We start from the raw sequence: 144,179 nt of genomic DNA on the forward strand, positions 1-144,179 counted from the left end.
GTGACAGAAAATTGTTTCGTTGCTAATTTCTAACAGATTACCGATGAAAATTCCGTCGCTAAATTTAGCGACAGATTAGAGACGGAATTTTTGTTCGTCGTTAATCCGTCAGAAAATCTGTGAGTAAATATTTAGCCATAGAATTTTTCCCATAAAAAATTTCCATCGCTAAATTGTTTGTCATGGAAGTTTTCGTCATTAATTCTGTTGCTAATCCGTCACTAATTTTAAATTTCAGTATTTTAGATTATAATCTTACAACAATATATATAAGACCATAATTAAGAAATATAATGATTTAAATATATTTTCAATTGTAAAATAAATTGGTGTATTTGTAGAGTTAGTGTTAATGAAGGTGTCGTCATCATTCATGTCGTCATTAGGTATATACTGATAATAGGAAGACAATTTCTCAAAAAACTTGTTTATATTTCGTTAAAATTAATTCCTCTTGATTATTAATAATAATTAAAAAATATAATAAGAATATTAATAAATTTCTCATACAAACTGATACAAGAAAGAAATAATTTTATCATATGTATAATTTATTAAAAGATATAATATATGATAGAAATTTAAAACTGAAAAATAAATTTATATGAACACAAACTAATATTGAAGTGAATTTTGAATTTCAATCATTAAATAATAAAATTTAATCATGATATAATGAATACCCATGGTATAGATTGATTTTGGTCTTCAATGCAAAAACAAATGTTATATACAAAGAATTTTAAGAAAACAAATTATATAATATACATATTCAAATAGGAGAATATTGTTTATCATAATCTATTCAAATCATTTAATTTTTTTATATAGAATAATTTATTAGATTTTATTATAGTAGCTATTTTTTGAATAACATGATTTTTTTGACTAATTATAAATGGTTTTCATCAAATATATAAAACACATATAGATAATATAATATATTGTAATATAATACATATATAATTAAACTAGCACCAGATATCCCGTGTGTTGCACGGGGAGCACGGGGAGCAGAAATTAGGAGTATTAAAACAAAACATGGTACAAAACAGCTAATTCACAATTACAGCTTTGAAAACTTAAACTAATCTATTGAACATCCACCATAAAAATAAAAATAAAAACACTGCAAAATTTGTAGTCAGTTAATAAATAGCTCATGCTCATAACATCAGTTACAAAAATTCGTGACTTAATTATAATATGTAATACTCCTCCGATCCTTAATATAAAATTTATTTAACTAATTTGATTAGATTAAGAAAGTTAGGTAAGTTAGTTAGTTATGAGAAATATGACATGGTTTTTTAAAAAAAATAAAAAAAAATACCATAATCATCTTCTTAAATATCCTCTCTCCGTCTTCTACTTGATTATGGTTGAGGAAATATCCATAAGGTTAATTTAGAAAAAATTGATAAATATAAGAAATAGGTCTTATATTTAGGATCAAAATCAACTCAACAATTATGTCCTATATTAAGAACCAGAGGAGTATTATATATACTCCTCCGGTCCTTAATATAAGACCCATTTAACTAATTTGATTAGATTAAGGAAGTTAGGTAAGTTAGTTAATTATAAGAAAAGTGACACATTTTTCCTAAAACACCATAATCATCTTTCTTAATACCCCTTCTCTCTCTTCTACTTGATTATGATTGAGAAAATATCTATAGGGGTAATTTAGAGAAAATTGATAAATATAAGAAATGAGTCTTATATTTAGGACCAAAACCAACTCAAGAATTGGGTCCTATATTAAGGACAGGAGGAGTAATATTATAACAAAATTATCATTTATATTTACAATTATAAATATAAATAAATAAATATGAATACAAATAACATATAATTATATAATTATCAGTCCGACATTATTATCCAGCCAATTCTCATTACTTCATTTAATATTAATAATTAATAAGTTAACTGATTAAGTGATAAAGGAGAAATGGTGTTAGTGTATTTCTCCTCATCAACCAAGACCATCGGCTACTTGTGTTTTGATTTATTATCCTTTTTGTATTCTTCAAGAGAACCCAGTGACAGGACAAAAGCCACCATATCTGAAAGAACATGATACTACCTCCGGTCCTAATTATAAGACTCAGTTGACTTATTTGAGGAGATTAAAGAAGTTTAAATTAGTTATTTGTAATAAATAAGTGTTGTCATTCCTAAAATATCCTTGCTAATTAAGTATATTGGCTAGAACTATCATTATTAGAAGGATTATCTTGGAAAAAAATGCATAAATAAGAGATAAAATGGATTGGGGTCTTATAATTAGGACCAAACAAAAAGTCAAACAGGGTCTTATAATAAGGACCAGAGGTAGTACAAATAAGCGATTGCATAGATGATGTAATTTAATCATTCAAACATGATTTAAAATCATCACACATGATGACAGAGCAAATTTACTAATCAGATACTGTATATGATTCCTTTCAGGACTCTTAATAACCCTCACAATGACTCTCCACCTATCGGTTCCTTCATCGAGATCTTTCAAAAGAGAAACTCTTGACAGGATGGGAGTTAGAACAGCAAATGCAATTGCAATAAATTATAACAATTTCTAATGGACAAACAGTTAGACTATTTAATACAACCGAGGTAAGTAAATCAGCGGCAGATGGCTATCTATAAATAGAGAAGGATCCTTGCTTGGTTGTCCACCTGCAAAGAAATTTTCAACCAAAACGCAATTGCAAAAATTCCCCACTAAAACTCAAAACAAATTCAAATTCACATTCAAATTTAAGTTCAATCTGACTTTCAATCTAAATCTGAGTTTAAATTTGAGTTTGAGTTTGAGCAAAAAAGGTCTTCATTTTCAAGGTTAGAAAATGACGACAGTGTGATTCTCGACAAAGAAATATCTGGTTAGATGAAGAAGGTATTAAAGGTACTGATGCAAACCACATCTACTCATTTTGATTGGCAAAAGTGTGAAAAGAAATCAGAGATCGAATGCGTATAAACTATGCATTGGAGGAAGGATACCAAGGCGTCAAAACCCTGCATGCATGCAAAAGGAATCAGAGATTATATGATGCTGGCAATAATGCTTAAACACCACGATATAACATTGACATCATAAAAAATAAACATATGGGACTCTAAATGATAAGTCATCTGGCAACATGAATCAACAATCAATCAGTTTATAACGAAAGCAAGAACAGACAAGGTAGGTCTGGGTACGGCAGCAAAGCATTGGAATAAGTATATATGGTCCATTGATGATGATATCTTAATGCGTATAAAGATGGACAGAGAAAGTGTATATCATTTATACAAGGTGTTTTGTCCATGGGATATACAGCAGCATTGCATTGGAAGAATATGTAGACAAAGTATCACCGAATGCATTAAGTATCTGGATCATCACCTTCTTGTCTTCACTTGGAATATAATATCGAGAAAACGTCACTGATGCAAGAAACCATCAGACTAATCTCACACTACACATAATTGTCATCATATTATTGAATACTTTGTATCACTTTGCTTTACTGCTTCTAATTACTGCCATTTCGTTTGTCAGATAAACTGTCAGCAATATGTGACATTGCTGCTTTGAAGAAACGCTAAGAAAAATATGGGAAAGTAGTGACAGCTGTAAAGAAAATTTTAAAAGTTAATAATTTCCACAAGTACCTAACCTTCTAATGCATATACATTTGATGATCTTTCTTTACTGTCCTCTCTGATTTGTAACAACATTATAGGAATGCGTGAAGTTGCATCTTTGCAGGAAAGTAAATTTAACAAAAATTTGCAAAACTAAAGACAACTGAGAAGAATCTCTTAAAAAATCAGTAAGTGCACTTACGACTACACAGACCATGGATCCCTATGTACTCATAATATCGTTTCATTCTCGTTGAATATTTTCCATCATGCTTATCCAGGTTTTCTATTATCGAGAAATGACAAAGAGGCCAAAGCATTAACAAACTCGAGAATGTGACTGCATAACTGAGAAGATCCAAATCAGATTACTCAGGGAAAAAAAAAGATCCAAATCAGATAAACAAAAAGTTTGTTCAGTAACCAAGAAGAGTCCAAAATTGTGCTTTGCCTTCAACCAAGGCAAAGGAACCTTGGCAACTTCGTTCTGTAACAGGAGTCTTAACGTTTTCTCTACTGAAAAAAAGAAAATAATGATTAGATTCCCTTTCCTTTGACTATGTGCATACAGATGAAAACACAGGATGCAAGCAGAGTTTCATAAACAAAATCAAATGCATGCAAATTTTCACCTACTTTATCAGCACGTCCGATCACTCAGCGAAATCCAAATTATATGACATGTGAAATAACGTTAGGCAGATACTCCTCCGGTCCTTAATATAGGACCCAATTTTTGAGTTGGTTTTGGTCCTAAATATAAGACCCATTTCTCATATTTATCAATTTTCTCTAAATTACCCTTATAGATACTCCCTCAACCATAATCAAGTAGAAGAAGGAGATGGGATATTAAGAAAGATGATTATGGTGTTTTAGGAAAAACGTGTCACATTTTTTATAATTAACTAACTTATTTAACTTCCTTAATCTAATCAAATTAGTTAAATGGGTCTTATATTAAGGATCGGAGGAGTATTACATATTATAATTAAGTCACGAATTTTTGTAGCTGATGTTATGAGCATGAGCTATTTATTAACTGACTACAAATTTTGCAGTGTTTTTATTTTTATTTTTATGGAGGAGTATTATATTAACATTACAATCAACTATAAAGGATCAAAATTAAAACATGCACCTTTTCCATTTCATATGGTATAGAATAACAAATTATATTTATAATTTAAAATTAGAATTAAAAATATTAATCTCGTAATAAAGCATGCAATATATCCTGTTTGCATCACTGATAAGATTCCAATCGTTTAAAAATATTATAACTACTGAAAAAAAGAGTAACAATCTTCTCTTCCATATAAATAGCATACAGATAATAAATAATAAGCAACTGCATTCAATTATAAGAACTCTATTTGTGGATCGAGAATGGCAGTACATGATATTGCTTTCATATATCAACGCAACTTGTTCCAATGGAGGCAGAAAAAGAAGACTACTCAATAAAAGTTTTCAAAGGTTGGAAAAACTTTAAATATAAGGCAGAAAATATAATCCATGTTATCTGACATATATTCTAGCCTTCATGCATATTTTGACCAACTTTTTTAACACAACACTCAATGTATGGCAGCTTATATAAGAATGGAAATAACTGCTTGCTCTGTTGTGATAGAACCTATACATAGCTTCATAAACAACTCATACATTACCTTGTACGGAGACTCAAACCCCCATCCCCATATGTCAGCTCTTAGGTTACCGATCAACTTAGATAATGGAAGAATCAAACAAAAACATTAAATAAATTACACTTTGCAGACTTCTGTCATGATAGTACCCGACGTTGACAGAGCATACATTGTGGGTGTGGGTTTAAATATAAATAACTGAATACTTAATATAAAAACCACAATGAATTGCTCATTGCAACGTAGATGAATTCTTCAACCTCTTAAGGCGTTGGAAAAGTTTCGAAGTCAATTTTCTTCGCATTTCAGTGGCCATCTAAATGTGTTTGTCTCGTTAGACACATGTTAGATTGTAATCGAAGTTTACACTACGGAGTTAGACGCATACATGTTGGGTCACATTAGGCAGACCATTATCATTGAAACTAATTATATTGGTCGAATATACTAATATTGATAGATATATCATGTTACTAATAGATATATCATGTAGGCAAAATTAATTACTCATTGGTTACCTTGATTTGATATTCATATTATTGTTTCCTTACTATCATGAATTCAATATCCAATTTATCAATATTACTACCTACTAATCAGCTAAATGATCGATTGTTAATTATTAACATCTATTTTTTAATTTACATCGTAAAATTATCCCACATTCCAATACCATTAACGATTGATTATTAGAATTCAAATGTTCCTATATCCCAAAAATAAAAGGTCATTTCAAATTTAAGTTTATTAATTTTATTAACATATATCATAATTCTTTAAACATTAAACATTGAGTATTAGTTAATAAATTGTTATCAGGACACTTGATTATTATGATCATATATTCCAAAAATAAAAAGTCATTTCAATTTTATGTTTATTAATCTTCTGAAAACATATATCGCAATTATTTAAACACTGAATATTGAATATTAGCTAACAAATAGTTGACTCAACTCTCATACTTATGTTTTTGGAGAAAAACACAAAGTGTGAGAAAGATCACAAAATTCATTCTAATTATAAGCACATCAAAACGAATTTCATTCACAATTTGTATTTATAATCTACATGATAAGAGATTTACAAATTTTTTCATATAAAGATTACTCAGAACTAATAAAAAAGCGTTATTTGTAGTGAGCATGTCATCCACTTGTCCTAGCTGGAGCCAGAAAGAGATGCACCATTTTCCTGAAGCCATCAGATTAGCAACTTCCTTCATCCACGGATGGTCAGCATTTCGAGGTGATCACCTCCAGGAAATTTGAGAAAATTTTAGTTAGCCTCGATAAATATAAACAGCATAGCAACCATAAGTATGTAAGCATCGTAGGAATCATTCTACCTTCTGGTTGTTCTTTTATGAACGAAAGTTCTGTCGTAGATTAAACTGCATAAAAGTGCAAAAATAAAGCAACAGTCACGTGAAATGGATGTTCATAATCTTTGTGGCTAATACAGATTCATTATACCTCTCAATGCTTCCATTGATGGCCGACCGAATGACTTCAGAACACTGCATACATCTGCAGGCAGCAACTGCTGGTTATAGCGTTAATAAACCACGACCAACTAAGACCAAAATCATACAACTTACCCACTAACTAAGCATCAGGGTCGCATAGACATGCAACGTCATCAGCAACTCTAGGAATGGCTCCCAAGACTTGCATATCACTGTCTCCTGTCCAAACAGAAAGCATTCATGCACTCCTTGACCATCACTTCGAACTGTGAAACCAGTCATCAAAAAATACCTCCGCATATCAAGACACCGCAAAATCCTCTCTCGCACTTCGACATCCTTTAGCCCTGCCATGATCTTCGCCCTCTATTCCTGAAGAACACGAAACAATGATATATGGCTGATCTTGAAGCAGCCACTATGACAAAAACCCATCAATTGCATGAACCAAGGGGGAATACATGAACGATACATATTATACCTTAAATCTGGTGTTAGAGAAAGCACACTCAATACAGGGAGTAGACTATTCCTAAAGAATCCTTCTCAGAGAAGACATTTGTTACCTGAACCAAAATAAAGAAAGGAATGTCCCTTCATCCATGGAAACCATCTTCGGTAGCTAAGGATGCTCATTAATGAGCATTACTCACTATGTGCCTCATACCAGGTTGGCAACGAAGGGAAGCAAGTGAGGTCACACAATGTCCAACCCAAACATATTTGGAGGTCAGGAGTTGGCGGGACAATTCAAATATTTCACACGAGGTAAATCAAAAACAACGGCTCAACACACTGACCACGAAGCCCAACATAAGCCAACGTATAATTACAGGTTGCACGAAGCCAAATGCAACTTCTAAATTGGTTACTCAAGCCATGAGTACATTGTGAACAGTAAATTGAGTCAGGAGCCACCTACGAGCCGACATGAGGGATCAGCTCAACTGGAAGAGATTGAATAGTTTTATTGATTGTATATCTTATCAATGTTAATTAAAAAATAAATTTTCAAAAATATTTATGAAAAAATATTGATGATTTAAAATTCAAAATGACTGTTATTGGAAATTAAAATTATATTAAAATATTTTTTAAAAAATAAAAAATTATAAAATAAATAGTAAAACAAATATTTAAAAAATATTTGTCATTAAAATTATCATATGGTTTATTTTTAGTTTTTAATAATATATATGTATATATAATTTTTCGTGTAAAAGCATATTATATATATTTAATTATGCATAATAAGTTAACAAGTTTATTACAGCTCAACAGGTAAAGCCGCATGCGCACACAGATGAGATCTTTGGTTCGAGCCATGGAGAAGTCACTTTAAGGAGGGAATTATATAGTGGTGACACGTGGCGGCACAAGGTGACATGTGAGATGGCAGCACATGTGGCAGCAAAGGTGAGATGGCAATGACATGTGACGGTTGTTGTCAAAGGTGGCAGGGACACATGGAGGTGGTCGGCGGTCATCGTCGGTGATGACATGGCGATTGATAGAGGCGCCACATGGCATTTTAATTTTTTTTGTCCAAAAATTGGGTTAGCGACGGAATTTTTTTAATCACTAATTTATGACAGAAATTTTTGTCGGTAATTAGTGATGGATTAGTAACAAAAAATTCTATCTCTAATATGTGGCTAATTAGCGACGGAATTTTAATTCCGCTGCTAATCCAATTAGTGCCGGAACAAATTTGTTTTCGTCGTTAAATTCTGTCGCTAATAACATGTTTTTTTTTTTGTAGTGAACTGCGCATAATTCATTGTACATGCATCCACTAATACTCAACAAAGGGAAAGGATTAAAAAAATTAGATACACGGTATATTTAAGAATTTGAATGAGTTTCACTTTTTTAATTAAAAATTATTCTCAAATCACCTAACCCTAAACTTATTCCTCCCTCTCTCTTACACTTTTTGAAAACCAAACCCTAAAATTTCTCTCTCTCTCTCTCGCCTCGCCCCCGTGCACACTAACATTTTTTGCAGGACTTTATTTATAGATTGATAGAATTTTCTAGAGGAAAGAGTCTATTTAAATCAATAGGCTGCGTCGCATAGGGTTAATTTCCCTTTCCCTTTTCACTTTGTTAGAGTGCAATTTGTTCCTTGACTGTCTATGTCTTGCGGTTCTTGGCGACGCTCTTCTTGCTATTAGCAAAGTGAGAGTATTTGGTTTGTGGGGCTGACGATGTGTTTGTGGTACTTTGTGTGTGGATGGCGATGTCAGTGGAGAATTTGTTGTTTCTCAGACTAATGATTTGATGGTGAATCTTTTAAATCTGGCTCTTTACAGCTGTGATATAGAGGCATGTTTGGCTAAAACTCATCATCTGTTACAATCTATTTAAATCTGTCATGAAATGCTCTGTTGTTGGTGAGCCAGTGGTGTCGATTTGATTTTTGAAGCAAGTGGTAAGGTATTGATGGTTGTGTTGTTCAGATATATAACTTCTACTACTTAGATTATGCCAGTGTCATTTCACTCTTTGCCTTGTTTTGTGTCCTTTTTGATTTTTGTCTTTAGGTATTTTTGATTGGCTTAGGTAGGGTTTTGTTTAGTCTGGGTATCAATTTTTATGATTAGTTCTGTGTCTTCTCTTGCATTCTATTTGATTTGATTAGATTAGATAAAAATCAATTGATTATGTTGATACTTGATTTTTTTGTGCAATTAACCATGGAGTTTAAGAAAGCACATGATATTGATGAAGATGATCAAGAGGATGCGTCTTACAGTATGTTGATTTTTACCTATCAAATCAATGGCATACCAAAGGTATATTAATGTATATTTTAATTGGTAAAATTTTTAAGCATGAAATGTGTCTTATTTTGAAGCGTTTGTTATCAGGTTGTCTAATAAACATACATAACTTTTTGTTGGTAAATATTGGGTCTTTTAGGAGTATTTGACATGCGCCACTATAATTGTTTCTTCATCTGTCCCACTTTAGTCTTTATCCTTACAACTAATTCTTCATTTGTTAATTAAAATTCAGTTCATAGGCCATGACATCAGACTGAAGAATGTAGTCATTACAATAGGGGTTGATTATAAACAATGATTAAAGCTGTTGATTTATCACAGTGGAAAGCTTAGTTATAATAGACAGCTTGAGGAATATTTCTGAAACTACTCTTTTACTCAAGTAATCCTAAGGTACTCTATAGTAATTGGTGCCAAATTTTCACTTTTACAAAATAATTCTGGTGTTTCTATTGATGCTAATTTTATTAAAATTTAACAAATCACCTTATAAACCGAATTACACAGCATCAATTGTCTCCTAATTAAAGCCACCATATTTGGTTGATGATTTCCTTTTCCTTCATTTGCTTTCTTAGTTTTTTATATGCTAGAATTGTCTGTGCTTTCACAATTGAAGTTTATATTTAGTTGATAAATTTCTTTTGCATCAATGAGCTCTCACTGGACATTAATTTTCTGGCAAACTAAGGTAAGACTATCACCACATGGAGTGTTTGTCGATTCCCAAAAATTGGTTACAAGGGATGCTTTCATATTCCTAAGACAAATTCTTAGGTATGTACTTTTCCTTCTCTGGTCTCGTATAGATTAGAAGAAATTGGTTTTTTATTCCTTGTTTTTGTTACTTGGTGTAGTGATTTGTGAATTGTGATTCTTGTACTCCAAGCTGAAGTCTGTTTTTTTTTTTTTTTGAGCTTAGTATGTAGACACAAAAGTTGATCTTCAACTAACTTCATCCCACTCCCTTCTTGCCTCTTGCTGTTGTAGCCAATCTCTTAAGAAGTACATAGGCACATCAAGAAAATATTTTGATGACAATTTTGTATATAAAGACCAAATTGATGTGACAATAAGTTAATGCTTTTTATTATGTATTACAAATAGAAGGACAAATAAAAGTTAATGCTTTTCATTATGTGACAATAACTCCTTGCCTATAGGATTAAATTACTTCATTATCACAAGGGAATTATACATTAAATGTTTTTTAATTAAGCCCGCACACTGAATGTTTAAGATGAAAAAGAATGGAGGGGGACAAAATATTAGGGAACAAGTCAAAATAAAAAGTTTTTATACTTGTCCATATATAGTTAGATAATTGAAGAGAATTCAAATATTAGAGTCCTAAAATGGAAGATTCCCAATTTATTTATTTTTGACCAATTATGTTTATATATTAGTAGAATATTTTTCGTGAAGTAACTAATAATTCATTAATAGATTATATTTGTAACGGATGTCAATGAATTTTTCAGGCCTGTTCATATAATCATCTTTAACTGATTATTTTAAAGCTAATTAATGATCAATTCTTTATTTTTTCATCAGTGAATTTATATCTGACTACACCAATTTCTCTTCCAACATCGTTGGTGTGTCATGTAGTACATCCCCTTAGCAGATAAAGTTATTCATCAGATTCAAACCATAATAGGTTTTCTGATACGCTGCATGGCAATCTAATGTTGCTAAGCCATTGCGATGATATAATCATTATGGAAATCCCCAAGCTTCTGAGGTAGTTATTAACTTCAACCAAGTTTGAAGCATCAATAAAGATACTAAATTTCTCAAGAGTGTCCATTTTAAAGTCCATCTTTCCCATCCCTTCAACAAATTGAGGTATTCTCAACAAATTATTATTTTTATTATTCAGAATTTTACACCATTTAAAGATTTCAGCCTCATTTAAGATTGGAAAAGATGGAAATTATATGAAATTTGAATTGAATTTAATTTTGACTGTAAAGTTATTCATCAAGCTGGGATCACATCAGCGATTTGTGAGAATTACCATCAAAATGTGTAAGACAAGGGTGGCAAACAGAGGTATTGTCGCCATGGAGAAGGGTAGAGAGCTCGGGACAATGATGGAGCAATTTTGTATCAACGGTATTTGATCTTTGTCTATCAAATCAACAATATACCGAAAACTGTATATTATAATAAGTATATTTTATATTCTACATTTATTATTATCGAATATGTGATGAAGAGGAGGCAAGGATGAATTCAAGGGTTTTAATGTAATTATGTAGCCATGTGTCTCAATTGATGCATATCTCACATGGGACTATCAAGTTTTCCTTATTAATGTTGTGGACATGAGAAGATTTGATTAGAAAGTAAGGGCCGCTTAGCTATGGAGAACCCTAAGTAAGCATTTGAGACACCTCGGGTATTAAATAATTTAACCACAAATTGAATCTTTTGAATATGTAGTTAAGACTGAGCTAACCCAATTAAACAATCAAATTGGGAAAGGAAATTTGACTATAGACAGCAAAGCAGTACCAATTAAATTCAATAACCTAAAGTAAATTCCAGCAGCATTAAACCCCCTTGAAGTCAATTTATCGTCATAGTTTTTCACATTAGTTTTATCGCAAAATTTGTAATATATAAGCTTTTGAATTGAACGTTGTATCTTAGAAAGTATGATAGAACAATTTTTATTAACACTTTAGATGAACGCAACTTTGTGGTTAGTCTTCTCATTATCGACGTTTTGAAATGTTGAAGTCTATGCATCGTTCGAAATGTTTAATATTGAATAAGATATATAGAAAGATGAGAGTTACGAAATGCAATGTAACAGTGACCCATTGCTTTCAATTTTTGAAAACAAGGTTATAGAATTATTACTTTCAGTTAATAACCTTATAATCTAGTGGCATGAGAGCTCTTCTAAATGAGAAGTCACATCTTTGATCCTATTTACAACCTAAATTTGATATATACACTGACACACACATATATGGCCACAGTCACTTATATTTTCACCCTCAAAAGTGGTGAATAAGTATTATTTCAAACAAAAAATAACACCATTTAAGTAAAAAATATATTTTTATCAACTGGAGATCAATGTTATTTCTGCAAGAAGACCATAGATCCGCAGCTATAAAGGCCAATCCTTTTTTGACGTGGAACTAGTGGTTGGCAAAAATTAGTTGGCAATCAAAGTTTTGCTATAATCATTGATATCTCTTCCTATCAAATTAAAATATGATAATGTTTTTCGATATTTGTTTTCACGTGATTCACAAACAAGAAAAATTATAAGAAATTTTTCCGCACTAATTTAATGTTTGTTTGAAATGTCTTTCAATTTCTTTTCAAGTAGTTTTGTTAGAATGATTTTTTGTTAGAGTTTCAACTAGCAAAATCCCCCGTGCGTTGCACGGGCCACAAGAATATCGATCAATGACTGCTACTATCCATCACTTAATGTGGGGACATCATGTCAAGATGAGATTAGAGCAACTCTTTCAAAGCATATGCTGTTAATTACATGGCCATGAACTTCATAAAAATTACCCGATGATTTAAAAAGAGGAGGGATACATACAACACAAAAAAAGAAAATAAGAAAAATATTATGGAGGTAAATATTCCCGACAGCAATCGTGGTGCACAAGTACAACAGCTACTTAAGATCATCATCAAATAACACTCTTATGGCACCTGAAAATGAGCTAAGCACGGGTCCACCTGCATATAACAACTATAAGTAGGATAAAATATCTCACTCTGTCTAATAAACGTTGAATCTTGCTATTAATAGAAATTACGAGCATGAACTTGTGACTTATTAACAAATGAAGGGAAAATTGTTGTACCATCGTTCTTATGAAGCATGCCAATAGCATATTATATAATCAGAAAATCTTCAGCTTTCACCCCCTGGCTTCTATCTTGGCAAGAGTAATCGCAGCACACTCATCATGAAGCTTAATAGTCAACTCCTTCGGCTGATTGACAAAATTTAATTTCCATAACCCCAAAATGATGAAAGTATCAGTATGTAAATTCAAATGGGATAACACATTAAGCTTACAAGATCAAAACCATAGTACCATCCTTCTAACGTGACCATCTCATGTCTTACGATCTCCAATTCCTCCCTGTATACTCCAATAAGCTTTATAGGACTAACAAAACTCCAATATTTCAAAAGTCCATAAATATCTTTATCACCCAAAACTTTTTCAGAAATCAGATTTTCCTTCAGGGCTTCAACGGTTAGAAATAAAAAATCATCACAAAATCTTACCATAAAAAAAATTCTTCAAATATTCCATAGCAAATGTCAAAAACATTTTTCAAGTTAAATGAATAACAGGGAAACTCATCTATTCTCTCTATAACCTCGGTTGAAGCGACAAAACATATATACTATCTGTCATGCAGACTAAGACCACCAACATGAACATACCAGAAATTTGGTGCACACCACCTTCAACGAACTTCGATGCAAATCGATCAATGTGATCATTGGTCATTAATTGCAAGATTACATGACTGTTCTTGAAAAAAAAAGGAACATTATTGGTCCACATATAATCTCTATAATAGACAAAAAAATGCAATATTAATAAAAGATTCCAAAAGGCATACCTAAGCATCAAAAAAGAATATGTCCATAGATTCCACTTCAAAAACAGGATGACGATTTTCCAAAGTATACCACACCTTCTTCCTGATATACTTCTGGTCTACTTTCACAATCACACTTGCATTGCACTTGCTGAGATTAAGAGAGGAAAGATTACAATATAACTCCATCACTACAGTCCACTGAGAAAAAACAGTGACAGAAAATGAAGCAACTTATTAGTGAATCATCAGAACAACTAAATGAAAAAAAAAACTATATAGAGAAACACACTTTTAAAATGAAACAACTCATCTATAGAAGCCTTTCTTAAAAATACAATAAGATTAAGCAAATGTTAATTACAACTCAATGTTCCCTCAAAACAGCAATTAAGAAACTTAAATATTGCAAGTAAACGTTCCTAGGGAAAAGTAACTGCAGGGACATGATTGTTATCCTGAAATCAGTTTGCTCATTGGAAAATTAACCTCTTGATATGATCATTAATGAAATATAGGGCTTATATGAGGTACCTTGAAGCCCAATGCCAAATCAAACATATATGTTTACATTAAATTATTGAGTTATGACATAAAAAATTCTTAAAATCTAAACCTGATCATTTAGACAGTAAAACAGAACTTAAAACAGTAGTTGAGAACAAATATAAAACTTAATACAAGAAAAATGACAACTAACAAATCAGCAAAAAAAACATTAGTACATATTATAATCAAATGTCTGTTAAAAAAATATAGCACATGTTTTAATTATATAATTTCAATATCACAAATTTTCTGATCATTAAAAAAAGCTATCACTTACGCATGCCAAGATTTTGAAACACTTCTCTGTAAACGACATTGGAAGTAGTCCTACTCCTTCCACTTTCACCATCGTGCAATAGAATCTTCAATCCTTCAATTGATTTCACTCTAGAAAGAGCCACATATAGTTGCCCATGTGTAAACACTGGTCTAGGCAAATACAAGCCAACAAAATGAAGTGACTGACCTTGACTTTTATTAATTGTCATGGCAAATGAAACAGCAATGGGAAACTGTCTTCGTTTCATGATAAATGGCAAACAACTATCAGAAGGATTCATATCCATTCGATGTATTAAAACCTTCTCATTTGGCCTAGATCCATTCAATGTCACTGCCTCAACAACAGATTTACCAAGATGAGTAATGCGTAGCCTAGTCCCATTACATAACCCAGATGCTTGATCAATATTCCTTAATAGCATGACTGGCATTCCGACCTTCAAAGTTAGTTTATGCATTGGTAATCCAGAACAATTTATAGTGTTCAAAAAATCAGGAGTATACAGATCTTCAACACCATCTTCATCTTGAGATGTTTTGCAAATTGAGTCACAACTAAAGTAGTCAACAGAATCACCAGGCATCATTTTACACATATATTCATTGATTTGATTGACAGCATCAATTGTAGGTGCTAATATGGCTCTATCATTGAAGTAAGAGGTACTGCTCAAGTTACTGAACAAATCTGGATAAGTTGATGAGACAATGGCACAAATTGGTTCTTCACAACTATCAACCAACAATTCAGATGGTATCTCTATCTCTGCTACACCATCATGCGACATACCTACCTTACCCTCACCAATGTCCAAAAGCCATTGTGAAAAGTTTTGTATCCGATCACAACTATCATTAGATGACGATGAAGACAAACGCATATTCTTTGTCAAATGGAAAATTGTGCAATACTCCCACAAATATGAAGAGTTAATACATGCATTAACAATATCAGCTCTTGTACCTCGTGGAATAACAGGGAGAATTTGACGGAAGTCACCACCCATTAATACACATTTTCCACCAAAAGGATGATTTGAATGCATAATATCCTTTAATGTTCGATCAAAAGCTTCAATACAAAAACGCTGAACCATCGGAGCTTCATCTCATATAATCAACTTTGTAGCTATAATAAGATTAGCCAAAGGTGAATTCTGTTTGATATTACAAACAGAATCTTCATTGACTTGTATAGGGATTGCAAACCTTGAGTGAGCTGTTCTTCCGGATGGTAATAGAGTAGCAGCTATGCCACTAGATGCAACTGTTAAGACAATATCACCTCTAGCACGAATTGTTGATGTTAATGCATTCCACAGAAATGTCTTTCCTGTCCCTCCGTACCCATATACAAAGAAAAATGCTCCAGTTTTAGAATTAATTGAAGACATCACTACTTCAAAAACATTTCTTTGCTCCATATTCAACAGATTCATAAGCCTGCTTGACTCATCTAATAACACATCACGATCATAATTCAATTCTTGTAAGATCAAATGATTTCTTACATCCAGGTTTACGCATTTCGGAGGACAAGGAAGCGATAGGAAGTCAATAAGACTCTTGCCATTCTGTTGAAGCAATAATTCAATCTCTTTCAACGCTTCTTGTTCTTTCATGGTATCTGAAATAGATATACCTGTAGACATAAGAACAACATGAATCAACTACATACTTCGTTATTCATAAAGTTTAATGCAACAACACAATAAAACTTTAGGATACAACTAAAGCATAAAAGATATATTGGAAACTCACATGTAGACATCGGATCATTACACGGAATGTATAACAAATCCTCATACAATAATTTGCATGTCTCTTTCCATACATAATCAGGCCGACTTAATGATGAACAAAGAAGCAGGCTAACAAACATCTTCCTTAACATTGAACCTGAAGCCCATAATGATGCCTCCTTGATGCCATTTATGTATTCATTATCATCATCTAGCAATCCAAGGGCATAACATGCAGCTCGGAAACTGGGATAAAGAACACCATTCACAGTTCTAATATCCTCATATGAAGTTGGACCTCTAACCTTAGTAATTAGAATACGAAGGTAGTAGAGTTCTCCAGAAGAAGGTGGAGTATGAGTAATCCTTCCAATTGCAAACCCCTTTTCCCTTCGCTTCCAAGCTCGTTTAGTTCTAATATACACATAATGATGAGGAAATTCAGAGTAAGTCAATGTTTTAGCAAACACATCATGTACATTTATTTCCATCCATGCAAGGAACATTGATTCACACACCCTTGGTTTATCTACAAGTTCAGATACATCATCACCAGTAGAATATATAACATATTGTTGATTAGGCAAGTGGAAACTCAACCTTTCAACAGCGGGATACCTATGATGAATTTCAAAGGCAAAAATCCTCCAAGCAGCTTCACATGCAGAAATATATCGGAAGTTGTAATATTGTTGAATCTCATCAAACGATAGTTCACCATTGTGATGTTGTGAAGTATCATAAATAGAGGCCACCACACGATCATTACCCTTGCTAATGTACTTAAATAAGTACTTAATAGCAGAAGATTGATTACACTTCTCAACGTTGATATGAGCTTGGAATTGCCGCAACAAAGATGGGTTATACGGAACAACAAAGCGATTATCCAAACGAATACCTCTTATTTCTACAGTTCTCCCATCATTTCTTCTCCTGTACGTTGGATAACCGTCATCATCAATGCTTGTGTTGTCAACAAATCTTTTAGGAAAATACTTGCTGCACTTATTATCTTTCATGCAAGGTGATTTCCTATTCAAATGACCACATGGTCCATGTACCATAAACTTTTCCACTAGTTCAAACAAAACAGGATCTTGTTCCTCATCCGGTATCTCTGCAGATATAACTTTGTCAACATCATTTGCATCTTTAGGTCTATCATTTTTATCAAGAAACAACAGAATGTGTGCATGAGGTAACCCCCTTTTTTGAAATTCTACGGTGTATACATCTACACAAGAAAGGAATAAAATTTTGATAAAATAATTAGTCATTTTAATGTCATTATCACTACAAAAAGTAAAGCAAGATGTAGAATTCATATACCTGCACAAACTCTGCCAAATATCTTCTTCTTCTTAATTGTTGACATCAAGGCTTTCAACTTCATATGAAATACTCGTGACAAAATATCTGGCCTATTGGATGATAATAAAGAATTACCCTCACAATACCTTGTTATTTCAGGCCATGCTGGATTACATGTAAATGTAATGAAAATGCTTGGGTATCCAAAATATCTACAAAGAGCCATGGCATCTTTATAATTTCCAAGCATATATCGTGCGCCCCCAGTAAATGATGAAGGCACTATGACACGTTTCCCAACTGATGAAGCATTCCTTTCCCCACTTAATAACGCATCTGTTAACCCTTGATATAAATCAGCCCTTAGTTCCTTCTGGTGTGTCCTCACCCATAATAATCGTTGTGATTCAATCATTGTGTATCCATCAACAATAAATTGTTGGAATAGTTTTCCTGCATGTAGCAATACTGACATTTCATTTTCCCTTGACATCAGTCTATATGCAAAATACTCCCTCATGCTAAGCATTTTCTTCTTTCTGGTTCTACTAAGAGTCTCTGCACGATGTTCAACATCATCTCTATAACCATCCTCACCTCTTGGAAACAAAATCGGATATTGAAGCGGGAGATATGATGGATGCAGCTCATCTATACGTTGAGGTGAACCTGACAATTCATGAACAATTACATCTCTTCTACTGAAATTCCTATCAATGTCACCAACTATTAAAGCTGCAACCTCAGATGCAGATGGCAAGTTATAATTACGCCCATCTTGATTTCTAGTACTGATTAAGCATAACTTCAACTCAGAATGTTGTGGCACATTTATCATTGAAGACGCCAACCGATATTGTTTGACAAGTGGATTAACCTCATCAAGAACATCTTTTATTTTGTCAACAATGTGAGGATCAATAGTGCTCTCCTTTATATGCTTGCTGTACCAAGATAATAAAAATATAAGTAAACATATAGGTTAATAATAAGGACATAAATATTATGACAGTTAGTAAAATAACAATGCATACCTGACGGCAGATATTCTATTTGAAACTTCATTCTCAGTATCATATATATATAGCTGAGAATACACAGGCTTTGCACCTTCTGGAGGTAACAAACTGCCAATCTTATGATAGTTCAAACCAGAAAGAACAAAGGTGTATGGACTGCCTCCACGATTCATTGAATGATCAATCTTGCCTCCCATTGAAGTAAAAGAAAACATGTTATTGTAAGACCTCACATTCAAATGGAAATTCTTTGATTCAGCTGATGTTTTGTCAAAGAATAACTTGATGAACAATTCAGGAGGTGGAGTTATCAATGGAAGCTGAACTTTTCCATTCAAACAACACATTGAAAATCTAGGAGTCATTATTGATTTGCAATTCCCAACTTTCTCATTGAACCACATCATAGCACCACATGATTGACATCTATAAGTTGGATCACCCTCATCTATGTAATCTGTATAGGGCAAGGTATAAATTAATAATACATGTATTGACAAGACTTTTCAAACAAACTAACACAAGAAACAGACACTAATCATACCGACTAATGAATGGGGGTTGGAAGAATTATCCTCACTAGAAATATGCACCATGTTAGATATGAAATGCATACCACCTGATTCATCAACTGCATATAGGAGACAATTCAAATAATGGTAATAATACAAATAATCATGCAAAATAAAAAATACATATCATTACCTTCAGACTGATCTGACAAATTACCATCACTTTCACTATCAATGCTATGGTTCCCATTATATGCAAAATGTACATCATTGTACCGCAAATCTATTGGTCCTATTACAACATAAAATAGATCACTACATAAATATTCAATATATAAATCACACATAATAAGAATATATATCAATTATATCACAATTTATTTCTAAGCAATATTGTTTTATCTTAGTTGAGATACTACATTAGTAATGCATAATAAAAGATGAGATACTACACATTTTTTATAACATCGACAAGTTTACAATTTAATACTAATATATATATAGACACTAAATACTTTGGGACTAAAGTACTACTTACAGTGTTCCTCGCGATATGGAAAATTAATCACAATTATCACTGCTCTTTTTGAAAACATATCAAATAACGTAACATATTTTTCCATCCTTTGACCAATATTGGGAAAAAAATCCAAATACTTCGGCTAATTAGCTCATTTCAATGACTGCCCCGTTAAATAGCCCATTCGGAACACCCAATTTTGTCCGTGGCCCACAAAAATATTAAATGAAAATAAAAAATTAAGAAGAAATAAAAGAATAATATCCTCCTTGTTTTTTTCTTGAAAGCTAAGTTTGAGAAATCCACTATGTGGCAAATTAAAAAGGAAAAAGTAAATAAGAATATCCCTCTTACAATAAATGATAATAAAATAAAAAATAAGAATTAAAAGCTAATTGACCTCCAAATTAGAAAATACAAGGTAGAGTCTTTAAAAAAATAAAATAAGAAAATTTAAAAATGAAAATCAAAGTTCCTTATTAAAGATAATTGACTCCTCAATTTAGAAATGCCTTTTGGGTTCATAATTGTAAAAATTTAGAAAGAATGAGAATAAAAAAAAATCCCAATTTGATGACGATTTAGTGTTTAAATAAGAAGTTATATTATGAGTCATAATTTAAAAAAATTAAAAAATAAAATTTAAAGAAAAATTAAAAAACCCTAAGTAGAGTCTATAAATTAGAGAGTAAAGGTTGAAGAAAGACTCTCAAAATTTTTTTCATAAAAAAGAAGATAAGCCAATTAATAAATAGAGCATTAGGTATAGACTTTCATTTTTAGCTACTGTGTTTAACTTGAATTTCAATAAATTGTTTTTCAGTATTCTTTCTCTCTATTTTTAAAGGCGCTTTTTTTTAAAAAATATGTACCATGTGAGGTTTTCAGAATCTTTGTAGGTATCTAAATTTATTGATAAACAGTATGAGACTATAGTAGTCTCCGTAGGGATACCAATATGGTTGTGCAAGTTTTCCTTTTGAAATAAAAAGAAAGAAAAAAATTTTGGGCACATGTTTATAAATGAATAATAAAAAAAATTTTTAAAAAATATGTATATACATAATCTTAAAATATTTTTCAAAGCTGTGTGAGGTTTTTAGAACCTCTGCAAGCTCGAATGATTATTCTCTGTGTGAGGTTATGAAAATCTCCGCAGGAAGAGTAATCCAAAATTTCTTTCAAAACAATATTTTCTAAATAAAAATACAAAAATTATTTTCATGTATTAAAAAATATCAATCCACAAAAGAACACCTTTATTAATTGAATAAATATTTTCTAAAAAATGACAAACAAGTGACAAGCATTTTTATCTCTGAACTACGTGGGTTTTGATCCCTCTAAAAGGTACGTAGGTCCTAGGTTTTTATCCTAGATCAAGTCCACCTTTGCAAACAATTTATTTTTTCCTTTTTGTAAATAAGAAGTTTTTTTTTGTTTCTATCTTTATTTTTTTAGGGTAATTAAAACATAATAAAAATGTCACATTAATTTTGAGTAGTTGACTCAGGTAACTGTTCTCTTCAATTTAAAGCTAAAAAAATTTATAACGAAACAATTTCATACTTGTTACCTTTTATATTTTTTTGGTTAGATATTACCATTTATACTAAACTTATAATAAATCATCGAAATAAGAAATAAACATTCAAATCATGCATCTTCCTTATCAGCCCAATTTTTTTTTTTGAATGTATCTAAATTGAACATACTGAATACTAGGCTAATAAAGAAATCCTGGACTTACTAAATTAACCTATAGTTTTTATTCGGTGTTTGGGCTAACCAAAATTTAGTAACCTAAAATACTGAAGTCCACCATCCTATCAAACGTATTGGGCCACGCCTCAACATACCCAATTTAAACTACATAAGGATGTATCTTTAACACCTCGATGACCCTGTTGAATAACTTGACAAATTTTAAAGCAAATATTAACATAAAGCATAACTAAGATGTTTACACGCAGCATGGCAATAATTTGAAAACATAGACATCATTCCAAACCCAACTATCAATAAAAACCATTTACTATGAGATAATTGTATACGACAATAAAGACAAGCAAAAAAATAAATTTGAATATCCCTATGACTAATTTTGGTTACCAACATAGCCAAGGAAAGACATACCTGACACTAAATCATAATGCTGAGAACCATTAACACTCTCTGGTCTAAATGTATTATGAGAGCGTCCCATTTCAGAGAATTGATGCATTAATTCTTCCGAAGAAAAAAATGAACTCCTCTTGCTACTTCTAGCAGCACCTTTAACTTAAAAAAGTTGTGTATTAAGCAAATGAACCATGAAACATAATCAATGGTATATCAGAATAAAATTAAGTCAGTAATAATAGTTAACATGGACCGGTATACACAATTAAACTGAATATATGAACATCGATTATGGGAACATCACAAAAGACTAATTATAGACAAGATTAATACAAAGATAAATTTGAAATTAATTGAAGAAACAACAGACAAGATAAAAGAACCTCAACAAACCAATTACCTGTAATCAAAATAATATTCCAGAACACCACACATGTAAGATGTTATGCAGTATAAAATAAAAGCTGGAACAAAGCTACCCAGATTTAATATAGCTGAATAGGAAGGAGTTAATAATACAATATGAAATAAAACCTGGAACAGAGCTCCCCAGATTTAATGTAGCTGAACAGGAAGGTGTTAATGTTTGAGGCCGACTATTTGTACAAAGCATTGTGCTGTCACAATCAGACATTGTTAACTGACTTGGGAACTTATCATTCTTGACACATGATAACCTCTTCCGAGCCTTCTTACCACTTGTGCCGTTCGATTGTATATCACCTATACACAAATATCCCAGATTTACAAAACTCATACAATAAATGATACCCCTCTGTATGGTTCTGTTATAAATAAAACTTGTCATATTACCAGATTTAGATAACTCTTGAAAGCTGAATTCAAGGTTAGAAGCCATATTAGTCATCTCTTGTAAAGCAATAGCTCTTCCTCTTCGTTTGCATCCAAATAATCCATTGTTCGTAACAGTTGATCTAGCATCAGTATTTCTCAAAAGTATCCTATTCTCATCATACAAGTTCTCCTTCCCTTCCATAGATTCTATATTCACAGCATTGAAGTCGTAATTAGCACCCTCATCACCAAATCAGACTATTTTCATATTTCATATAAACTCAGTACTTAAATTGAAAAAAAAAACCAAATGTACATTAAAAACTTGAAAAAAAATAAATCATACCGGGAGTATAAGGAGATTGATTAATTAACTTGTTCAAAGCTAAAACATTGCCCGATGAATTTGTTCTCATGATTGCTGAACCACCTAGAGGTAATGTCAAAATAGCCATCACAAAAAAAAAACTACAACAACAAATCAGTTCTAAGTTAGACACTTACTTATCTCTGGATTAGAAACTGCACATGAAGAATTGGGTATCAAACTCATAGATGAAGATAGGACATAATCAGCAAAATTACTGTCAGAATCAACAGTATCATCCTGGTCCTTGATGACTCTTCTCCTAACCATGACTAAACACAAAGCGAAAACTAAGATCTAATTTGTTGTGACCAATTTACTTTAAAACCAATGATTCTTCAATATATACTTATTGAAAAGTTCAAACCATGAAGCTTACATATGCGTAACTTCTCTCTGCATTGCGTCCTGCAATAAGTATAAGATATTATAATCTTCTTACCACCACATGTGTATATCACAAGTCATCATAGACCCTATCCTTAGACATGACAAGTGCTGCATATGTCAGTTTTGTTCAGCCCTTCTATATATCTGAAAAATAATATATATATATTACACAAAATATATCATATGGACAGTAGCACCCTACTCAGTCATTCACCATTACCAATCCCTTCATAGTTTTCTCTTCTTATGTAATGTTTTCCTTCACATGATACGAAAGATGATAGTAATCTAACAAATAAGCATACTTACCATATATGACAGTAAAAAAAATAGATATGACTATAAAGAATGATTATTCCCATCACTGTATGTGCATGAATGATTGCTGATGTAATCGATGTCTTCCTTATAAAAAACACATAAATTCACCAGCATCTAGAATTATTTAGATACTTGAATTTCAATTAGAATAGTTATATTTGAAAAAAATTACAAAATTAGAGTATGTAAATGGTCATTAACATTACTTCAGTGTCACTACAGGTATCCTTATTTTATCAACAGCTCCCATTAATTATAAAGTAAACCAAGATACTATAGAAAAAAGCTCATTTCGACATTACAAATCTCACTAATATATATAACATTCTGCCAGTGACTAAGCTATGAATATAATTGGATAAAAATTGACATCCTATGATCAAAATTTTGATCGATATTACCAGAAAGACCACCATTAATCTAACATAAATAGCTATAACATCTCTATTGCATAAACCTGACTGACTTGACTCATAATTTGGATAACTATGAAAATTTAAAGCACTACTTATCAAACTATATTAAATTGGATTGGCAAATTTTTTCATGAAATTTATCTAGATAAAACACACACTAAGTTTTCGTAAGTAGCTAAATACCATAATATTACTGCATTTCATAATTTGACATAGTACATGCATAATATGACATGAATTCATCCCCCATTACAATGACAGATAAGTCAAGTAACTTCTACAAACAATGCCACTGAAGGCCAAAATAACTGATGCAAACAACAACTTAGCATAATTGCTGCAGACACGACCATGACAGCAAAATACAGACAAGGAAAGTAATACATAACAAAGGTGATTCCACCTATTCTTGAAAACAAAAGCAACAGGAATAACTTCAAGTCCTCAGTTCTTCTCCTGTTTGATAGCCTTCAAAGGTTTCCAAGCATTCTTCACAGGTGATACGTCGGACTTAATCACATCCTTGGATTTGACAACAGAACTCTTTTTTGCACCAATCTTTCTCTTTCCTTTATATGTTGCTGTTGGATTGATTTGAGATAAAGGGACCTCATCTAGATCAGCATGCTCCTCCTTTCTTCCCTCAGTAATATGTTGCACAGAGTCGGGGATAATATTGGGCTCAGAAACATGTCACAGACTCAAAATCAATACTGGCATTAGTAACACATGGTACTGACTCGGGGACAACACTGCCCTCAGTCAACTCTTCATCAACTATTACATACTGAGAATCCTACATGAAACATTAAAATCACATTTAAAAATCTCTACTCTATGATAAGAATCTAAAAGATTATTATAACCATTTATATACCTTATCCGCAACATATTCACTTGTCTCTCCAACCTTGGCAAAAAAATAATAATAATAATGACATCATAAAAATTTTGAATTACAACATAAATTGATAATAACATATAAAAACACAAAACAAAATAGTTTAATATATATAATCTTACTTTGTTAAATTCATCCATAAGATCCGCAATATGAGTGTAAGAAGATACAGAAATGCTTGAATTTGGGAATTCAGCATTATACTTCTTGAGTTTCAGCTTCAATAGTAGTGTCTTACCAACAAGAATGTCCAGGTCTTCAGGAAAATCATAGTGACGCTCCTTCTGCATAAATGGAGTAACCTAAATATTTAACCCGTTAACTCATTCACATAAAGCATTAGTCATTGAATATTATGATTCAACCTTGATAAGCTCCTCTTCCAATTGTGCAAGAGTTTTACCAACAAATTCTCTAACCAGCTTGTCAAAGAACGCAACAACAACTCTTCCTGACTCATCTTCCACTGTATAATGCACCCTCATCCTAAGCATGAAACAAAAAATTACATAAATTCATGCCAATCGATGTCACACAAAATTATATAACATCAATAGTCAATAATAATTGCAATATCATTACTTCCACTCGAAATACAATGGCCTCTTCCTACACACTGAGCTCAAACATGTCTTCTTCCCAGCCTCTTCCTTTGGCTTACAGCCGCACCTTGTACATGCCTCATATTTCCAATCATGAGTAGTCTCTAGCTTGATAACCTTACACTTAATCAGGAAAAAATCATCCTACACCAATGCAATAAATCACAAAAATGTATTCCTTAGTTATATGAAAAATAAGCAAACAAAAAAATTAACGAATCAAGTATTTATATACCACACTCTGTTTTGGTATATCAGCAATGGGAATTAAAGGGTGACTACTAAGAAGAGTGCTTTCAAAAGGATTGGAAGTTTGAGATGCAACACTTGCAGATATCGTACTGATTGTTGGAGAGGGAAATGTCTTTGCACTGTCATTACCGAAATTCATCAGAACATGACATTAGGAAAACATAAGAAAATTACACATAAACATAAATTAAAAAATACTCATACCTTTCAATAAATTGCCTAACCTCTGGATAATTCATATTAAATGATATCTTAGTTGCATGGAAAGCACTACAAATCTCTACCTTCCCTGCATATTAAAATGACAATTTACCATCTTAATCTTTAGCATCTTGCAAACTACACAAACAAACTATCAAAAATGTCTACAATGATCACCTTTCTCATCAAAACCAATCCTTGCAAGCTGAATGAGAATGACCACTGGGGCGTCCATCTTAGTAAAATCAGTCATGCACACATTTGTTGCACACTCATCATACAAAACACAAGAAACAGAATTTTCCCTAAACATGCGACAATGAAGTTAATATACTGACATAAAAAATGCAAGATCAATGCATAATTATCATTACCCAAAGAAAAAGTGAAGTTAACTCAAATATTTTTTAAGTTTCATACAGGTTATCAGATAAAGTCAAGCGTATCCTATTGTTTGTCTCAGAATTGAAATGGCACTCTTCAAGAGATCCAACGGTGGTGACAAATCCAATAACATCTGTCAATAAATACAATAATTAGATGCTTAAAATTATTTTCTACATACAAATATTATTAAGAAAATTTTAAAAGTACACACCATATCCAATCTAGAATACCCACCAATCAGATAATCAATGTTATTCTGTCGGGTGAGCTCAATAATCTCAGAAATAGGTAAGAAATTGTATGAATATTCAGGGATATCAGCTTCTCTTTCCTTGACATAGGTCCGATAACCCATAGTAATCTTGAATGAATGATTAGTGGGCCTGTACCCCTTAGTGTTTCTAACAACAGAAAAATTAGCAATGAAGTAAACCTTCCCCTCCAAGAGCTTGTCTTCATACAACTTGAAAGCAGTCCTGTTTGTAACAGCCGCTTGGATCCTTGTTCCCTGCATTTTTTAAGTATCCATCCATCAAACATTTATTTAGCATAAGCTTAATATTTCAAAGTAATGGCATATACAAGTTAACATTGTAAATAAAACAAATGAATAACACATTGAATATATGCCAATTTAATTTCATAGCTGTTATAACAAACCTCATGATCGATGAGAAGGAAACAAATACAGAAAATGTCATTGGGTGAGTCCTTTTGATATACGTTCCACCTCCTAATAACACGAACAACAATCTTCCAACGATCGGTAGAATCATCAACAACTCTAAGCATTGATATATTTGAAGAAGACATAGTCATTAACTGTTTGGATTTTCAAGTTACAAGATCTGAAGCTCCACACAGGTAGAAAACATTCGAACACTTGACATCAATTTATAATGATCTATGCATGAACCTATAACTTCTGATAAGAAATGTCACAACCATGCTGACATGACTAAACCCGAACACAATCAATAAAGTAATGAATCATCTGTCTAAGGCAACAAAAGACAGCTACATAAAATAATTCAATTCATTGATTCATTGAGTATTACGAAAAAGTCAACCCACATAAACAGACTATAAAAAGATATATGCATGCCACACAAATCTCTTGCACGTCGCTGCCATTCATGAAAATCAGCAAACCGTAGGAACCATGACATGGTACACTAACTTACTTGCAAAGTTGTACAAAATTAATGAATTCAGTACCTAACACACATTGTGAAATCAATATCCAAAAGTTCTGACATTTATGCATGCTTAGACAATAAGCTTTGCTTATTTTCTCTTTGTATGCAGAAGTGCAGTGAGCATTCACACTGATCCAACGACACGCATAACATGTCAGACTGTAATCATCCATTGTAGCCATGCCTTCACATTGCTCAAAAAAGATAATAATAAGCAACACACTCAAGACAACACAAAATGGCCTATTGCTACACTAATTTACTGATATGTGCCATCCCTGAATCTATCATGACTCTAACAAACTACCAATACTGATTTGAACCATCGCTATATGACCCTCACAAAAATGATTTGACCCATCACTCTATGACAGGTTCAATACTGAACAAAGTAATGGAAACAGAATATGGTATCATATCTTCACATTAATGATTTAGCATCAAGGAGGGGGAAAAAAAGAGGAATGGGAAAAGACAATGGGAAACACGAAGGAGAGAGTAAAAAATAAAGAATAGAAAGAAGATGATTTACCAGGCAGAAGAAGCGAAGGAGTCCACATCTGGTGACAACCTGTGAGAACTTGCTAAGAGCATAACTAAAGCTAAAATGACGAAAAGATGAAACTCGAAGCAAAAAATGAGGGCAACGGAGAAAAGTATACGACTTATCAAGACTACAGAAAGCGTGTTGCAGGGAGGAAGCGTGTGGCAGTCAATTTTGGGATATGTTATAATTAATTTTTTTTTTATTTTTCCAAAAGCCAAAAATTTACAAATTTAAAAAAATCTGAAAATTTTACTATATTATGAAGGTAAGCAAAACTATTTATATTACTACGTCAAAAAATATTTATATTATAATATTGTTATATTTTCAAAGATAAAATTATTATAAACATTAAAATATTTAAATATTGATTTTTTAACCGTATTAAAATTCAAGTACTTTCTGCATCTATTAATTTTTAATTTAAAACTGTTAATATTAATGCCATCCGTAAATATATGTGCAGTAATTTTATATTTACTTCTTATATTTATATCATCATATACATTTCTAATATTAATTTTTGTTTGTTTATTATACTTTAAAACTTTGGATATAAACGTGGGGAGGAAGTCAAAAAAGCATCATAAAGAAATCCTGCAGATTTCGAAACCGAAGAGTGAGAAAGAGTTGAAATGGAGAGAACTTAAAATTTTGAAACTCTCATCTGGACACTTTAAAAAAAAGTACTTGGGAAAAAAAATACTATTCACAAAATTAAAAATAGGCGCAGCCCAAAACTGAGCCGCTACTATTCCTAAGCTGATACTGTTCATAGAACAGTATTTTAAGTGAGGAGCTATTATGGGGGTGCAAGTGAGCCGGCTTGTAGTTGATTTTGATTTGATATTATAGATTGATTCATAGTTTTTTTCACATATCAAAATTTAGTTTACTCCTTGTTGCTGGCATCCGAAGTTCGAACTTTCACTCGAGTGGGATAATTCAGTTCACATTTGCTGAAAGAAGATGAAGCTCACTCTAACACATCAAAGAGATATATATTAACCCATATGCTTTAAATATAATACTGCAAATTCATGTCCAAATAGTATACGAAAACATTAACGTGACATCACTAACCATCAAATGATTACCAATTGCTTAAATAGGAGTCAGTTCGAGTACAAAATTATCATTTTGTTTGATTGGATATTGTTATAGTTTCACAATGATTATAATATGATCATGAATTGCATAACAATTATAGTTTGAAATAAAAAAAGAATCAAACAGATGATATTTAAGATCAGAACGAAAATTGAGCCTATGGAATTAACTAATAAACTTTAAAAAAAAATAAATCAAAATGAAAATTGAAAGGAAAAAACAAAAGTAGGGGAGTTATCAGCTATGCTAATCTCCTCCTTTCCAAGCTGGGGTTAATAAAAAATTTACATGAGCCAACTTTACGTGGGAGACAATCAATTTGAAAATTCAAAGCGCACCTGACTTGGAAAGGGAAAAAAAACATAGGCAGGAAATTATAAGAAAACACTGAACAATACCACTTCCACGACGTTGGTATCTGTAAGTCCTAAAATGCATAAAAAATATAACTTCTGCAGAATGTTATTTGTTTACGGAGATGCATCAACAATAATTCCAACTGACTAAATTAAGTCGACGAAAAGAATATCATGCAAGGTTAATATTCTTCTCGACTTTCCATGATGCATGCAAGTCAATTATTAATTTAAAAAAATTCTCAACTTTTATGTATGCAGTGAAATTTTGAAGACATCAAGTTGTGACTAAGTAACTTAAGCAAGTTTCTCCGCCTCTAAGTATATATCACACACCAGCTACCTTAACTTATTCTTACATACAATTTCTGTAACACTATCAAATTGATGTCTCAGCTGCTGCTTAATTCACATAACATTTTCATAGAATTAAACATATCAATTCGAGGTTTCATATCTCGATCTGATATGCTCCACATATTAGTGTATTCCATCATTTTTCTGGTGGATCTAGATCTTCTATCTCTGATAGCTAACACGACGGCCAATTATGAAAAGTGTCAAAATCTCTAGAACTATAATGTGACTACTCAAACTTCCTACCGAGCCTACTACCCATACAATTGATTTGAACAGTCACCAACTACTAAATCCTAAGTCTACCTAAGAAAAGGCTGAACATTTTGCTGGTACTTCAGTATGGTCTCACATCTTCACACGGCTCAAGATGCACAGATGAAAGCAACATTGAGCTCTGGAATGATATCTTTAAGCTAAGTTTCTTATCATTGCTCCACAACACCTGGTAACTTGCCTGAAAACACGCATCCGTTCGCAGACTATGAACCATAATGATGACCATGCCTTCACACTGCCCAGTACAATGATAAAATCAGTAGGACTGGCACATAGACACGGGTTTACTAAACCATCAAGAGTCTTTTATGTTTGTTGGTAATTTACAGTGGTTAGTCCTTCTTTGTTCCTTACCCGCACAACCATACTTTGCATGTCTTTTTCAACAAAAGAATATAACAACTATTGCATACCAACTTTCATGACCATTAAATCTGGTATTAAATAAAATTAAGATAAATAAATCAGTTATTGCACGAAGTCTATATCCCACATTCTACACAATATATCTGCAGTTAATAAGATTAATGATGTAACATTAATAAATATAAGTTAGTAATGGTTTCCTTAATATAATCCCATGTATTCAGCTATGGTATATAATATTTAATAAAATAATCTTATCAGACCTTGAGTCGCCTAATTTTATTAAAACTATAGTGTTCATATTCTGCTGTGAGATATCACTTCAAAGCTCATAAAACATGATCCAAAAATCATGAAATACTCATACGGTAATGTAGTGGATGTGATCACTACCATGGTACTATGCAAATATAGATAATGACAAAACAACTTCAATATGAATAAATTAAACTTCTGTGATTACTGTGGACAGCACTAAATAATTTGTTAATAACTGTATTTAATTAAAAAGACCAAAAGAGTATATGGCTAATTATGCTTCAATTACATCTATATATAACATAAGCTAAACATTCAGAAAGTCAGTCGGTTACTATTATCTATAATTCAATAAACATAATATCTTCAAATATAGAGTAATTTGGTAAATGCGTGTGGGCAACAAAATGCGCTTCAAACCCTATGACAGACACTCATGTTTCACATCTAACTTTTTATGGCTATAATAAGACACACGTGCTTCTAAAACATAACTTATTCCGCAACTACAATCATAACTTATCCTGCAACCACAATCAGCTTTTTCTACCTTTTACTGCAACTTAAACAAATATAAAGAACACAAGCAACCTACCTTAGATAATAACTTAGATAAGTTTATTGAAAAACTAAGCAAGACATTGAAACAATGACAATCATGTCATTGAGAAAATGTAGAATGCAGAGAGAATATCATGCACTGGGACGCAAAGTATAATATATATAAAATGTGGTTATCACATTTGATAGCAAAAATTGCTTGACCAAAATAAATTGGAATGAGAGAATTCTTTACACATTTCTATTGATCAAAACCTGTCTCACAAACACATTAAAAAAAGTATACATATGAAACCCCTGAAAATTCGATTAGGGAAAAAAAACAGAAGGAAAATGCTAACCACATTTTATTGAATTTACGGACTAATATCTAAACCTACTAATGCCTCCACATCATTTGAAACATAACGATCACAATTCTAAATTTATGGACCACTATAGCTTTGATAGGGTTGGAATGTGTTGGCAAGCCAAGATCTCACCCAAAATTGAGGATCCTTCTGCTGTTAAATTTTAGTGATCGTTGATGTAACTGCATATCAATTGTAAATCTCCAGTCTTGCTGCAAATATATATAAACGTGAAATAAGGAACTGGATAATATCATAAATATATGTATTAGATAATCAAGAAACAAAACAGCTGTCCCCTCAAAACATGAAGAGAAATGACCAGAAAGCTTATCATAATAGCATATAAAAGATTCTCCCTCTCTAAAGTTCTTGGAGAAAAGGCTAATTCAACTACCATCCTATTAGCAATGCTCAGCCACTCTCATTCCCCAATGAATGATGTACCTCCATGCGTGTGAATGAAAATGGCTGTCAAATCCAATGTACCTCCACGATTATGGTCCTCTTTTTTGCTATTTTGTTGACAAAGTTTAATTCCACATGAAGAAAGGTTCTGATATAATTAAAACTTAAATTTTGAGAGGTAAAACAACAAAACAACACTCAATACCATAATTAATGTAGATCCCTGACCAGGAGCTCATTTTCAGATCCGCATTGGCTCCTCACCCAAAATACTGTTCTATGAACATTATTTTATGAGTGGCAGTTATGGAGAATGATGAATGAAATGAAAAATTTGCAACAGTTAATGCAAATAATTGCTTGTCATTCCAATTTATTTACTTACACTTTTCAAACTTCCTTCACACAATATGTGCATCGCACAAAGCATTTTAAAGAATCATTTAAGTATTGTTGCTTTTTTCTTTTCCTTCCTTAAAATTGTTTTGTTAAAATCAATGGCTTGAGGGTTCCAAAAATCATACCCGATGAGAATCATGAAGCATAAATAGATAAAATGGTGGGAAATATAGGATGAAGAAGAATGAAGTAGAATAAGCACGAAAGAAATGGGAGGGAAGAAATGCTCATGATAAGAAAAGACCATGGAGAAATCGCACCTTTAAAGCCAAAGTAGTGAAGTTGTAGTCAGAAATCAATCTGCCAAAATGGAGATGAAGTTGAAGGCACCTCTAGTTGATCTCTCGGCCAACGAAGAAGCCTGTGAAGAAGAAGAAATGAAAAAGACAGAGAAAAATAGATGAGACAAGGAGAGATTACGAATACAAAGGGGGAGAGCAGAGCATCATATATGAAAAAGAAAAATTCTCCCTTCACAAGAGGAGCAACGACTTGAGCAAAGGAGGAACTGAATCAAGCTTCTGGAAGATTTTCTCCCCCCGTCCCTCACCGGCATTGGTGAAGAGAAGATAGAAATGAGGGGAAAAGGAAACAATTAATAGAGCTTCAATTTTGAATTTGAACGGGGAGTAGGTGTAGCAGGTGAAAAATATAACAGGTGAGAATAACCTCCTAAGAAAAAAAATAATGACGGAGCCATATGCGAGCCGGCACTGTTCATAAGCTGTTACTATTCATAGAACAGTATTTTCAGTGAGGAGCCGATATGGATCTGAAAATGAGCTGGCTCATCATTGATTTTGTTTTATTATTATAGATTGATTGTTTCAATGCCCATTCATTGTTTTCTATAGAAAAATTTTAAGTACATTAAATTGTTTAGATGTTGAAAGAATGGAGTGAGACAAAATAAGAGGGAAAAAAAGATTATGCTCTTCCCAAATATATATATATATATGTGTATATATTCAACAATAGAACAAAAAGAGCGTAAATCTTAGAAAAGGAATACGAATAACTTAAATTTTTTTATGTAAAGAGTGTAAATGTCAGCTACTCATAATTCCTTATGCATGCATCCACTAACACTCAAAATGAGGAAAGGATAAAAAATTAGATACATAGTATACGATTAGATACATAGTATTGTGAGAATTTAAAAATGAGCTCCTCTTTTTTAATTAAAAATTATCCTCAAAAGACCTAACCCTAAATTAGTTTCTCCCCTCTCCTCCTCTCTAGTCTCTAGGTACGCCGCGCATTCTCACATCTCTCATAGGATTTTATTTAAAGTCATTAATTGATCGAATTTTCTAGAGAGAACATAGTATTATATAAAATCAAAAGGTTGTATCACACAGGATTGAATCTCCTTTTCTTCTACTCCTTTTGTTAGAGTATTTGTTCCTTCGCTTGTGTTCTTGTCTTGCGGTTTTTGACAGAGCTCTTCTTGCCATTCGAAAGGTGAGAGATTTTGTGTATGGAGTGGAGGGTGAGCTTTTGTGTTGCTTTGTGTGGGATGCTGATGTAGGTGGAGAATCCGTTATTTCTTAGGCTTATGATTTGATGGTGAATCTTTCAGATCTGGCTTTCAGAGTTGCAATAAAGGTATATTTGGCAAAAACACATCAACTATTACAATTCTATTTGAATCTAGCATTGCATGCTTTGTTGTTGGTGAGCCAGTGGCCTAGATCTAATTTTTGAAGGAAGTGGTAAGATCTCAATGTTCTAATCTATAACCTTCCTTGTTGAAATTGTGCTGGTGTCATTTCAGCCTTAGTTTTTAGTTGTTTAGTGTCCTTTTTGATTTTTGGCTTTAGGCATTTGTGATTGGCTTAGGTAGGGTCTTGTTTAGTTTGGGTATCAATCTTTGTGCTTGGTTATGTATTTTTTTTCTTGCATTCTATTTGATTTGATTAGACAAAAATGAATTGATTATGTTATTTGCTTTCTTTTGTGCAGTTAACCATGAAGTTTGAGAAAGCATATGATATTGATGAAGATGATCAAAAGGATAAAAGTATCATTAAGTCTTACAGCATTTTGATCTTTACTTTACTATCAGATCAATGGCATACCAAAGGTATATTAATATACATTTTACTTGGTAAAATTCTTGAGCATGAAATATGTATTATTTTGAAGCGCTTGTTACCAGGTTGTCTAATAAAAATACCTAATTTTTTGTTGGTAAATGTTGGCACTTCCATGAATATTTGACATGCACCACTATAAGTTTGGTTTTTTTATTGATGCTTATTGTACAGAAAAAAAAAACAAATGAGCTATAATGAATCATCAACTGAATTAAACAGCATTATCAACTGTCTCCTAAAGCCCTCATCTTCGGTCTATGAATTTCCTTTTGCATCCATGAGCTTTCACTGAACACTAATTTGTTGGGCAACTAAGGCAACGCTTGCTTATCACTGGATGGAGTGTTTGTCGATTTTGAAAAATTGGTTGCAGGGGACGCCTTTATATTACTAGGAAAAATTCTTTGGTAAGTACCTTTCCTTCTCCTATCACACACACACACACACACACACACACCGATTAGAAGAAGTTGGTGTTTAATTTCTTGCTTTTGTTACTTGGTGTAGTGATATGTGATTTTGTGATTCTTAAAACAATTAAACAATATATCATGTTATATCGTGTTACATTCACTTAAAGGATACATATTCATGTTTTTGCCATGGCGTCTGCCATTGCCACTTCAATACTGTCCTCTTTGTTTAACATGCCTAGGTTTTAGACTAAATCATCATGCATATATTATTTATTGGGGTTAATATAACTTTTTAGTATCTAAAATTTGATTTTATTTTGGTTTTGATCCTTAAAATTTGAAACCAGTGGTTTTAATCTAGTATTGGTCCTTGAAATTTGATTTCATTTTGATTTGCCTAAAGATTTTTAGTCCCTAGAACAATGTTTTTTAAGGACTAAAACTAAAATAAGATGAAATTTAAGAGACCAAAACCACTAGCTTCAAATTTCAAGGACCAAATGATTTTAAAATTCAGGGATTAAAACTGAAGTAAGGTTAAATTTTAGAGAATAAAGATGATATTAATCCTTTTTATTCTTGCTTCTTGCTGTTATAGCCAATGAACCAATCTGTTAAGAAGTACAAAGCCACATTAAGAAAATATTTTATTTGATGGCAACTTTTGTATATTAAGACCAAATAGATGTGACAATAAGTTAATGGTTTTTATTATGTACATCCAACCAATAGGATTGCTTCATTAACACAACAGAATTATACATTTAATGTTTCTTTTACTTAAGCCTATACATTGAATGTTTTAGATGAAAAAAGAATAGATGGGAGACAAAATATTAGGAAATAAATAAAAATGAAGAGTAACTATTCTTGTTCATATACAGTTAGAGAATTAAAGAGCATTCAAATCTTAAGAGTCTTTATATGAATGATTCGAATTTATTTATCTTTATGGTGCCTGTTTTGCATGTGCTAAAAGGAGGATAAAGCTACCATTAGAGGCAACCAAAAATGTCGTTACTTGGCATATCTCCAGCTTGAAATCTTATGTGCTTTACATCATATAATGAAGGTAATTTATTTGACCAATCATATCCTTCAAATAAAATAAAATCAAACAAACATATGAATCAAAGAATTGAAAACTAAAAAAAGAGAGAGATCTATATCTATTGAGAATTTACATTTTGAGTTTCTGATTTTCTGATTAAAATATAAATATGTCTGCTATGTCGCCAGAAAAAAAGTGAGGCCTTTAAAATGATCAAAGCTAGGAAGGAATTGTATCATGAGTTCAAGCCAAAACAGAGTATTTGTTATGTTGTGCTGCAATCTAATATTGCCACTACATTTGGTTGATAAAATCGTCATAGAAGTTTGAAAGTTTCCGAGGTATTTATCAGATTCAACAAATTATTACTTATTATTATAATTTCGTCCCATTTAAAGATTTTAGCCTAATTTAAGATTTGATAGGCGGAAAGCTGCATGAAATTTGAATTGGAATTATCTTTTGACAGTAAAAGTATTCATGAAGCTGGAATCACATAACAGGAGTAACACTTCAGGGTTCCCCGATTAGGGATCTCTGACATTGATTTAGTGTGAGGGCAAGTGCTTTGATAAAAGCCACATCAGTGATTTGTGGCAATCAACATCGAAGTGTGTAAGACAAAGATGACAATATATTATCGCGATGGAGGATGTCAGCGAGAGAGCCGGGGAAAATGATGGAGCAAATATGTATATATGCTATTTGATCCTTGTTTATCAAATCAACAATATACCAAAAAAGAAGTATATTGATTCTACATTGATTTTGGTGTCTTTTTTTTTTTCCACTTGCATTTTGACACACTACTCTTCAAATTAGTTAAGCATATATAACAACTCGTTATTTGCAATCGATGAAAATGACATGGCATTTTAAAGTTAAAAAGAATAAATCAGAATGTTCCATCACTAAGAACTGATGAATTTTTTTCATTACTAAACTAATTAGTAATAAAAATTTCACCTCTAATTTATTATTTACTTATAATGAAATGGCTTCGATTGGAGGAATTGGGAGAATTTAAATAAACCATATCAATAGCCAATTAATATCAGTCAACTTGTAAAGAAATTTTGAAATTTCACTGCCCTCCCTTGACCAAGATTTTTTCTGAGAAGACAAAAATACCCTTACTTTATCTGAGTTGCAAATATATGAATTTGTGGTACAAATTGCTGAATATTTGTTGTAAATAGCCGAATTTGAATTGTAAATCTTTGTAAATTTTATAGGTGAACAAGATATACTTAGGTGTTTTTTTAAAAAATAAGATATATATTTTTGCTTATTTATCATCTTCAACCAATTTTAACTAACATTTTTATTTATGTAATTTGATTATTTGTGTCTTATAAAAAGAAGTCGAGGAAATACATCATATAATGAAAATGAATGCAAACTTTAGAAACCGAATGATCTAAATTTATTTGAAATTTGGTTAAACATTTAAAGGGTTTCTTCTTGACTGTGTGTCATACCATAATTACTCAATTCCTTGTCCATTGACATCCATTCATCACACTCAACATAGGGAAAGGAAAATTAGATGCATAGTATATAATTAAATGCACTGTATAAAGGAAAATTTAAATTAGGTACTATTCTCTAATTCACAATTATCCTAAATTAGATGCATAGTATATAATTATATACATTGTATAAAAGAAATTGTAAACTAGGTACTCTTCTCTAATTCACAATTATCCTTAATGGGCAAAACATTTCATAGAAAAATCAAGAGAACTGTTGATCTTGATTCTTATCTTTTAACCTCTATATATAACTAACTATTTAAAACTTTCTTCAATCCTCTCTAGCTGTAGCCGCCTCATCCTACTTCCTCCTCTCTTAACCCTGTAAGTTACTCTCTCTCTTTCTCACGTCGCACACACTCATAAAGAGGAAGAGGGTGCGTTTTTGTGTTGCTTTTTGTGTAGGTAGTGATGTTGGTGGAGAACCCATCATTTCTTATACTTATGATTCGATGGTAAATCTTTCTGATTTGATTTTCTTGAGTTTCGATAGAGGTATGTTTGTTCAAACTCCTCAATTATTGCAATTCTATTTAAATCTGGAAAGAAATGCTTTGTTGTTTGGCAAGCTACTGGCGGCGATTTGATTTTTGAAGCAAATGGCAAGGTCGCCATGGTGCTGATATTAGGATCTTTGACTTTCCTTATTCAGCTTGTGATGGTGTCACTTCACCCTTTTTCTTTACTTCTTTCGTGCCCTATTTGTTATTTGCTATGGCATAGGATTTGGTCCAGTTTGAGTGATCTGAAATTTTATGCATGGTTTATGTCTTCTCTTCATATTCTATTTCATTTGATTTAAACAAAAATCAATTGATTGTGTTGGCATTCTTTCTTTTGTGCAGTTAACCATAAAGTCTGAAAAAGCACATGATGATAATGATGATCAAGAGAATAAAAGTACCATTAAGTATCACAACATGTTAATCTTTTCTTATGAGATCAATGGCATACCAGAGGTATTTTAATATGTTTTTTTGGCTGGTAAGATGCTTTAGCATGAAACGTAGATGCTGTTTTGAAGTATTGATTATCAAGTTCTCTAATCAAAATACCTATAAATAGATATTTTTTGTAGTTGAATATTGGGTCTTCTTTCAAGACTATTTTCACAAGCACCATTATAACTACTTCTTCATCTACTTAACTCTAGCCTTTATCTGTCCGGTTAGTCCTTCATATGTTAATCGAATATGAGTATTTAAATTTCTGTTCAGAACTAACAAAATCAGAATAAAAAATATAGCCATTGAAATAGGCCCACTATAAAAAAAAAAATTGACTTTTAGCGGCGACTTTTTGTCGCTATTGAAAGTTTTCAATGACGACTTGTCGTTGCTGAAAAGTTGTTGCCATAGCAGCCGTGGCTGAAAACTTTTAGCGACAACTAAAAAGGTCACTACTAAAAGACACTTTCAACAACGACTTTTAGAAGTTTTAGCGGCGATATTTGTTGCCACTGAAAGACACTTCCGCTAAAAGAATTTTCAGCGATGACAATTTGTTGCCGCCAAAAGGGATGCTCAGTGGCGACTTTTTTGTCGCTGTTGAAAGTGATGCCTAAAAGGAATTGGCTTTACTAATGCCACGTCATCACCACCGGCTGCCACGTCATTACTAGCCACCTCCACCTCATCATCGACCAGGTGCCACGTCATCACTAGTGACCTCCATGTCATTGCCACATCACTCCTCCCCACCACGTTATCGTCCAAATATTTTCACCTTAAATGTGTCTTCTTCAAGGTTCAAACTTGTGACCACCTCTTTCGTTCCAATCTTCTTGCCGTTGAGCCAGATTGAATTTGTTTATTACTATTGTAAAATAAAATATATATTATTATATTACACTTTCAGTGGCGACATTATAAAGTCGCCACTGAAAGTCAGACCTTTATCGGCGACACTAATAGTTGTCACTGAAAGTGAACCCAGTGATTACATCACCTTCTGCTCAAAAGTATACTTTTAGTGGCCACAATAAAATGTCACCGCTGAAAGTCAGGCCTTTAGCGGCAACACTAATAGTTGCCGTTGGTCGCCGCTGAAAGTGAACCCAATGATTACATCACCTTCCGCTCAAAGGTATACTTTCAGTGGCGACCTTTTGTTGTCGTCGCTGAAAGTCCACTTTCAGCAGAAAGTCATCGTCTAAAGTCTTTTTTTTTTTGTAGTGCCCTGGAGTAAACTAATGATTTAGCATGAGTACTTTGAATGGAAAGCTTAATCAACATAATACTGGAGGAGTTTCTCAAGCTACTGCTCCTTTAATATTCCTAAGGCACTCAACAGTGATTGGTGCCAAATTTTGTAGTTTTCTAAGTTAGTTTGGTATTTCTTTTGATTCTTAGCTTATTATATAACAAACGACGAATGCCTCATAAAACAAATCAACAGCATCAATTGTCTCTTAAAGCCATAATCTTTGATTAATGAATTTCTTTTTCTTGGTTTGGTTTTCTTGTTTCTTGTACGTTAGCCAATACTATTGTCTGTGCTTCCACGATTAAAGTAAAGGCACTATACTCAGCTGATAAATTTCTTTTGCATCCATGAGCTCTCACTGAACACTAATTTTCTGGGCAACCAAAGTAGCACTTATCGCTGGACGGAGTATTTGTCAACTTCGAAAAACTGGTTGCTGGGCATGCCTTTATATTCCTAAGACAGATTCCTAATTAGGTGCGCACCTTTGCTTCTGTCTTATATAGATTAAAAGAGTTGGATTTTTATTTCTTGCTTCTGTTATTTAGTGTAGTGAAGTCGTTTTTCTTTCATCTTGACAATTTGAACATGTACAGACACCTAAACACATAAGCATGTGTTTGAACTTGTGATTTCCCTTCACAAAATGCGCATCAAAAAAATATTTTAGCAACAGTGATTGATTACAAATAATGGTAAAAACTGTTGATTTGTCGTAAATATTTTGAATGGAAAGCTTAATTCGTTGATATCTAGAGGAATTTTGTCAATCTGCTATCCCATTTCAGTAATCACCTCAACATATTTGGTACCCAATTTATACATTTTCTGAAATAAATATTTTAAGAGTTTTCGAGGAGTTAAGCTAATTTACAAGAAACAGGTTAGCTGGAAATTTTGTACAGCAGTGAAACTACGAAATCTCTGAATTGAATTTACTTTTTTACAGCAAAAGAGTTCTTCTAGTGAGCGATTCACCTTTAGAAAGCAGTGATGGAGCTGGAATCTTATAATGGAGACTACACTTTGAGGTTCCCTAATCAGGAGACCTCTGACTAGAAGAACAGATGACAATGTGTGGGAGAAAAGATGACTAATAGAGATATATACACTTAGAGAAATTGTTGGAGAGCTGGGGATAACAATGGAGCAAGTATGAATCAGGAATAGGATGTTTGCCAATCAAATCAAGGATATACCGAAAGTACATATACTGATAAGTATACTTTTTTATTGTACATTCATTTTGATATATTTTTTACTTGCACTGTAACACAAACCCATACATTTCTTAAATAGTTTGTAATTCAATTTGAACTGCAAACTAAATTTTATATTAAGGAGCAGAGGTAGTATAATACTTTTGAAATAATGTTGGTGTAGTTTGTAGATAAATCACCAGCGATATTTAACACTCATCATACAATTTATTCTGCATGTCCAACTTTGGACTTTATATCCTTTCAATAAATTCGTCACATGTTAGACCAAATGAAAAATTCTTCATTTGTTAATTGATTATAGCTATTTAAGATTATGTTCGTACGAAGGCCATGAGATTAGATCGAAGGACAATGCGGCTACTTATTGCGGCGGTAGTGATTTATTAACTAAAAATTAAAGAATGGTTAAAATAAATGATTTAGTTTTATTTTGAATTGAAAAATTAATGGGCATCTCTCCGAAATTCTAAAGCTACTCTACTACTTCATAATCCTGATAGTATGTTTGGTATGAGGAAAATGGGGGGGGGGGATTTTTTAATAGTTAATTTGAAAAATTGAAAAACTATTAAGGTTATAAAATTTTAATAAAGAAAATGTATGAGATAAAGGGTTAAGAAAAATTAATTAAAAAATGTTAATATCGTTTCTTCAATATTTTAAATCGAACTTATTAAAAACAATTTTCCCTATCCTTTATTTCTGTTGTTCCAAATAAAGCTAAGTTACTATATAGATTGGTGCATATATGCTTTCCTCAAATATGTTTGGTTTTATATTGATGCAAAGCTTATAAAAAAAAAAACATAACAAATGAGCAATGCCTCATTATGTGAATTAAACAAGATCAATATTCGTTAATTTAACCCCTCCCGGTCGAAGAATATTCTTTAATTTATTACTGAATTAAAATAAAGGCACCTATAGGAGTAAATTGTGTTACTCCTCCAAAGGCATGCATATTATGTCCATGAAGGTGATAAGGGAGCAACCCCACGAGAGTAATGGTGGGAAAAATAATATTTTTTTTAAAGGTTGAATTAACTTGTACTTTTTTTCCTGTGTTACAGCGTTAGTTTTTTGGGTGAATTACAAGCTAAATATAGTCTCTATCTCATCAACTGTTAGTTTTTCTTTCTTGAAACAATTCTGAAATCCATCAACTAAAAAAAGACTAGCAGTTATTTAAACAGAATAACTGACAGAGGAAAATTTGCAGAATGGTAAAAAAAAAAAACATTAATTTATTGACCTTCATTCCATTGACAAATTCAACATAACAATATCGAACAATGACTTTATTTGAAAGCAACTTGCAAAGAGAACAATAAAACTCAACAAATTTCATATTGATACATTTCTGCCGTCAAACTACCCTTAATCTCAAGGAACAAATTAAATTAATAAATGAATAACGAATAAAAGGAAAATACAAGAATTAATATGTTAGACAAATTTCTTCCTTGGACTTTGTCCACTAAAATTAAAATCAACACTTGGGCATGTCGGTAGGTGGTGGTAGCATCTGTTGGTCAGGATTGTTACCATTCTTCACAATGAAAGTCATAGCCATTCCCCATGTCACGTGACGCTCCAAATGACAATGCATGAACCAAACACCTACATATATCCAAGCCAAATATGTATAACATCTATTAATCTTTAAGATTTGAAATGTTATGTTGCTCGTGGGCGGGAGTAAATGTAAAATATATACCTGGATTGTCAGCAGTGAATCTTATGGCGACCCAACCATTTTTGGGTATGGTCACAGTGTTTTGATAGGGAGGATCAACAAGGTTGTAATTCAAAGTATCCTTTTGCTCGTCAAAGTTTCCGAATCCCCAGCCTACGACATAGAAACTATATCCATGCAAGTGAATAGGATGTTCTGTTCCAGTAAGCACATTAGTTCCCTGAAGAACAAGCTCCACCGTGGATCCGTACTCAAGCACCTTCACCTCTGTGCCCACTGACGGAGTCAACAAGAACTGAGGCAAATCGTTTCCTGTAAAATCAAAGTTCAATGGCGGAAAATCTGGGAACTTGTCCCCATAGACACCACCAACGTTGTTATGGTAAGCCTGCAAGATGTTAGCCCCAGGAGGCAATTGGAAGCTGATATTGTTCATACTGGCAGCAAGACGATCGCCATTAATTGGACCAGCACATGCTGAACCATTCTTACACGGTAAGGTGTTCACAGACACTGTGTAGAAAAGCTTGTTGCTTATTTCTAATGGCACATCAATGGGGTGGTTATTGTCTGCTAAGCTTTTGAATTGGCTCAGTTGCTCGGTGGTTGCGATGGTGTCGTTTGAGTCTGGAAGCAAAGGCACGGAAGGGACTGTTGAAGTTGGCATATTGTGTCTGCTTCGTTTGTATTGAAGGATGGCAGTGGTGTTTGAAGGGCTAAAAAGCACATTAGGAGAACTGGAATATGCTTTGGCAGCCATGTAATAGCGACCTATTGGTTGGTTTGCTTCTAATAGAACATCCATAGTCTGACCAGGTGAGATTGTGATGTAATCTACTTTCACAGGCTTTATGTAGCTTCCATCTGTTCCCACCACTGTCAGTTTATGATTGGCAATTCCAAAGAAGAGAACTTGTTCCAGTGCTGCATTGATCACTCGAAGCAGATAGGTCTTGCCATGTCGAACACTCAGCTCGAAAGTTTCTGCCATAATTATATTACTAACATCAATTTTTTTTCATAAGAGAATCAACATATGGATAGTTGTTCAAAAAAGCACAATTTTGGTATATAAATATATATGTATGTATAATTACCAGAATTGGAGCATGGATAAGAATCACCAGGTTGGCCATTAATGGTGAAAGCATCAGACACCACGGGGTCCCCTCCGCTTGTACGAAAGTCATTGTAAACCTGAACGATGTCTTGTTTCCACCATTCTCCTGCATTTATACAATTTACAAGTTTATAGTTAAGTTATGGTCTTTGAAAGTGTATATTAAAAACTGGAGTTCTCAAAAAATATATGATCACGAGTTCGATACCTAATATAATGGGAACTTCAGCGTGTGGCTTTGGAAATGGGTAGTTAGTTCCAGGCTTGGGATTGATGACAATAGCACCATGAACTGTGGCCCGGGAGTAGTCACTGTGAGCATGCCACCACAGAGTGCCTTCCTCCTCAGAAAATATGACCTTTTGGCTAAACTTGTGACCTGGTTTTATTGGACACTGAGTGATAAATTCAGGACCATCCGACCATGGATATCTTGGCTGGTTCACTCCATGCCTGCAAATCAATAATTTTCAATAGTTAAGCTTACGAGTTTAGTAATGTCCTGGCCTGGAGAGATAATGCAGAAAGCCAGGGTTTGGTTTGTTTACCAGTGGATGGTGATACTCTCGTTGGCTCGGTTATAGACATCAACAATGATGGTTTCACCCTTGGTCACGTACAACGTTGGTCCTGGAAACTGCCCATTCACTGTCAATATGTTTTTGGTGCTGCAAAGCCTTGTGTACGAAGTGTCTTTGACCTGCACACATTAAACACAAGCGTCAAGATGCAATTAACGTCACTGCTATTTTGTATTTAATCTCATCTCAGAGAGTCATTACTTGGAAATATTGATGTTAAACTGAATTATTATCTATTATCTTCATGAGAACGTACCTCGAAGGTATAGTGTCTTACTGCATAGGAACCTAGGACGTTATTGAGGAACAAAACTCCTAATATCTGCAAGATCAATATTACTGAGATTTTCATGACAGCGTCTCTGAACCAAGAAATGCCCGAAGAAAGAGTTGATCTCCACAGATTACTAAAGTTTCTGTTTGTTTCTTCAAGAAAGGCTCCCCTCTCTCTCGATTAATATTGCTGCGCCTCTTTGGTAGTTGGGAAAGAGCTCTGATTATATTGTTTTTGTGTGATTGATGATGTTTGAAATGAACATGCAGGTATATATATACAGTGTTGTGAGAGGCTTTGACATGAACATAATTACGCGTAAGAATACTTTTCCATTTGTGTGGCTTGTGCTTTTCAGCTTAAATTTGTCCAAGTCTCTCTATCGCCAGGTCTTTCTCAAAATATTCTTTCTGACATAAATGAGCTACTTGGTCATCACAAAACGAGGTGTAGTAGTTTGTTGTCTTAGCTTAGTTTGGTGTGGAAATTGCAATACACTCACGGATAACGAAACAAAGTTGAACAAGTACATATGCGTAGTTTGGAAGTTTCTTTGGATAAGAACAAGTTCATGCATGGTTTTGCAATAAAATATTGAAAGGTCAACTCTTCATTATTTCTCAGTGTCTTTAATAAATGATGAAAATCCAAAACCCACAAATGTAGAAAGTCAAAGCCTAAATAAATACACGAAAGCTACCATAGGGTCAAATAAGTAATTTTCAAAAAACACCAGTTTATTGATTTCATTGACCCACGTTGGTTCAACGTTGGCTACCAAGATTCCTTTCAATCATTCACAAAGTTAAATATCCCCCCCCCCTTACTATTAACTACTCCCATGCATCATCATCATGGAAATTCTGACGTACCTATCCTATGTATGAGACTGAGAAAGAAAGGTTTTTTGTCTTATTTATAAATTTCCATTAAATTCTTAGTATATATACTATTTTATCATTTATTTATTATAGTATAGATAGTTATTTTTTTAAAATGTGTATATGTTAAATAGTAATAAAGTGGAAAATTTGTTATATTTTAAATAACAATTAATACAATTTAAAGTTTTTCTTAATCTGTATGAAATATATTAGAAGTGTTCTATAGATAGAACCAAAAAAGTATTCCATGATAGAATATGTTTTTTTTATAACAATAATAGAATGTGTTTGTCCCCTAAGTTTATAACTTTTTTTCCTAATCTCCCTCTATTAATTGCATATTTTGGGTTGACAAAAAAAAGTTACACTTATGGGGGGATGTTTTCCTTTAGGAAAGTGATTTCAAATGCAGATGATTCCAAAGAAATAATCTAGAAGACCAACATAAATTTATTACAAATAAAATAACTTAACTAATTTTTTTAAATATTTGCAAAATTAGTTACTAGCTCCAACGCTTAAAACCGGAGATGATATGTTTTTTAAAAAGAACTGTTTTATGTTTCATAGCTGTCTTCCCACCGGCCCATAAATGATGAAACATGCAAAAGAATTGACCACCTTTTCATATTTGAAATCATGAACTTGTTCCCATACGAAGATTCGAAATTACAAAATGCCATTGGAAGCAAGAAGAATATGTAATATAATCTTGCTATTGAGCCAAAGACTCATGAGCCTCCAAGCTGTATTAGTTCCATCGCTGATTAGTGACTTTCTTATACAATTTCTCGGTCGGCCGTTGGCTGCCGCGGCTGGTGCATTCAGATGTAGGCTGCGACCAGTATGTCATAAATTTGAGCCCCACACGTTTTTTAAAGTAAAGGATATGTTTAATTCTTTAATTATATATAAGATTTTAATTTAATCACTTAACTTTAAAAGAACTATAAAATTATTAACAAAAATGATGATGTGGAGATTTTAAGTGTTACTAAAACATTTTCAAATACTAATAGGTTTAATTTTTAAAACAATCATGATTGTTATAAAAAATCATCATTTAATATTCAGGGAAAAAAAAACTACTGCTTTCATTTTTATTTTAAAATAACACATTATTTCTTTTGTCCATAAAAAAAATACTACCTCTAGTCCTTAATACATAAAAGATATATAATTAATTTAGGAATATTAAAAAAATTAATTAAATTAGTTATTTATAATAAATATATGTTGGTTTTTTTGAATTATCCTATTTAATCATTTGTTTTAAAATGACCCCTTATTCGAAGAAATCCCTTATAATTAATAAGGATATTTTAGAAAAAATTTATAAATTTGAGAGAAAAAATTTATTGAAGTAAACCAAATTTGATCTAACCCTTCAAATACTAGAACCTATGGCGAGCAACGTGTTGTTTGATATAACAGCTCTAACTTTTGTCAAAGAGAATATTTTGATAAGGACGTAGGCGCACAAATTTCAAAGATCATGCTCATGATGAATTAAAATCCCCCAAAACAGTAGCAACACAAGATTGAATATTCTATATTCTTACGCGTAATCATGCTGACGTCAAAAGCCTCTCATCAAAACTACCCACACTCCTTTCATTTTCATTTTGAAAATGTCCTTGTCTAAAACTAAAATGTTCCTTTTCTATTCTGAAGCTAACAGTTGTGTTAATTTTTAATTTATTATTGGCTTCACTAAAAAATTATGAATTGATTTTTCTTATGAACATATTTAATATAAGTTGTCTTCAGGCCACTTATGTAAGTGTGTCACCATTCGAGGTTTATGAGTAGCTTGATTCTTGTAATAAATTTTATATTGGTAAAAATTAATCACCAATTCCCTATAATTTTACCTCATTTTTAATTAATTTCTTATAGTTTTTCATTTTAACTGGGTTCTCATAGTTTTCTTATTCTAAGCATTGGCCCAGAGCGCCAGACTCATAATTTGTTAATTTGTAAGAGGAAAGATATCAATGCGGCTCTCACATATGCATGAAACTCCAATAATTTTGCCACCCAGATCTAAAAAAATCGAAATCAACCAAATTACATATGATATATAGATACAAGGAGACCATTATGAGTATAATAATTTATTTTTATGCTGATAATAAATAAATTTTATTTCATCGTTTTATTTTTAAAAAGCCTATATTTTTACTTTATATATTGTGCCGACTGACACGTCACCATCTACGCAGGTCCTAATTAACAAATTGTGAGCATACATATGAATAGATACAACTGAAGAGACGGTAAGGACACAGGTTATTCAATAAAAAATTATTTAAACCTTATTAAAAATTAAGTGAAATTAAGGCAAAAATAATAGGTGACAGGCGACGCATGCCTTTGGTAATCAATATATAGATAATACACTTGATTAAAGCTATGAAGATCAACTATTACCTCTTGTCCTTAATACAAGAATTAGTTGACTAATTTAAGCAGATTAAGAAAATTAGTTAAGTTAGTTATTTGTAATAAATAGGTGTTGTCTTTTCTAAAATACCGTTGCTAATTATATGTATTAGCTAGAATTATTATTTGATGAAATATTTAACATGTACAACTACTACAAAGATTATTTTGAAAAAAAATAGATAAATATGAGAGGCAAAGTGAATTAAGGTCTTACATTTAAAATCAAATTAAATATTAAACTAGCTCTTATATTAATGACAGAAATAGTATTATGCATGTTAATTATTATATTTAACTAGCGAACCTCTATTCTAACTTAATTGGATGTTCAAATTTTGGGACATAAGTTGATGAATGATTGAAAAGAATCTTGTTAGATGCCATCTTTGAAGGATGAACAATTATGAATGTTAATAATAAATTGTTTTTTAATTAGTCGACTGTATCACAATAATATTCAAATCGTTTCTGGTGAATTTATTTAGCCATTCTTTGACTTGTTATGTCCGTGGGGTTTTGGATTTTCATCATTTATTACTTATATTTGTTAGCCCACAAATGAAGAAACATTCAAGAATTGACCACCTTTGCATATTTGAAAAACCACGAACTTGTTCTTAAGTAAAGAAGCTTCCACATATGTCGCAATTCCACTTTAAGTTAATTAAGCTAGAATCTATATAACAAACTATTTGATACCACAGCAAGTTTTTTTTTTTAATTTTAATGAAACTAATAATCTGGCAGTGTTTTTGAAATTAGTTGACCGTATATTATTATTCAAATGGCTTCAGTGTATTTATTGCGTTGTATTGTTTAGCCTTTGACCTTTTATATTAGAGGGTTTGGGATTTTTCATCACTTATCATATATTTGTGTATGTATTCTTAGAAGCTGATTCTTCTCTGTTATACGTCTGGTGCTTGTAAAAAAAAAAAAAAAAATTAGCTGGCTTTTTCCATCAAGCTACAAATGAGGAAACATTCAAAGAATTGACCAGGATTTTATAATCGAAAACAAAGCACAAACTTGTTCCTTTATATCAAAACGGCTCTCTCTCTCTCTCTCTCTCTCTCTCTATATATATATATATATATTATAAACTGGACAGGCCGGGAAATGATTGGATTTTATTAAAGAAGTTCAAATCAAAGAAATTGACCTTTCAATATTTTATTGGAAACCATATGCATGAACTTGTTCTTGCAGAAAGAAACTTCCAAACTGCGTATACTTGTTCAACTTTGTTTCGTCATCCATAATTATTTTGCATGAACACTGAGTAAAAGGAAAGACCTGGTGATAGAGAGACTTGGACAAATTAAAGCCCAAAAGCACAAGCCACACAAACTGAAAAGTATTCTTACGCGTAATCATGTGCATGTCATAGCCTCTCCCAACACTATATATATACCTGCATGTTCACTTCAAACATCATCAATCACACGGAAACAATATATATCAAAGCTTTTTCTCAATTACCAAACAAGCGCAGCAATATCAGTTAGCAGAGAGAGGGCAAGCCTTTCTTGAAGAAACAAACAGCAACTTTACTAATCCGAGGAGTTCAACTCTTTCTTCAGCCTTTCTTTGGTTCAGAGACATTGTCATGAAAATATCAGTAATATTGGTCTTACAGATATTAGGAGTTTTGTTGCTCAACAACCTCCTAGGTTCCTGTGCAGTAAGACATTGTACTTTTGAGGTACGTTCTCATATGAAGATGATGATTCAGTTTAACTATACATCCACGTAATTACTCTCTGAGATGAGATTATATATCAAAAATATACCTGGTAACTTGCATCTTGACGCTTGTGTTTAATGTGTGCAGGTCAAAGACACTCCATACACAAGACTTTGCAGCACCAAAAGCATATTGACAGTGAATGGGCAGTTTCCAGGACCAACGTTGTACGTGACCAAAGGTGAAACCATCATTGTTGATGTCTATAACCGAGCCAACGAGAGCATCACTATCCACTGGTACGTTTATCAAATTCAAACGAACCAAATTCAAACGTTCATTTTCTGCATCTCTAAGAGATATTTAATTTATTAAAGGTTCGAAATTATTGATTGGCAGGCATGGAGTGAACCAGCCGAGATATCCATGGTCGGATGGTCCTGAATTTATCACTCAGTGTCCCATAAAACCAGGTCACAAGTTTAGCCAAAAGGTCATATTTTCTGAGGAGGAAGGCACTCTGTGGTGGCATGCTCACAGTGACTATTCTCGAGCCACAGTTCACGGCGCTATTGTCATCAAACCCAAGCCTGGAACTAACTACCCATTTCCAAAGCCACATGCTGAAGTTCCCATTATATTAGGTATCGAATCTCATAATTATATATTATTTGAGAACTCAAGTTTTTAATATTTTTAGCGAAAGAAGGATAATGAGAGATAAAAGACACAACGGTAACAAAGAAAGAGAGAGACATAATTCAGAAATGACTTTGTATCATTTTCCATGTTTTGAACAGCGCCACTATAAGGGGTATATATACGGATAACTATTCTAGAATATTCCTAGGGCCAGCTGTACACAAACATGTGCTGTGAGTTACAATTTCAATTTTCACGAGTGTTGCTGTGTTTGGGCTTCAGGAGTGTACGTCTTGGGCTGCTCTTTGGTGATAGATGTAATTGGGCTTGTCGGTGTTCTAACAAATATAAACTTTCAAAGACCATAGCTTAACTTGTGAATTGTATAAATGCAGGAGAATGGTGGAAACAAGATATCGTCCAGGTTTACAATGACTTTCGTGCAAGCGGAGGTGACCCCGTGGTGTCTGACGCTTTCACCATTAATGGCCAACCTGGTGATACTTATGCATGCTCCGGTTCGGGTAATTATACATACAAAAATATGCTTTTTTGAACAACTATCCATATGTTGGTTCTCTTGTGAAACTCAAAGTTAGTAATATAATCTGGGTATTTGTAATCATGGCAGAAACTTTCAAGCTGAATGTTCGACATGGCAAGACCTATCTGCTTCGAGTGATCAATGCAGCACTGGAACAAGTTCTCTTCTTTGGAATTGCCAATCATAAACTGACAGTGGTGGGAACAGATGGAAGCTACATAAAGCCTGTGAAAGTAGATTACATCACAATCTCACCTGGTCAGACTATGGATGTTCTATTAGAAGCAAACCAACCAATAGATCGCTATTACATGGCTGCCAAAGCATATTCCAGTTCTCCTAATGTCCTTTTTAGCCCTTCAAACACCACTGCCATCCTTCAATACAAACGAACCAGACACAATATGCCAACTTCAACAGTCCCTTCCATGCCTTTGCTTCCAAACTCAAACGACACCATCGCAACCACCGCGCAACTGAGCCAATTCAAAAGCTTAGCAGACAAGAACCACCCCATTGACGTGCCATTAGAAGTAAGCACCAAGCTTTTCTACACAGTGTCTGTGAACACATTACCGTGTCAGAATGGTTCAAAATGTGCTGGCCCAAGTGGTGATCGTCTTGCTGCTAGTATGAACAATATAAGCTTCCAATTGCCCCCTGGGGCTAACATCTTGCAGGCTTATTATAACAACGTTAGTGGTGTTTATGGAGACAACTTCCCAGATATGCCGCCATTGAACTTTGATTTTACAGGAAATGATTTGCCTCAGTTCTTGTTGACTCCATCAGTGGGCACAGAGGTGAAGGTGCTTGAGTACGGATCCACGGTGGAGCTTGTTCTTCAGGGAACTAATGTGCTTACTGGAACAGAACATCCTATTCACTTGCATGGATATAGTTTCTATGTCGTAGGCTGGGGATTCGGAAACTTTGACGAGCAAAAGGATCCTTTGAATTACAACCTTGTTGATCCTCCCTATCAAAACACTGTGACCGTACCCAAAAATGGTTGGGTCGCCATAAGATTCACTGCTGACAATCCAGGTATATATTTTACATTTACTCCCTCACAAGCAATATTTCAAATCTTAAAGATTAATATATGTTATAGATCTTATAGACTAATCCTATTTGGGTTGGATATGTAGGTGTTTGGTTCATGCATTGTCATTTGGAGCGTCACGTGACATGGGGAATGGCCATGACTTTTATTGTGAAGAATGGTAACAATCCGGACCAACACATGCTACCACCACCAACCGACATGCCCAAGTGTTGATTTTAATTTTAACGGAAAAAGTCCATGGAAGAAATTTGTCTAACACATTAATTCTTGTATTTCCTTTTATTCGTTATTCATTGATTAATTCAATTTGTTCCTCGAGATCAAGGGTAGTTTGACAGCAGAAATGTATTAATGAGTGCGTGAAATTCGTAGAGTCATGTTTCGTTCCGTTTGTAAGAATATTGCTTTCAAATAAAGTCATTGTTCGATATTGTTATGTTGAATTTGTCAGTGGAATGAAGGTCAATAAATTAATGATTTTTTTACCATACTGCAAAATTTTCTCCTCCGTTAGTCATCCTATTTAAATAACAGCTAGTCTTTTTTTTTTTTAATGAATTTCAGTACTATTCCTTAAAAAGCTAGCAGTTGATGAGATAGAGGCCATATGTAACTTGTAATTCACCCAAAAAAAACTAAAGCTGTAACATGTGATCATCATAAGTGCATTAATTTGTAACCAACAACTTACTTTAATTCTTTCTATCATTCTGATGAAACAAGTTAATTCAACCTTAAAATTTTGTATTATTTTTGACAGGTGACACGTAGTTCCACCATATATTACTGTCATAATGACGCATTGTTCATTTGTTATTTTGGAGGAATGTTAAATTCAGTAGATTGAAGAATATATTGGTTGTTTAATTCACACAATGAGTCATTGTCCATTTGTTATGTTTTTATAATCTACGCATCAATATAAAGCCCACCATATTTCAGCGGGAAATTACAAATTATGCACTAATTGTTGGAGTAACATATAAGTCTATTTAGTATGAGGGAAATGGAAAGGAAATAGGAAAATTTTAATGGATCCTCATTCAATGCTTATTACAACGATGAATACTATGTGCTTATTATTATAATTGTATCTAGACTATTCAGAATTTAATGTGAATGGTTCACATTTAAAATTTTTAGTATACAATTTTTTGAATAATAATTTGTTTTTTGAAAATGTTAGCCATACGACTATCTTTATTTTGAATTATGTATCTATTAAAATAAAAAAATTAATTAAAATGTATGAAAAATTTATATTCAATATGCACCATTCAAAATTGATCTGAATGATCCAAATTAAGATAAGCACTTCATGCTAATCATGGTGATGAGCATGGAATGTGCTCTTAATTTCAAAGTGTTCGATTTAAAAAATTAAAGAAAAGATATTAAAAGCTTGTAATTAATTTTTCCACCCATTTTAGCTTACATCTTCTTTTTATTAAAATTTTATTACCCCATTTTTTTTAATTTTTCAAATTGAATTCATTGAAATTTTTTCTCCTCCCCATTTTGCTCGTACTAAACATACTATATTATTGAAGTAGTTTAGTAGCTTTAGGATTTCGGAGAGATGTCCATTGATATTTCAATTCAAAATAAAACTAAATCGTTAGTTTTAACCATTCTTTATGGTTAATAAATCACTACTGCCGCAATAACTAGCTACATTATTATTCAATCTAATCTCATGGCCTCCGTTTGAACATAATTTTAAGTAACCATAATCAAATAACAAATGAAGACTTTTTTATTTCGGCTAGCAAGTGAAGAATTGATTGAAAGGATGAAGTTCAAAGTTGGACATGCACAACATATTGTATGATCAGTGTTAAATATCACCGGTGATCTATCTACAAACTACACCAACAGTATAGTTATCCGGTTCTTAATATATATAAGATCTAGTTTGTGGTTCAAATTGAATTACAAACTACTCAAGTTTAATCAATTTAGAGGATGCATGGGTTTGTGTTACAATGCAAGTAAAAAGTATATCAAATGAATGTACATTTAAAGAGTATACTTATCAGTATGCATGCTTTTGGTATATCGTTGATTTGATCAAGAAGCATCCCATCCCTAATTTGTACTTGCTTCGTTGTTGTCCCCAGCTCTCCAGCAACCTTTTCTAAGCGTATATGTCCCTATTTATCGTCTTTTCTCCCACGCCTTGTCATCTTTTCTTCTAGTCAGGGATCCCTCTTAAGGGAACCCTGAAGTATAGCCTTATGTGATTCCAGCTCCATGACTGCTTTGTAAAGCTGAATCACTCACTAGACGAACTCTTTTTCTGTAAAAAAAACAAAAGAAAAAAGAGAGAAGCAAATTCAATTAAGAGATTTCATAGTTTCGCTGCTTACCAAAGTTTCCGCCAAACCTGTTTCTTGTAAATTAGATTAATTCCCTCCACAACTCTTTTTTTAAAAAAAAAAACCCAATTTATCTTAGAAAATGTATAAATTGGGTACCAATTATGTTCGCATGATTACTGAAATAGGATAGCAGCTTGACAAAATTCCTCTAGATATCCACAAATTAAGCTTTCCATTCAAAATATATATTTACGCTAAATCAATAATTTTTACCATTATTATCAACCACTGTAGCAATAATGACAACATTATTTCATTGATCTCATGGCCAATGAAATCACCATATTTGATTAACAAATGAAATAACTGAAAGGATAAGAACCAAAATTGAACAGATGAAGAAATAGCTATAGTATTTAGATGTAAAAACAAAAAAAAATCCATTTGTTGCTACTTTTATTAGAGAATCAGATAGGGAAAAATACCTAAGTTTCTTGCTAAAGCATATATCAGCCAATATAGTCATTTATCAACATACCTTTGGTGTATCGTTGATCTGATAGGCAAAATTCAACACGCAATAATATTCAATGATACTTCTACCCTTTGCCTCTTCATCATTGTCATAAGCTTTGTTTGACTTGATAGTTAACTACACAAAAGAAAGCAAATAACAACACGATAAATTGATTTTTTTAATCCAAACCAAATAGAAAAACAAGAGAAAACATACAACAAATACAAAGACTTAGATCCAAACTAGACAAAAACCATACCTAAAATTATCAAAAACAAGAAAAGGATGCCAAAAACCAAATAGAACCACACACAAAAAAATTAAGGAAAAGGGATTGAAATGACACTGCCATAATATGAACAAGGAAGCTTCTAGATCCTAGCCATCACCACCATAGAGACTTAACCACTACCTTCCAGTTCATCAACCACAGAGCATTTCATGCGAGATCTAAATAAAATTGAAATAGTTGATGATTTTGATTTAAAAGTACCTTCATCATAATTCTAATTAGTCTATACGGATCCTCCACCGACATCACCATCCACACACACACACACACAATCCTTGAAACCCCTCAGCCACAAACCCAAGCAAAGGAACAATTGCTCTCACTAAAGGAGAGAAAGGAGCAAGACTCGATCGTTTGTAACATAGACAATTAATTCAGTACTCTCTTCTCTCTAAAATATCTTGTCAATGACTTGTAAATCAAACCCTACAACAATTGTGAGGGTGCGGTGTGTGAGAGAGATAGAGAGAGTAGTTTTTAGGGTTAAGAGAGGAGGAAGAGGGATGAGGCGGCTAGGGCTAGAGAGGATTTAAAAAGGTTTAAAATAGTTATAGAGGTTAAAGTATAACACTAAAAAGAAAAGTTCTCTTGATTTTTCTATGGAATGTTTTGCTCATTGAGGATAATTTTTAATTAGAGAAGAGTACCTGATTTAAATTTTCATTTATACAATGTATCTTATTACATACTATGTATCTAATTTTCCTTTCTTTATGATGAGTGTGAATTAATGGATGCCAATGTACAAGGAATTGAGTAATTATGGTATGACATACAGTCAAGAAACCCTTCTATTTTTTCTTTTTGCTAACAGTCAAGAAACCCTTTTAAATGTTTGACAAAATTTTTAAATAAATTTAGATCTTTAGGTTTCTAATGTTTATATTGATTTTCATTCTCTTATGCATTCCGTCGATTTCTTTTTATAAGATACAAATAATCAAATTATATAAATAAAAATGTTAGTTAAAATTGGTTAAAGACAATAAATACGTAAAAAAAATATAACTTATTTTTTGAAAAATAACTTTATTTATGGAGAGGGTGAGTGAGATAAAATGAGTATGAAAACTGGAAAAGAGATGAAAGAGAATAATTATAAAAAGAGACAAAGAGAAAGACATGGTATTAATTGGGATAAAAATTAAAAAATATATATCGGATGTTCAAACATCTCTATAGCCTATAGAAGGACCTGAATTATTTCAAAAATTGTAACATATAAAAGAAAACATATATGAACAATAAATATCTTTTCACATTTCTTATTATAATGCTGTCTCGTTGCGTTGTTTTACTTCTATATCTCAACAAGTCAGCGTACATACTTAAGGACAAAAAAGCATTCACTGTACTTTGAAACTATCCCTACGAAACCATTTCATCATGAGCAAACAACAAATTAGGGATGAAATTTTTATTACTAATTAGTTTAGTTAAGAAAAAATTTCACCAGTGATTAGTGACGGAATGTTCTGGTTTATGCTAAAACTATGGTTTGAATTCTTAACCTCACGGATGCACATCAAAATCTTTGCTTTTGATTGACCTTTAATCACGCGCATCTAGCCTTTATAAGTGTGTCTAACATTTTAATAAAAAATATTCTGTCGTACGCACTTGCTATAAGCTAAGATGCGATATTCAAAAGTTATCTTATACACGGGAAGAATTAAATAACCATGATCAATTAACAAATGAAGCACTTTTTTTTTTATTATTTGGGCTAACACGTGAAGAATTGATTGAAAGGATAAAGTCCAAAGTTGGAGATGCAAAAAAATTGTATGATGAGTGTTAAATATCACTGGTGATCTATCTATAAACTGCACCAACATAATTTCAAAAGTATTATATGGTACCTCCGCTCCTTAATATAATATATAATTTGTAGCTCAAATTGAATTACCAACTATTTAAGTTTAATTAATTTAGAGAATGTATGGGTTTATTTTACAATGTAAGTGCAAAAATAAATCAAAATGAATGTACAATTAAAAAGTATACTTACCAGTATATGTGCATTCGGTCTATCGTTGATTTGATTGGCAAACATCCTATTCCTGATTTGTACTTCCTCCGTTATTGTCCTCAGCTCTTCAACCACCTTCTCTAAGCGCACACATGTCTATGTGTCATCTTTTATCCCACACATTGTCATATTTTCTTCTAGTTAGAGATCCCTAATTAGGGAACCTCAAAGTGAAACCTCCGTTGTGCGATTCCAACTCCATGACTACTTTGTAAAGGTGAATCACCCACTAGAAAAACTCTTTTGCTGTAAAAAAAAAAAGTAAATTCAATTCAGAGATTTCATAGCTTCATTGCTTTCCAAAATTTCCACCTAACCTGTTTCTTGTAAATCAGTTTAATTCTCCTAAAAACTCTTAAAATATTTATTTTAGAAAATGTATAAATTGGGTACTAACTATGTTGAGATGATTACTGAAATGGGATAGTAGCTTGACAAACTTCCTCTAGGTATCTACAAATTAAGCTTTCGATTCAAAATATTTGTGCTAAATCCATAGTCTTTTACCGTTATTTTTAATCCAGACACTGTTGCAATAATGTCTACTTTTATTTGGTGTCATGGCCAATGAAATAATCATATTAAATTTACAAATGAACCAACTGAAAGGATAAGAACTAAAGTTGAACAAATGAAGAAATAGTTATGGTATTTAGATGTAAAAACAGAAAAATATCCGTTTGTTGATACTTTTATTAAAGAACCAAATAGGAGGAAATGCCCAAGTTTCTTGCTAAAGCATGTCAGCCAAAATACTCATAAATTTATTAATATACCTTTTGGTATATCGTTGATCTGATAGGCAAAAATCAACATGCTATAAGATTCGATGATACATCCATCCTCTTTGTCTTCATTGTTGTCATAAACTTTCTCTGGTTTGATGATTATCTACACAAAAGAAAGCAAATACTAACACAATAAATTGATTTTTCTTAGGTATAGTTGTTAAGAAGATTTATTATTCTGTTTAATATTTGGGTTAGTTATTCTGTTGTATAAGACTCATCCTTTCTTGTATTGGGCCTCGGTCCAGAAAGTCTGCACAAGTAGAGGTGCTGTCACTCTCTACAAACACAATGTACTGGTCCTCTGGGCCTTTCCTTCAATAATAGTTTTGTATTATTCAGTCAATACCATGAGTTCATATGGTATCTAGAGCAAGGTCGTCTGGGCCACACCAACATAAGCCCAATCCTGCTACCTGCGCACAGACAGGGAAGAACTCAGTCAAAGAATGGTGTCGTTCTTCTGAGAAACTGAAGAATAGCTTCTGCAAGTCCAAATGAAGCGTTCTGTACATGAACCCTACCAGAACTGCGACTCACGGCTGAGAAAGGAGTTCTGCACCGTCATTCTTTCTTCATTCCGTCATCGCTGTTACTTTCCCGTAGACATCCTCACAAGAACGCCTCAAGATTCGGTTATTTTTTTCCTGTAAGTGTTTGGTCGAAATTTCCTCCAGCTTTCTTTCGCAGTTCTCTACCTCTGTCCTGTCAAGATTTGCAATTCCATGGGAAAAGACAATGAAACCGTCCCTCTCTCTCCCTCAACCATCGATTTTAGTCATCCCTTGTATCTCCATCCATCTGATACTCAGGCTGTGACGCTGGTTTCACAAGTATTGTGTGGGTCTGAAAATTACGCCGTGTGGAGTCGATCCATGCACCTAGCTCTCTTTGCCAGAAACAAATTGGGATTTATTGATGGAAGTTGCCTTCGGGAGAAACAAGAGGAGAGTCTTCGGGGATTATGGGATCCCTGTAACGCGATTGTACTTTCTTGGCTTGTTTACTCTGTTGATAAACAACTTGCCACTGGAATTGTCTTCTCCTCCAATGCCCGTTCAGTGTGGCTGGACCTGAAAGAAAGGTTTCACAAGGCCGATGGAGTCAGAATATTTACCATTCATAAGGCAATTACTTCATTGAGGCAAGGTACGATGACTGTTGCTGAATATTATACCAAGCTTCGGGACTTATGGGACGAATATGATTCCCTTGCACCAATTCCAACTTGTCAGTGCCCAAGTACACAAGAGTATGCTAAATTGGTATAGCAACAAAGGCTATTACAATTTCTATCTGGGCTAAATGACAACTACCATCAAGTGAAGACTCAAATACTTTTGCAGTCACCTCTCCCAATTGTTAATCAGGCGTACTCTTTAATCTGCCAAGATGAGTCCCAACAACTAATTTCCTATCCACCTCCAAGTCATCCAACCGAGGGTGCTACTATGGCTACAAGGGGAGGACGTCAAGGACGCGGAAGAGGGCGAGGCAGATCACAAGAGGAATGCTCCCACTACCATCGTAAGGGACATAAGTGAGAAAACTGCTATCACATTGTGGGTTTTCCTCCAAATTTTCGTAACAGACAAGCTCAAGCTTCCACTGCTAATCACACATCAAATACTTCCTTATCCCCTGCTCAAACGCCTATCACTCAGCAGCAATATGATCAAATCCTCAAGCTTCTCCAAAGGGAGAAAGGAGACATTGCTGTAATTACAACCGATCACATTGAGGAAACCATTTCAGGTGCTGTTCTTGTCCTTCCTAGATCTTTTTGTGATTCATATTGGATTTTAGATTCAGGTGCTACATGTCATTTAGTAAATAGTATAGATATGTTTGACACTGTGGAAAAATATGAAGGACCAGTTAGGCTCATTATGGTTCCTAATGGTAGTAAAATGCTTATCACCCATGTAGGGACTATAAAATTATTAGATCATATCATTTTACAGGACGTCTATTATGCCCCTGGTTGTTGTTACAATTTAGTTTCTGTTTCCAAGTTAACTGCCAATCAAGATTTTGTAGTCTCCTTTTACTCTAATTATTGTACCTTGAAGGAAATCTCTCTTGGAAAGACAAGGAAGATTGGTAGGCTCCTTAGTGGACTCTATATCATTGAAAGAATCCCACAAACCGATACAGTCATGAATATCACCACTCAAAACCTTTGGCACCTTAGATTAGGACATGCCCCCATAGATAAACTTAGACATTTAGATATGGTAAGAAAAGAAGTTCCTATAATCATCAATGATAAATGTGTCATCTGTGCTCAAGCCAAACAACCTCGACTGCCATTTTCATCTAGTGAGTCTAAAACTTCTCGTTGCTTTGATTTGATATATGTGGATGTCTGGGGGCCTTATAGAGAACCGACTTATAAGGGACATCGGTATTTTCTTACAATTGTTGATGATTTTTCCAGATGTACTTGGACATTTCTCATGCTTAATAAAAATGAATCTGTTTTTCACTTGAAGAGTTTCATTGCCTACGTTGATACTCAATTTTCTACTATTGTGAGACGAATACGTACTGACAATGGCCTGGAGTTTCTTAATTCTGAATTAAAATTACATTTAACTAGTAAAGGGATTATTCATGAGACTACTTGTCCTTGTACACCTCAACAAAATGGGGCAGTAGAACGTAAGCATAGGCATCTTTTAAATATGGCTAGGAGTTTGTGCTTTCAATATGCTACACCTTTAAAATTCTGGGGGGAAGTGTTCACCAAATAACTTGACCGCAAGTGGATGGGTCGCAAGTAATATAAAAAGTATTGTTCCCTCAGAGACTAAGGCTAGATGAGTTGAAAAACCATAATTGTGTATTTGATTAGGTTAAGTGAAATAATTGTTGTTGTTGTAAAATGAAAGTTAAGAAAACAATGGTTTAAAGCAGTATAAAATCAAATCGACCTTGAAACAATTAATAGACTAGGGTTATTCTTCACTAAAGTACTTCATGAAACTGGATTAATTACTTCTCAAATAGTGTTTTACAATAAATTCAGTTAGCTTGGGTTTATAGAATTGATTAAGCTTTCTCAAGTCAAAACCAAATGTTGCAAACACCATTAAAACACAGCAATCTCTTGCATTTGTTTGAAAAGGTTGCTCTTTAAAAACCAAAACCCATTTAGTCTATGCTAGGTCAAACAAATACATCTCTGATCAATCGACAAACCATCTATTCACTCAAATAAATTTCTGGACTAGCATGGTTTACCTAAGTTCACGAATTAGTCTAACTTTCTCAAGTTAAACTAATCAACCAATCAATCCAAATGATGGCCAGACAAAAGGAAGCATTAAGCTCAAAGTAAAAACAACTGAATATTATCATTAACACTAAAGAGATAGTAAAACCCAAGTCTCAATCCATACAATAGATCAAATAACCCTAGAAAAACGGATTTAGCTATACATGGCAAGTAAAGAACTACAACTATAGGAATATCTAGTAGTCATAGCAGAAACAAGAAGGGAAGAAGAAGGAAACCCGGAAAATTTAAGATACAAGCTTTGAATCTCTTCTAGCTTCAAGCCCAAAAGTTCCAAGCCTCCAAAACTCCAAACCCTAGTAGAGCTAGCCTCCAAAATTGCTCCAAAAGTCGAACTCACCCAGAAAACCCCGTCTCTCACTCTATAAGCCCTAATTTTTAAGTTAGGAAGTAAAACGCACAGCTGCGAGGGGCCCAAGCGCCGCGGCGGATTGCTTCAGGCGCCGCGGTGCCTATTACAGAATGGATTGTGACTCAGGCACCGCGGCGCCTGAAGCAAGATTATGCTTGTACTGCTGACACTTCTTTCAAGTCTTTGGTAGGTTATGCATGCGTTGTTGATAAGCCAGATTTAGATCTCAAAGGTAAAAGACAGGTAAAATACCCTATGCAATCTTTTCTCTCTTATTCACATCTGTCACTTAATTATAAATCTGTGCTTTCAAATATTGATAGTATTGTCGAGCCATATAATTATGAAGAGGCAGCTAAAGACCAGAGATGGGTTGATGCAATGAAGGCAGAAATAAAGGCCCTCCAAGATAATGGTACATGGGAACTAGTGGATTTGCCAAAAGGGAAAAGACCTATAGGTTGCAAATGGGTCTATAAGGTGAAATATAATGCTAATGGCAATGTGGATAGATTTAAGGCAAGATTAGTTGCAAAAGGGTATAGTCAGCAAGAAGGGGTGGATTATTTTGAAACATTTTCACCTGTCATTAAAATGGTCACAGTTAGAGTAATTCTTAACATTGCAGTGATGAATGATTGGGGCATATATCAAATGGATATACATAATGCCTTTCTTCAAGGTGACTTGAAAGAGGAAGTGTACATGAACATTCCATAAGGATTTGGCAATACAAAACCAAATAAGGCATGTAAATTAACCTTATATGGTCTCAAACAAGCATCAAGGCAATGGAATGCCAAGCTCACTGAAGCTCTTTTAAAAGGAGGTTTTAGGCAGTGCATGTATGATTATTCTCTTTTCATAAAGCAAACTGATTCTGAAATTACCTTGATATTAGTTTATGTAGATGATCTAGTAATAACTGGGAACAAACCTGAGAGAATCAATGAGGTTAAGAGGTTTCTACACAACAAGTTTAAGATCAAAGATTTGGGACAGCTTAGATATTTTTTGGGGATTGCGGTAGCAAGGTCCAAACAGGGTCTGATTCTTAATCAGCGAAAATATACCTTGGATATCTTATCTGACATGGGTTTGACAGCAGCAAAGCCTCTTAGTGTTCCAATCGAGAGGAGCACAAGATTGAGTGGCAATCCAAAGAATGAGAAAGATGATCCACTACTACCTGAACCGACTGCCTATAGGCGCTTAATAGGTAAGTTGTCATATTTAACAATTACTAGACCTGATATAAGCTTTGCTATGCAGGGGTTGAGTCAATTTGAATAACCCAAGAAGATCACATATGAAAGCAGCAATGCAAGTAGTGAGATATCTCAAAGGAACACCAGGACTTGGGATCTTGCTCACTGCATCAAAGAACTCTCAGTTAGAATGTTATGTGGATTCAGATTGGGGAACATGTCCAGACACAAGAAGATCTGTAACTGGCTATGTTGTAAAATTTGGAGGATCACCAGTATCCTGGAAATCAAAGAAGCAAAATACAATTTCCAAGTCGTCAGCTGAGGCAGAGTATAGGGCACTAGGTAGTGCTGTTTCTAAAGTAGTCTGGATTACTAGATTACTGAAAGATTTGAATATAAATGAATTAGAACCTGTTCAAGTATTTTGTGACAGCAAGTCAGCTATTCATATTGCAAATAATCCAGTTTTTCACGAGAGAACTAAACATATAGAAATTGATTGTCATTTTATTAGAGAAAAGTTGTAGCAAGGTGTCATAAATCTACAACATGTGAGAAGCAAAGAGCAGCAAGCTGATATATTTACAAAGGGCTGGGAAGGAAGATCATCAAAGGATTATGAGCAAGTTAGGGACCATGAACTTGTATGCCCCCAAACTTGAGGGGGAGTGTTAAGAAGATTTATTATTCTGTTTAATATTTGGGTTAGTTATTCTGTTGTATAAGACTCATCCTTTCTTGTATTGGGCCTCGGTCCAGCAAGTCTGTATAAGTAAAGGTGTTGTCACTCTCTACAAACACAATGTACTGGTCCTCTGGGCCTTTCCTTCAATAATAGTTTTGTATTATTCAGTCAATACCATGAGTTCATAATAGTGTTTGTTTATTTTGAATCTAAATATTTGTATTTGGTTACACACACACAAAAAAGGACGCCAAAATCAAAAGGGGCCCCAAAAAAAAAACTTAAGGAAAAGGTCGAAATGACACCACCACAACATGAACAAGGAAGCTCCTAGATCCTAACCATCACCACTATAAAGACTTAAACCACTACCTCCCAGTTTACCGACCACAAAGCCTTTCATACCAAATCAAAATAAAATTGAAATAGCTGATGACTTTGATACAAAAGTACCTTCATCATAAATCTAGATCCGAACGATTCACCATCAATTAGTCTATTAGATGATGGATTCTCCACCACCATCACTGTCCACACACAAGAACCCTCAAAAGCCACAAGCCACAAACACAAGCAAAGGAAAAATTGCTCTCACAGAAGGAGAGAGAGAAACGGAGACTTAATCATTTGCAACATATATAGATAATTGATTCAGTACTGTGTTCTCTCTAAAACATCTCGTAAATGACTTGGAAATAAAACCCTATAACAATTGTGAGCGTGCGGCATGAGAGAGAGAGAGAGAGAGCAAAGAGAGAATTTTCAGTGTCAAGAGAGGAGGAAGGGATGAGGTGGCTAGGGCTAGAGAGGAATGAAGGAGGTTTAAACTAAATGCTAAGAGTAGTGAGTAAATAGTTATAGATAAATCCTAACCATCAAGTTCAAAATAAACCCTATAGGTTAAAAGATAAGACTAAAAAAAAAAAAACAGACAGGTCTCTTGATTTTTCTATGAAATGTTTTGCCCATTAAGGGTAATTGTTAATTAGGGGAAGAAGAGTAACTATTTTAAATTTTTATTTATACAATGTATCTAGTTATGTACTATATATGTATTTAGTTTTCCTTTCCTTATGTTAAGTGTGAATGGACGCCAACAATGTACAGGGAATTGAGTAATTATGGTATGACACATGGTTAATAATTAATAAACCCTTTTAAATGTTTGACCAAATTTTCAAATAAATTTAGATCTTTAGATTTTTATTGTTTGCGTTCATTTTTATTCTCTGATGCATTTCCTCAGCTTTTATTTATAAAATACAAATAATCAAATTATATAAATAAAAATGTTAGTTAAATTTGATTAGAGACAATAAATACATAAGAAAAATGCAACGTATTTTTCAAGATATTTTTTTATTTATGAAGAATGGTAATAATCCTGATCAACAGACGCTAGCATGGCACCACCAACCGACATGCCCAAATGTTGATTTTAATTTTAATGGACAAAGTCCAAGTAAATTTGACTCATAAATTCTTGTAGTTTCTTTTTTTTATTCGTTATTAATTTATCAATTTGTTCGCACTTTGACAGCAGAAATGTATTAATAAGTGTGAATTGTCATGTATGGTTTCCTTGCAAGATTGCTTTTAAATAGAGTCATTGTTCGACATTGTTATTCTTAGGAAAAAAATTTTAATGTATAAATATTTTCTTCCATCTCCTATGCCAATACAATCTTATTGCAGTAAAGAGAATGAGAGATACTAAAAGTTTTATAGCCCAGTGACATAAAGATTCTCTTGTAAGGGAGATTGCGAATTTGACGTCACTTATAATTTTAGGTCGTCAACACCCCTCGAATTCGGGGGAAAAAAGGAAGGGAGCGCCGGGGGACGACAAAAGATGGAAACAAATTGAGGAGAAAAAAGTCAATTGGATTTGATTTGACCATCATGATGACTATAATTCTCATTCAAAGTTCACTTGTTTTGATGCGAAGAAACTTTGATCCACAAACACCACCTTCGATTGTTTCAGGACAAAGCTGAACAATGTTCACACGTACAAGAGTAATTTTGAGCCTAGTAAGAAGTAAGAACAAACCCTTTCAAATCATTTACGGCAGAAAACAAACATATAGATCGATGTCACGTATCAGATCAAGCAAGGCTACGCTAGCCGATTGGACTGTGCAACTCAACCCAATCAACCTTCCCCTTTTAGCCTTTGACTCAATTTGGTTAAATTTGGCCAGAAAATAACATGGAAGGCATGCTAGATGAACATCCCTACTATTTACTTAAGAACGTCATCAGAAAATAAAGCTACAACTTTAGAAGAGAATGTGCTTTAGGATATTAGAGACCATGAGTCCTCTCAATTGAAAAGACTGATAAAGTGATCGTGTGTTGAATTTAGACAATGGAGATCAAAATTGTTTTAGTCTAAATCGCAGTTTTCCTTCTTTATTTTGCGTTTCTTTTTGTGGCCCCCAATTTTGTTCTCTTTGAAACCCAAACGAACATGTCACTAGAGGAGAACCCACGAAATTAAAAACTTTCGAGCGCTCTCATCAAAACTGAATCTTTCAAAATCAATAATTGACCACTACATGGACCTGTTGCCATTGAGAGGAAATGCTGCAAAAAGGAAAACATGAAAATCCTAGCCCTGACCAAACTGGCACTTCATCCGTTCATCAGTTTGCCATGTATGTTAAATAAATAGTCCACACATAGGCGCAGGAACTGTTCATCAATGGCTGCACCATTCGCAAAACGAAGATAAAGCTGAGCAGCTAGAAGAGTTCATTCATTAACATCAAATTGAAAGTCGAAACAGAACAAAAATTATGAACAGAGAGGAGCGTTAGTTTATAATATACAAACCTGTAACTGAACTTGAACGAATTTGAATGTCACAAAATCACAGACAGGCCAAAACACAGCACTGCCCAGAAGTGTGGGAAGCAGATCACGCTTCAACTTAGCAACTATTTCAGAAACACTTTCACCTGAAATTGGCACAAAATTATACATCAGAATTACAACAGTGTTATGCCACAAAATGAGGAGAAAAATTGCATCAGCTGACTTGAAATAAGCATTAATGAGACATCAATTTAGTGTGTTACATGCAGCACAGAGCATGCCCGTTATATGACCCAAATCTGATGATAGGACCAAGTACAGCCTGCCCCATGAAAATTTTCTTCAAGGTTGATGGCACATCTGTCTTTGGGAAAACCTTGGACAAGAATTTAAACCACATATGTTGTGATGGCCCCATGATGAATAACGCATATGTTCCCATGCTCAATGTCCTTTTCAAGTCATAGGAAGCAGACTCCGATGGCATGGTAATTGTCTAGCATGTATAAATCACTAAGTTAGCTAAGGCACAAATACTAAGATAAAACCGGGAAGGATAAGACAAGCAGGGAAAGAATGTTCTCTAACTGGACAACATAATCATGTATAAGGTTCATTGTCAGGAATTTGTTAGAAATAGACAACTGCTTCTTTGTTTGAATAAATATATAAATGAGATAAGGAGGACATTTTACTAAAGAATTTTTAAAGGCATTTCACATGAAGCATACAATGACTTTCCACTTTTTAATGTCAAAATAAACTAGGAGCTTGTTAATGGCAATTAATTCCATTAATTTAAACACGAATTGAACCTTTTAAATATGGATGAGTTAAGACTTAGCCAACCCAATAGAACAATTAGGTTGATTGGCACCCAAATTTGAATACTGAAAACAAAGTGGTGCTAATCAAATTTAGGCAGATAATATTAACACAAAGTAAATTGTACTCAAATGTCATTCCATGAAGTCAAAATTCCAGCAGCATTACCCCCCCCCCCCCAAGTCATTTTATTGTCATAATTTTTTACATTAGTTTTATGGTAAAATTTGTAATATATGAGCTCTTGAATATCGCACCATAGCTTATAGCAAGTACGTAAGATAGAATAATTTTTATTGAAATTTTAGACACACTGATAAAGGCTAAATGCGTGGTTAAGGGTCAATCGAAATCAAAGACTTTGATGTGTGTAGCATGTATCAGAACATGCCGTCACTAACCACTGATGAATTTTTTTCTTAACAAAACTGATTAGTAATAAAAATTTCATCTATAATTTGTTTTTTATTCATAATGAAATGGTTTCGTACGAATAATTTTTATTTAGAATTTCATTGTTTCAATGTACAGTGAATATTTTTTCCCCTTAAGTATGTACATTGACTTGTTGAGATGAATAAGTAAAAGAATACAACGAGACAAAATAATAAGAAATAAGAAAAGATATTCATTGTTCATATAGTTGGCGTTTTTTATATGTTACAAATTTTTTAAATAATTGATTAGGTCCTTTTTATAAGCTACACTTTAGAAATGTTTGAATATTTGATTTTTTTTTTTTAATTTTTGCCCCAGTTGATAATATGTCTTTCTCTTTGTCTCTTTTTCTTAGTCATTCTTGCTCATCACTTTTTCTACTCATTCTCTCTCACTCAACCTCTTCATAAATATTTTGAAAAATAAATTGTATTTTTTTGTATTTTTTCTCATCTTTAACCAATTTTAACTAACATTTTTACTTACATAATTTGATTATTTGTATCTTAAAGAAAAAGCCCAGGAAATGCATCAGAGAGTGAAAATGAACGCAAATATTAGAAATCTAAAGATCTAGGTTTATTTGAAAATTTGTCAAATTAAAAGGATTTCTTGACTATGTGTCATACCATAATTACTCAATTCCTTATACATTATTGGCGTTCATTAACACTCAACATAAGGAAAGGAAAATTAGATACATAGTACAAATTTAGATACATTGTATAAATAAAAATTTTAATTAGGTACTCTTCCCTAATTAACAATTATCCTCAATCGGCGAAAAAATCTATAGAAAAATCAAGAGAACTGTTCTTTTTAGTCTTTTGTTTTTATAATGCAATCTTTTGTCTTATTGTTTAACCTATAGTGTTTATTTTGAACTTGATGGCTAAGATCTACCATAACTATTTACCCACTACTCTTAGCATTTGGTTTAAACCTCCTTCAATCCTCTCTAACCCTAGCCGCCTCATCTCTTCCTTCTCTCTTAACCCTAAAAACTACTCTCTCGGATCTCTCTCTCTATCACACGTTGCGCACACTCACAATTGCTGTAGGGTTTTATTTACGTGTCATTCACGAGATGTTTTAAAGAGACGAGAGTACTGAATCAATTGTCTATATATGTTGCAATCGAGTCTCCTTTTCTCTCTCTCCTTTCATGAGATCAATTTTTCCATTGCTTTTGTTTGTGCCTTGTGGCTTTGTTGAGGGTTTTTTGCGTGTGCGGATGGTGACGTTGGTGGAGGATCCATCATCTTATAGACTAATTAATGGTGAATCGTTCAGATCTAGAATTATCGCGAAGGTACTTTTGAATCAAAATCATCAACTATTTCAATTTTATCTAGATTTGGGATGAAATGCTTTGTGGTTAGCGAAATGGAAGGTAGTGGTTAAGTCTTTATGGTGATGATGGTTCGGATCTTGAAGCTTTCTTGTTCATATTGTGGCGGTGTCATTTCGACATTTTTCTTTATTTTTTTTGGGTGCCCTATTTGGATTTTGGCGTCCATTTTTTGTGTGTGTTTTTTATAGTTAGGCATAGTTTTTGTTTATTTTGGATCTAAATCTTTGTATTTGTTTTGTGTTTTCTATTGTACTATATTTGGTTTTGTTTAACAAAAATCAATTTATTGTGTTGGCATTTGCTTTCTTTTGTGTAGTTAATCATCAAGTCAGAGAAAGCTTATGGCAATGATGAAGATGAAGGGGATAGAAGTATCATCGAGTCTTATAGCATGTTGATTTTTGCCTATCAGATCAACGATATACCAAAGGTATATTAATAAATTAATGAGTGTTTTGACTGATATATGCTTTAGCAAGAAACTTAGGCATTTGCCCCTGTTTGGTTCTCTAATGAAAGCACCAACAAGTGGATTTTTTTTTGTTTTTACATCTGAATACTGTAACTATTTCTTTTCTTCAGCTTTGGTTCTCTTTCGGTTAGTTCATTTGTAAATTGAATATGATTATTTCATTGGCCATGACATCAAATGAAAGTCGTCATTATTGCAACAGTGATTGATCACAAAATAATGGTAAAAACTGTTGATTTATCGTAAATATTTTGAATGGAAAGCTTAATTCGTAGATATCTAGAGGAATTTTGTCAAGCTGCTATCCCATTTCAGTAATCACCTCAACATAATTGGTACCCAATTTATACATTTTCTGAAATAAATATTTTAAGAGTTTTCGAGGAGTTAAGCTAATTTACAAGAAACAGGTTAGCTGGAAATTTTGTACAGCAGTGAAACTATGAAATCTCTGAATTGAATTTACTTTTTTACAGCAAAAGAGTTCTTCTAGTGAGCGATTCACCTTTACAAAGCAGTGATGGAGCTGGAATCTTATAATGGAGACTACACTTTGAGGTTCCCTAATCAGAAGATCTCTGACTAGAAGAACAGATGACAATGTGTGGGAGAAAAGATGACTAATAGAGATATATACACTTGGAGAAGTTTTTGGAGAGCTGGGGATAACAATGGAGCAAGTATGAATCAGGAATAGGATGTTTGCCAATCAAATCAAGGATATACCGAAAGTACATATACTGATAAGTATACTTTTTAATTGTACATTCGTTTTGATATATTTTTTACTTGCATTGTAACACAAACCCATACATTTCTTAAATAGTTTGTAATTCAATTTGAACTGCAAACTAAATTTTATATTAAGGAGCAGAGGTAGTATAATACTCTTGAAATAATGTTGGTGTGGTTTGCAGATAAATCACCAGCGATATTTAACACTCATCATACAATTTATTCTGCATGTCCAACTTTGGACTTTACATCCTTTCAATAAATTCATCACATGTTAGACCAAATGAAAAATTCTTCATTTGTTAATTGATTATAGCTATTTAAGATTATGTTCGTACGAAGGCCATGAGATTAGATCGAAGGACAATGCGGCTACTTATTGCGGCAGTAGTGATTTATTAACTAAAAATTAAAGAATGGTTAAAATAAATGATTTAGTTTTATTTTGAATTGAAAAATTAATGGGCATCTCTCCGAAATTCTAAACCTACTCTACTACTTCAATAATCCTGATAGTATGTTTGGTATGAGGAAAATGGAGGGGAGGAAAATTTTTAATAAGTTTAATTTGAAAAAAATAAAAACTATTAAGGTTATAAAATTTTAATAAAGAAAATGTATGAGATAAAGGGTTAAGAAAAATTAATTAAAAAATGTTAATATCGTTTCTTCAATATTTTAAATCGAACTTATTAAAAAAAAAAAATTTAAAGGCACCTATAGGAGTAAATTGTGTTACTCCTCCTTGTTAATGTATAAGTCCAATGGGCTTTAGTTGTGTCCAGCTCTCACCATCTGTCAAGTTGGCAACTTGTTGAGTCTGTAACTAAGTTTAGTTGTGTCCAAGTACACAAGATGGTGATAATGAATGGTATTTTGATTCTGGTGCAACTCAACATGTTGCGCGCACTTCTGCTCAAATTCAACAACCTTCTGCTGTTTATCATGGCTCAAGCACAGTGGAAGTAGGTAATGGTCATCCTCTACCCATCACTGTAGTAGGAAACTCTGTTTTGCCTGCTACTAGGCCGTTACATCTTCATAATATTTTGTGTACACCACAAATGAAAAAGAACTTGGTGTCAATTGCTCGTTTTACCAAGGAGAATCAAGTCTCTGTTGAATTCTTTCCTAATGACTGTATTATTAAGGATCTGCAGACCTGAGTGACTTTGGGGTGTGGCTATGAGGTACGCGGCATGTACAAGTATCAAAGCGCCAAGTCAAGAGCTCAACAACCAGGTTCATCAGTTCCGTCTCCCTCATGTTTTGCAGCATCTATGACAAGTTCCTTAGAACTCTGGCATCGCAGATTGGGTCACTATGGAAGTTACAAAAAATTTTTACAGTCAAATAATGTACCCATTCCTAAAGATAGTTCTTGTTTTGTGTGTACGGCATGTCAAATGGGCAAGAGACATAAACTACCTTTTGTATCTTCAGATACAGTTTATAATAAACCTTTTGAGTTGATTGTGGTAGACTTATGGGGACTAGCCCCGATTGTTTCCTCTGGTTACTCCTACTATATCAGCTTTATTGATGCTTATAGTCGCTTTGTCTGGATTTATCTTCTGAAACAAAAATCTGAAGCTCTGCAAGTTTTTAAGGAATTTAAGTCCAAAGTTGAAAATCAATTCCACACAAAAATTCAGCAATTTCAGTCAGATAATGGTGGTGAATTTTTAGTGTTCAGTAAGTACTTGGCTTATTCAGGCATTACACATCGTTTTTCTTGTCCATATACTTCAGAGCAAAATGGACCAATTGAAAGGAAGCATAGGCATATTGTGGAAACTGGTCTCACCTTGCTTGCTCAAGCCTCGTTACGTCTGTACTACTGGCCTCATGCATTTACTGCTGCAGTCTTTTTAATCAATCGGCTACCTTCTCAACCTTTAAAAGGTAGTTGTCCTTATGAGAAGCTTTATGAGAAGAAGGCTGAATATACTATATTAAAAGTTTTTGGGTGCCTCTGTTATCCATGGTTGCGCCCTTACAATGCTCACAAACTTCAATATAGGTCTGCACCATGTGTTTTTCTTGGCTACAGCTCTCAGCATAAGGGATACAAGTGTCTTGATTTGTTGACAGGGAAGCTTTACATATCAAGGCATGTGATATTTGATGAAAATTCCTTTTCTTCTCAATGTCAGTACAACGTATGAAATCAACCATCTTTTGAAATTACTTCTTCTTTAATACTAGTCTCTTCACCAATCGCCAAACCATCTCCCACTATATCTGACTTACCTCACCCGTCTCCCTGTCCAACACAAACCCCCTCTCCTTCACCTATATTCGTTCAAGAATCATCCTTACCACCAACTATTCCTACCATGTCTTCCAATTATCATCCCATGACTACCCGAGCTAAAGCTGGTATCTATAAACCCAAAGTATACTTAGCAGCATCAAATATTCCTTATTGTCCCACTACCATTCATAAGGCCTTTGCTGATCCTGATTGGAAATCATCTGCTGAAGATGAGTACAGTGCTCTTATACAGTTTAGTACTTGGGAATTAGTGCCAACTCCTACTAATAGGAAAATAGTTGGTTGCAAATGGATCTTCAAAAATAAAACCAATGCTGAGGGTATCACTGTCAAAAGGAAAGCTAGACTTGTTGCGCAAGGATTCTTGCAGGAAGTTGGAGCTGATTATACTGACACTTTCAGTCTTGTTATTAAGCAATCAACAGTATGTATCTTGCTCACACTCGCAGTAACTAAAGGTTGGAAGGTTCATCAACTTGACTTTAACAATGCTTTTCTTAATGGAGATCTCACTGAAGAAGTGTTTATGAGGCAGCCTCCTGGTTTTGAAAAAATAAATTCTAATCCTACTAGTCTACAGTTAGTATGCAGATTAAAGAAAGCCATATATGGGCTCAAACAAGCTCTAAGGGCTTGGTTTTTGAAGCTCAGAGAAGCATTACGTGTTTTGGGGTTTGACCAGTTGAAGTCTGATGTGTGCATGTTCCTTAGACAATGCAATAATACGGTCATATATTTGTTAGTCTATGTTGATGATCTTATAATTACTGGTAGCAATGATACTGAAGTGCTAAGACTCATCTCTCAAATGAGCTCATCTTTCTCTTTAAAGGTTCTTGGTGAATTGTCCTTTTTCTTGGGGATTGAGTTTCATCACACAGCAGTTGGATATCATTTATCACAAAGAAAATATATTACTGAGTTGCTGCGTAAGACACATATGCTTGGGTCAAAAGCAAAGTCTACTCCTATGGCTGTATCTGCTTAGTTGACCAATCCTAATAGTCCTGCCTATTCAGATTGTACTACCTATAGGAGCATTTTAGGTGCTCTTCAATATATATGCATTACAAGACCAGATATTTCATTTGTAGTAAATAAATTGGCACAATACATGCAGAGTCCTCAACTTGTTCATTGGGAAGGTGTTAAAAGAGTACTGCAGTATCTTAATGGCACTTCGCCCTATGGCTTATTAATTCAACTAGCAGCAAACTTCACAGTACAAACATATGCTGATGCAGACTGGGGCTCCACCAAAGAAGATAGGCGTTCGACCAGTGGGTATTGCACCTACTTTGGCTCTAATCCAGTAATGTGGACTTCAAGAAAACAGCCTGTGGTATCACGATCCACTACTGAGGCAGAATATAGGAGTGTTGCAGACTCCATCACAGATGTCCTCTAGCTTCTCGCTGTGCTACAAGAGATGAAGATTTCGGTCATTGGTGTTCCTATGGTGTGGTGTGACAACTCTGGAACAGTGGCCTTGGCTGCTAATCCAGTCCTGCACAATAAATCCAAGCATTTTGAGCTTGACCTGTATTTTGTCCATGAAAAGGTTGCAGAAGGGATATTGCGAGTAGGATATGTTCCATCAAGAGATCAAGTAGCTGACACGTTGACTAAAGCCTTATCTTCAACACTATTTGCTGATTTCAGGGATCGTCTACGTGTTGTTTCACTAGAGAGTGTCAACAACTAGTATTTTTTTTTTTTTACAAGCAGGGGAAATGTTAATGTATAAGTCCAATGGGCTTTAGTTGTGTCCAGCTGTCACCATCTGTCAAGTTGGCAACTTGTTGAGTCTGTAACTAAGTTTAGTTAGAACCCACGTGTACTATATATGCAGCAGCTGTACACCGTTCTGAATTGGGTTGATGAATAACAAATTGAAGGTTTCATCATCTTCTTTCTCCGACCATAATCGTATACTCCAAAGGCATACATATTTGTCCATGAAGGTGATAATGGAGCAACCCCATGAGAGTAACGGTGGGAAAATTAATATTTTTTTTTTAAAGTTTGAATTAACTTGTCCTTTTTTTCCTGTGTTACAGCGTTAGTTTTTTGGGTGAATTACAAGCTAAATATAGTCTCTATCTCATCAATTGTTAGTTTTTCTTTCTTGAAACAATTCTGAAATCCATCAACTAAAAAAAGACTAGCAGTTGTTTAAACAGAATAACTGACAGAGGAAAATTTGCAGAATGGTTAAAAAAAAACATTAATTTATTGACCTTCATTCCATTGACAAATTCAACATAACAATATCGAACAATGACTTTATTTGAGAGCAACTTGCAAAGAGGACAATAAAACTCTAACAAATTTCATATTGATACATTTCTGCCTTCAAACTACCCTTAATCTCAAGGAACAAATTAAATTAATAAATGAATAACGAATAAAAGGAAAATACAAGAATTAATATGTTAGACAAATTTCTTCCTTGGACTTTGTCCACTAAAATTAAAATCAACACTTGGGCATGTCGGTAGGTGGTGGTAGCATCTGTTGGTCAGGATTGTTACCATTCTTCACAATGAAAGTCATAGCCATTCCCCATGTCACGTGACGCTCCAAATGACAATGCATGAACCAAACACCTACATATATCCAAGCCAAATATGTATAACATCTATTAATCTTTAAGATTTGAAATGTTATGTTGCTCGTGGGCGGGAGTAAATGTAAAATATATACCTGGATTGTCAGCAGTGAATCTTATGGCGACCCAACCATTTTTGGGTACGGTCACAGTGTTTTGATAGGGAGGATCAACAAGGTTGTAATTCAAAGGATCCTTTTGCTCGTCAAAGTTTCCGAATCCCCAGCCTACGACATAGAAACTATATCCATGCAAGTGAATAGGATGTTCTGTTCCAGTAAGCACATTAGTTCCCTGAAGAACAAGCTCCACCGTGGATCCGTACTCAAGCACCTTCACCTCTGTGCCCACTGATGGAGTCAACAAGAACTGAGGCAAATCGTTTCCTGTAAAATCAAAGTTCAATGGCGGAAAATCTGGGAACTTGTCCCCATAGACACCACCAACGTTGTTATGGTAAGCCTGCAAGATGTTAGCCCCAGGAGGCAATTGGAAGCTGATATTGTTCATACTGGCAGCAAGACGATCGCCATTAATTGGACCAGCACATGCTGAACCATTCTTACACGGTAAGGTGTTCACAGACACTGTGTAGAAAAGCTTGGTGCTTATTTCTAATGGCACATCAATGGGGTGGTTCTTGTCTGCTAAGCTTTTGAATTGGCTCAGTTGCTCCGTGGTTGCGATGGTGTCGTTTGAGTCTGGAAGCAAAGGCATGGAAGGGACTGTTGAAGTTGGCATATTGTGTCTGCTTCGTTTGTATTGAAGGATGGCAGTGGTGTTTGAAGGGCTAAAAAGGACATTAGGAGAACTGGAATATGCTTTGGCAGCCATGTAATAGCGATCTATTGGTTGGTTTGCTTCTAATAGAACATCCATAGTCTGACCAGGTGAGATTGTGATGTAATCTACTTTCACAGGCTTTATGTAGCTTCCATCTGTTCCCACCACTGTCAGTTTATGATTGGCAATTCCAAAGAAGAGAACTTGTTCCAGTGCTGCATTGATCACTCGAAGCAGATAGGTCTTGCCATGTCGAACACTCAGCTTGAAAGTTTCTGCCATAATTATATTACTAACATTAATTTTTATTCATAAGAGAATCAGCATATGGATAGTTGTTCAAAAAAGCACAATTTTGGTATATAAATATATGTGTATGTATAATTACCAGAATTGGAGCATGGATAAGAATCACCAGGTTGGCCATTAATGGTGAAAGCATCAGACACCGCGGGGTCCCCTCCGCTTGCACGAAAGTCATTGTAAACCTGAACGATGTCTTGTTTCCACCATTCTCCTGCATTTATACAAGTTTATAGTTAAGTTATGGTCTTTGAAAGGGTATATTAAAAACTGGAGTCCTCAAAAAATATATGATTACGAGATTCGATACCTAATATAATGGGAACTTCAGCGTGTGGCTTTGGAAATGGGTAGTTAGTTCCAGGCTTGGGATTGATGACAATAGCGCCATGAACTGTGGCCCGGGAGTAGTCACTGTGAGCATGCCACCACAGAGTGCCTTCCTCCTCAGAAAATATGACCTTTTGGCTAAACTTGTGACCTGGTTTTATTGGACACTGAGTGATAAATTCAGCACCATCCGACCATGGATATCTTGGCTGGTTCACTCCATGCCTGCAAATCAATAATTTTCAATAGTTAAGCTTATGAGTTTAGTAATGTCCTAGAGAGACAATGCAGAAAGTCAGGGTTTGGTTTGTTTACCAGTGGATGGTGATACTCTCGTTGGCTCGGTTATAGACATCAACAATGATGGTTTCACCCTTGGTCACGTACAACGTTGGTCCTGGAAACTGCCCATTCACTGTCAATATGTTTTTGGTGCTGCAAAGCCTTGTGTACGAAGTGTCTTTGACCTGCACACATTAAACACAAGCGTCAAGATGCAATTAACGTCACTGCTATTTTGTATTTAATCTCATCTCAGAGAGTCATTACTTGGAAATATTGATGTTAAACTGAATTATTATCTATTATCTTCATGAGAACGTACCTCGAAGGTATAGTGTCTTACTGCATAGGAACCTAGGACGTTATTGAGGAACAGAACTCCTAATATCTGCAAGGTCAATATTACTGAGATTTTCATGACAGCGTCTCTGAACCAAGAAATGCCCGAAGAAAGAGTTGATCTCCACAGATTACTAAAGTTTCTGTTTGTTTCTTCAAGAAAGACTTGCCCTCTCTCTCTCGATTAATATTGCTGCGCCTCTTTGGTAGTTGGGAAAAAGCTCTGATTATATTGTTTTTGTGTGATTGATGATGTTTGAAATGAACATGCAGGTATATATATACAGTGTTGTGAGAGGCTTTGACATGAACATAATTACGCGTAAGAATACTTTTCCATTTGTGTGGCTTGTGCTTTTCAGCTTAAATTTGTCCAAGTCTCTCTATCGCCAGGTCTTTCTCAAAATATTCTTTCTGATATAAACGAGCTACTTGGTCATCACAAAACGAGGTGTAGTAGTTTGTTGTCTTGGCTTAGTTTGGTGTGGAAATTGCAATACACTCACGGATAACGAAACAAAGTTGAATAAGTACATATGCGTAGTTTGGAAGTTTCTTTGGATAAGAACAAGTTCATGCATGGTTTTGCAATAAAATATTGAAAGGTCAACTCTTCATTATTTCTCAGTGTCTTTAATAAATGATGAAAATCCAAAACCCACAAATGTAGAAAGTCAAAGCCTAAATAAGTACACGAAAGCTACCATAGGGTCAAATAAGTAATTTTCAAAAAACACCAGTTTATTGATTTCATTGACCCACGTTGGTTCAACGTTGGCTACCAAGATTCCTTTCAATCATTCACAAAGTTAAATATCCCCCCCGCTTACTATTAACTACTCCCATGCATCATCATCATGGAAATTCTGACGTACCTATCCTATGTATGAGACTGAGAAAGAAAGGTTTTTTGTCTTATTTATAAATTTCCATTAAATTCTTAGTATATATACTATTTTATCATTTATTTATTATAGTATAGATAGTTATTTTTTTAAAATGTGTATATGTTAAATAGTAATAAAGTGGAAAATTTGTTATATTTTAAATAACAATTAATACAATTTAAAGTTTTTCTTAATCTGTATGAAATATATTAGAAGTGTTCTATAGATAGAACCAAAAAAGTATTCCATGATAGAATATGTTTTTTTTATAACAATAATAGAATGTGTTTGTCCCCTAAGTTTATAACTTTTTTTCCTAATCTCCCTCTATTAATTGCATATTTTGGGTTGACAAAAAAAAAGTTACACTTATGGGGGGATGTTTTCCTTTAGGAAAGTGATTTCAAATGCAGATGATTCCAAAGAAATAATCTAGAAGACCAACATAAATTTATTACAAATAAAATAACTTAACTAATTTTTTAAAATATTTGCAAAATTAGTTACTAGCTCCAACGCTTAAAACCGGAGATGATATGTTTTTTAAAAAGAACTGTTTTATGTTTCATAGCTGTCTTCCCACCGGCCCATAAATGATGAAACATTCAAAAGAATTGACCACCTTTTCATATTTGAAATCATGAACTTGTTCCCATACGAAGATTCGAAATTACAAAATGCCATTGGAAGCAAGAAGAATATGTAATATAATCTTGCTATTGAGCCAAAGACTCATGAGCCTCCAAGCTGTATTAGTTCCATCGCTGATTAGTGACTTTCTTATACAATTTCTCGGTCGGCCGTTGGCTGCCGCGGCTGGTGCATTCAGATGTAGGCTGCGACCAGTATGTCATAAATTTGAGCCCCACACGTTTTTTAAAGTAAAGGATATGTTTAATTCTTTAATTATATATAAGATTTTAATTTAATCACTTAACTTTAAAAGAACTATAAAATTATTAACAAAAAATGATGATGTGGAGATTTTAAGTGTTACTAAAACATTCTCAAATACTAATAAGTTTAATTTTTAAAACAATCATGATTGTTATAAAAAATCATCATTTAATATTCAGGGAAAAAAAACTATTGCTTTCATTTTTATTTTAAAATAACACATTATTTCTTTTGTCCATAAAAAAAATACTACCTCTAGTCCTTAATACGTAAAAGATATATAATTAATTTAGGAATATTAAAAAAATTAATTAAATTAGTTATTTATAATAAATATATGTTGGTTTTTTTGAATTATCCTATTTAATCATTTGTTTTAAAATGACCCCTTATTCGAAGAAATCCCTTATAATTAATAAGGATATTTTAGAAAAAATTTATAAATTTGAGAGAAAAAATTTATTGAAGTAAACCAAATTTGATCTAACCCTTCAAATACTAAAACCTATGGCGAGCAACGTGTTGTTTGATATAACAGCTCTAACTTTTGTCAAAGAGAATATTTTGATAAGGACGTAGGCACACAAATTTGAAAGATCATGCTCATGATGAATTAAAATCCCTCAAGACAGTAGCAACACAAGATTGAATATTCTATATTCTTACGCGTAATCATGCTGACGTCAAAAGCCTCTCATCAAAACTACCCACACTCCTTTCATTTTCATTTTGAAAATGTCCTCGTCTAAAACTAAAATGTTCCTTTTCTATTCTGAAGCTAACAGTTGTGTTAATTTTTAATTTATTATTGGCTTCACTAAAAAATTATGAATTGATTTTTCTTATGAACATATTTAATATAAGTTGTCTTCAGGCTACTTATGTAAATGTGTGTCACCATTCGAGGTTTTTGAGTAGCTTGATTCTTGTAATAAATTTTATATTGGTAAAAATTAATCACCAATTCCCTATAATTTTACCTCATTTTTAATTAATTTCTTATATTTTTCATTTTAACTGGGTTCTCATAGTTTTCTTAATTCTAAGTATTGGCCCAGAGCGCCAGACTCATAATTTGTTAATTTGTAAGAGGAAAGATGTCAATGCGGCTCTCACATATGCATGAAACTCCAATAATTTTGCCACCCAGATCTAAAAAAATCGAAATTACATATGATATATAGATACAAGGAGACAATTATGAGTATAATAATTTATTTTTATGCTGATAATAAATAAATTTTATTTCATCATTTTATTTTTAAAAAGCCTATATTTTTACTTTATATATTGTGCCGACTGACACGTCACCATCTACGCAAGTCCTAATTAACAAATTGTGAGCATAGATATGAATAGATACAACTGAAGAGACGGTAAGGAACACAGGATATTCAATAAAAAATTATTTAAACCTTATTAAAAATTAAGTGAAATTAAGGCAAAAATAATAGGTGACAGGCGACGCATGCCTCTGGTAATCAATTATAGATAATACACTTGATTAAAGCTATGAAGATCAACTATTACCTCTTGTCCTTAATACAAGAATTAGTTGACTAATTTAAGCAAATTAAGAAAATTAGTTAAGTTAGTTATTTGTAATAAATAGATGTTGTCTTTTCTAAAATACCGTTGCTAATTATATGCATTAGCTAGAATTATTATTTGATGAAATATTTAACATGTACAACTACTACAAAGATTATTTTGAAAAAAAAAGATAAATATGAGAGACAAAGTGGATTAAGGTCTTACATTTAAAATCAAATTGAATATCAAACTAGTTCTTATATTAATGACAGAAGTAGTATTATGCATGTTAATTATTATATTTAACTAGCGAACCTCTATTCTAACTTAATTGGATGTTCAAATTTTGGGACATAAGTTGATGAATGATTGAAAAGGATCTTGGTTAGATGCCATCTTTGAAGGATGAACAATTATGAATGTTAATAATAAATTGTTTTTTAATTAGTCGACTGTATCACAATAATATTCAAATCGTTTCTGGTGAATTTATTTAGCCATTCTTTGACTTGTTATGTCCGTGGGGTTTTGGATTTTCATCATTTATTACTTATATTTGTTAGCCCACAAATGAAGAAACATTCAAAAGAATTGACCACCTTTGCATATGTGAAAAACCACGAACTTGTTCTTAAGTAAAGAAGCTTCCACATATGTCGCAATTCCACTTTAAGTTAATTAAGCTAGAATCTATATAACAAACTATTTGATACCACAGCAAGTTTTTTTTTTTAATTTTAATGAAACTAATAATCTGGCAGTGTTTTTGAAATTAGTTGACCGTATATTATTATTCAAACTGGCTTCAGTGTATTTATTGTATTGTATTGTTTAGCCTTTGACTTTTTATATTAGAGGGTTTGGGATTTTCATCACTTATCATATATTTGTGTATGTATTCTTAGAAGCTGATTTTCTCTGTTATACGCCTGGTGCTTGCTGTAAAAAAAAAAAAAATTAGCTGGCTTTTTCCATCAAGCCACAAATGAGGAAACATTCAAAGAATTGACCAGGATTTTATAATCGAAAACAAAGCACAAACTTGTTCCTTTATATCAAAACGCTCTCTCTCTCTCTCTCTCTAAATATATATATATATATATTATAAACTGGACAGGCCGGAAATGATTGGATTTTATTAAAGAAGTTCAAATCAAAGAAATTGACCTTTCAATATTTTATTGGAAACCATATGCATGAACTTGTTCTTGCAGAAAGAAACTTCCAAACTGCGTATACTTGTTCAACTTTGTTTCGTCATCCATAATTATTTTGCAATTCTCACTTTAGCTACGTTAAAATCACAAACTATTCTACATAACAGCAAGTTCTGAATGACCAAGTAGCTAGTTTATATCAGAGAGAATATTTTGAGAAAGACCTGGTGATAGAGAGACTTGGACAAATTAAAGCCCAAAAGCACAAGCCACACAAATTGAAAAGTATTCTTACGCGTAATCATGTGCATGTCATAGCCTCTCCCAACACTATATATATACCTGCATGTTCACTTCAAACATCATCAATCACACAAAAACAATACATATCAAAGCTTTTTCTCAACTACCAAACAGGCGCAGCAATATCAGTTAGCAGAGAGAGGGCAAGCCTTTCTTGAAGAAACAAACAGCAACTTTACTAATCCGAGGAGTTCAACTCTTTCTTCAGCCTTTCTTTGGTTCAGAGACATTGTCATGAAAATATCAGTAATATTGGTCTTACAGATATTAGGAGTTTTGTTGCTCAACAACCTCCTAGGTTCCTGTGCAGTAAGACATTATACTTTTGAGGTACGTTCTCATATGAAGATGATGATTCAGTTTAACTATACATATGTATCCACGTAATTACTCTCTGAGATGAGATTATATATCAAAAATATACCTGGTAACTTGCATCTTGACGCTTGTGTTTAATGTGTGCAGGTCAAAGACACTTCATACACAAGACTTTGCAGCACCAAAAGCATATTGACAGTGAATGGGCAGTTTCCAGGACCAACGTTGTACGTGACCAAAGGTGAAACCATCATTGTTGATGTCTATAACCGAGCCAACGAGAGCATCACTATCCACTGGTACGTTTATCAAATTCAAACGAACCAAATTCAAACGTTCATTTTCTGCATCTCTAAGAGATATTTAATTTATTAAAGGTTCGAAATTATTGATTGGCAGGCATGGAGTGAACCAGCCGAGATATCCATGGTCGGATGGTCCTGAATTTATCACTCAGTGTCCCATAAAACCAGGTCACAAGTTTAGCCAAAAGGTCATATTTTCTGAGGAGGAAGGCACTCTGTGGTGGCATGCTCACAGTGACTATTCTCGAGCTACAGTTCACGGCGCTATTGTCATCAAACCCAAGCCTGGAACTAACTACCCATTTCCAAAGCCACATGCTGAAGTTCCCATTATATTAGGTATCGAATCTCATAATTATATATTATTTGAGAACTCAAGTTTTTAATATTTTTAGCGAAAGAAGGATAATGAGAGATAAAAGACACAACGGTAACAAAGAAAGAGAGAGACATAATTCAGAAATGACTTTGTATCATTTTCCATGTTTTGAACAGCGCCACTATAAGGGGTATATATACGGATAACTATTCTAGAATATTCCTAGGGCCAGCTGTACACAAACATGTGCTGTGAGTTACAATTTCAATTTTCACGAGTGTTGCTGTGTTTGGGCTTCAGGAGTGTACGTCTTGGGCTGCTGTTTGGTGATAGATGTAATTGGGCTTGTCGGTGTTCTAACAAATATAAACTTTCAAAGACCATAGCTTAACTTGTGAATTGTATAAATGCAGGAGAATGGTGGAAACAAGATATCGTCCAGGTTTACAATGACTTTCGTGCAAGCGGAGGTGACCCCGTGGTGTCTGACGCTTTCACCATTAATGGCCAACCTGGTGATACTTATGCATGCTCCGGTTCTGGTAATTATACATACAAAAATATGCTTTTTTGAACAACTATCCATATGTTGGTTCTCTTGTGAAACTCAAAGTTAGTAATATAATCATGGGTATTTGTAATCATGGCAGAAACTTTCAAGCTGAATGTTCGACATGGCAAGACCTATCTGCTTCGAGTGATCAATGCAGCACTGGAACAAGTTCTCTTCTTTGGAATTGCCAATCATAAACTGACAGTGGTGGGAACAGATGGAAGCTACATAAAGCCTGTGAAAGTAGATTACATCACAATCTCACCTGGTCAGACTATGGATGTTCTATTAGAAGCAAACCAACCAATAGATCGCTATTACATGGCTGCCAAAGCATATTCCAGTTCTCCTAATGTCCTTTTTAGCCCTTCAAACACCACTGCCATCCTTCAATACAAACGAAGCAGACACAATATGCCAACTTCAACAGTCCCTTCCATGCCTTTGCTTCCAGAACTCAAACGACACCATCGCAACCACCGCGCAACTGAGCCAATTCAAAAGCTTAGCAGACAAGAACCACCCCATTGACGTGCCATTAGAAGTAAGCACCAAGCTTTTCTACACAGTGTCTGTGAACACATTACCGTGTCAGAATGGTTCAAAATGTGCTGGCCAAAGTGGTGATCGTCTTGCTGCTAGTATGAACAATATAAGCTTCCAATTGCCCCTGGGGTAACATCTTGCAGGCTTATTATAACAACGTTGGTGGTGTTATGGGGACAACTTCCCAGATATGCCGCCATTGAACTTTGATTTTACAGGAAATGATTTGCCTCAGTTCTTGTTGACTCCATCAGTGGGCACAGAGGTGAAGGTGCTTGAGTACGGATCCACGGTGGAGCTTGTTCTTCAGGGAACTAATGGCTTACTGGAACAGAACATCCTATTCACTTGCATGGATATAGTTTCTATGTCGTAGGCTGGGGATTCGGAAACTTTGACGAGCAAAAGGATCCTTTGAATTACAACCTTGTTGATCCTCCCTATCAAAACACTGTGACCGTACCCAAAAATGGTTGGGTCGCCATAAGATTCACTGCTGACAATCCAGGTATATATTTTACATTTACTCCCTCACAAGCAATATTTCAAATCTTAAAGATTAATATATGTTATAGATCTTATAGACTAATCCTATTTGGGTTGGATATGTAGGTGTTTGGTTCATGCATTGTCATTTGGAGCGTCACGTGACATGGGGAATGGCCATGACTTTTATTGTGAAGAATGGTAAAACCGGACAACAGATGCTACCACCACCAACCGACATGCCCAAGTGTTGATTTTAATTTTAATGGAAAAAGTCCATGGAAAGAAGAAATTGTCTACACATTAATTCTTGTATTTCCTTTTATTCGTTATTCATTGATTAATTCAATTTGTCTTTTATTCGTTATTCATTGATTAATTCAATTTGTTCCTCGAGATCAAGGGTAGTTTGACAGCAGAAATGTATGAAATTCGTAGTCATGTTTGGTTCCTTTTGTAAGAATATTGCTTTCAAATAAAGTCATTGTTCGATATTGTTATGTTGAATTTGTCAGTGGAATGAAGGTCAATAAATTAATGATTTTTTTTACCATACTGCAAAATTTTCTCCTCCGTTAGTCATCCTATTTAAATAACAGCTAGTCTTTTTTTTTTATAATGAATTTCAGTATTATTCCTTAAAAAGCTAGCAGTTGATGAGATAGAGGCCATATGTAACTTGTAATTCACCCAAAAAAAACTAACGCTGTAACATGTGATCATCATAAGTGCATTAATTTATAACCAACAACTTATTTTAATTCTTTCTATCATTCTGATGAAACAAGTTAATTCAACCTTAAAATTTTGTATTATTTTTGACAGGTGACACGTAGTTCCACCATATATTACTGTCATAATGACGCATTGTTCATTTGTTATTTTGGAGGAATGTTAAATTCAGTAGATTGAAGAATATATTGGTTGTTTAATTCACACAATGAGTCATTGTCCATTTGTTATGTTTTTATAATCTACGCATCAATATAAAGCCCACCATATTTCAGCAGGAAATTACAAATTATGCACTAATTGTTGGAGTAACATAAGTCTATTTAGTATGAGGGAAATAAGAAATAGGAAAATTTTAATGGATCCTCATTCAATGCTCATTACAACGATGAATTGGAAAATTTTAATGGATCCTCATTCAATGCTCATTACAACGATGAATACTATGTGCTTTATTATTATAATTGTATCTAGACTATTCAGATTTAATGTGAATGGTTTACATTTAAAATTTTTAGTATACATTTTTTGAATAATAATTTTTTTTTGAAAATGTTAGCTATAAGACTATCTTTATTTTGAATTCTGTATCTATTAAAATAAAAAATTAATTAAAATGTATGAAAAAAATTATATTCAATATGCACCATTCAAAATTGGTCTGAATGATCCAAATTAAGATAAGCACTCCATGCTAATCATGGTAATGAGCATGGAATTGCTCCTAATTTCAAAGTGTTAGATTTAAAAATTAAAGAAAAGATAGTGAAAGCTTGTAATTAATTTTTCCACCCATTTTAGCTTACATCTTCTTTTTATTAAATTTTATTACCCCTTTTTTTTAATTTTTCATTTGAATTCATTGAAATTTTTTTCTCCCTCCCCATTTTGCTCGTACTGAACATACTATATTATTGAAGTAGCATAGTAGCTTTAGGATTTCGGAGAGATGTCCATTGATATTTCAATTCAAAATAAACTAAATCGTTAGTTTTAAACCATTCTTTTGTAGTTAATAAATCACTACTACTGCCGCAATAACTAGCTACATTATTATTCAATCTAATCATGGCCTCCGTTTGAACATAATTAAGTACCATAAACAATTGACAAATGAGACTTTTTTATTTCGGCTAGCAAGTTAAGAATTGATTGAAAGGATGAAGTAAAGTTGGACATGCACAACATATGCATGATCAGTGTTAAATATCACCGGTGATCTATCCACAAACTATTTATCATTTTCTCCCACGCCTTGTCATCTCTTAAGGGAAGCTTGAAGTGTGGCCTCCATTATGTGATTCCAGCTCCATGACTGCTTTGTAAAGCTGAATCACTCAGTAAAAGAACTCTTTTCTGTAAAAAAGAAAAAAAGAAAAGCAAATTCAATTAAGGGATTTCATAGTTTTGCTGCTTACCAAAGTTTCCACCAAAACCTGTTTCTTGTAAATTAGTTTTAATTCCCTCCAAAACTCTTTTAAACAAAAACCAAATTTGTCTTAGAAAATGTATAAATGGGTACCAATTATGTTCGGATGATTACTGAAATAGGCTAGCAGCTTGACAAATTCATCTAGCTTTCCATTCAAAATATATATTTACGCTAAATCAATAGTTTTTACATTACTTGGGAGGATATCAATGTCCTGAGATATAATGCGAAAGCAAGTTTTGGTTTGTTTACCAGTGGATGGTGATACTCTCGTTGCTCGGTTATAGACATCAACAATGATGGTTTCACCCTTGGTCACGTACAACGTTGGTCCTGGAAACTGCCCATTCACTGTCAATATGTTTTGGCGCTGCAAAGTCTTGTGTACGAAGTGTCTTTGACCTGCACACATTAAACACAAGCGTCAAGATGCAATTAACGTCACTGCTATTTTGCATTTAATCTCATCTCAGAGAGTCATTACTTGGAAATATTGATGTTAAACTGAATTATTATCTATTATCTGCATGAGAACGTACCTCGAAGGTATAGTGTCTTACTGCATAGGAACCTAGGACGTTATTGAGGAACAAAACTCCTAGTATCTGCAAGATCAATATTACTGAGATTTTCATGACAGCGTCTCTGAACCAAGAAATGCCCGAAGAAAGAGTTGATCTCCACAGATTACTAAAGTTTCTGTTTGTTTCTTCAAGAAAGGCTTCCCCTCTCTCTCTCGATTATATTGCTGCGCCTCTTTGGTAGTTGGGAAAAGCTCTGATATATATTGTCTTCGTGTGATTGATGATGTTTGAAATGAACATGCAAGTATATAAATACAGTGTTGTGAGAGGCTTTGACATGAACATAATTACGCGTAAGAATACTTTTCCATTTGTGTGGCTTGTGCTTTTCAGCTTAAATTTGTCCAAGTCTCTCTATCGCCAGGTCTTTCTCAAAATATTCTTTCTGATATAAACGAGCTACTTGGTCATCACAAAACGAGGTGTGCTTAGTTTGGTGTGGAAATTGCAATACACTCACGGATAACGAAACAAAGTTGAACAAGTACATATGCGTAGTTTGGAAGTTTCTTTGGATAAGAACAAGTTCATGCATGGTTTTGCAATAAAATATTGAAAGGTCAACTCTTCATTATTTCTCAGTGTCTTTAATAAATGATGAAAATCCAAAAGCCACAAATGTAGAAAGTCAAAGCCTAAATATATACACGAAAGCTACCATTGGGTCAAATAAGTAATTTTCAAAAAAACACCAGTTTATTGATTTCATTGACCCACGTTGGTTCAACGTTGGCTACCAAGATTCCTTTCAATCATTCGCAAAGTTAATACCCCCCCCCCCTTACTGTTAACTACTCCCATGCATCATCATCATGGAAATTCTGACGTACCTATCCTATGTAGGAGACTGAGAAAGAAAGGTTTTTTGTCTTATTTATAAATTATTCCATTAAATTCTTAGTATATATACTATTTTATCATTTATTTATTATAGCATAGATAGTTATTTTTTTAAAATGTGTATATGTTAAATAGTAATAAAGTGGAAAATTTGTTATATTTTAAATAACAATTAATACAGTTTAAAGTTTTTCTTAATATGTATGAAATATATTAGAAGTGTTTTATAGATAGAACCAAAAAAGTATTTCATGATAGAATATGTTTTTTTTATAACAATAATAGAATGTGTTTGTCCCCTAAGTTTATAACTTTTTTTTCCTAATCTCCCTCTATTAATTGCACATTTCGGGTTGACAAAAAAAAAAGTTACACTTATGGGGGGATGTTCTCCTTTAGGAAAGTGATTTCAGATGCAGATGATTCCAAAGAAATAATCCAGAAGAGCAACATAAATTTACTACAAATAAAATAACTTAACTAATTTTTTCAAATATTTGCAAAATTAGTTACTTAGCTCCAACGCTTAAAACCGGAGATGATATGTTTTTTTAAAAAGAACTGTTTTATGTTTCATAGCTGTCTTCCCACCGGCCCATAAATGATGAAACGTTCAAAAGAATTGATCACCTTTCCATATTTGAAATCATGAACTTGCTCCCATACGAAGATTCGAAATTACAAAATGCCATTTGAAGCAAGAAGAATGTATAATATAACTTGCTATTGAGCCAAAGACTCATGAGCCTCCAAGCTGTATTAGTTCCACCGCTGGTTAGTGACTTTCTTATACAATTTCTTGGTCGGACGTTGGCTGGCGCGGCTGGCGCATTCAGATGTAGGCTGCGACCAGTATGTCATAAATTTGAGCCCCACACGTTTTTTAAAGTAAAGGATATTTTTAATTCTTTAACTATATATAAGATTTTAATTTAATCACTTAACTTTAAAAGAACCCTAAAATTATTAACAAAAAATGATGATGTGGAGATTTAAATGTTAATAAAACATTCTCAAATACTAATAAATTTAATTTTGCAAACAATCATGATTGTTATAAAAAATCATCATTTAATATTCGGGAAAAAAAACTACTGCTTTCATTTTTATTTTAAAATAACACATTATTTCTTTTGTTCATAAAAAATACTACTTCCAGTCCTTAATATGTAAAAGATATATAATTAATTTAGAAATATTAAAAAAATGAATTAAATCAGTTATTTGTAATAAATGTATATTGGCTTTCTTGAAGTATCCTATTTAATCATTAGCTTTAAAATGATCCCTTATTCAAAAAAATCCCTTACAATTGATAAGGATATTTTAAAAAAAAGTTATAAATTTGAGAGACAAAATTTATTGAAGTAAACCAAATTTGATCTAACCCTTCAAATACTAAAGCCTATGGCGAGCAACGTGTTGTTTGATATAACAGCTCTAACTTTTTTCAAAGAGAATATTTTGATAAGGACGTAGGCACAGAAATTTGAAAGATCATGCTCATGATGAATTAAAATCCCCCAAAACAGTAGCAACACAAGATTGAATATTCTATATTCTTGCGCGTAATCATACTGACGTCAAAAGCCTCTCATCAAAACTACCCGCACTCCTTTCATTTTCATTTTGAAAATGTCCTTGTCTAAAACTAAAATGTTCCTTTTCTATTCTGAAGCTAACAGTTGTGTTAATTTTTAATTTATTATTGGCTTCACTAAAAAATTATGAATTGATTTTTCTTATGAACATATTTAATATAAGTTGTCTTCAGGCCACTTATGTAAGTGTGTCACCATTCGAGGTTTATGAGTAGCTTGATTCTTGTAATAAATTTTATATATTGGTATTAATTAATCACCAATTCCCTATAATTTTACCTCATTTTTAATTAATTTCTTATAGTTTTTCATTTTAACTGGGTTCTCATAGTTTTCTTATTCTAAGCATTGGCCCAGAGCGCCAGACTCATAATTTGTTAATTTGTAAGAGAAGATATCAATGCGGCTCTCACATATGCATGGAACTCCAATAATTTTGCCACTCAGATCTAAAAAAAAATGGAAATCAACCAAATTACATATGATATAATACAAGGAGACCATTATGAGTATAATAATTTATTTTTATGCTGATAATAAATAAATTTTAGGGAGAATTCCAATTAAATCTGGTTGAAATATCAAAATCCAATTTAAAGCCTACACTTTCAGCAAATTCCTAATTAGGCCAAGAGGCTTTAGTATGAATTTTTGAATGTTGTTAAAAGACTAAAATACACATTTAAAGTGACAAATTAGTAATTAGTCCAATCAATTTATAACTTAAAATTTTTTTTTCTTGAGATGTCACTAGATGAACCATTGGCTTCACGTATTCTTACTCTGTATGTTGTTAAAAGAGTAAAATATATATATATTTTGAAGTTTATATTACTCTATCCGTCCCATAAAATGTTGTAAAAGTTATTTAAATTTCTAATACAAACTCATATTAATTATTAGTAAGAATTTTAGCAATAGGATTATAAGATATAACATGATGAGAGCGTTTATATAGCAGATATAACAAAGAATTTAAGAAAATAAAAAATTTGATAGTGAAATATACTAATACATTAAGATTCTGATTTTTCAATTATAAGAAAAAAATTTCCTTTGAAAAGTTATTAATTTAATATTGTTGGAATCAAGTAATTAAAAAGTCCTATTCCCATTACCCAAAAAAAGTCCCTGCTCTCTTAAATTTCTTATCAATATATCAGAATTAGTATAAAATATTATATTATGTATTGTCAATTTTTTGCTCTTAGTATTTCCAATTTTTTTACGTAAAACATTTTGTATGAATAAATAATATATATATAATGTCAAGTTTTCATGGTTTAAATTTTTTCAAAATAATATTATTTTTAATTATAAAAAGATATTTTAGTCTTTAAATAATATTTAAAAATTCCTAACAAGGCCTATTGGCCTAATTAGAGATTTGTTAAAAATGTAGGCCTTAATTTAGATTTTAATATTTTAACCAGATTTAATAAGGATTCTCCCTAAATTTTATTTCATCGTTTTATTTTTAAAAAGCCTATATTTTTACTTTATATATTGTGCCGACTCACAGGTCACTATCTACGCAAGTCCTAATTAACAAATTATGAGCATAGATATGAATAGCTACAACTGAAGAGACGGTAAGGAACTCAGGATATTCAATAAAAATTATTTAAACCTTATTAAAAATTAAGTGAAATTAAGGCGAAAATAATAGGTGACAGGCGACGCATGCCTCTGGTAATCAATATATAGATAACACATTTGATTAATGCTATGAAGATCAACTATTACCTCTTGTTCTTAGTGCAAGAACTAGTTGACTAATTTAAGTAGATTAAAAAAATTAGTTAAATTAGTTATTTGTAATAAATAGTGTTGTTTTTCTAAAATACCTTGCTAATTATGTGCATTAGCTAGAATTATCATTTAATGAAATATTTAATATATACAACTACTACAAAGATTATTTTGAAAAAAAAGGAATAAATATGAGAGACAAATGGATTAGGGTCTTACATTTAAAACCAAATTAAATATCAAACTAGCTCTTATATTAATGACAGAAGTAGTATTATGCATGTTAATTATTATATTTAACTAGCGAACCTCTATTCTAACTTAATTGGATGTTCAAATTTTGCGACATAAGTTGATGAATGATTGAAAAGAATCTTGGTTAGATGCCATCTTTGAAGGATGAACAATTATGAATGTTAATAATAAATTGTTTTTTAATTAGTCGACTGTATCACAATAATATTCAAATCGTTTCTGGTGAATTTATTTAGCCATTCTTTGACTTGTTATGTCCGTGGGGTTTTGGATTTTCATTATTTATTACTTATATTTGTTAGCCCACAAATGAAGAAACATTCAAAAGAATTGACCACCTTTGCATAGTTGAAAAACCACGAACTTATTCTTAAGTAAAGAAGCTTCCACATATGTCGCAATTCCACTTTAAGTTAATTAAGCTAGAATCTATATAACAAACTATTTGATACCACAGCAAGTTTTTTTTTTTAATTTTAATGAAACTAATAATCTGGCAGTGTTTTTGAAATTAGTTGACCGTATATTATTATTCAAATTGGCTTCAGTGTATTTATTGCGTTGTATTGTTTAGCCTTTGACCTTTTATATTAGAGGGTTTGGGATTTTTCATCACTTATCATATATTTGTGTATGTATTCTTAGAAGCTGATTCTTCTCTGTTATACGTCTGGTGCTTGTAAAAAAAAAAAAAAATTAGCTGGCTTTTTCCATCAAGCTACAAATGAGGAAACATTCAAAGAATTGACCAGGATTTTATAATCGAAAACAAAGCACAAACTTGTTCCTTTATATCAAAACGGCTCTCTCTCTCTCTCTCTCTCTCTCTCTCTCTATATATATATATATATTATAAACTGGACAGGCCGGGAAATGATTGGATTTTATTAAAGAAGTTCAAATCAAAGAAATTGACCTTTCAATATTTTATTGGAAACCATATGCATGAACTTGTTCTTGCAGAAAGAAACTTCCAAACTGCGTATACTTGTTCAACTTTGTTTCGTCATCCATAATTATTTTGCAATTCTCACTTTAAGCTACGTTAAAATCACAAACTATTCTACGCATAACAGCAAGTTCTGTAATGACCAAGTAGCTAGTTTATATCAGAGAGAATATTTTGAGAAAGACCAGGTGATAGAGAGACTTGGACAAATTAAAGCCCAAAAGCACAAGCCACACAAATTGAAAAGTATTCTTACGCGTAATCATGTGCATGTCATAGCCTCTCCCAACACTATATATATACCTGCATGTTCACTTCAAACATCATCAATCACGCAGAAACAATATATATCAAAGCTTTTTCTCAACTACCAAACAAGCGCAGCAATATCAGTTAGCAGAGAGAGGGCAAGCCTTTCTTGAAGAAACAAACAGCAACTTTACTAATCCGAGGAGTTCAACTCTTTCTTCAGCCTTTCTTTGGTTCAGAGACATTGTCATGAAAATATCAGTAAAATTGGTCTTACAGATATTAGGAGTTTTGTTGCTCAACAACCTCCTAGGTTCCTGTGCAGTAAGACATTGTACTTTTGAGGTACGTTCTCATATGAAGATGATGATTCAATTTAACTATACATCCACGTAATTACTCTCTGAGATGAGATTATATATCAAAAATATACCTGGTAACTTGCATCTTGACGCTTGTGTTTAATGTGTGCAGGTCAAAGACACTCCATACACAAGACTTTGCAGCACCAAAAGCATATTGACAGTGAATGGGCAGTTTCCAGGACCAACGTTGTACGTGACCAAAGGTGAAACCATCATTGTTGATGTCTATAACCGAGCCAACGAGAGCATCACTATCCACTGGTACGTTTATCAAATTCAAACGAACCAAATTCAAACGTTCATTTTCTGCATCTCTAAGAGATATTTAATTTATTAAAGGTTCGAAATTATTGATTGGCAGGCATGGAGTGAACCAGCCGAGATATCCATGGTCGGATGGTCCTGAATTTATCACTCAGTGTCCCATAAAACCAGGTCACAAGTTTAGCCAAAAGGTCATATTTTCTGAGGAGGAAGGCACCCTGTGGTGGCATGCTCACAGTGACTATTCTCGAGCTACAGTTCACGGCGCTATTGTCATCAAACCCAAGCCTGGAACTAACTACCCATTTCCAAAGCCACATGCTGAAGTTCCCATTATATTAGGTATCGAATCTCGTAATTATATATTACTTGAGAACTCAAGTTTTTAATATTTTTAGCGAAAGAAGGATAATGAGAGATAAAAGACACAACGGTAACACAGAAAGAGAGAGACATGATTCAAAAATGACTTTGTATCATTTTCCATGTTTTGAACAGCGCCACTGTAAGGGGTATATATACGGATAACTATTCTAGAATATTCCTAGGGCCAGCTGTAAGCAAACATGTGCTGTGAGTTACAATTTCAATTTTCACGAGTGTTGCTATGTTTGGGCTTCAGGAGTGTACGTCTTGGGCTGCTGTTTGGTGATAGATGTAATTGGGCTTGTCGGTGTTCTAACAAATATAAACTTTCAAAGACCATAACTTAACTATAAACTTGTGAATTGTATAAATGCAGGAGAATGGTGGAAACAAGATATCGTCCAGGTTTACAATGACTTTCGTGCAAGCGGAGGTGACCCCGTGGTGTCTGACGCTTTCACCATTAATGGCCAACCTGGTGATACTTATCCATGCTCCGATTCTGGTAATTATACATACAAAAATATGCTTTTTTGAACAACTATCCATATGTTGGTTCTCTTGTGAAACTTAATTAAAGTTGGTAATATAATCATGGGTATTTGTAATCATGGCAGAAACTTTCAAGCTGAATGTTCGACATGGCAAGACCTATCTGCTTCGAGTGATCAATGCAGCACTGGAACAAGTTCTCTTCTTTGGAATTGCCAATCATAAACTGACAGTGGTTGGGACAGATGGAAGCTACATAAAGCCCGTGAAAGTAGATTACATCACAATCTCACCTGGTCAGACTATGGATGTTCTATTAGAAGCAAACCAACCAATAGATCGCTATTACATGGCTGCCAAAGCATATTCCAGTTCTCCTAATGTCCTTTTTAGCCCTTCAAACACCACTGCCATCCTTCAATACAAACGAAGCAGACACAATATGCCAACTTCAACAGTCCCTTCCATGCCTTTGCTTCCAGACTCAAACGACACCATCGCAACCACCGCGCAACTGAGCCAATTCAAAAGCTTAGCAGACAAGAACCACCCCATTGACGTGCCATTAGAAGTAAGCACCAAGCTTTTCTACACAGTGTCTGTGAACACATTACCGTGTCAGAATGGTTCAAAATGTGCTGGCCCAAGTGGTGATCGTCTTGCTGCTAGTATGAACAATATAAGCTTCCAATTGCCCCCTGGGGCTAACATCTTGCAGGCGTATTATAACAACGTTAGTGGTGTTTATGGGGACAACTTCCCAGATATGCCGCCATTGAACTTTGATTTTACAGGAAATGATTTGCCTCAGTTCTTGTTGACTCCATCAGTGGGCACAGAGGTAAAGGTGCTTGAGTACGGATCCACGGTGGAGCTTGTTCTTCAGGGAACTAATGTGCTTACTGGAACAGAACATCCTATTCACTTGCATGGATATAGTTTCTATGTCGTAGGCTGGGGATTCGGAAACTTTGACGAGCAAAAGCATCCTTTGAATTACAACCTTGTTGATCCTCCCTATCAAAACACTGTGACCGTACCCAAAAATGGTTGGGTCGCCATAAGATTCACTGCTGACAATCCAGGTATATATTTTACATTTACTCCCTCACAAGCAATATTTCAAATCTTAAAGATTAATATATGTTATAGATCTTATAGATTAATCCTATTTGGGTTGGATATGTAGGTGTTTGGTTCATGCATTGTCATTTGGAGCGTCACGTGACATGGGGAATGGCCATGACTTTTATTGTGAAGAATGGTAACAATCCGGACCAACAGATGCTACCACCACCAACCGACATGCCCAAGTGTTGATTTTAATTTTAATGGAAAAAGTCCATGGAAGAAATTTGTCTAACACATTAATTCTTGTATTTCCTTTTATTCGTTATTCATTGATTAATTCAATTTGTTCCTCGAGATCAAGGGTAATTTGACAGCAGAAATGTATTAATGAGTGCGTGAAATTCGTAGAGTCATGTTTCGTTCCGTTTGTAAGAATATTGCTTTCAAATAAAGTTATTGTTCGATATTGTTATGTTGAATTTGTCAGTGGAATGAAGGTCAATAAATTAATGATTTTTTTTAACATACTGCAAAATTTTCTCCTCCGTTAGTCATCCTATTTAAATAACAGCTAGTCTTTTTTTTTTTTAATGAATTTCAGTATTATTCCTTAAAAAACTAGCAATTGATGAGATAGAGGCCATATGTAACTTGTAATTCACCCAAAAAACTAACGCTGTAACATGTGATCATCATAAGTGCATTAATTTATACCAAACAACTTATTTTAATTCTTTCTATCATTCTGATGAAACAAGTTAATTCAACCTTAAAATTTTGTATTATTTTTGACAGGTGACATGTAGTTCCACCATATATTACTGTCATAATGAGGCATTGCAGTTCCACCATACATTACTGTCATAATGAGGCATTGTTCATTTGTTATTTTGGAGGAATGTTAAATTCAGTAAATTAAAGAACATATTGGTTGTTTAATTCACACAATGCGTCATTGTCCATTTGTTATGTTTTTATAATCTATGCATCAATATAAAGCCCACCATATTTCAGCAGGAAATTACAAGTTATGCACCAATTGCTAGAGTAACATTGGTCTATTTAGTATGATCGAAATGGAGCGGAAATAGGAAAATTTTAATGGATTCTCATTCAATGCTCGTTACAACAATGAGTACTATGTGCTTATTATTATAATTGTATCTAGACTATTCAAAATTTAGTGTGAATGGTTCACATTTAAAATTTTTAGTATACAATTTTTTGAATAATTTTTTTTGGGAAAATGTTGGCTATGAGACTATTTTTATTTTGAATTCTGTATCTATTAAAATAAAAAATAATTAAAATGTATGAAAAATTTATATTCAATATGCACCATTCAAAATTGATCTGAGTGATCCAAATTAAGATAAGCACTCCATGTTAATCATTGTAATGAGCATAGAATGTGCTCCTAATTTCAAAGTGTTCGATTTAAAAAATTAAAGAAAAGATATTAAAAGCTTGTAATTAATTTTTTCCACCCATTTTAGCTTACATCTTCTTTTTATTAAAATTTTATTACCCCATTTTTTTAATTTTTCAAATTGAATTCATTGAAATTTTTTCTCCTCCCCATCTTGCTCGTACTAAACATACTATATTATTGAAGTAGTATAGTAGCTTTAGGATTTCGAAGAGATGTCCATTGATATTTCAATTCAAAATAAAACTAAATCGTTAGTTTTAACCATTCTTTATAGTTAATAAATCACTACTGCCCCAATAACTAGCTACATTATTATTCAATCTAATCTCATGGCCTCCGTTTGAACATTAAGTAACCATAATCAAATAACAAATGAAGACTTTTTTATTTCGGCTAGCAAGTGAAGAATTGATTGAAAGGATGAAGTTCAAAGTTAGAAATGCACAACATATTGTATGATCAGTGTTAAATATCACCGGTGATCTATCTACAAACTACACCAACAGTATACTTATCCGGTTCTTAATATATATAAGATCTAGTTTGTGGTTCAAATTGAATTACAAACTACTCAAGTTTAATCAATTTAGAGGATGCATGGGTTTGTGTTACAATGCAAGTAAAAAGTATATCAAATGAATGTACATTTAAAAAGTATACTTATCAGTATGCATGCTTGTGGTATATCGTTGATTGATCAAGAAACACCTATCCCTAATTTGTACTTGCTTGTTGTTGTCCCCGCTCTCCAGCAACCTTTTTAAGCGTATATGTCCCTATTTATCGTCTTTTCTCCCACGCCTTGTCATCTTTTCTTCTAGTCAGGGATCGCTCTTAAGGGAACCTTGAAGTAGCCTCCATTATGTGATTCCAGCTCCATGACTGCTTTGTAAAGCTGAATCACTCACCAGACGAACTCTTTTTCTGTTAAAAAAAAAACAAAAGAAAAAAGAGAAAAGCAAATTCAATTAAGAGATTTCATAGTTTCGCTGCTTACCAAAGTTTCCGCCAAACCTGTTTCTTGTAAATTAGTTTAATTCCCTCCAAAACTCTTTTTTTTTTTAAAAAAAACCAATTTATCTTAGAAAATGTATAAATTGGGTACCAATTATGTTCGCATGATTACTGAAATAGGATAGCAGCTTGACAAAATTCCTCCAGATATCCACAAATTAAGCTTTCCATTCAAAATATATATTTACGCTAAATCAACAATTTTTACCCTTATTATCAACCACTGTAGCAATAATGACAACATTATTTCATTTGATCTCATGGCTAATGAAATCACCATATTCGATTAACAAATGAACTAACTGAAAGGATGAGAACCAAAATTGAACAGATGAAGAAATAGTTACAGTATTTAGATAAAAACAAAAAATATCCATTTGTTGCTACTTTTATTAGAGAATCAGATGGGGGAAAATACCCAAGTTTCTTGCTAAAGCATATATCACCCAATATAGTTATTTATCAACATACGTTTGGTGTATCGTTATTCGCTGATTAGCTAAACCGCAAGCGGACTGGTCGCAAGTAATATAAAAAGTACGTTCCTTCAGAGACTAAGGCTAGATGAGTTGAAAATCATGATTGTGTTCTTGATTAGGTTAAGTGAGACAAATGTTGTAAAAGAGTTTGTGAAATGAAATTAGGAAAGCAATGATTTAAGACAGTATAAAATCAACTTGACTTTGAAACAATTAAGAGACTAGGGTTATTCTTCACCAAAATACTTCATGAAACTGGATTAATCACTTCTCAAGTAGTGCTTAACAATGAGTTCAATTAGCCGGGGTTTGCAGAATTGATTAAACTTTCTCAAGTCAAAACCAAATGTTTGCAATTACAATTAAAACACAGCAATCTCTTGCATTTGTTTGAAAAGGTTGCACTTTGAAAACCAAAATCCATTTAGTTAATGCTAGGTTAATAGATACATCTCTATTCTATCAACAAACCGTCTATTTACTCAGTTAAATTTTTGGACTAGCATGTTTTTACCAAAGTTCACAGATTAACTTAACTTTCTCAAGTTAAACTAATCAAACATTCAATCCAAATGATGGCCAGACATAAGGAAGCATTAAGCTCAAGGTAAAAACAACTGAACATTATCATTAACACTCAAGAGATAGTAAAACCAAGTCTCAATCCATACAATAGATCAAAATAACCCTAGAAAAATGGATTTAGCTATACATATTGAGTAAAGAACTACAACTATAAGAGTAGCTAGTAGTCATAGCAGAAACAAGAAGGGAAGAAGAAGGAAACCCAGAAAAATCGAGTTACAAGCTTCGAATCTCTTCTAGCTTCGAGCCCAAAGATTCCAAGTCTCCAAAGCTCCAAACCCTAGCAGAGCAAGCCTCCAAAATCGCCCCAAAGTCGAAGTGTGTCCCCCAAAACCGAGCATCCCCCTCTATATGCCCTAATTTTTAAGTTACGTCATAAAACACACAGCTGCGAGGGGTTACCCGTCGCGGCGGATTGCACAGAATGGCTAGTTATCAGTGGCTTTGGCGCCGCGGTGACAAACTCAATTATTTTTATATATTTTGATATCTTTTATATGGGTTTTGTCAACTTAATTAGTCCCTTTTGACCTTAATTGATTGATTAATTGATTTAGTATGTTTTATTTTGAATTATTATTTTATAGGGGCAAAATTGTCATATTTTGGTTTAATTGTGACTAATTGATTTTTTAGAACAATTAATGCTACCTTATCTTTGAATTTTTGCTTGCAAGTTTTTGGAAGATTTTGAAAATAAAAAAAAATAAAAGAAAAAGAAAAGAAAAAAATAAATTAAAAAAAGAAAAAATAATAAAATAATAAAAGGGGAGCAAAACGCTGCGTTTTGCTCCACCCCTAATATCTAATATTACCATCTTCTTCATCCGGGAGCTGATATGTAACAGAGCTGGGGGGCGGCGGAAAAAGAAGGAAAACACACACGCGCTAGTTGGGCGGTGAAAAGAAAAGAAGAAAAAGAGGCGAGCAGAGGAGACGCGAGCAGAACAGAGGCGACGGCGTGAGAGGACCTGTGTGACGCCGGCGATCACCTCCAGATTCCGTTTCTTCACCTCCACTGATTCTAATCATCATCTTCCTTACCCACAGAATCACCCATCCATCATCATCGACCTCGTCTTCTTCCCTTCTCAGAGCAACAGAACCAGAGAGAACAGAGCAGCGTCTTCGAGCTTCCTCCATTTACTTCACCGTCTTCTTCCATGGCAAACCGTAACAGAGCATTGATCGCAGCATTTTTGATGGCAAACCGTGGCTCGCTTCACAATTCTCTAATTCAATAATAATGGCAGGAGCTTAGATCATCAAAGGGGAGTTTTAGTTATCTTAATTTCCTATCTAATAATTGTTTACCAATTCCTAAGTCTTAGGATAGTTATTCTGATTATTAGAAAATTTCTATTATTTAATCTGATTATATTTTGAGATTATTGTGACTGAATTATTGCTTAGCATTTGACATTGAGTTATTTATAACTTTAATTTCAATTATAATGTTGTGGTTATGACATTTGTATTGATTTTGGAGTTAATATATTGTGATTTTCTAAGGTGGCTTAGAATTTTGCATCATATTATCTTTTGTTAGCTTTAATTTTGTTGTTTTGGATATAGGAGTTCTAATTAAGTACTGGTTTTAACATCCTTAATCTCATTTTATTATTCTGGTTGCAGTTAGTAAGTTGGGATTTTAGGAAAATATTTTGTGGCAATTCGAGGTGGCTCGGTTGTTGGATTAAAAGTTTAATTGTAATTCTAAATTCATCGTTTTAACTCCCGTATCTTTTGGAGTGAGGATTGCCTGCATTGTTGAATTGGAGAATTATTGATTATCATTATTGTTATTTGTGTGTTTCACTTTCATTTCTTTAATCTTCATTCATTTTAATTATTTTTATATAAAAAACAAAAAAATATATTTTAATTTCAATTTAATTCAAGGTGTTTACTTAGCAATTATCAAATTCAAAATCCTTTTTATAGTTTAGGTTACTTGCATTTATTTACTAGGATTTAATTTCATTTTCGATTCCTTAAAGTGAATACGACCCGGATTGTGCACTATATTGTATTAATTTGGTTAATTTTTGGAGTAACCCCAAAGTAACAAATTAAGGGCAAGTTAACTTCACGTGGCGCATGTGATCATTGGCCGTGGTGGTTTACAATGAACAGGGACTCTCCGGGACAGCTTGAGTGCCACGGTGGATTTGGTCAGGCGCTGCGGCGCCTTACACAGAAATGCACTCCTTCCTCTCTGTTAGAGCCGCCGTGGCGTTTGTTCCCATGAGCCGCGGCGGATGGTCTCTTTTTAGCTCTCCACTTCTGGTCTCTATTCCTTACTCGCCTCAGGCTTTTTTCCTGCAATATTGATTTTCAAACCAAATAAAAGAGCGCTAAAACAAGTTGAATAAGTAGGAATTTTGAGAGGTTATCACACCCCCAAACTTAGACTTTTGCTCGTCCTCAAGTAAAACAACAAACCAGCAACTAAGTAACAAATTGCACATCAAAGATTGTAGGAACAGCTATATCCTGATCAAATGCTTAAGAAAATATACAAGATAGGAAATTACTGAATCAGCTAAAGAAACAAGTTTCATGAGCTTAAAACAAACTTTTAATGATTTTGGAGTGTGAGTGTATGTATAGAGTCAATGAACATCTCTCATGATAATGTCTCAGTGGAATGGGAGACTTTAGCCAACATACTAACCTTTAACTGCATACTTTCATAAGCCTAACTCCTTCTCTCTCTTTGCCTATAATTCACCCCATATACATTTGAAATCAAAGGGACTTTTCAGCTTATAACGTGGCCAAGACGTGATGGTTTAGGAAAGAAAGGGAAAATAGAGTATATGAATACTTTGAGATAAATAGATATTCATAATCAGAACTCACTTCAACCACTTTCATTCTCCCAAACTTGTACCAAAATTTATATATATATATTCTCTTTTTTTTCTCTTTTTTTTTTGTTTTGTTTTGTTTTTTTTTCTAAGGACATTAAAACAATAACTCACAGCTTAGTTCCTAACACTTTAAATTTTCAGAATATTTGAACTACCCCTACGAACCTTTCAAAATCTCAACATTTCATCAAACTCCTTATCCTTCCAGCTTCCATTTATCTCAAAGCTAGGGACTTCATGGTTTTTCTCAATTAGTTTTGGGTTAGGAAAAGGCTAGGGTTTGAAACAAAACATAAACATATATACTTTTTTTTTTACGGCTCAAAGTATGGGTTCAAAGGACAAAATCTTTAAGGTCAGTTTGAAAGGCTCAAACGCATTTAAGAATTGCCCTAATCCTTTTTCAAATTCATAAAGAACAAACCATAAACTTTGAGAAATCAGAAGAACATTCTAAAACAATTTAGCTAAAACAAAAGTATAAAGGCTAAATTATCCACTCAACCTCAATATAATCACTTGAAATGTCTTGACCCTTTTAGTGCATTAGTTTCTCCAAAATTAAAGAAACACATGTTTTAACCTCACAATTCAAGCATCAAAGAGTAATTCAAAACTTCCTATCAAGCATAGTAAGCATTTTGTTTAATCATTGGACCATTCATACATTCTTAACTAACAACTCGCCACTTCAGTTCATCTTTCATAAAACCAAAGGAGCAAAAATTTAAGCTAACAAAATTTCTATTGTTTCAACTGTTTTAAAATTTACTCAACAAAGCGACCTTTCAAAACTTTTCAAATTTAACCCTATTATCTACAAAAATCCTGTTATCCACAAAAATCAATCCTCACCCCCAAACTTAAAACTGATAGTGTCCTCACTGTCAACAAGAGTAAGTGAAGATTAAGACATGTAGTCAAAATTCAAAAACAATATATCCGCTACATGAAAGGTCAAAATTGGCTTTTCTTCCTGTACAAGTATAACAATATGCACAACTATCAACAGCATCGCTATCAGATAACCACCATGAAATCAGCAATTACTATTGGTATCCACAAATTAATCAATGAAAAGATCTGTTAACGATCCACATATTCAATAAGTTCTCAACAGTTAATGTAGTTATAATCAACAGTGACAGATACTGTTCAAGAGTCACAATCAATCCAACAGGCCATCAGTAGCCTTTTTAGAACTAGACAAGCAAATAACATCACACAAAATAAATCAAGACCCAAGAAAGTACAAGAATACAAACAAAAACAAAAGCAACAAAACAAGCAACAACAGCAGCAGAAACGACCCCAGCTAGTCATCCTCCTCCTCGGACTGCTGACCCCCCTGATCCTCATCACCCTCTGCAAACGGATCGACTGCCATATTATCTCCCGAACCAATACCAGCACCAGAGGTTCCAGCTTCATGTTCCTCTCCCGGTGACTTTGCCTCAATGCTTGTATCTTCCACATCCGGCGTGTCAATGTCCAGTTTCCTCGCTATCTGGACTAACAGTTCCTCCATGCACCTCTGTCTACGTCTCCTGTGACGTATCTCTTTGTCCAATTTCTCGTGGAGGAGATCCAAGCTTTGAGTGGTAGGGTGAACACTGGCACTGGCTTGAGCTTCCTATTCCCTCCTATATTCCTCAGGAAACTGTTCAGCGTACATAGCTTCCGTGATACTTTGCTGTTCTCGTTCAGGAACCAAATTGGAGTAGTTGAATGGTGAAACCAGCTTAAACTTTCGATCCTTTTCTTTTCATTCTACCTCCTTTTAGTTAACAGATCCAAGATGAGATGAGGCATGACGAGATTGGTGTTGTGGGCTCTACTAGCCTCCCATATGGCATCAAAAATCAATTTCCCTACATTCACTGTCGTTTTGATCATGAATAGATATATTAGAAGTGCCAGATTCCGTGGGGCTTAACTGAGATGAGTGGTTGGCATAATGTTCCTTGTGACAATATGCAACCAGATTCTAGCCTCAGGTATCATGTCCTTTCGCATAATATAAGCCTAGCCCCTTTTGGGTCTCGCCCACATCTCATCAGAACCGGTGAGTGTCGCTAAGATTGCACCAAGAGGAATCTCCTTTTGATTGCTAAGATACCACTGATATTGGCACTTTTCAACCTCGGGAAGCTCATAGTAATCTCTGATACGCTCTGGAGTAACGAGGACACGCTGGTACCGTATAAACATCTCATTACTCAAATTTGTTACCACCCTAATATAGAATTTCCTAACCAGCTTCTCATTCCCCTCGCTTCTGGGTCCAATCAGATTTAAGAATTTGAGCTTCCTTGCTTTTTTATAAAACCCAAATTTGTTGGTGCAAGGAAATTCCCTTTCTTGATGCAACCCTCTCCTTTCAATAAGCTCCTTAATTAGGGGGTCAAGGGAGGTGGCACGAGCTTTCTTCCTAGGGGCCATTTGATTGTTACCTGTAGAGAAAGAGCAAAGCACACCACACGCAAACTAAGCAAACAGCACACCACAACCACAAAACAACTGAAAAAGAAAAACAAAACAAAACAAAACAAACCTAAAAAAAACTCTCCCCCAAACTTAAATCAAAGCATAAGATCAAAAGGCAAAGTAAACCTTAGGCAATCCCAACAGCATACTCTCACCATTACTTAAGTCCTTCCGAACCTCAATTCACATGGATTCTCAATTCACCCAGAGTTGCACAAAGGTTTTACTATTCAAACAACTCATTTTCTCAAGAATAACAAAAACACAAATTGAGTTTTCACCTTTATCATAAAACTTCGGCAATATAGAAGAACCACTTGAAAAATTTTCACGAATACTAAACAAGTTTCAAGCCACAGGCTACATTTCCTCTTTCAAAAAGGGCAAATGAAATTCTCAAGCAATGATCTTGTGAAGACCTTTTCGGTAAAAACCCTAACTCTAACCACAATCTAACTCAAATACTCAAACTTCCCCTCTGTCAACTACCTAAACATTATTCTAAACCATAATGCGCAACCCAAGTAGTATACTTCCCTACTTACTAAAGGAAATAAAAGAAACAAACTAAAAAGAAGACAGAACTTACCTCAGAGAAAGAACAGAGAAGCTACGTGAAAGGAGAAGAAACCGAGGAGGAGACGAGACGGTGGCCAATGACAGTGGAGAAGAGATGCTACGCGCCTGACAGAATCGGCCGCGTAGTGACCTAGTCAGAATAGGGCGACGAGAGAAGGACGATAGACAGAGAGAGAAATTCAGGATGAGGGAGACTGAGTTTGGGGGTGGGTTTGGACCGAAGGGAAGTAAATTCGAAACAACAGGAAGGGGGTTTTGAATTTGGTAGGGAGAGTGAAAAGACTAAAGGGTTACGATTTTAAAATTAAGAACAGCAACCCCAACCTAAAAACCATCTAGATACACAAGGGCAAAGTGGGTATTGAGAGAAATAAGGAAGGTTAACACAGGGAACACAAAGAAGGAGCCCAGAGATTGCGAGAAGGTGCTGCGGCAGTTTTTGTCAAGAGCCGCGATGCCTTTTACAGAATCACAGAATCGGGTTAAAACAAAGGCGCCACGACATCAATGTTCAAACGCTGCAGCAGTTTTTACCGAGACGCCACTGAAGAACAAGGACGAAGGCACCGCGACGAAATTAGTCAGGGGCCGGGTGCCTATTACATAGAGAGGATACTGAAAATAGACGAGGCGCTGCGACTTCTGATCAAACACGCCGTGGCGCCTATTACAGAGAAGGCCTACCTTGAAAAAATTATCAAACACTAACTGGACCTACCACATTCAAACACCCAAAACACAATAAAACAAGACTAAACACAAGCACAATCATAGAAAACAACAAAACACAGAGAACCACACAAAAACAAAACCCACAAGCCTCAATTTAACACAAGCTCCAACATAATCAAAACAACCAATTAAAGCTAGAATATCAATGAATTTTCAATCAAATGCATTTGATATTCCAGATGTATCAACAAGGTTAGGGTTAATGCTAAAGATTAAGGTTAGGTGCACTTCCTTGGTTGGGCTAATTAGAAATCAGCCACTCCTTCTGCTAAGCTCCAAAGTTTGAGGAATAAACCATCAGGCCTACAAAAACAAAGATCAAACGTAAATCTACTAAAACAAAACCAAAATACAATAAACACATAAAAGGCAAGTTTAGAGCTTGGGTTGCCTCCCAAGTAGCGCTTGGTTTATAGTCTTCAGCCTGACTCTTCAGCTCTTTTATGACTGCTCAGCAAAGTAGATTGTAAAGACTTGACGATCCACCTTTTCACCCCAATAATGCTTTAAACGATGGCCATTTGCATGAAATCTTTCACCTTTTTCATTTTCCAGCTCCACCGCACCATGGTTAGCAGCTTGTACCACAGTGAATGGCCCTAACCAGCGTGATTTGAGTTTGCCCAAAAATAGTCTCAATTTGGAATTGTGAAGTAACACTTTTTGCCCAGTTTCAAAGATCTTAGGTATAATTTTCTGATCATGATACTTCTTGGTCCTTTCCTTATAGAGCCTTGCACTTTCATAGGCATTAAGATGAAATTCCTCCAATTCATTCAGTTGAAGGAGCCTTTTTGCACCAGCAGCTTGAAAGTCAAGATTGAGCTTTTTTATGGCCCAGTAAGCTCCGTGCTCCAATTCTATAGGAAAATGACATGCTTTTCTGAACACCAACCGATAGGGAGACATCAAAATCGGAGTTTTATACGCTGTCCTGTAGGCCCAAAGAGCATCATCCAGTTTTAATGACCAATCTTTTCTTGTTGCACCTACTACCTTCTCAAGAATACTTTTGATCTCTCGGTTGGATATTTTCGCTTGGCCATTTGACTGAGGGTGATAAGCCGAAGTTACCCTGTGCTTTACACCATATTTCTTCATCAGAGCTTGAAATTGATGATTGCAAAAGTGGGAGCCATCGTCACTAATGATAGCCCGGGGTGCTCCAAATCTAGTGAAGATGTTTTTCTTTAAGAATTTGATCACAGTTTTAGCATCACTGGGTACACATGCCGTAGCTTCAACCCATTTCCAGACATAGTCCACAGCAACCAGAATGTACTCTTGATTGAGAGACTTTGGAAAAGGGCCCATGAAATCAATCCCCCATACATCAAAGAGTTCAACTTTCAGAATATTATTCAGAGGCATTTCATTCCTTCTTGATATGTTTCCTACTCATTAACATTATCACATCAGATCACAAAGGCGTATGCATCTTTAAACAGTGAAGGCCAATAGAAACCACTTTAAAGGACTTTGGCAGTAGTTTTCTCTCCTCCAAAGTGCCTGCCATAGGCAGAAGAGTGGCAACACTCTAGAATATCTTACTCCTCAACTTCCGGAACACATCTTCTTATCATCTGATCGACACATCTTTTGAACAAATAAGGTTCTTCCCAGAAGTACATCTTCGCATTGTGAAGAAATTTTCTCTTTCGGTGGGAGTTAAGGTCTAGTGGCAGAGTTCCACAAAACCAGATAATTAACCAGATCTGCATACCATGGAGTAGTTGAGTCATCCACAAAGAACAGGCATTCATCGGAGAAAGCTGCATTTATCTCTTGGCAATGATCATGTTGAGCTTCACTACTCAATCGAGACAGATGGTCCGCCACTTGGTTTTCAGTGCCTTTCCTATCAACAATTTCCAAGTCAAATTCTTGAAGCAAAAGGACCCAGCGAATCAGGCGTGCTTTGGAATCTTTCTTGGTAAACAGGTACTTTAGGGCAGAGTGGTCTGTTTAGATAGTCACTTTAATGCCTACAATATAAGAGCGGAATTTCTCAAAAGCAAACACCACTGCCAGCAATTCTTTCTCTGTAGTAGTGTAGTTAAGTTGGGCATCATCCAGGGTTTTACTTGCATAGTAGATGGGATGGAAGACCTTTTCTGCTTTTTGTCCCAGCACTGCTCCAACAGCAAAATCACTAGCATCTGCCATAATAATGAAGGGTAGCTCCCAATTAGGTGCCACTAAAATTGGTGCTGATGTAAGCTTCTTCTTTAACTTCTCAAAAGAGTTCATACAAGCGTCATCGAACTTGAACTCCCTATCTTTCTCTAAAAGATTGCACAAAGGCCTAGTGATTTTAGAAAAATCTTTAATGAAACGATGGTAGAATCCCGCGTGATCCAAGAAACTTCTAATACCCTTAACACTTGTTGGTGGAGGCAATTCAATAATAGATACCTTTGCCTTGTCAACTTCTACGCCCTGTTTGGATACTCGATGACCAAGGATAATGCCCTCTTGCACCATGAAGTGACATTTTTCTCAATTAAGAACCAAGTTAGTTTCTTCGCATCTTTGCAAAACAACCGCCAAATTATCTAAGCAGCAATCAAAAGAATCTCCAAAAACAGAGAAGTCATCCATGAACACTTCAATTGTCTTCTCAATCATGTCAGCAAATATGGCCATCATGCACCTTTGGAATGTTGCTGGAGCATTGCAAAGACTAAACGGCATTCTTTTGAAAGCAAACGTGCCATACGGGCAAGTAAAGGTTGTTTTCTCTTGATCATCTGGGGCTATTACGATTTGGTTATGTCCTAAATATCCATCCAAGAAATAGAAGAATTCTTGACCAGCAAGTTTATCCAACATTTGATCAATAAATGGCAGCAAGAAATGGTCTTTTCTGGTTACTGCATTTAACTTTCAATAGTCCATGCAAATTCTCCACCTAGTCACAGTACGAGTTGGAACTAGCTCATTTCGGGTGTTAGCCACTACAGTTATACGGCCTTTTTTAGGGACACATTGAACTGGGCTCAAGCATGAACTATCAGAAATAGGGTATACTATGCCAGCAGAAAGCCATTTAAGGATCTCTTTCTTGACTACCTCTTTCATAACCGGGTTTAATCTCCTTTGATGCTCAATAGAAGGTTTGTGACCATCCTCTAATAAAATCTTGTGCATGCACAAAGAAGGGTTGATCCCTTTGATGTCAGCTATGGACCACCCAATAGCTTTCTTGTGGTTTCGCAAGACCCTTAACAGTTTCTCCTCTTGCAACGTGGACAACTGAGAAGAAACAATCACAGGCAATGTAGCAGAACTACCCAAGTAGGCATACTTGAGATGTGAAGGTAAAGTCTTCAACTCCAACACTGGCGGTTCATCAACAGAAGGCTTTAGTGGAGAGCTTAAAGCACTAGTTACATCAAGAGGCTCAAAAGTCTTAGCTTTTTGATAAGGAAATGCTTCAATACTCATCATTTCTGCATATGCTTCTACCTTGACATCAATACTACTTGTTTCTTCAATCAACAATGCTCCCAAGGGATCTTTGGTCAAAGAGTTAATCAACTCCGCTTGCATTGCAGAGTCAATCACATCGATAAAATTACAGTGAAGAGACTCATCTGGAAACTTCAGGGCTTGATTCATGTTGAATATCACCTTCTCATCATTTACTTGCATGGTGATCTCACCCTTTTCTACGTCAATGATGGTTTTTACAGTAGCTAAGAATGGCCATCCCAAAATAATAGGGATGTTCCAATCTACCTCACAGTCTAACACAATGAAATCAGCTAGGAATATGAATTTATCTACCTTCACCAAGACATCTTCTATAACCCCTTTTGGATGTGAGATACTTCTATAAGCAAAGAGCAATGGAACAGTTGTTGGTCTTGCTTCACCTAAATTTAATCGATTGAAAACAGTTAGAGGCATCAGGTTAACACTTGCTCCCAAATCGCATAGAGCTTTTCTATTGAAGTGTTTGTCTATGTTGCATGGAATATAAAAACTGCTCGGATCTCTCAATTTGGGTGGGAGTTTTCTCTGTAGGATGGCACTACAATCTTCAGTAAGGGCTACTGTTTCAAATTCACCAAATCTCTTCTCCTTGGAGAGAACATCCTTGAGAAATTTAGCATACTTAGGCATATGCTCTAGTGCTTCAACAAACGGGATGTTGATGTGTAATTGCTTAAACATGTCCACAAATTTCTTGAACTGGACATCTTCATCTTTCTTCCTAAACCTTTGAGGAAAGGGGAGTGGTGGCATCTATGTAGAAGGAGGAGAAGTTGTCTTCCTTTTTTTATCATCAACCATTTCACCCTCTACATTTTTCCCTCGAACCACATCATTGAGATTTTCTTCTATTTGTTTCCTTTTCTTAGTCTCTTCCTCTTCTACTATAGCACCTTCTTCTGAAAGCTCATTTGTATCAAGGTCAATCACCACACTGTTAGTGATGTCTTTGTTGGTCTTACTCGGCCTCGGAATTTCAGGTAGTTGCCTTCCACTTCTCAAACTGATAGCTTTGCGCTCTTCATTACCATCCCTTTTTGGATTGGGAATGGTATCACTTGGAAGGCTATTTCTTGTGAGTACATTCATTTGTGAAGCCAGTTGACCCATTTGAACCTCGAGATTCTTGATAGCAGTTTCATGGAGAGAGAAGGTTTCCTTATTCTCAGCCCTTACAGATTCTTGATTTGCTAATAACTGAGCAAACATCTTCTCAATTTTGGATTCCTCCTTCTGAGGATCCTGCTGTTGTAGTTGATGTTGTTGTGGTTGGCCATGAAAACCAGGAGGCCCTATTTGTTTAGCACCAGAGGATAATATTTGTGGCAGGTTCAAACTTGGCCCATTTCACCATGAGAAATTTGGGTGATTTCTCAAATTTGGATTGTAGGTTTGAGAGTAAGGGCTTCCTTGTGGTCTTCGCTGCACATTATTCATATAATTGATTGTCTCCAAGGTGTATGGGCACTGATTAGAATGATGTTCCTCATTATAATGGTCACAAGTGTATCCCGGAGCCTGAAGTGCATGAACTCCTGCAGCATTTCCTTTCTTAATCTGCAATTCCAGATTGTCAAATCTCTTAGATATCACTTCAAGTTGCGATGCAATATCTCTTGATGATGAAGAGCTAGGCTCCTTATATCTCCTAGAACTTTGCCTTCTCTTGTTATATTGTTGCATAGTGCTAGACGCCACCTCTTCATACAATTCATATAGCTCATTTACCTTCATCTTTCCAATTCCTCCATTTGAAGCGGTATTCAGTATTGTCACTGTCTGATCATTCAACCCATTCCAGAAGGCTTCCATTAGAACATATTTCTTTTGCTCATGATTTGGACAATTTCTCCACATATCCTTGAATCTTTCCCAAGCCTCATAGAATAACTCATCTGAATACTACTTGAAAGAAAGCAATTCACCCCTTAATGTAGCACGTTTGCCTCTTGGAATAAATCTAGCCTTGAACTTAGATACAAGCTCATCCCAAGTCTTAATGGAGTGTTCTGGCAAAGAATTCAACCACGTCTTCGCCTTGTGAGATAACGACATGGGGAACAATCTCAATGGCAGTGCATCTTTAGTAACCCCAATTTGTTTGAAGTTCTCACAAGCCTCTATAAACTTGGTCAAATGCTCATTCGGATCATCATTAAAATTTCCTTCAAAAGTACCCATCATCCCCAGTAGTTGAATCATAATAGGCTTGATTTCAAAATTCCTAGCTTGAATATCTGGTAGCCGGATACTTGAATGAAAAGTCTGCCCTTCTTTATCCAAATAGTCATCCAGAGTATACATATCATTCTCATCTTCTTCCGCCATGTCTTCTTGCAGTTCTGTTTCAAGTAGTGGTGGTGGAAGTAGCTGGGGTTGTTGCTGAATCTCGGTGTGTTTTTAATTTCTCCTAAACTGGAGTCTTCTTCAGTAACCTCTTCCAAAATAACTTCCAGTCTTCCTCGCATGCGTCAAGGGTTACCTGCGTGTTCAGATCGAAAACAAAAGTATCAAACTTATCAAGAGAAATGAACTAAATGAATACTTCTACTACTACCTATAACTATCACTACAAATGCTAAAAGAAACTTAAGCGTAACCAATCACACAATAAAGACAATCAACCACAAACAATCTCGCCGTTAGTCCCCGGCAACGGTGTCAAAAACTTGTTCACCGATTAGCTAAACCGCAAGCGGACTGGTCGCAAGTAATATAAAAAGTATCGTTCCTTCAGAGACTAAGGCTAGATGAGTTGAAAATCATGATTGTGTTCTTGATTAGGTTAAGTGAGACATATGTTGTAAAAGAGTTTGTGAAATGAAATTAGGAAAGCAATGATTTAAGGCAGTATAAAATCAACTTGACTTTGAAACAATTAAGAGACTAGGGTTATTCTTCACTAAAATACTTTATGAAACTGGATTAATCACTTCTCAAGTAGTGCTTAACAATGATTTTAGTTAGCCGGGGTTTGCAGAATTGATTAAGCTTTTTCAAATTAAAACCAAATGTTTGCAATCACAATTAAAACACAGTAATCTCTTGCATTTGTTTGAAAAGGTTGCACTTTGAAAACCAAAACCCATTTAGTCTATGCTAGGTTAACAGATACATCTCTGTTCTATCAACAAACTGTCTATTTACTGAGTTAAATTTCCGGACTAGTATGTTTTTACCAAAGTTCACAGATTAACTTAACTTTCTCAAGTTAAACTAGTCAAACATTCAATCCAAATGATGGCCAGACATAAGAAAGCATTAAGCTCAAGGTAAAAATAACTGAACATTATCATTAACGCTCAAGAGATAGTAAAACCAAGTCTCAATCCATACAATAGATCAAAATAACCCTAGAAAAACAGATTTAGCTATACATATTAAGTAAAGAACTACAACTATAAGAGTAGCTAGTAGTCATAGCAGAAACAAGAAGGGAAGAAGAAGGAAACCCAAAAAAATCAAGTTACAAGCTTCAAATCTCTTCTAGCTTCAAGCCCAAAGATTCCAAGTCTCCAAAGCTCCAAACTCTAGCAGAGCAAGCCTCCAAAATCACCCCAAAGTCGAAGTGTCTCCCCCAAAACTGAGTATCCCCCTCTATATGCCCTAATTTTTAAGTTACATCATAAAACGCACAGCTGCGAGGGGTTACGCGTTGCTGCGGATTACACAGAATGGCTAGCTATCAGCAGCTTTGGCGCCGCGGCGCATGTGATCATCGGCCGCGGCGGTTTACACCTAACAGGGACACTCCGGGACAGCTTGAGCACCACGGCAGATTTGGTTAGGCATTGCGGTGCCTTACACAGAAATGTACTCCTTCCTCTCTGTTAGAGCCGCCGTGGCATTTGTTCCCATGAGCCGTGGCAGATGGTCTCTTTTTAGCTCTCTACTTCTGGTCTCTATTCCTTACTCGCCTTAGGCTTTTTTCCTGCAAAATTGATTTTCAAACCAAATAAAAGAGAGCTTAAACAAGTTGAGGTATCAATCGTTGATCTAATAGGCAAAATTCAACATGCAATAATATTCAATGATACTTCTACCCTTTTGCTCTTCATCATTGTCATAAGCTTTGTTTGACTTGATAGTTAACTACACAAAAGAAAGCAAATACCAACACGATAAATTGATTTCTTTTAATCCAAACCAAATAGAAAAACAAGAGAAAAAATACAACAAATGCAAAGACTTAGATCCAAACTAGACAAAAACCATACCTAAAATTATCAAAAACAAGAAAAGGATGCCAAAAACCAAATAGAACCACCCAAAAAACAAAAAAACAAAAAAAACCTTAAGGAAAAGAGATCGAAATGACACTGCCATAATATGAACAAGGAAGCTTCTGGATCCTAGCCATCACCACCATAAAGTTTTGCTCTATAACTATTTTCTATGGAATGTTTTGCTCATTGAGGATAAATTTTTAATTAGAGAAGAGTACCTGATTTAAATTTTCATTTATACAATGTATCTTATTATATACTATGTATCTAATTTTCCTTTCCTTATGTTGAGTGTGAATTAATGGATGCCAATGTACAAGGAATTGAGTAATTATGGTATGACATACAGTCAAGAAACCCTTCTATTTTTTCTTTTTGCTAGCAGTCATGAAACCCTTTTAAATGTTTGACAAAATTTTTAAATAAATTTAGTTCTTTAGGTTTCTAATGTTTGTATTCATTTTCAGTCTCTTATGCATTCCCTCAGTTTCTTTTTATAAGATACAAATAATCAAATTATATAAATAAAAATATTAGTTAAAATTGGTTAAAGACAATAAATATGTAAAAAAAATATAACTTATTTTTCAAAAATAACTTTATTTATGGAGAGGGTGAGTGAGATAAAATGAGTATGAAAACTGGAAAAGAGATGAAAGAGAATAATTAAAAGAGACAAAGAGAAAGACATGTTATTAATTGGGATAAAAATTAAAAAATATATCTCGAATGTTCAAACATCTCTATAGCCTATAGAAGGACCTGGATTATTTCAAAAATTGTAACATATGCAAAAAACACCAAATATATGAACAATAAATATCTTTTCACATTTCTTATTATGTTGCTGTCTCGCTGCATTGTTTTACTTCTATATCTCAACAAGTCAACGTACATACTTAAGGACCAAAAAGCATTCACTGTACTTTGAAACTATTCCTACGAAACCATTTCATCATGAGCAAACAACAAATTAGAGATGAAATTTTTATTACTAATTAGTTTAGTTAAGAAAAAATTTCACCAGTGATTAGTGACGGAAGGTTCTGGTTCATGCTAAAACTACGGTTTGAATTCTTAACCTCACGGAGGCACATCAAAATCTTTGCTTTTGATTGACCTTTAATCACGCATTTAGCCTTTGTATGTGTGTCTAAAATTTTAATAAAAATTATTCTGTCGTAAGCACTTGCTATAAGCTAAGATGCGATATTCAAAAGTTATCTTATACACGTGAAGAATTTTCCCTTTTAAATAACCATGATCAATTAACAAATGGAGCACTTTTTTTTTTATTTGGGCTAACAGGTTGAAGAATTGATTGAAAGGATAAAGTCCAAAGTTGGAGATGCAAAAAAAATTGTATGATGAGTGTTAAATATCACTGCACCAACATAATTTCAAAAGTATTATATAATACCTCCGCTCTTTAATATAAGATATAATTTGTAGTTCAAATTGAATTACCAACTATTTAGGTTTAATTTATTTAGAGAATGTATGGGTTTATGTTACAATGTAAGTGCAAAATATATATCAAAATGAATGTATAGTTAAAAAGTATACTTACCAGAATATGTGCTTGCGGTCTATCGTTGATTTGATTGGCAAACATCCTATTCCTGATTCGTACTTCCTCCGTTATTATCCTCAGCTCTTCAACCACCTTCTCTAAGCGCACATGTCTCTATGTGTCATCTTTTATCCTGCACATTGTCATCTTTTCTTCTAGTTAGAGATCCCTAATTAGGGAACCCCAAAGTGAAACCTCCGTTGTGTGATTCCAACTCCATGACTACTTTGTAAAGGTGAATCACCCACTAGAAAAACTCTTTTGCTGTAAAAAAGTAAATTCAATTCAGAGATTTCATAGTTTCATTGCTTTCCAAAATTTCCACCTAACCTGTTTCTTGTAAAGCTGTTTAATTCTCCTAAAAACTCTTAAAATATTTATTTTGGAAAATGTATAAATTGGGTACTAATTATGCTGAGATGATTACTGAAATGGGATAGTAGCTTGACAAACTTCCTCTAGGTATCTACAAATTAAGCTTTCGATTCAAAATATTTGTGCTAAATCCATAGTTTTTTACCATTATTTTTAATCCAGACACTGTTGCAATAATGTCTACTTTGATTTGGTGTCATGGCCAATGAAATAATCATATTAAATTAACAAATGAACCAACTGAAAGGATAAGAACTAAAGTTCAACAAATGAAGAAATAGTTATGGTATTTAGGTGTAAAAACAGAAAAATATCCGTTTGTTGATACTTTTATTAGAGAACCAAATAGGAGGAAATGCCCAAGTTTCTTGCTAAAGCATATGTCAGCCAAAATACTCATTAATTTATTAATATACCTTTGGTATATCGTTGATCTGATAGGCAAAAATCAACATGCTATAAGATTCGATGATACATCCATCCTCTTTGTCTTCATTGTTGTCATAAACTTTCTCTGATTTGATGATTATCTACACAAAAGAAAGCAAATACTAACACAATAAATTGATTTTTCTTAGGTATAGTGTTTGTTTATTTTGGATCTAAATATTTGTATTTGGTTACACACAAAAAAATGGACGCCAAAATCCAAATGGGCCCCCCCAAAAAAAAAAAACTTAAGGAAAAGGTCGAAATGACACCACCACAATATGAACAAGGAAGCTCCTAGATCCTAACCATCACCACTATAAAGACTTAAACCACTACCTCCTAGTTTACCAACCACAAAGCCTTTCATACCAAATCAAAATAAAATTGAAATAGTTGATGACTTTGATTCAAAAGTACCTTCATCATAAATCTAGATCCGAACGATTCACCATCAATTAGTCTATTAGATGATGGATCCTCCACCAACATCAGTGTCCGCACAGAAGAACCCTCAAAAGCCACAAGCCACAAACACAAGCAAAGGAGAAATTTCTCTCACAAAAGGAGAGAGAGAAAAGGAGACTCGATCATTTGCAACATATATAGATAATTGATTCAGTACTCTGCTCCCTCTAAAACATCTCGTGAATGACTTGGAAATAAAACCCTATGACAATTCTGAGCGTGCGGCATGAGAGAGAGAGAGCAAAGAGAGAATTTTCAGTGTCAAGAGAGGAGGAAGGGATGAGGCGGCTGGGGATAGATCAGAGAGGATTGAAGGAGGTCTAAACTAAATGCTAAGAGCAGTGGGTAAATAGTTATAGATAAATCCTAACCATCAAGTTGAAAATAAACCCTAGAGGTTAAAAGATAAGACTAATGAGTGTATTAAAAAAAAAAAAAGACAGCTCTCTTGATTTTTCTATGAAATGTTTTACCCATTAAGGATAATTGTTAATTAGGGAAGAAGAGTACCTAATTTAAATTTTTATTTATACACTGTCTCTAATTATGTACTATACATGTATTTAATTTTCCTTTCCTTATGTTAAGTGTGAATGGACGCCAATAATGTACAAATAATTGAGTAATTATGGTATGACACATGGTTAATAAATCCTTTTAAATGTTTGACCAAATTTTCAAATAATTTTAGGTCTTTAGATTTTTATTGTTTACGTTCATTTTTTTTCTCTGATGCCTTTCCTCGGTTTTTTTTTATAAAATACAAATAATCAAATTATGTAAATAAAAATGTTAATTAAAATTAATTAAACACAATAAATACATAAGAAAAATACAACGTATTTTTCAAAACATTTTTTTATTTATGAAGAATGGTAATAATCCTGATCAACAGATGCAAGCATAGCACCACCAACCGACATGCCCAAATGCTGATTTTAATTTTAATGGACAAAGTCCAAGTAAATTTGTCTCATACATTCTTGTATTGTCTTTTTTATTCGTTATTCATTTATCAATTTGTTCGCACTTTGACAGCAGAAATGCATTAATAAGTGTGAATTGCCATGTATGGTTTCTTTGTAAGGTTGCTTTTAAATAGAGTCATTGTTCGACATTTTTATTCTTAGGAAAAAAATTTAAATGTATAAATATTTTCTTCCATCTCCTATGCCAATACAATCTTATTGCAGTAAAGAGAGTAAGAGATACTAAAAGTTTTATAGCCCAGTGACATAAAGATTCTCTTGTAAGGGAGATTGCGAATTTGACGTCACTTATAATTTTAGGTCGTCAATACCCCTCGAATTCAGGGGGAAAATAGGAAGAGGGGCGCCGGGGGGGCGACAAGAGATGGAAACAAATTGAGGAGAAAAAAATCAATTGGATTTGATTTGACCATCATGATGACTATAATTCTCATTCAAAGTTCACTTGTTGTGATGCGAAGAAACTTTCATCCACAAACACCACCTTCAATTGTTTCAGGACAAAGTTGAACAATTTTCACACGTACAAGAGTAATTTTGAGCCTAGTAAGAAGTAAGAACAAACCCTTTCAAATCATTTACAGCAGAAAACAAACAAATAGATCGATGTCACGTATCAGATCAAGCAAGGCTACGCTAGCCGATAGGACTGTGCAACTCAACCCAATCAACCTTCCTCTTTTTGCCTTTGACTCAGGTTGGTTAAATTTGGCCAGACAAAAACATGGAAGCCATGCTGGATAAACATTCCTACTATTTACTTAAGAACATCATCAGAAAATAAAGCTACAACTTCACATGAGAATGTGCTTTAGGATATTAGAGACCATGGGTCCTCTCAATTGAAAAGACTGATACAGTAGTCGTGTATTGAATTTAGACCATGGAGATCAAAATTGTTTTAGTCTAAATCGCAGTTTTCCCTCTTTATTTTGCGTTTTTTTTTTTGGCAAAGCAAATATGGGAGTCATTGGTTCTCAAATATACTGCCGAGGATGCTGGGAAGCAGAAATTTGTGGTCGGAAACTTCTATAGGTGGGAGATGACCGATGACAAAGACATCAAACTTCAGATCAATGAATATCACAAATTACTGGAGGAACTTCGAGCTGAAAAGATCAATCTTCCTGACGAGTTCATCGCTGGAGTCCTGACTGAAAAACTACCAACCTCATGGAACGACTACAAACAACAACTGAAGCATAAACAGAAACAATTGTCGCTTACCGGCTTGATCACTCACATCATCATTGAAGATACCAACAGAAGGACAATACAAGTAGCAAAAGAGAAAGAGACGGCTGCCAAAGCAAATCTAGTGGAAACAAAACCACGCAACAAGAGGTACGACCCTAACTCAAAGAAACAGAAAAATAAGAAGCCTGATTACAAACCCAAGGGCACTAACTCCAAATTCAAGAAAAAGGGAAATTGTTTTGTTTGTGGGAAACTAGGACATCATGCAGCGCAGTGCAGGAAGAGGGCTAAGGGAAGTTTTCAAAAGGATGAAAATCCTCCCAAGCCAAATGTGAATTTGGTTGAAGGAGATGACAGCGACAATGACGAAGTAATTGCTGCAGTGCTTTCTCAGGCCCTCCTCATCTCTAATGTGAGAAAATGGGTGGTAGATTCTGGGGCTACCAAGCACATATGTGCGAACAAGGAAATGTATACCTCCTTCGAAGAAGGGGAAGATCAAATTTATCTCGCTGACTCCCGAACTACAAAGGTTCAGGGAAAGGGAAAAGTGGTGCTGAAACTCACATCTGGGAAGTCTCTAGTGCTAAATGATGTTTTGTATGTGCCCGATATGAGAGCAAATTTAATTTCTGTGACTCTCTTGGGAAAGGATGGGGTCAAAGTGTCATTTGAGTCTGATAAAATTGTGATGACAAAGAACAATGTTCTTGTGGGGAAGGGTTACTGTAATCAAGGTCTCTTTGTACTGAGTGTTGATATGAATGACAATGCATCTTCTTCTGTTTACTTGGTTGATTCTTATGATCTGTGGCATGCTAGATTAGGGCATATTAATAAAAAATATATCAAAAGATTGCAACACCTTAAATTAATTTCTGAAACTAAAATTAATAATATTGGTAAATGCGAGGTTTGTGTAGAAACCAAAATGACTAAAAGATCACATTTTCCTACACAAAGAGAGACTGAGTTATTGACATTAATACATACTGATTTAGGTGATTTGAAACAAACATAGACTAGAGGTGGTAAAAGATACTATATTACTTTCATTGATGATTTTTCTAGATACACTAAGGTGTACCTGTTAAGAAATAAAGATGAAGCTTTTGAAAAATTTATCTTATATAAGGCAGAGGTAGAAAATCAACTAAGTAGGAAAATTAAAAGAGTTAGATTTGATAGAGGAGGAGAATATTTATTACTAAATGATTTTTGTGAAAAAGAGGGAATAATACATGAAGTAACACCTCCTTACTCACCTGAATCTAATAGAGTTGTAGAAAGGAAAAATAGAACTTTAAAAGAGATGATGAATGCTTTGCTTGTAAGTTCTGGTGCACCTGATAATTTATGGGGTGAAGCTTTGTTATCTGCTTGCTTTTTACAAATAGAATACCTCATAGGAAAACTAACAAAACACCTTATGAGTTGTGGAAAGGTTTTGTACCTAATTTTAAATATTTGAAAGTGTGGGGGTGCCTTGCAAAAGTTTTATTGCCTGATTTTAAGAAAAGGAAAATTGTTTCTAAAACTGTTGACTGTATGTTTATTGGTTATGCTCAACAAAGTGCTGCTTTTCATTTTTTAGTTTTGAATCAAAACACAATTACTGAAACAAAAGATGCTGAATTTTTCGAAAACATTTTTCCATTAAAAGTTGAGCATATTCCCAAAAGTGTTGAAAATCCTTCTGCTTCTTTTCAAGAAAAAACAAATCAAGTTTTGACTAAAGAATTACAAAGAAGTAAAAGACAAAGAAAGGAAACATCTTTTGGAGATGATTTTTACACTTTTTTAGTACAAAATGAACCTAGAAACTTTTATGAAGCAATTTCTTCTCCGGATGCAGAGCTTTGGAAAGAAGCAATTAAAGATGAAATAGACTCTTTAAATAAAAATAAAACTTGGGTTTTGGTAGACTTGCCTTCAGGAGCAAAACCTATAGGTTGCAAATGGGTCTTTAGGAAAAAATATTTTCCTGATGGAACCATAGATAAATACAAAGCGCGGCTTGTAGCTAAGGGTTTTACCCAAAAAGAAAATGTTGATTATTTTGATACATTCTCTCCTGTTACAAGGATATCATCTGTTAGAATCCTTATTGCTTTAACATCAATTCATAAGCTTTTCATTCATCAAATGGATGTTAAAATAGCATTTTTAAATGGTGATTTAGAAGAGGAAATTTATATGGTACAACCTGAAGGGTGTGCTGTTCCTGGGCAAGAAAATAAAGTATGTAAGTTAGTAAAATCTCTATATGGCTTAAAACAAGCACCCAAACAATGGCATGAGAAGTTAGATCAAGTTTTAATGAGTGGTGGTTTCTCTACTGTCGAAGTAGAAAGATGTGTTTATACCAAAATTGTGAATGATGATTGTGTGATTATTTGTTTATATGTGGATGATATGCTTATTTTTGGAACTAGTATGAATGTTGTACTTGAAACAAAAATGTTTCTTAATTCAAATTTTGATATGAAAGATCTGGGTGAAGCAAAAATAAACTTAGGTGTTAAAATCACAAGAAATGAGAATGGTATCTTACTTTCTCAGGAACATTATGTCGAGAAAATACTGAGAAAGTTTGAGCATTATGATGAAACTCCTTTGAGTACCCCTTATGATGCTAGTGTGCATCTAAAGAAGCATAAAGGAGATCCGATTGCTCAATCTATGTATGCACAGATTATTGGGAGTCTGTTGCATTTGATGAATTATACCAGGCCAGACATAGCATATGCTGTGTGCAGATTGAGCAGATATACTCACTGTCCAGGCAGTGAACATTGGGAAGCTCTGAAGAGATTATTACAATATCTGAAGGGTACCATGAATTATGGTATACTATATAGTGGATTTCCCACTGTATTAGAAGGATACAGTGATGCTAATTGGATCTCAGATTCAGACGGGACAAAGTCCACTAGCGGTTATGTTTTTACATTTGGTGGTGGAGCTATCACTTGGAAGTCAGCCAAACAAAGCATCATAACTCGATCTTCGAGGGATTCTGAGTTAGTTGCTATGGAATTGGCTGGTACAGAGGCTGAGTGGTTGAAAAACTTCTTAGCAAATATCCCATTGGGAGACAAGCCAACACCATCAATATCATTACACTGTGATAACCAGGCAGCAATAGCCACGGCCAAAAATAAAACATTTAATGGTAAAAGCAGACACATTCGATTGAGACACAATATTTTAAGGCAGCTGCTAAAGGACGAGGTGATCTCAATCGATTTTGTAAGGTCAGAAATGAACCTAGCGGATCCATTAACAAAACCCCTAGGGAGGAAACAAATTATTGAAACATCGAGGGAATGGGACTAAGGCCAGTATGATTACGACAGCGATGGCAACCCAACCTTTGTGATTGGTGATCCCATGAAGAAGGTTCAATGGGTAAGAACAAGTCGCTCGTTAGTACTGCTAGCACTAAACCATAATTACTAGTCCCTTCCTATGATGTGCGAGAAAGTGCTAGATTGCATGTTGGAGGGTTGAGCAAAGCTCTTAATGATTTCAAATCCTACAGGATGGTGTATTCAGTGCAGGTACACTTAAATGATATCACCTCTACGAATGTGGAGTGGGGCCGCTCCTATGAGATCATGGCAAAATCTCTAGAGCATTTGTTATGCACCAGGCACGCGCACGGCCGTTATAACGGGCAAAACTGTCGTTAACAGCGGAAATGTGGGGGTATAATCTGACTTTTAATGCCTCTGGTACACGCCGAAGAGATGACAGCTCATAGAAGCAGGCTTCACTGGCATCTCTGTGTACTAAGTGTTATCGGTCTAGGTCTAGTTCATAGTCGCAAGAACCACTAGATACAATGGTTATACCCATGTGTGTAACTCTGGCTCTTTATTTGACACATGTGGGGGATTATTGTGAAAACATTGCAATGTGTGTCAAATAAAGTCCCACATGGGAAAGATGAGAAGAAGACTAAGTGTATAAATGAGATCAAACATCCTTGGGGGGTAAGTGGGCCAAGAGGAAAGTGGGCCTCGCGCACACAACAACGGGCCACCAGGAGGGAAACGCAGTTGAAAACTGGCGATTCCCCCCCCTGCGCGTGAATTAGACGTGGCAACGCTTCATTTTACAAAAAATATTTTAAACCTTTGTTAAATTTTTTTAATAAAATTTTTCTTACCAGAAAAGTCTTATTTTGGACTTGTTAAAAATAAAAAGGCTTGCCGTCTTGTTTTGTGGCCGACCGGACGCGTCCTGTGGAGTGCTTTTGAACGTTGAGTGCACCAACGTTTAGATCGTCCCGTGTCTAGCGGAACCTTGCGTCGTTTCCGTCACACCTGTTCGGCAAAACGGAGGGACACGTTCTCCGGTAGGGTGGCCATTCGCGTCTATATAAGGGATTGTCCAGATAGCGTGAGACTATCCCTCGTCCCTCCTCTTCCTCTTCTCTCCCTTTGTGTTCTTTGTTACAGTTGCTTTCGCTGTTTTGCCACCTTGCTTTGCAGGAAGGGTTCGTTTGATCCTGGGGAGTGCCGCTGCCTGTTACACTGAGGGGTTGCGGAATATCTCTCAAGGACAGTGTCCTTGCGACGCGACTCGAACCGGATTTTGCTGTTCCTCCTTTGCTGCCGCCAACAACAAACCCATACATTTCTTAAATAGTTTGTAATTCAATTTGAACTGCAAACTAAATTTTATATTAAGGAGCAGAGGTAGTATAATACTTTTGAAATAATGTTGGTATAGTTTGTAGATAAATCACCAGCGATATTTAACACTCATCATACAATTTATTCTGCATGTGCAACTTTGGACTTTATATCCTTTCAATAAATTCGTCACATGTTAGACCAAATGAAAAATTCTTCATTTGTTAATTGATTATAGCTATTTAAGATTATGTTCGTACGAAGGCCATGGGATTAGATCGAAGGACAATGCGGCTACTTATTGCGGCAGTAGTGATTTATTAACTAAAAATTAAAGAATGGTTAAAACAAATGATTTAGTTTTATTTTGAATTGAAAAATTAATGGACATCTCTCCGAAATTCTAAAGCTACTCTACTACTTCAATAATCCTGATAGTATGTTTGGTATAAGGAAAATGGAGGGGAGGAAAATTTTTAATAAGTTTAATTTGAAAAATTGAAAAACTATTAAGGTTATAAAATTTTAATAAAGACAATATATAAGATAAAGGGTTAAGAAAAATTAATTAAAAAATCTTAATATCGTTTCTTCAATATTTTAAATCGAACTTATTAAAAAATTGTTCTCTATCCTTTATTTCTGTTGTTCCAAATAAAGCTAAGTTACTATATAAATTGGTGCATATATGCTTTCCTCAAATATGTTTGGTTTTATATTGATGCAAAGCTTATTTAAAAAAAAAACATAACAAATGAGCAATGCCTCATTATGTGAATTAAACAAGATCAATATTTGTTAATTTAACCCCTCCCGGTCAAAGAATATTCTTTAATTTATTACTGAATTAATATAAAGGCACCTATAGGAGTAAATTGTGTTACTCCTCCAAAGGCATACATGTTTGCCCATGAAGGTGATAATGGAGCAATCCTATGAGAGTAATGGTGGGGAAAAAAAATATTTTTTAAAGGTTGAACTAACTTGTACTTTTTTCTTGTGTTACAGCGTTGGTTTTTTTGGGTGAATTACAAGCTAAATATAGTCTCTATCTCATCAACTGTTAGTTTTTCTTTCTTGAAACAATTATGAAATCCATCAATTAAAAAAAGACTAGCAGTTATTTAAACAGAATAGCTGACAGAGGAAAATTTGCAGAATGGTAAAAATAAAAAAATCATTAATTTATTGACCTTCATTCCATTGACAAATTCAACATAACAATACCGAACAATGACTTTATTTGAAAACAACTTGCAAAGAGAACAATAAAACTCAACAAATTTCATATTGATACATTTCTTCGGTCAAACTACCCTTACCCCTTGCTTGGATTGAGAGAAAATTAGAGAGGAAAGAAAACTAGAGAGAAAAACATGAGGGGAAACAAGTTTTCTCTTGCTTGGATAGGAGAGAAAATGTAGGAGGAAAGAAAAGGGGAGGAGAAAATAAGGTGGGTTCCATGCCTCATTTTCTCTCCAAATTTTCTCTCCATATATGGAGAGATTTGGAAAGGAAAACAAGACTTCCATGAGTACCCCTCATCTCTCTTCCTCTCCATATTTATTTTCTTTTATTATATTTAAAAAGTTATTCGCTTTTTTTTCATCTTAAAACAATATTTTTATTAAATAATTTGGTTTTAAAATATAATAATCTGAAAATATATACAAATCAAATAACTTGATTTTAAATTATTTGATGATGGTAATGTTAGTATAATTTTTTTATTGTAATATTTAATTTAATTTAATTGTAAATATGATATATTTTGATAAAGACATTTTAGTCATTTAGATATATGTTAATTTTCTTTCCTCTCTATTTTCTCTCTTCCATCCAAGCAAGAGGGATGATCACAACTTTCCTCTAATTTTTTCTTCTCTCTATTTTCTCTCCTCTTATTTTCTTTCCTCTCAGCTTTTCTTCCCATCCAAGCAGAGCATTAATCTCAAGGAACAAATTAAATTAATAAATGAATAACGAATAAAAGGAAAATACAAGAATTATTATGTTAGATAAATTTCTTCCTTGGACAATTAAAATCAACACTTGGGCATGTCGGTTGGTGGTGGTAGCATCTGTTGGTCAGGATTGTTACCATTCTTCACAATGAAAGTCATAGCCATTCCCCATGTCACGTGACGCTCCAAATGACAATGCATGAACCAAACACCTACATATCCGAACCAAATATGTATAACATATATTAATCTTTAAGATTTGAAATATTATGTTGCTCGTGGGCGGGAGTAAATGTAAAATATATACCTGGATTGTCAGCAGTGAATCTAATGGCGACCCAACCATTTTTGGGTATGGTCACAGTGTTTTGATAGGGAGGATCAACAAGGTTGTAATTCAAAGGATCCTTTTGCTCGTCAAAGTTTCCGAATCCCCAGCCTACGACATAGAAACTATATCCATCCAAGTGAATAGGATGTTCTGTTCCAGTAAGCACATTAGTTCCCTGAAGAACAAGCTCCACCGTGGATCTGTACTCAAGGACCTTCACCTCCGTGCCCACTGATGGAGTCAACAAGAACTGAGGCAAATCATTTCCTGTAAAATCAAAGTTCAATGGCGGCATATCTGGGAACTTGTCCCCATAAACGCCACTAACGTTGTTATAGTAAGCCTGCAAGATGTTAGCCCCAGGAGGCAATTGGAAGCTGATATTGTTCATACTGGCAGCAAGACGATTGCCATTAATTGGACCAGCACATGCTGAACCATTCTTACATGGTAAGGTGTTCACAGACACTGTGTAGAAAAGCTTGGTGCTTATTTCTAATGGCACATCAATGGGGTGGTTCTTGTCTGCTAAGCTTTTCAATTGGCTCAGTTGCTCGGTAGTTGCGATGGTGTCGTTTGAGTTTGGAAGCAAAGGCATGGAAGGGACTGTTGAAGTTGGCATATTTTGTCTGCTTCGTTTGTATTGAAGGATGGCAGTGGTGTTTAAAGGGCTAAAAAGGACATTAGGAGAACTGGAATATGCTTTGGCAGCCATGTAATAGCGATCTATTGGTTGGTTTGCTTCTAATAGAACATCCATAGTCTGACCAGGTGAGATTGTGATGTAATCTACTTTCACGGGCTTTATGTAGCTTCCATCTGTCCCCACCACTGTCAGTTTATGATTGGCAATTCCAAAGAAGAGAACTTGTTCCAGTGCTGCATTGATCACTCGAAGCAGATAGGTCTTGCCATGTCGAACACTCAGCTTGAATGTTTCTGCCATAATTATATTACTAGCTTTAATTAATATTCATAAGAGAATCTGCATATGAATAGTTGTTCAAAAAAGCACAATTTTGGACCTCCAGACATTAAACACAAGCGTCAAGATGCAATTAACGTCACTGCTATTTTGCATTTAATCTCATCTCAGAGGGTCATTACTTGGAAATATTGACGTTAAACTGAATTATTATCTATCATCTTCATGAGAACGTACCTCGAATGTATAGTGCCTTACTGCATAGGAACCTAGGACGTTATTGAGGAACAAAACTCCTAATATCTGCAAGATCAATATTACTGAGATTTTCATGACAGCGTCTGAACCAAGAAATGCCCGAAGAAAGAGTTGATCTCCACAGATTACTGGAGTTTCTGTTTGTTTCTTCAAGAAAGGCTTGCCCTCTCTCTCTCGATTAATATTGCTGCGCCTCTTTGGTAGTTGGGGAAAAGCTCTGATATATATTGTTTTTGTGTGATTGATGATGATACATACAGTGTTGTGAGAGGCTTTGACATGAACATAATTACGCGTAAGAATACTTTTCCATTTGTGTGGCTTGTGCTTTTCAGCTTAAATTTGTCCAAGTCTCTCTATCGCCAGGTCTTTCTCAAAATATTCTTTCTGATATAAACGAGCTACTTGGTCATCACAAAACGAGGTGTGCTTAGTTTGGTGTGGAAATTGCAATACACTCACGGATAACGAAACAAAGTTGAACAAGTACATGTGCGTAGTTTGGAAGTTTCTTTGGATAAGAACAAGTTCATGCATGGTTTTGCAATAAAATATTGAAAGGTCAATTCTTCATTATTTCTCAGTGTCTTTAATAAATGATGAAAATCCAAAAGCCACAAATGTAGAAAGTCAAAGCGTAAATAAATAAATACACGAAAGCCACCATCGGGTCAGATAAGTAATTTTAAAAACACCAGTTTATTGATTTCATTGACCCACGTTGGTCCAGCGTTGGCTACCCAGATTCCTTTCAATCATTCATAAAGTTAAATATTCCCCCGTTTACTATTAACTACTCCCATTCATCATCATTATGGAAATTCTGACGTACCCATCCTATGTATGAGACAGAGAAAGAAAGTTCTTTTTTTAGTCTTATTTATAAATTATTCCATTAAATTCTTAATATATATATATTGTTTTATTTTTTTATTTATTATAGTATAGATAGTTTTTTTTTAAATGTGTATATATTAAATAGTAATAAAGTTAAAAAGTTGTTATATTTTAAAGAACAATTAATACAGTTTAAAGTTTTCTTAATTTGTATGAAATATATTAGAAGTGTTCTATAGATAGAACCAAAAAAGTATTCCATGATAGAATATGTTTTTTTATAACAATAATAGAATGTGTTTGTCTCCTAAATTTATAATTTTTGCCCCCTAATCTCCCTCTATTAATTGCACATTTTGGGTTGACAAAAAAAAAAGTTACACATTTTGGGGGATGTTTTCCTTTAGGAAAGTGATTTCAAATGCAGATGATTCCAAAGAAATAATCTAGAAGAGCAACATAAATTTATTACAAATAAAATAACTTAACTAATATTTTTAAATATTTGCAAAATTAGTTACTTAGGTCCAACGCTTAAAATCGGAGATGATATGTTTTTTAAAAAAGAACTGTTCTATGTTTCATAGCTGTCTTCCCACCGGCCCATAAATGATGAAACATGCAAAAGAATTGACCACCTTTTCATATTTGAAATCATGAACTTGTTCCCATACGAAGATTCGAAGTTACAAAATGCCATTTGAACCAAGAATATACTACCTCTGTCCTAATTATAAGAGTTAGTTAACTAATTTGATGAGATTAAAAAACGAAGTTAAGTTAGTTATTTATAATAAATAGGTGTTGTCTTTCCTAAAATATCCTTGCTAGTCAAGTGTATTAGCTAGAACTACCATTGTTAAAAGAACTACATTAGGAAAAAATACATAAATATAAGAGACAAAGTGAATTGAGGTTTTATATTTAGAACCAAAATAAAAGTCAAACAAGGTCTTATATTAAAGACCGAAGTTAGTATAATATAACTTGGTATTGGACAGCTCAAATGTATTATAGTACCTTCTAAGTTTGTCAACTCCAAGATCTAAAAATTCACAGAGGAAATTGAGCCAAAGACTCATGAGCCTCCAAGCTATATTAGTTCCATCGCTGATTAGTGACTTTCTTATACAATTTCTTGGTCGGCCGCTGGCTGCCGCGGCTGGTGCATTCGGATGTAGGCTGCGACCGGTATGTCATAAATTTGAGCCGCACACGTTTTTGAAAGTAAAGTATATTTTTAATTCTTTATTATATATAAGATTTTAATTTAATCACTTAACTTTAAAAGAACCCTAAAATTATTAACAAAAAATATGATGTGGAGATTTTAAATGTTAATAAAACATTCTCAAATACTATACTAATAAGTTTAATTTTCAAAACAATCATGATTGTTATAAAAAATATCATTTAATATTAGGAAAAAAAAACTACTGCTTTTATTTTTATTTTAAAATAACACATTATTTCTTTTGTTCATAAAAATACTACCCCCAGTCCTTAATACATAAAAAGATGTATAATTAATTTAGGAATATTAAAAAAATTAATTAAATTGGTTATTTATAATAAATATATATTGGCTTTCTTGAATTATCCTATTTAATCATTTGCTTTAAAATGACCCCTTGTTCAAAAAAATCCCTTACAATTAGTAAGTATATTTTAGAAAAAAAATTATAAATTTGAAAGAAAAAATTGATTGAAGTAAACCAAATTTGATCTAACTCTTCAAATACTAAAACCTATGGCGAGCAACGTGTTGTTTGATATAACAGCTCTAACTTTTGTCAAAGAGAATATTTTGATAAGGACGTAGGCACAGAAATTTGAAAGATCATGCTCATGATGAATTAAAATCCCCCAAGACAGTAGCAAAACAAGATTGAATATTCTATATTCTTACGCGTAATCATGCTGACGTCAAAAGCCTCTCATCAAAACTACCCACACTCCTTTCATTTTCATTTTGAAAATGTCCTTGTCTAAAACTAAAATGTTCCTTTTCTATTCTGAAGCTAACAGTTGTGTTAATTTTTAATTTATTATTGGCTTCACTAAAAAATTATGAATTGATTTTTCTTATGAACATATTTAATATAAGTTGTGTTCAGGCCACTTATGTAAGTGTGTCACCATTCGAGGTTTTTGAGTAGCTTGATTCTTGTAATAAATTTTATATTGGTAAAAATTAATCACTAATTCCCTATAATTTTACCTCATTTTTAATTAATTTCTTATAGTTTTTCATTTTAACTGGGTTCTCATAGTTTTCTTAATTCTAAGTATTGGCCCAGCGCGCCAGACTCATAATTTGTTAATTTGTAAGAGGAAAGATGTCAATGCGGCTCTCACATATGCATGAAACTCCAATAATTTTGCCACCCAGATCTAAAAAAATCGAAATTACATATGATATATAGATACAAGGAGACAATTATGAGTATAATAATTTATTTTTATGCTGATAATAAATAAATTTTATTTCATCGTTTTATTTTTAAAAAAGCCTATATTTTTACTTTATATATTGTGCCGACTTACACGTCACCATCTACGCAAGTCCTAATTAACAAATTATGAGCATAGATATGAATAGCTACAACTGAAGAGACGGTAAGGAACTCAGGATATTCAATAAAAAATTATTTAAACCTTATTAAAAATTAAGTGAAATTAAAGCGAAAATAATAGGTGAGAGGCGACGCATGCCTCTGGTAATCAATGTATAGATGACACATTTGATTAAAGCTATGAAGATCAACTATTACCTCTTGTTCTTCATACAGTACAGGAACTAGTTGACTAATTTAAACAGATTAAGAAAATTAGGTAAATTAGTTATTTATAATAAATAGGCATTGTCTTTTCTAAAATACCCTTGCTAATTATGTACATTAGCTAGAATTATCATTTAATAAAATATTTAATATGTACAACTACTACAAAGATTATTTTTTTAAAAAAAAGATAAATATAAGAGACAAAGTGGATTAGGATCTTACATTTAAAACAAAATTGAATATCAAACTAGCTCTTATATTAATGACAAAAGTAGTATTATGCATGTTAATTATTATATTTAACTAGCGAACCTCTATTCTAACTTAATTGGATGTTCAAATTTTGCGACATAAGTTGATGAATGATTGAAAAGAATCTTGGTTAGATGCCATCTTTGAAGGATGAACAATTATGAATGTTAATAATAAATTGTTTTTTAATTAGTCGACTGGATCACAATAATATTCAAATCGTTTCTGGTGAATTTATTTAGCCATTCTTTGACTTGTTATGTCCGTGGGGTTTTGGATTTTCATCATTTATTACTTATATTTGTTAGCCCACAAATGAAGAAAGATTCAAAAGAATTGACCACCTTTGCATATGTGAAAAACCACGAACTTTTTCTTAAGTAAAGAAGCTTCCACATATGTCGCAATTCCACTTTAACTTAATTAAGCTAGAATCTATATAACAAACTATTTGATACCACAGCAAGTTTTTTTTTTTAATTTTAATGAAACTAATAATCTGGCAGTGTTTTTGAAATTAGTTGACCGTATATTATTATTCAAATTGGCTTCAGTGTATTTATTGTATTGTATTGTTTAGCCTTTGACTTTTTATATTAGAGGGTTTGGGATTTTCATCACTTATCATATATATGTGTATGTATTCTAAGAAGCTGATTTTTCCCTGTTATACGCCTGGTGCTTGTAAAAAAAAAAAAAAATTTAGCTGGCTTTTCCATCAACCCACAAATGAGGAAACATTCAAAGAATTGACCAGGATTTTATAATCGAAAACAAAGCACAAATTTGTTCCTTTATATCAAAACGGCTCTCCCTCTCGCTCTCTCTCTCTCTCTCTCTCTCTATATATATATATATATATATATTATAAACTGGACAGGCCAGGAAATGATTGGATTTTATTAGAGAAGTTCAAATCAAAGAAATTGACCTTTCAATATTTTATTGGAAACCATATGCATGAACTTGTCCTTGCAGAAAGAAACTTCCAAACTGCGTATACTTGTTCAACTTTGTTTCGTTATCCATAATTATTATGCAATTCTCACTTTAAGCTGCGTTAAAATCACAAACTATTCTACGCATAACAGCAAGTTCTGTAATGACCAAGTAGCTAGTTTATATCAGAGAGAATATTTTGAGAAAGACCAGGTGATAGAGAGACTTGGACAAATTAAAGCCCAAAAGCACAAGCCACACAAATTGAAAAGTATTCTTACGCGTAATCATGTGCATGTCATAGCCTCTCGCAACACTATATATATACCTGCATGTTCACTTCAAACATCATCAATCACACAAAAACAATACATATCAAAGCTGTTTCTCAATTACCAAACAGGCGCCTCAATATCAATTAGCAGAGAGAGGGCAAGCCTTTCTTGAAGAAACAAACAGCAACTTTACTAATCCGAGGAGTTCAACTCTTTCTTCAGCCTTTCTTTGGTTCAGAGACATTGTCATGAAAATATCAGTAATATTGGTCTTACAGATATTAGGAGTTTTGTTGCTCAACAACCTCCTAGGTTCCTGTGCAGTAAGACATTATACTTTTGAGGTACGTTCTCATATGAAGATGATGATTCAGTTTAACTATACATATGTATCCACGTAATTACTCTCTGAGATGAGATTATATATCAAAAATATACCTGGTAACTTGCATCTTGACGCTTGTGTTTAATGTGTGCAGATCAAAGACACTTCATACACAAGACTTTGCAGCACCAAAAGCATATTGACAGTGAATGGGCAGTTTCCAGGACCAACGTTGTACGTGACCAAAGGTGAAACCATCATTGTTGATGTCTATAACCAAGCCAACGAGAGCATCACTATCCACTGGTACATTTATCAAATTCAAACGAACCAAATTCTACTTCATTTTCTGCATCTCTAAGAGATATTTAATTTATTAAAGGTTCGAAATTATTGATTGGCAGGCATGGAGTGAACCAGCCGAGATATCCATGGTCGGATGGTCCTGAATTTATCACTCAGTGTCCAATAAAACCAGGTCACAAGTTTAGCCAAAAGGTCATATTTTCTGAGGAGGAAGGCACTCTGTGGTGGCATGCTCACAGTGACTATTCTCGAGCTACAGTTCACGGCGCTATTGTCATCAAACCCAAGCGTGGAACTAACTACCCATTTCCAAAGCCACACGCTGAAGTTCCCATTATATTAGGTATCGAATCTCGTAATTATATATTATTTGAGAACTCAAGTTTTTAATATTTTTAGCGAAAGAAGGATAATGAGAGATAAAAGACACAACGGTAACACAGAAAGAGAGAGACATGATTCAAAATGACTTTGTATCATTTTCCATGTTTTGAACAGCGCCACTGTAAGGGGTATATATACGGATAACTATTCTAGAATATTCCTAGGGCCAGCTGTAAGCAAACATGTGCTGTGAGTTACAATTTCAATTTTCACGAGTGTTGCTATGTTTGGGCTTCAGGAGTGTACGTCTTGGGCTGCTGTTTGGTGATAGATGTAATTGGGCTTGTCGGTGTTCTAACAAATATAAACTTTCAAAGACCATAACTTAACTATAAACTTGTGAATTGTATAAATGCAGGAGAATGGTGGAAACAAGATATCGTTCAGGTTTACAATGACTTTCGTGCAAGCGGAGGTGACCCCGTGGTGTCTGACGCTTTCACCATTAATGGCCAACCTGGTGATACTTATCCATGCTCCGATTCTGGTAATTATAAATACAAAAATATGCTTTTTTGAACAACTATCCATATGTTGGTTCTCTTGTGAAACTTAATTAAAGTTGGTAATATAATCATGGGTATTTGTAATCATGGCAGAAACTTTCAAGCTGAATGTTCGACATGGCAAGACCTATCTGCTTCGAGTGATCAATGCAGCACTGGAACAAGTTCTCTTCTTTGGAATTGCCAATCATAAACTGACAGTGGTTGGGACAGATGGAAGCTACATAAAGCCCGTGAAAGTAGATTACATCACAATCTCACCTGGTCAGACTATGGATGTTCTATTAGAAGCAAACCAACCAATAGATCGCTATTACATGGCTGCCAAAGCATATTCCAGTTCTCCTAATGTCCTTTTTAGCCCTTCAAACACCACTGCCATCCTTCAATACAAACGAAGCAGACACAATATGCCAACTTCAACAGTCCCTTCCATGCCTTTGCTTCCAGACTCAAACGACACCATCGCAACCACCGCGCAACTGAGCCAATTCAAAAGCTTAGCAGACAAGAACCACCCCATTGACGTGCCATTAGAAGTAAGCACCAAGCTTTTCTACACAGTGTCTGTGAACACATTACCGTGTCAGAATGGTTCAAAATGTGCTGGCCCAAGTGGTGATCGTCTTGCTGCTAGTATGAACAATATAAGCTTCCAATTGCCCCCTGGGGCTAACATCTTGCAGGCGTATTATAACAACGTTAGTGGTGTTTATGGGGACAACTTCCCAGATATGCCGCCATTGAACTTTGATTTTACAGGAAATGATTTGCCTCAGTTCTTGTTGACTCCATCAGTGGGCACAGAGGTAAAGGTGCTTGAGTACGGATCCACGGTGGAGCTTGTTCTTCAGGGAACTAATGTGCTTACTGGAACAGAACATCCTATTCACTTGCATGGATATAGTTTCTATGTCGTAGGCTGGGGATTCGGAAACTTTGACGAGCAAAAGCATCCTTTGAATTACAACCTTGTTGATCCTCCCTATCAAAACACTGTGACCGTACCCAAAAATGGTTGGGTCGCCATAAGATTCACTGCTGACAATCCAGGTATATATTTTACATTTACTCCCTCACAAGCAATATTTCAAATCTTAAAGATTAATATATGTTATAGATCTTATAGATTAATCCTATTTGGGTTGGATATGTAGGTGTTTGGTTCATGCATTGTCATTTGGAGCGTCACGTGACATGGGGAATGGCCATGACTTTTATTGTGAAGAATGGTAACAATCCGGACCAACAGATGCTACCACCACCAACCGACATGCCCAAGTGTTGATTTTAATTTTAATGGAAAAAGTCCATGGAAGAAATTTGTCTAACACATTAATTCTTGTATTTCCTTTTATTCGTTATTCATTGATTAATTCAATTTGTTCCTCGAGATCAAGGGTAGTTTGACAGCAGAAATGTATTAATGAGTGCGTGAAATTCGTAGAGTCATGTTTCGTTCCGTTTGTAAGAATATTGCTTTCAAATAAAGTTATTGTTCGATATTGTTATGTTGAATTTGTCAGTGGAATGAAGGTCAATAAATTAATGATTTTTTTTAACATACTGCAAAATTTTCTCCTCCGTTAGTCATCCTATTTAAATAACAGCTAGTCTTTTTTTTTAATGAATTTCAGTATTATTCCTTAAAAAACTAGCAATTGATGAGATAGAGGCCATATGTAACTTGTAATTCACCCAAAAAACTAACGCTGTAACATGTGATCATCATAAGTGCATTAATTTATACCAAACAACTTATTTTATTTTAATTCTTTCTATCATTCTGATGAAACAAGTTAATTCAACCTTAAAATTTTGTATTATTTTTGACAGGTGACATGTAGTTCCACCATATATTACTGTCATAATGAGGCATTGTAGTTCCACCATACATTACTGTCATAATGAGGCATTGTTCATTTGTTATTTTGGAGGAATGTTAAATTCAGTAAATTAAAGAACATATTGGTTGTTTAATTCACACAATGGGTCATTGTCCATTTGTTATGTTTTTATAATCTATGCATCAATATAAAGCCCACCATATTTCAGCAGGAAATTACAAGTTATGCACCAATTGCTAGAGTAACATTGGTCTATTTAGTATGATCGAAATGGAGCGGAAATAGGAAAATTTTAATGGATTCTCATTCAATGCTCGTTACAACAATGAGTACTATGTGCTTATTATTATAATTGTATCTAGACTATTCAAAATTTAGTGTGAATGGTTCACATTTAAAATTTTTAGTATACAATTTTTTGAATAATTTTGTTGGGAAAATGTTGGCTATGAGACTATTTTTATTTTGAATTCTGTATCTATTAAAATAAAAAATAATTAAAATGTATGAAAAATTTATATTCAATATGCACCATTCAAAATTGATCTGAGTGATCCAAATTAAGATAAGCACTCCATGTTAATCATTGTAATGAGCATAGAATGTGCTCCTAATTTCAAAGTGTTCGATTTAAAAAATTAAAGAAAAGATATTAAAAGCTTGTAATTAATTTTTTCCACCCATTTTAGCTTACATCTTCTTTTTATTAAAATTTTATTACCCCATTTTTTTAATTTTTCAAATTGAATTCATTGAAATTTTTTCTCCTCCCCATCTTGCTCGTACTAAACATACTATATTATTGAAGTAGTATAGTAGCTTTAGGATTTCGAAGAGATGTCCATTGATATTTCAATTCAAAATAAAACTAAATCGTTAGTTTTAACCATTCTTGATAGTTAACAAATCACTACTGCCGCAATAACTAGCTACATTATTATTCAATCTAATCTCATGGCCTCCGTTTGAACATAATTTTAAGTAACCATAATCAAATAGCAAATGAAGACTTTTTTATTTCGGCTAGCAAGTGAAGAATTGATTGAAAGGATGAAGTTCAAAGTTGGACATGCACAACATATTGTATGATCAGTGTTAAATATCACCGGTGATCTATCTACAAACTACACCAACAGTATACTTATCTGGTTCTTAATATATATAAGACCTAGTTTGTGGTTCAAATTGAATTACAAACTACTCAAGTTTAATCAATTTAGAGGATGCATGGGTTTGTGTTACAATGCAAGTAAAAAGTATATCAAATGAATGTACATTTAAAAAGTATACTTGTCAGTATGCATGCTTTTGGTATATCGTTGATTTGATCAAGAAGCATCCCATCCCTAATTTGTACTTGCTTCGTTGTTGTCCCCAGCTCTCCAGCAACCTTTTCTAAGCGTATATGTCCCTATTTATCGTCTTTTCTCCCACGCCTTGTCATCTTTTCTTCTAGTCAGGGATCCCTCTTAAGGGAACCCTGAAGTATAGCCTTATGTGATTCCAGCTCCATGACTGCTCTGTAAAGCTGAATCACTCACTAGACGAACTCTTTTTCTGTTAAAAAAAAAAAGAAAACAAAAGAAAAAAGAGAGAAGCAAATTCAATTAAGAGATTTCATAGTTTCGCTGCTTACCAAAGTTTCCGCCAAACCTGTTTCTTGTAAATTAGATTAATTCCCTCCACAACTCTTTTATAAAAAAAAAACCCAATTATCTTAGAAAATGTATAAATTGGGTACCAATTATGTTCGCATGATTACTGAAATAGGATAGCTGCTTGACAGAATTCCTCTAGATATCCACAAATTAAGCTTTCCATTCAAAATATATATTTACGCTAAATCAATAGTTTTTACCATTATTATCAACCACTGTAGCAATAATGACAACATTATTTCATTTGATCTCATGGCCAATGAAATCGCCATATTTGATTAACAAATGAACTATACTGAAAGGATAAGAACCAAAATTGAACAGATGAAGAAATAGTTATAGTATTTAGATGTAAAAACAAAAAAAAATCCATTTGTTGCTACTTTTATTAGAGAATCAGATAGGGAAAAATACCTAAGTTTCTTGCTAAAGCATATATCAGCCAATACAGTCATTTATCAACATACCTTTGGTGTATCGTTGATCTGATAGGCAAAATTCAACACGCAATAATATTCAATGATACTTCTACCCTTTGCCTCTTCATCATTGTCATAAGCTTTGTTTGACTTGATAGTTAACTACACAAAAGAAAGCAAATTCCAACACGATAAATTGATTTTTTTAATCCAAACCAAATAGAAAAACAAGAGAAAACATACAACAAATACAAAGACTTAGATCCAAACTAGACAAAAACCATACCTAAAATTATCAAAAACAAGAAAAGGATGCCAAAAAACCAAATAGAACCACACACAAAAAAATTAAGGAAAAGGGATTGAAATGACACTGCCATAATATGAACAAGGAAGCTTCTAGATCCTAGCCATCACCACCATAGAGACTTAACCATTACCTTCCACTTCATCAACCACAGAGCATTTCATGCGAGATCTAAATAAAATTGAAATAGTTGATGATTTTGATTTAAAAGTACCTTCATCATAATTCTAATTAGTCTATACGGATCCTCCACCGACATCACCATCCACACACACACACACACACACAATCCTTGAAACCCCTCAGCCACAAACCCAAGCAAAGGAACAATTGCTCTCACTAAAGGAGAGAAAGGAGCAAGACTCGATCGTTTGTAACGTAGACAATTAATTCAGTACTCTCTTCTCTCTAAAATATCTTGTCAATGACTTGTAAATCAAACCCTACAACAATTGTGAGGGTGCGGTGTGTGAGAGAGATAGAGAGAGTAGTTTTTAGTGTTAAGAGAGGAGGAAGAGGGATGAGGCGGCTAGGGCTAGAGAGGATTTAAAAAGGTTTAAAATAGTTATAGAGGTTAAAGTATAACACTAAAAAGAAAAGTTCTCTTGAGTTTTCTATGGAATGTTTTGCTCATTGAGGATAATTTTTAATTAGAGAAGAGTACCTGATTTAAATTTTCATTTATACAATGTATCTTATTACATACTATGTATCTAATTTTCCTTTCTTTATGATGAGTGTGAATTAATGGATGCCAATGTACAAGGAATTGAGTAATTATGGTATGACATACAGTCAAGAAACCCTTCTATTTTTTCTTTTCGCTAACAGTCAAGAAACCCTTTTAAATGTTTGACAAAATTTTTAAATAAATTAAGATGTTTAGGTTTCTAATGTTTATATTGATTTTCATTCTCTTATGCATTCCATCGATTTCTTTTTATAAGATACAAATAATCAAATTATATAAATAAAAATGTTAGTTAAAATTGGTTAAAGACAATAAATACGTAAAAAAAAATATAACTTATTTTTCAAAAAATAACTTTATTTATGGAGAGGGTGAGTGAGATAAAATGAGTATGAAAACTGGAAAAGAGATGAAAGAGAATAAGTATAAAAAGAGACAAAGAGAAAGACATGTTATTAATTGGGATAAAAATTAAAAAATATATATCGGATGTTCAAACATCTCTATAGCCTATAGAAGGACCTGAATTATTTCAAAAATTGTAACATATAAAAGAAAACACCAAATATATGAACAATAAATATCTTTTCACATTTCTTATTATATTGCTGTCTCGTTGCGTTGTTTTACTTCTATATCTCAACAAGTCAGCGTACATACTTAAGGACAAAAAAGCATTCACTGTACTTTGAAACTATTCCTACGAAACCATTTCATCATGAGCAAACAACAAATTAGGGATGAAATTTTTATTACTAATTAGTTTAGTTAAGAAAAAATTTCACCAGTGATTAGTGACGGAATGTTCTGGTTTATGCTAAAACTATGGTTTGAATTCTTAACCTCACGGATGCACATCAAAATCTTTGCTTTTGACTGACCTTTAATCACGCGCATCTAGCCTTTATAAGTGTGTCTAACATTTTAATAAAAAATATTCTGTCGTACGCACTTGCTATAAGCTAAGATGCGATATTCAAAAGTTATCTTATACACGGGAAGAATTAAATAACCATGATCAATTAACAAATGAAGCACTTTTTTTTTTATTATTTGGGCTAACACGTGAAGAATTGATTGAAAGGATAAAGTCCAAAGTTGGAGATGCAAAAAAATTGTATGATGAGTGTTAAATATCACTGGTGATCTATCTATAAACTGCACCAACATAATTTCAAAAGTATTATATAGTACCTCCGCTCCTTAATATAATATATAATTTGTAGCTCAAATTGAATTACCAACTTTTTAAGTTTAATTAATTTAGAGAATGTATGGGTTTATTTTACAATGTAAGTGCAAGAATATATCAAAATGAATGTACAATTAAAAAGTATACTTACCAGTATATGTGCATTCGGTCTATCGTTGATTTGATTGGCAAACATCCTATTCCTGATTTGTACTTCCTCCGTTATTGTCCTCAGCTCTTCAACCACCTTCTCTAAGCGCACACATCTCTATGTGTCATCTTTTATCCCACACATTGTCATATTTTCTTCTAGTTAGAGATCCCTAATTAGGGAACCTCAAAGTGAAACCTCCGTTGTGCGATTCCAACTCCATGACTACTTTGTAAAGGTGAATCACCCACTAGAAAAACTCTTTTGCTGTAAAAAAAGTAAATTCAATTCAGAGATTTCATAGCTTCATTGCTTTCCAAAATTTCCACCTAACCTGTTTCTTGTAAATCAGTTTAATTCTCCTAAAAACTCTTAAAATATTTATTTTAGAAAATGTATAAATTGGGTACTAACTATGTTGAGATGATTACTGAAATGGCATAGTAGCTTGACAAACTTCCTCTAGGTATCTACAAATTAAGCTTTCGATTCAAAATATTTGTGCTAAATCCATAGTCTTTTACCGTTATTTTTAATCCAGAAACTGTTGCAATAATGTCTACTTTTATTTGGTGTCATGGCCGATGAAATAATCATATTAAATTAACAAATGAACCAACTGAAAGGATAAGAACTAAAGTTGAACAAATGAAGAAATAGTTATGTTATTTAGATGTAAAAACAGAAAAATATCCGTTTGTTGATACTTTTATTAAAGAACCAAATAGGAGGAAATGCCCAAGTTTCTTGCTAAAGCATATGTCAGCCAAAATACTCATAAATTTATTAATATACCTTTGGGTATCTCGTTGATCTGATAGGCAAAAATCAACATGCTATAAGATTCGATGATACATCCATCCTCTTTGTCTTCATTGTTGTCATAAACTTTCTCTGGTTTGATGATTATCTACACAAAAGAAAGCAAATACTAACACAATAAATTGATTTTTCTTAGGTATAGTGTTTGTTTATTTTGAATCTAAATATTTGTATTTAATTACACAAAAAAAAAATGGACGCCAAAATCAAAATGGGACCCCAAAAAAAAAAACTTAAGGAAAAGGTCGAAATGACACCACCACAATATGAACAAGGAAGCTCCTAGATCCTAACCATCACCACTATAAAGACTTAAACCACTACCTCCCAGTTTACCAACCACAAAGCCTTTCATACCGAATCAAAATAAAATTGAAATAGTTGATGACTTTGATTCAAAAGTACCTTCATCATAAATCTAGATCCGAACGATTCGCCATCAATTAGTCTATTAGATGATGGATTCTCCACCACCATCACTGTCCACACACAAGAACCCTCAAAAGCCACAAGCCACAAACACAAGCAAAGGAAAATTGCTCTCACAGAAGGAGAGAGAGAAACGGAGACTTGATCATTTGCAACATATATAGATAATTGATTCAGTACTGTGTTCTCTCTAAAACATCTCGTAAATGAATTGGAAATAAAACCCTATAACAATTGTGAGCGTGCGGCATGAGAGAGAGAGAGAGAGAGCAAAGAGAGAATTTTCAGTGTCAAGAGAGGAGGAAGGGATGAGGTGGCTAGGGCTAGAGAGGAGTGAAGGAGGTTTAAACTAAATGCTAAGAGTAGTGGGTACATAGTTATAGATAAATCCTAACCATCAAGTTCAAAATAAACCCTATAGGTTAAAAGATAAGACTAAAAACAAAAACAGACAGGTCTCTTGATTTTTCTATGAAATGTTTTGCCCATTAAGGGTAATTGTTAATTAGGGGGAGAAGAGTAACTAGTTTAAATTTTTATTTATACAATGTATCTAATTATGTACTGTATATGTATTTAATTTTCCTTTCCTTATGTTGAGTGTGAATGGACGCCAAAAATGTACAAGGAATTGAGTAATTATGGTATGACACATAGTTAATAATTAATAAACCCTTTTAAATGTTTTGACCAAATTTTCAAATAAATTTAGATCTTTAGATTTTTATTGTTTACGTTCATTTTTATTCTCTGATGCATTTCCTCAACTTTTATTTATAAAATACAAATAATCAAATTATATAAATAAAAATGTTAGTTAAATTGATTAAAGACAATAAATACATAAGAAAAATGCAACGTATTTTTCAAGATATTTTTTTATTTATGAAGAATGGTAATAATCCTGATCAACAGACGCTAGCATGGCACCACCAACCGACATGCCCAAATGTTGATTTTAATTTTAATGGACAAAGTCCAAGTAAATTTGTCTCATAAATTCTTGTATTTTCTTTTTTATTCGTTATTAATTTATCAATTTGTTCGCACTTTGACAGCAGAAATGTATTAATAAGTGTGAATTGTCATGTATGGTTTCCTTGCAAGGTTGCTTTTAAATAGTGTCATTGTTCGATATTGTTATTCTTAGAAAAAATTTAAATGTGTAAATATTTTCTTCCATCTCTTATGCCAATACAACCTTATTGCAATAAAGAGCATAAGAGATAGCAAAAGCTTTATAGCCCAGTGACATAAAGATTCTCTTGTAAGGGAGATTGCGAATTTGATATCACTTATAATTTTAGGTCGCCAATACCCCTCGAATTCGTGGGAAAAAAGGAAGGGGGCGCCGGGGGACGACAAAAGATGGAAACAAATTGAGGAGAAAAAAATCAATTGGATTTGATTTGACCATCATGATGACTATAATTCTCATTCAAAGTTCACTTGTTTTGATGCGAAGAAACTTTGATCCACAAACACCACCTTCGATTGTTTCAGGACAAAGTTGAACAATGTTCACACGTACAAGAGTAATTTTGAGCCTAGTAAGAAGAAAAAACCCTTTCAAATCATTTACGGCAGAAAACAAACATATAGATCGATGTCACGTATCAGATCAAGCAAGGCTACGCTAGCCGATTGGACTGTGCAACTCAACCCAATCAACCTTCCCCTTTTAGCCTTTGACTCAATTTGGTTAAATTTGGCCAGAAAATAACATGGAAGGCATGCTAGATGAACATCCCTACTATTTACTTAAGAACATCATCAGAAAATAAAGCTACAACTTTAGAAGAGAATGTGCTTTAGGATATTAGAGATCATGAGTCCTCTCAATTGAAAAGACTGATAAAGTGACAAGGGAGATCAAAATTGTTTTAGTCTAAATTGCAGTTTTCCTTCTTCATTTTGCGTTTTTTTTTTTTGGCCCCCAATTTTGTTCTCTTTGAAACCCAAACGAACACGTCACTAGAGGGGAACCCAAGAAATAAAAAAAAAAAAATTTGAGTGCTCTCATCAAAACTGAATCTTTCAAAATCAATAATTGACCACTACATGGACCTGTTACCATTGAGAGGAATTGCTGCAAAAAGGAAAACATGAAAATCCTAGCCCTGACCAAACTGGCACTTCATCCGTTCATCGGTTTGCCATGTATGTCAAATAAATAGTCCACACATAGGCGCAGGAACTGTTCATCAATGGCTGCACCATTCGCAAAACGAAGATAAACATTAGTTGAGCAGCTAGAAGAGTTCATTCATTAACATCAAATTGAAAGTTGAAACAGAACAAAAATTATGAACAGAGAGGGGCCTTGGTTTATAATATACAAACCTGTAACTGAACTTGAACGAATTTGAATGTCACAAAATCACAGACAGGCCAAAACATAGCACCGCCCAGAAGTGTGGGAAGCAGATCACGCTTCAACTTAGCAACGATTTCAGAACCACTTTCACCTGAAATTGGCACAAAATTATTCATCAGAATTACAACAGTGTTATGCTACAAAATGAGGAGGAAAAAATTGTATCAGCTGACTTGAAATAAGCATTAATGAGACATCAATTTAGTGTGTTACATGTAGCACAGAGCATGCCCATTATATGACCCAAATTTACACTCTGTTGAATCTGAATGAAAAGCTGTGAAGGACCATCATGCAAGTATAGTAAAGACTCCTATAGACCTCTAGGAAGTAAAAAAAACATATCTTGATTGATCAAGATTCCTTACTGATGAATGATTACACAAACTAGGAGGCTTTTAGATATATGAGAAAGTGGAAGGTGACAACATTCTGGAAGGGAAAAGTTTTGAATTACCTCGCAGAACAGAGGTATAAGAGAAGAAAACAGTATTGATGATAGGACCAAATACCGCCTGCCCCATGAAAATTTTCTTCAAGGTTGATGGCACATCTGTCTTTGGGAAAACCTTGGACAAGAAGTTAAACCACATATGTTGTGATGGCCCCATAATGAATAACGCATATGTTCCCATGCTCAATGTCCTTTTCAAGTCATAGGAAGCAGACTCCGATGGCATGGTAATTGTCTAGCATGTATAAATCATTAAGTTAACTAAGGCACAAATACTAAGATAAAACCGGGAAGGATAAGACAAGCAGTGAAAAAATGTTCTC

At 33.8% G+C, this 144,179-nt stretch overlaps 8 protein-coding genes, 2 long non-coding RNA genes and 2 pseudogenes across 17 annotated transcripts in view; 5 read left to right on the top strand and 7 right to left on the bottom strand.

Annotated features, from left to right (window-relative positions):
- Positions 1 to 13,222: 13,222 nt before the first annotated feature.
- Positions 13,223 to 27,312, bottom strand: LOC114755206 (uncharacterized). Of its 8 annotated transcripts, XR_003741286.1 has the most exons (14): positions 27,085 to 27,312; positions 26,884 to 26,980; positions 26,641 to 26,768; positions 26,467 to 26,551; positions 26,246 to 26,381; positions 25,991 to 26,154; positions 25,774 to 25,894; positions 25,647 to 25,692; positions 14,992 to 15,132; positions 14,181 to 14,360; positions 13,999 to 14,084; positions 13,621 to 13,687; positions 13,403 to 13,534; positions 13,223 to 13,274 (listed from the first exon to the last, which is right to left on the bottom strand). XR_003741286.1 is itself a non-coding variant. In XM_028944075.1 (10 exons), exons 1-10 carry the CDS (start codon positions 27,203 to 27,205, stop codon positions 25,190 to 25,192), a joined length of 1,161 nt encoding a protein of 386 aa, XP_028799908.1. In that variant the 5' UTR covers positions 27,206 to 27,312; the 3' UTR covers positions 24,670 to 25,189. The 8 variants fall into 8 exon arrangements, 2 of the variants coding, with proteins under 2 accessions (XP_028799909.1, XP_028799908.1); XR_003741285.1 differs by having other exon boundaries at positions 13,621 to 14,084; XR_003741287.1 differs by lacking the exons at positions 13,223 to 13,274; positions 13,403 to 13,534 and having other exon boundaries at positions 13,545 to 14,084; positions 14,181 to 14,310.
- Positions 27,313 to 43,058: 15,746 nt separating this feature from the next.
- Positions 43,059 to 46,859, bottom strand: LOC114755197 (laccase-15-like). The gene is made up of 7 exons (XM_028944067.1): positions 46,798 to 46,859; positions 45,223 to 45,328; positions 44,934 to 45,085; positions 44,594 to 44,838; positions 44,363 to 44,491; positions 43,287 to 44,249; positions 43,059 to 43,189 (listed from the first exon to the last, which is right to left on the bottom strand). The coding sequence occupies exons 1-7, from the start codon at positions 46,857 to 46,859 to the stop codon at positions 43,059 to 43,061; spliced, it is 1,788 nt and encodes a 595-aa protein (XP_028799900.1).
- LOC114755198 (laccase-15-like) lies at positions 46,858 to 52,727 on the top strand (annotated as a pseudogene).
- Positions 52,728 to 57,892: 5,165 nt separating this feature from the next.
- Positions 57,893 to 63,394, bottom strand: LOC114755193 (uncharacterized). Its single transcript, XR_003741283.1, has 3 exons — positions 63,191 to 63,394; positions 58,453 to 58,567; positions 57,893 to 57,922 (listed from the first exon to the last, which is right to left on the bottom strand). It is a non-coding gene; the product is annotated as an uncharacterized LOC114755193 (long non-coding RNA).
- Positions 60,104 to 60,958, top strand: LOC114755192 (uncharacterized). The gene is made up of 2 exons (XR_003741282.1): positions 60,104 to 60,219; positions 60,537 to 60,958. It is a non-coding gene; the product is annotated as an uncharacterized LOC114755192 (long non-coding RNA).
- Positions 63,395 to 66,661: 3,267 nt separating the features above from the next.
- On the bottom strand, positions 66,662 to 67,552 carry LOC114755191 (PXMP2/4 family protein 4-like). Its single transcript, XM_028944063.1, has 3 exons — positions 67,115 to 67,552; positions 66,852 to 66,987; positions 66,662 to 66,724 (listed from the first exon to the last, which is right to left on the bottom strand). The coding sequence occupies exons 1-3, from the start codon at positions 67,318 to 67,320 to the stop codon at positions 66,662 to 66,664; spliced, it is 405 nt and encodes a 134-aa protein (XP_028799896.1). The 5' UTR covers positions 67,321 to 67,552.
- A 7,861-nt stretch (positions 67,553 to 75,413) lies between these two features.
- LOC114755199 (laccase-15-like) lies at positions 75,414 to 79,206 on the bottom strand. Its single transcript, XM_028944068.1, has 7 exons — positions 79,145 to 79,206; positions 77,567 to 77,672; positions 77,278 to 77,429; positions 76,943 to 77,187; positions 76,718 to 76,846; positions 75,642 to 76,604; positions 75,414 to 75,544 (listed from the first exon to the last, which is right to left on the bottom strand). The coding sequence occupies exons 1-7, from the start codon at positions 79,204 to 79,206 to the stop codon at positions 75,414 to 75,416; spliced, it is 1,788 nt and encodes a 595-aa protein (XP_028799901.1).
- Positions 79,207 to 82,594: 3,388 nt separating this feature from the next.
- On the top strand, positions 82,595 to 85,141 carry LOC114755190 (laccase-15-like; annotated as a pseudogene).
- An 8,389-nt stretch (positions 85,142 to 93,530) lies between these two features.
- Positions 93,531 to 96,129, top strand: LOC114755204 (laccase-15-like). The gene is made up of 6 exons (XM_028944073.1): positions 93,531 to 93,626; positions 93,756 to 93,907; positions 94,008 to 94,252; positions 94,653 to 94,781; positions 94,894 to 95,853; positions 95,958 to 96,129. The coding sequence occupies exons 1-6, from the start codon at positions 93,531 to 93,533 to the stop codon at positions 96,086 to 96,088; spliced, it is 1,713 nt and encodes a 570-aa protein (XP_028799906.1). The 3' UTR covers positions 96,089 to 96,129.
- Positions 96,130 to 125,466: 29,337 nt separating this feature from the next.
- Positions 125,467 to 126,662, bottom strand: LOC114755200 (laccase-15-like). Its single transcript, XM_028944069.1, has 2 exons — positions 125,693 to 126,662; positions 125,467 to 125,597 (listed from the first exon to the last, which is right to left on the bottom strand). Exons 1-2 carry the CDS (start codon positions 126,660 to 126,662, stop codon positions 125,467 to 125,469), a joined length of 1,101 nt encoding a protein of 366 aa, XP_028799902.1.
- A 5,574-nt stretch (positions 126,663 to 132,236) lies between these two features.
- LOC114755205 (laccase-15-like) lies at positions 132,237 to 134,915 on the top strand. Its single transcript, XM_028944074.1, has 6 exons — positions 132,237 to 132,332; positions 132,468 to 132,619; positions 132,718 to 132,962; positions 133,362 to 133,490; positions 133,603 to 134,562; positions 134,667 to 134,915. Exons 1-6 carry the CDS (start codon positions 132,237 to 132,239, stop codon positions 134,795 to 134,797), a joined length of 1,713 nt encoding a protein of 570 aa, XP_028799907.1. The 3' UTR covers positions 134,798 to 134,915.
- Positions 134,916 to 143,024: 8,109 nt separating this feature from the next.
- The window catches only part of LOC114755202 (PXMP2/4 family protein 4-like), a 2,971-nt gene continuing 1,816 nt past the window's right edge, over positions 143,025 to 144,179 (bottom strand). Inside the window, exons 2-4 of the mRNA XM_028944071.1 lie at positions 143,860 to 144,091; positions 143,369 to 143,493; positions 143,025 to 143,236 (exon numbers count right to left, since the gene is read on the bottom strand). Of these exons, the coding sequence (XP_028799904.1) occupies positions 143,171 to 143,236; positions 143,369 to 143,493; positions 143,860 to 144,091 (423 nt within the window). The 3' untranslated portion in view covers positions 143,025 to 143,170. The remainder of the gene's footprint in view (positions 143,237 to 143,368; positions 143,494 to 143,859; positions 144,092 to 144,179) is intronic.

Source organism: Neltuma alba, unplaced genomic scaffold (genome assembly GCF_004799145.2).
Source record: "Neltuma alba isolate B1F8T4 unplaced genomic scaffold, ASM479914v2 tig00010237_pilon, whole genome shotgun sequence".
Lineage (NCBI taxonomy): Eukaryota > Viridiplantae > Streptophyta > Magnoliopsida > Fabales > Fabaceae > Neltuma > Neltuma alba.

Excerpts from the sequence above, each read along its gene's own strand:
- LOC114755204 (XM_028944073.1), top strand. The coding sequence starts at position 93,531 with ATGAAAATATCAGTAAAATTGGTCTTACAGATATTAGGAGTTTTGTTG. Across the intron at positions 93,627-93,755 it reads TAAGACATTGTACTTTTGAG|GTCAAAGACACTCCATACAC; the intron begins GTACGTTCTCAT and ends TAATGTGTGCAG. Across the intron at positions 95,854-95,957 it reads ATTCACTGCTGACAATCCAG|GTGTTTGGTTCATGCATTGT; the intron begins GTATATATTTTA and ends TTGGATATGTAG.
- LOC114755197 (XM_028944067.1), bottom strand. The coding sequence starts at position 46,859 with ATGAGTCTTTGGCTCAATAGCAAGATTATATTACATATTCTTCTTGCT. Across the intron at positions 45,086-45,222 it reads TAAGACACTATACCTTCGAG|GTCAAAGACACTTCGTACAC; the intron begins GTACGTTCTCAT and ends TAATGTGTGCAG. Across the intron at positions 43,190-43,286 it reads ATTCACTGCTGACAATCCAG|GTGTTTGGTTCATGCATTGT; the intron begins GTATATATTTTA and ends GGATATATGTAG.
- LOC114755200 (XM_028944069.1), bottom strand. The coding sequence starts at position 126,662 with ATGGCAGAAACATTCAAGCTGAGTGTTCGACATGGCAAGACCTATCTG. Across the intron at positions 125,598-125,692 it reads ATTCACTGCTGACAATCCAG|GTGTTTGGTTCATGCATTGT; the intron begins GTATATATTTTA and ends TCGGATATGTAG.
- LOC114755199 (XM_028944068.1), bottom strand. The coding sequence starts at position 79,206 with ATGAGTCTTTGGCTCAATAGCAAGATTATATTACATATTCTTCTTGCT. Across the intron at positions 77,673-79,144 it reads CTTGCTTCCAATGGCATTTT|AGACGCTGTCATGAAAATCT; the intron begins GTAATTTCGAAT and ends TTCTTGGTTCAG. Across the intron at positions 77,430-77,566 it reads TAAGACACTATACCTTCGAG|GTCAAAGACACTTCGTACAC; the intron begins GTACGTTCTCAT and ends TAATGTGTGCAG.
- LOC114755191 (XM_028944063.1), bottom strand. The coding sequence starts at position 67,320 with ATGCCATCGGAGTCTGCTTCCTATGACTTGAAAAGGACATTGAGCATG. Across the intron at positions 66,988-67,114 it reads AGATTTGGGTCATATAACGG|GCCAATTTCAGGTGAAAGTG; the intron begins GCATGCTCTGTG and ends GTATAATTTTGT. Across the intron at positions 66,725-66,851 it reads TCGTTCAAGTTCAGTTACAG|CCATTGATGAACAGTTCCTG; the intron begins GTTTGTATATTA and ends CGAATGGTGCAG.
- LOC114755206 (XM_028944075.1), bottom strand. The coding sequence starts at position 27,205 with ATGGGTTATCGGACCTATGTCAAGGAAAGAGAAGCTGATATCCCTGAA. Across the intron at positions 26,552-26,640 it reads GATTGGTTTTGATGAGAAAG|GGAAGGTAGAGATTTGTAGT; the intron begins GTGATCATTGTA and ends TTTAATATGCAG. Across the intron at positions 25,418-25,530 it reads TTATGGATGAATTTAACAAA|GTTGGAGAGACAAGTGAATA; the intron begins GTAAGATTATAT and ends TTTTTTGCCAAG.
- LOC114755205 (XM_028944074.1), top strand. The coding sequence starts at position 132,237 with ATGAAAATATCAGTAATATTGGTCTTACAGATATTAGGAGTTTTGTTG. Across the intron at positions 132,963-133,361 it reads TGAAGTTCCCATTATATTAG|GAGAATGGTGGAAACAAGAT; the intron begins GTATCGAATCTC and ends GTATAAATGCAG. Across the intron at positions 133,491-133,602 it reads TTATCCATGCTCCGATTCTG|AAACTTTCAAGCTGAATGTT; the intron begins GTAATTATAAAT and ends TAATCATGGCAG.